This window comes from Lutra lutra, chromosome 11 (genome assembly GCF_902655055.1).
Source record: "Lutra lutra chromosome 11, mLutLut1.2, whole genome shotgun sequence".
NCBI lineage: Eukaryota > Metazoa > Chordata > Mammalia > Carnivora > Mustelidae > Lutra > Lutra lutra.
In genome coordinates this window covers 101,746,632-101,863,022 of record NC_062288.1, presented here as the reverse complement: position 1 = coordinate 101,863,022, position 116,391 = coordinate 101,746,632, and the positions used below count along the sequence as shown (strand labels likewise).

Below are 116,391 nucleotides of genomic sequence, written 5' to 3'. Positions count from 1 at the left end.
AGGGCCCCGGCGCACGAAGCCTGTGAGCCTCACGGCGTACAGAATCCCAGCCGGACCGGCCGGCAGCAGCAGCCCCACGACAGGTCCGCACGTGGACACTCGAGCCCAGCGGCGGCAGTGAGCTTCCTTTCCTACCAGCGGAAGGGGATGGGTATGTGCAAACTCGTCTTCTTTCTTGCAGAAAAGATTCAGGAAAAAAAAAAAACCCCAAACCCTCAAGCGTCAAGGCCACGGGGCGCTCGCTCCCTGGCGTCTGAGAGCGGTCACCATTCTGTGGGGGTGGAGTTGCCTTTTCTGGAGTCACTTTTGTTGATTTACATAATGTAATATTTAATGTGACACGTAATTAAAACCTACCTCTCCAATGGCACCGACACGGACAAGACTCAGGTCTCCATCGCATCGATGCGTCAGCGGTAGCAACCCCAGGCCTACAATAAATGAATTTGCTATTTTGCTTTGGCAACAAGAAGACTTGGCCAGGGATCCCATCCCGGACACGCTGCTCTCCTGTGCTCGGCCGGGTTTGGTCCCGTAGGAGACGGCGACAGGCTGCTGTGTTCCCGACCCGCCCCCTCCCTGCCCCGATGGCGCAGGTGCTCATTCAGCCGCCACGGACTCCCGGGGGACAGCTGGGGGGGCTCACCCGCGCTCGGACGTCCCACCCTTGGCGCTCGGCGTGAACGGAGCCCGTCTACTCCCACAGCGACAACCCGCCGCACAGGATCCGAGGTACTGTTCGCTCAGGACACGAGACCCACAGGCGTCCTCCGGACAGTGGGCATTTTCACGGACAGCGGTCACTTGGGAGCCTGCACAGCAAGCTTCTGTGCCCACATCTGAAGGGTCCAGTGTCACCATGTCCGGAGTGCTGGACAGGCACCCATCACGCGTGACGAAGGGCCTGCTTTAGGTCGTCCCTGGTTTATCAAGGGGCACAGTGGGCCACAGAGCGTGACATATGAGGTATTCAGACACCCAATATCAGCGCCAAAAACTTTTTTTTTTTAATGCAGCCTTTTAAAAATGGGGTGCCCCCTTCCCCTCACTGTCCATTGGGTGCAAGTTGGGGAGCCCGGTGCTTACTTCCCAGCAGAGCAAATCTAGGACTGGGGAGGACGAATCCAGGAACCCAGCACTGCATCAGGTTGGGGACGGGCTCGGTAGTTCAGGAACATCTGAGGTTGTTCGTTCTGGATGGATGTGGATGACCACAGCCTGACAAGAGGGTGCCCCGTGGGCCAATTTCTGTGCTCCCACGGGTCCTCGGCCACACGACCAAAGGCAGGTGACCCGTGGCTGTTGTGACCGTGTCACCATCCACAGACTAACCCACGGGCAGATCTGGGGGCACCGAGAACGAACATTCTGCTGGACAAAAGTATTTTCCAATCAGCATTTAGTTTCTTGCAAAAACGCAAACTGTAATCACCCATCTAGGAGCTGGTTACTTTGCAGTTTTTTCTTGGTTTAGCAACCTCCAGCCTTCCCGGTGTCCACTCAGGGACGCCAAGTCCGGGCTTCCACGTCCGCCCCGACGCGCGGCCGCTGCCCCGTCCCAACCGCGCCTGCGTTCACACATCGTGTAATTTCAACGCGCGCGCAGGTCAAGAAAGCTTCCCGATGTGAGCGTTTCCCGAGTTTCAGGATCCCACGGGCCATGTTAGGAGCTTTGGGCTTTCACCGGAAACAGCTGAAGATGCCCTGGTGGGAGAAGGGGGTCCAGCAGCCCTGGGGGGCTCTGATGGGCCTCAGGAAGGCGGGCTAAGCAAGTCCACGCTCTCCGGCGAGGCCAAGTCCGTCCGGTCCGCCGGCCGACAGGCGCCCGAGCCGGCAGGCGAGACCCGGGAGCGGAAGCAAGTCCCCCGGCAGCCAAGTTCTAAAACAGAAACTCTTCATCCCAAGGGGGATTCGGTGCAGACGTCGGTCAGCTGGCGCGGCTTTTCATCTGGGGACGCAGAAATCTTCATTGCTTCCAAAGGAAAATCAGACTCCGGTGTCCGGCAAGGACACAGGCCACCTTCGAGCGCTCGGTCGACGGGAGAACTCGAAACTGCGGTGCCGCTTGCTCCTCTCCCCTTCCCCGCGCCTTCGGGGCCCAACGGTAGCGCCCCCCGCTGCTTTCCCGCAGAGCCGCGGCAGGTGGCCGGCCTGTGCTGTGTCTACACGGGCACGTCTGACAGCGGCCATGCCCCGGAGAATCGGTCACCCCCACAGGCTACTGACCGAGGTCCTACTCGTGGGTCTCCCCAGGTGCGAGGAAGCCGTCCCCTCGGGCCATGGGCTCCGCAGCCCGGACCCTGGTGGTGCGCGCTCCGGCTGAGCGTCGGCGCGACTCTGGGGACGTCCGGGCCCCTCCCTGCAGGCAGCCTCGGAAGACGACGGTCCGGCAGCTGCTCCTTGCAAGAGAACTGCGGTTAATCGGGGTGTGTGGGACCCCGGTGCCCCTGGTTGGCAGCGAGCGGCGCCTCACTTCGCCAGGCTCGGGCGGTTAGGGCAGGAAGGCACAAGGCACAGAGTCGGTTTTTCCCCCCCGCACCCGTGCGGTGGTCCGTTGACGAACGGGAGGGGCCGGGCCGGGCATGTGGGGGGCTGCTGGACTCACCTGCCTGCGGCCGTGCACCCCGGGGTCCGCTCCCGATCCGGGCTGGCTTCCAGTCGCCGGCCGGTCTCCTGAAGTCTCTCCCACTTGGACAGATGACACACGTGCTGCAAGGGCTCCGCGGGGGGTGCAGCGTGTTTGTCCCAGAGGCCGGTCAGGGACGGTGGGGAGGCAAGGCCAGCATGCACGGGGAGCCCTGGGCACCCCGGGATCTGTTGGGGGGCTGCTTTCTGTTTACAGTGGGGATCTCTGTAAAACTGGAGAAGATACACCATAGACACCAGAAGCTGTGACACAAACGCTGTTACTGTTGTCTGATTTCAACAAACCTGCAGGGGTCGAATGTTCCAAGAGACCATGGGAGTTGCGTTTCTGCGTCTCCCCGGCGCGTCACCAAGCCTGGGCGTGGCTGGCGGTGCAGGTGCTCCCGTCCCTGGAGGAGGCTGGGCCGCGGGGCCTGGGATTTAAGTCTCTGCAGCCATTTCCCTGGCCAAGAAGTGACCGCCAAAGGGACCACAGTGTGGCCTCGAGCTTAGGGTCCCCTCACCCCAGCTGCTGGCCCATCAGGAGGCGGGGGGTCTCGCCCCTGTCCTTGGGCTGGGGTGGGGGACTGTCGTCTTACCAGGAGGAACAGACGTGCTCGTCTGAACCGGCTGCCCGTCACACCGGCTGGAAGCAGAGGCGGGAGTGAGGGTGCACAGGGCCGTGGCCGTGGGGACGGTGGTGGGACGGCAGGGAGCCGGTGCCAAGCCCCCTCCTCTGGCCGTGGGGAAGGGGGCACACTTCCCTCTGAGGCCATCAGGACGAACCCACGGAGTCCTTCCACGTGGCCAAGAGAAGCGACACGCTGCCGCAGGAGTCCCAGAAGGCGCGTGAGCGCGTGGGGAGAAGGTTACAAGGGGGCTTACAGTTTCAAGATGCAAAAGACAATTTCGGTCGGAAGGATGCAGCCTTTCCTACTGGAAGACACGGGATTATAAATCCGTACAATCATTACGGCTTTTATTTACATGTAGAAATCAGCTAAAACTTAAAACAAAACCAAATGCGACTTGTACAGAAATCCTTTAATTTTCTTTATTTTCACACATTAAAAAATGAAACACACTATACAAATGGTTTTTCATAGCAGATTACACGTGGGTCCATTAGACTTGCTCTCCAAGTGCCGCCAACACGGACACCGCCCAGGAGGCAGCGGTGAGCCCCGGAGCCCAGGTATTGATCTAAACGCAGTAGCATGCAGCCCTCCGCGGGGAGGGTCGAGCCCCCCGTTCTTAAATTAGGTTAAATGGCGTTGGTGTCCATATTTACAGACTTGAAATGTGTCAATCCTGAGCAGTTCCGATGTGCATCTGAGACCAGCCGATGGGAGTGTGGGTCTCAGGTTTAAAAAGGGAGGTCCACGACGTGGTGGCAGGCTGGCTGCTAGGAACTCGAGCTCGTCTCTCCACCAGGAAACTATTCGCTGCGGGTCGCACAGTCAGACCCTTCTGGAAGGGTTAAGCCAAGTAACTGTAGGTGTCCTTCTCACCGTCAACTCGCTCCAAGTACTCTTTCTCGATCAGAATGTCAATGCATTTCTGGGCGTTATTTTTAAAAAGGGAGAAGCAGTGAAAGGGGAAGAAAAACACATTTATTATCAGATCGGGGACAGCCACCCTCAGCAGGGATGCTCCCCCTGCCCCCAAGAGCTCAGTCAGCGAGCAGTTTCAGCCCGCGTCCCTTCAGTGCGTGGCTTTACTTCCCGGGCAGCTAAGACCTCGCTTTCCTGAATGGGAAAGTGCCCATTTCCCCAACGTCCCCGCCGAGAGGGGCCCGCATCCCTCCAGGCCTCCCCGCTCCCCGCCATGGGCCAGGCATGGCGCCAGCCCCCGCTCCTGGCAGCATGTGATCCCAGGGGGCGGGGGGGGGGGGGCTCGGCACTGACTGCCGTTCCCCACTGGTGGTCTCGGAGAGGGAGCCGCCGGGTTTCTGTGTTTAACAGCCCACCAGGCCCCAGTGACCCGCGATTGCCCAGAGCTGCGGCCCGCCGAGCCGAGAGGACCGCACGGCAGCGAAGGTGCACACGGCCTGGACAAGCTACAGCCCAACGATGCCCCCAGATGGGCCTCGGAGCACAACCTCGGTGGACACAGCAGAGCGGGAACTCTCTAGAAGCCGGTTACACAGAGCTCCGAGGGAGGCGGAGGCCAGGACAGAGGGGAGTCTAGGAGAACAGGGATACCGGCTAGGAGGTGGCAAGAGGGAAGCTTCTGGAATGCTGGTCACCGTCTAACCTCCTGATTTGGGTCTTGGCTGCACAAGTGGATTTACTTTGGGACAATCAGCAAACCGAACCCTGAGGCCGTGTGCACGGCTCCGCGGATGTCAAGAAGGAAGTTTAAAATCGAAGCCGATTTCCTTCTGTAGAAACCTGGCACGTGTGGATAAGCCGAGTTCCCTGAACCTCGTTTTTGTCACCCCTTCTCGCTCCCAAAACAACGGAGGGCGCGCTTCCGCCGCGCAGGTCGCGTACCTTGATCACGGGGACGCGCGGCTTGAACCTGGAGGACAGCTGCGTGAGGACCTCGCCCAGCAGCTGCTGGTGCTTCAGCACCTTCCGCATCTTCATGATCCTCACGATGGCCGCCTGCGGCGCCCGGGGGAAGCCGGGATCCCACGTTACAGGCGGCCCCCGAGTCCGGGACGGCCTGCCCCGCGGGGGACCGCGAGCCCGCGAACGCTCAGACGCCCGGACGCGACACGTCCGCTCGGACGAAGCAGCAGCGCGTCCAGGTCTGCACCGACGACCGCGCCCGAGCACGGAGCGCGTCGGGACCGAGGACACACTCTGGCCTCAGAGGCCGCCTCGCCGTGACCCCCCCCACCCAGCCCCCGCCCCGACCTGCCCCCGCGTCCGGCTCATCCGCTTCCCTCCTTTCTGCCCCCAGAAGCCGTCCCCAGCCCGGCGGCCGCAGGCCACTCCTCTGCGAGGGACACCCCCGACGCGGGCCCAGAGTCACCTGAATCAGCAGCTTGCGGTCCTCCTCGATGTTCTTGTGTGTGGTTTCTTGTTCCTGCTTCTGCTCGGTCTTCATGGGCACGTTGATGTTCACCCTTAACTTCTTACTGTCAAGAAACAAAGGAAACGGAGGCTCTTGTCTCCAAGGACAGTGCTGGCCGCGTCCTTCTGTCGTGTATCCACAAGGAGCCCCAGCTCCCCAGGCCCAGGGCAGGGCGGGCGGCCTCGCACTCTGCCGGGGCCACGACACCTGCGTCCTGGGAGACTCAGCGCCGTCCCCGGCTCTCCCGAACTGTGTCAGATGAAATAAAGACACTTGGACACAGAGGTCCGAGCTTTCTCGGGGAGCCGTTGGAGGAGCGCCTGCCTAACGCAGAAACCACCAAAACCTGAGGCGGAGTCAAGTGGAGGAACCCTTGGATCCTCAGACGGAACCCCAGCTGGGTGCCAGGGCCTCCCCCCGCCACCCCTGGACACCACCTGAGCCACGGCACAGAGGTGCGGGAGGGAAGGGGCGTTAGTGGTCCAGGACCACCTACTTCTTGATTTTCCTTACTTTTTATAACCGAGGTACAACTTTATTAAGGTGTCTGGCTTCAGCTCCACCTCATCGACGTTGGCATTTTCGTCTTCCAGGACCTGTAAGAGACGACGGTTACCACACGATCACAGAAGGAGGCTCCGTCCTGGCTTCACAGAGAAAATGCAGAAAAACGTACCAGTAACTTCGACTTCAATAAAATCTGCAGCACCTGTGCCAAAATGTCCTGCAATTAAAGAGAAAAAGAGAAGTTAAAGAAAAAAAACCCGCATTTCTCCTTGCAATAAAAACTACACGCGATCCCACCGTTGTCTTCCTCAGAAACCCAGCAGTCACCCAAACGGAAGAACACACCCAGGGGAAAAAGAGAGGGAAGCTGAAGGGGTCCCCTGAATTCACAACTGAATTCACCAGCCTCCACTTCAAAGTGAAGCCAACCCCTTTCTGGCCGGGAGCAGCTGGTAGTAAAAACCGATGATCCCTTCTAGGGATCAGAAACCACGCGGACGGACGTCCTCACTCAAACCTACGGGACTCTCTTCAGCCCTCAGCTGCCTGACAGCTCGTCTCGGACACGGATCACACAGAAGCGACGATCGACGGCCGCAGCAGGCCGGCAGCCAGCACTCTGCCCCCGGACACGACGGGGCCCAGGCGCAGCTCACCCCGCCGTCCCCTTCCTTCGGCAAGCGCCAAGCACCGTGTGGTGCCCCTGGCCGTTCCCTCGCCTGGCAACATGGGTGGTGGGTCACGTCTCGGCTCTCCTTCAGTTCGGGGATGCCATGTCCCTAGACGGTACCACCTTCCCGATGTCTAGTCCCCTGGATGCATGTCCCCCCACCCCGACCCTGATGGACAGAGCAGGCCTACTCTTGCCTTTAGGGAAACCCATACTTGTCCGAGGTCACAATCCTAAAGCCACGAAAGTGAGAAGCCTCTGGTCCAGTGACGAGGCTAGACCCGCAGAGCAGGACTGGGACGCTGCCGGACACGTTGAAAGAGGGACGCTGGCAGAGGTTTCACTCATGAGCCAGATCTGATGGGGAAATGAGTGCGGAGCAGGAAGGGAGCCGCGACTTCACACGGAGCACTACTCCTGCCTGCAGACCAGCTGAGATGGGTGCGGAGCTTTGGTTAGAAAGCCAAGCAGAGAAAACCCACGGACCTGTCAGCGCGGTGGGGGCCGGGGGTGGAGGGGCGTTGGTGACAATGGCCACGCAATCCCCACAGCCTGAGCCTCTATCCCGACGCCAGTCCTCCTGATGTAAGGAGGAATGAGAAAAGAAAGACTCTTACACACAAAGGGACAGACAAATCCATTTTGTTATTAAATTTGCAAATGTATTTTGGATGAACTCGAAGCATGATCAAAAAATAAATGATTCCCTCAAATAAAATCTTTAAAAAAGAAAAATGATTTTCCTGACATTCAGTGAGGCCAAGATTACCCTGACAGCAAAACCAGGCAAAAACGCCCCAATAAAACAATAGACCAATATCCCTATGAATATGGACGTAAAAATCCCCAAGAAAACACCAGCAAACCAAGCCCAGCAGCATAAAGTATGATATACGCTGCTGATGGGGCTGACCCACACTGCATGCAAGGTGGCAACGTGAGAAAAGCAATCACTGTTATCTCCCGTGTTGAGAAAAAGCACACTTTTATCCCGATAGAGCAGAACCAATTTAACAAAATTCAACACTCTTTCAGGATGAAAACACTAAAAAACAAAAAACCAAAAAAATAAGAATAGAAGGGAACTCCTTGAATAAAGGGAATCTAAGAAAAACCGACAGTTAACGTCATACTTATTAGTAACAAGCTGACAGCTTTCCCCCAAGATCAGGAACAAGACAAGGATCCTACTCATACAACCTCGATTCAACACTGTATCGGAAATTCTAGCCAAAGCAATCAGGCAAGAAAAAAAAAAGGCATCCAAATAGGAAAAGGAGGTAAAACTGGCTGTACTTGCAAATGACAGGACAGTGTATTAAAAAACCACTAAAGAATCTTCAAAAAAAGTTAAAAAATGAGTTCAGCCATACCTAGCAAAGAACAAACAATTCCATTTCCGATGGCACCAAACACAGTACTTAGAAATAAATGCAACCAAAGCGCAAGACTTGTAAATGGAAAGCTATGAAACACAACTGAGAGAAACGAAAGACAACCCACATGAATGGAAAGTCGCTCGCGGTCATAAGTTCGAACACTTGCTACTGGTAAGACAGAGATTACCAGCACCCCCGCACCCACTGGCAATCCGCAGATTCGATGCAGCCTCGAACAATGGATAAGCAAATTCTGAAATTCATTTGGGAATGTAAGAGACCCAGAACAGCCCACACCATTTTGAAAAAGAACAAAGCTGGAGGTCTCGGTTTCACAACTTTACTACAAAACAATAACCAAGACGATGTGGTATTGTCATGAACACAGACATACAGATTACCGGAGAAGAATGGAGAATCCAGAAATAAACCCATCTACATACAGCCAATTTTCAACATGGCAGTACCAATCAACAGGGAAAGGAATCTGACCTTTAATCAGGCAATGGTCTCTTAGGACAACACAAGCACAGGCAACAAAAGAAAAAGAGGCTCTATGTACCAAACATAGGAAGAACTCTTACAGCTCGACAGAGACAACCCAAATAAACAATGTGCACGGGCAGAGGATTCGAGTAGACATTTCTGTAAAGAATGCGTAGAAATGGTCACCAAGAACCTGAGCGCGCAGCGTCATCAGCTGTGAGGGAAATGCAAATCAGAGCTACAATGAAGGACTGTTTCATATCCACCAGGATGGCTGTAATTTAAAAAAAAAAAAAAAAAAAAAAGGAGAATGAGAAATCTTGGCAAGGACGTGGAGAAACTGGACCCTCCCACAGGACGCAGCCAATGAGCCCCTGAACGAGTGCGGCTGTCGTGGGCCCTCTGGCTGTTCCTTGGTGAGGTAAAACCACCACGACCCGGACATTCCACACCCAGGTGGGTACCAAGACAACTGAAAATACACCCATACAACGTCATGTATACGAATGTTCACAGCAGCACTAGTCTTAGTAATCAAAACGTGAACAACCCGAACGTCCACGAACCGATGACCAGACCAGCAGGCCGTGGTCCATCCATGCGCTGGAATGTATTTCAGCCATAAAAGAGAGAAGAAGAGATCTGCACACTATCACGTGGAGAAACCTCAGAAACGCGGACAGAAAAGGCACACACCGTGACACCATTAACACGAAAGGCCCAGCGCAGGCAAATGCAGGGACAGAAAGTAAGTTCACGGTGGTCAGGGACTGAGGCGAGGAGCAGAGGGTAGTTACTGCTACGGGCTAGCGGGTTTCTTTTGGGGAGGATGGAGATGTTCTGGAGCTGCACAGGGGTGGTGGCCGTATGATCTTGTGAAAACCCACTGAACTGCCTACTTATAAGTGGTGACTTTTATGTATGTGAAGTAGGTCTCAAAGAACATGTCAGACAGGAAGACGAACATAATAATTAGTGACATTTGAGCTTAGTAAGAAAAGCCTAGCTGGAAAGGGGGTTAAGAATGAGTTAAATGGGAGAAAGCATGCTGTACTCGTGTGTGTGTGTGTGTGTGTGTGTGTGTGTGTGTGTATATGTGTGTGCATGTCACATGCATGTCGCACTGAGTTTAAAAATGAAGTTTGTTTTTTAAAGGCATCGTTTACAATCCTAAGGCAAGCTGCTGTTTCCAGTCAAAGCCCCCACCTCCTCGCCCACGCCCTCCCGGCAACGCTCACGAGACTAGGGAGGCGGCGAGCTGACACCAGAGGGGCCGGGAAGCGCTACGATACCATTTTGATCTGGGTGCTGTCGGTCAGCTGCTGCACAGCATACGCGTCTTCCGTGTTGTACTGCAGCAGGATCGCCATCTGGAAGGTGGATGCCTTTGAGGCCCCACATATAAAAGAAAGAGAAGCAAATTTTAAATGCATGGAAAAACCTCCAAAAAGCCAGAGCTTAAGTCTGAAGAACTTATTTATGAAACAAATTCTTCTGATAGATGCAAAAAAATCAAGCGGGCCTATGTAAGAGGGGGAACAAAGCATCACACTCCGCCATCACGCAACCTTCTCCTCAAAGATGTCATTTCCCACCTTCTCAACACGGAAACAATTTCGGACTTTCTTCTATGACGTTGTGTGTACATAAATACGCGCTTTTATGCGTCCACACTCACTGAAATTTTGGCTCTGCCACACATACGCTGGGATCCTGGGGAAGTCACTAAAATTACCCGGGGCCTCAGTTCTCTGTCAGACTGAAAAGTAGTTAACGCGGTTCTCACTAGTCCGTACTCAGTACTGCGGCAAGCTCCGAGGGTTATTATTAACACGAAACTGTTTGCCGAAGGAAAAGGGCGATGATCAGGATTAAGCAGACGAAACTCCGGCTTCCGAAGCTACGCAGTTAGCATGTGTCGGGCGGGAGCTGGGCCAAACGCTTATTAAACACCTTATTTCACTCTATTTTCACATCACTTCTGATGCGTAAGCGCCAGCACCCCCATTTTATGGAGAAGGAAACTGAGGCATCAGTCAGCCACCAGTCCGACCGCGACAGAGCACCAGGATTCAGCTCATCTGACCCTCAGGCGCAGGCCGTGTGCCCGCCACAGGACTCTGCCAGCTTAACCAAGCGCTGGATTCTGAGTTCTACGATGTGTCTTATCTGCATTCAGACTTGAAAAAAACACGCTCCAGAACAGAAGGGTGATCTTACCTGCAGAGTGTATCTATTTTTGAAGCAGTTGGTCACCAGTTCTCCTTTAGACAGTTGGTACAACCAAGTCAGCTTTCTGCCGCTGTGGCGGCTCGCGTAAAAAGCTGTGAACCGCTGGTAACTGCGCTCCAGCTGGACAAAAGGACAGACAGCGCTGTGTGGAGTGTCTACCTCACCACAGCCCCCAGTCGGCATTTCTCAATACGTACACCGTCCCGAGTTTACAGGACAAAATGCTTAGGGCATAAAAGTAAAACGCAGAGGTCGGTGTTGGACTCACACAGGCCTCCGAGGGGCCTACTGAGAACCGTTTCTAACAGATGGGCGCGTGGGCTCCTCGGGGGATGCAGCACGGCACCGAGCAAGGCCCTGTGGCCTCCAAGCCCGCGCACAGGCAGTCCCCGTCCCCGTCCCCCCCAGCCCGCGGGAAGGCCCCCAGGGTCATGGCCAAGGCTGCCCTTCTCATTTCTGCTCAGGCCTAACAGAACACCAGGCAAAGCCACACTCACCTCGGACGGCAAGGCGAAGGTGCAAGACTGCTGGAAGGGCCACGACCCGGAGCTCAGCACTTGGATACTGAAATCCACTGAGGCGGGAGCGAAACACAGGACACAGTCAGTGCCACAAACCGAACGAGGCTGCCGCTCAAATACGGCCTCGTGTTAACAGAAACACACTGAAACAACTTCCGCCTCCGTGTAAAATGAGCAACTGACCGGAGGCCAGGTCAATTATTTCACTCAATTAAAATGAGTAAAAGAGGGAAGAGCCAGAAACTCTCTTTCTCTAGAGAGGGGCAGTGCTCATTCACTCTCGCTCCGACGCTGGCGCGGCCGGCCTGCTCCGCTCCGGCGTTCTGCCGGGCCTGGGGGCCCCTCGAGCACCCCTGAGCTCGCGCAGCACGGCCGGCCCCAGAGGCCCCCGCCTGAGAAGCAAAAACCGCAAATGCCAGCGCGCGCCGGTCCCACAGCCAGCACACACCCTAGGACAGGAGAGGGAGTCCGTCACCGCGAAGAGCGGAGGAGCCCACTGGCTCCCTGCCAAGCTTAACAACGGAAGGTTCTTCAGTTCTGGGGAAAAGGGAAGTTCCCACTTCTCATTTACAAAGACAACATCAGCATGGGAGGACGTCAGTGTCATCGGCCTGCGGCCACCCCCACGACCACCCCCGCAGGTGCCGGCCGCCCGTCCCCGGAGCCGGGAGATCGCTGCTCCTTCTGACACTGTCATCGATACAGCTGAGTCAGTTTCTTGTACTTTCGAAAAATAAGTTCTAGAATGGACCCGAACGAAGGGTAAAGAAATGTATTAACTATGAAGCTGCGCGTGGAGCCCTGAGCTGGGCGGCGCCCAGGGTGGGACAGGTGTGTCAGCAAGTAGGAGAGGACGGGGCTCGGCACCCCTGGCTCCCACCCGCTGGGATCCCCTGGGGAAGGCTGGCTCGCTCTGTGCCTGTCACACAGGCTAATGTCACGAGGAGGCAGGACCACCCCAGTGCATCTGGGAGGTGCTTCCCACTTGTCCGTCCCAGAACTTCTGCTAACGAATCAAGCAGCCTCCCTGGAGATGTGTCACCTCTGTCCTTTGCCACAACGCCCTGCCCGTCTCTGCAACGACCGCCCCAAGAGCAGCTCATGCGCGGTACTCACAGTCCAGCGGCTCCGAATTCGTCAGGTGCTTTTTGAACTGCTCGTTCAAATCCTTGCTCACGCCGATGTCTTGAAACATCCGCTGGAGTTTGGAGGTATATTCAAAACCACACGCTTGCTGAAACGAAGCCACACAACCGTCTTGTTAATTCCTCCAGAAACACAGTGTAGACAAGGGAGTCTCGTGGAAACCCTGCACTGCACGGAAGCCACAACTACAGCACGTGTCACCGCAGCACTGTGCACGGACCCGGTGAGCCCCGGTCCTGGGCCGCTCGGCCGCAAGCAGCCCGCTCGGTCTTCGTTCACGCGGTAACTTGACATGGAGCATCCAAGAGCCAGGACACGCAGCAGAATACAGGATGGCGCACTCGGTCTACGGCTCTTACCGACTGCGGGGGCCGGAACTGTGTGTCCCCGGACTCCTCCGCAGAACACTCACCCCTGCGTGATGGTACGGGGGCGGGGTGCGAGGGTCCTGGGGAAATGACCATTTAGAGGAAGTCATGAGGACAGGGCCCTCCTGATGGGATGAGCGCCCTTGTCAGGTGAGACCGGAGTCTGCTCCCTTCTCGCCACGGAGGACACAGTGGGCAGGTGGCCGTCACCAGACTGGGAAGAGTCGTCCCCAGAAAGGGCATCAGCCGGAACCTCAATCCGGACTGCCCACCTCCAGCGCAGTGAGAACACGGCTCTGCTGTGTATACCCCCAGCCCGTGGGACGTGTTACGGCGGTCTGAGCGGGGTCAGCCAGCCACGTCACCACGCTTTCCGGTCCCAGTGAAGTATGTGTATGACACCGACAGCGAGCGAGGAGCCCAGCACGGGCTCGGCGCAGAGGGGGCTGCGTAATGAGCCAAGGGCCCCACAGTCCTGCAGACACAGCCGCAGACACTGAACACCAGAGCGAAACAGAACACACACCAGCCCAAAGCCCAGCAGAGCAAGCGTGGGCTGAGCCCGCTGAGCAGTTCCGGCGGCGCGTGGAGACAGAGCGGGGGCCAGAGGCGCGGAGCAGGGAGATGCTCTGAGGGCGAGCGGGCATCGCACTCCCGGACAGCACAGCGCGGCCCCCGAACGCGGTGTGAATGGGCCTGACCAGTGACAGCCCTCCTGTCGCGGGGCAGCGGGGCCACACTGGACAAACTTGTTCTCTACGGACCACCCGCCACCCAGGACAACCCACAAAAACTCAGATCCCACAAGGTGCCCGGACCCTTCAGGACGTGAGTGCGCTTACCTTTAGCTTAGAGATCATGCTCGCTTCGGCGTCGTCGCTGGCGCTGTTCTGATGCACGAGCCTTTTGGCCAGCATCTTCGCGTAGAACTTCTGAAACACGTCTTTATCCTCTATGTACTTGAAGACCACCATCTAGCGAAGCCACCAAGAGAGCACACTCAGAGCACCTGCAACCCGCTGTCGCGGGCACACGCTGGCGGCCGCCCCGGTTGCTTCATCCGGCTGGCCCAGTGCCAACGTGTGCACAGCGGCCGAAAATACCACCACAGCCTCGAGATACTTCCGTCAACCCCTTAAGTCACAGGAAGTTCATCTAGACTTACTACTAATGAGAAAAGTACAAATGCTAAAATTAAGGACTCAATTTAGGGAGTAAAACCACAGATTCAAAGAAAAAGAAATGATCCAGTTAACTGTCCCATTTCAGATGCCTTCCACAACCTGGAAACCCGCGGGTAAACGGCTGCTGGAGTGTGGGGTGGGTAGTGAGAGGCGCCTTACCACTTGGTTGAGTGTGTCTTCTAGCTCTGCTTCTTCTGGGTTCTTGGAACTGAAATTTAAAGAAAGAAAAAAAGGCAGATGTTGTCAAACAAATCAGCAAACACCGAATCAGCAAGCACCCCTGAGCCAAACCAACAGAACGGACTGCGGCTCCCAACACCCGAACCATAGTTCTCTTCAGATCAGGGCACGGAGCGGCAGGGAAACTTCCCTCGCCCATGGCGATGCGGCCGTCCCACACTGAAACTACCATGGAAGAGTACATTTATGAAAAAACCGTTTAGGATTTCCAAGATGAAATTCAAACAGGAGATACTTATTAGAGTTCCCCCGAACAATCACATTTTCCTTTCATATAATCTATTTAATACAAAATTAATGAACTTCACTTTGGCAAATGCTTTTCTACTATATGCTTTAATTCAACTCTGAAAAAAACCAAAGAGGCAGAGAGAGTTTCTGAATGGCCGAATCATTTAAGGTAACGAAAGGGTTTAAACCACTAATGTGCTGCCTTCCTCTGTGGTTCTCTTTAACAACAGATTCTTTCTCTTCTAAGACAAGCATGACCTGAGAAGTGACTGCAGGGTAAACAACATTTTTTAGGTTTTACGAGTCCCTCAGAGACAAGATCCCCATACATCTGTATAAAATGATCCAGCCGCCAAACGAGCGCTGGAAAGGTGCTTCGAGCTTAGGAACAGCTGACTCAGAAAGTCTAGTCCTGTTCTGCGTGTGGGCAGGCCAGGACGGCTTCTCTCCCAGGAAGACTTTCACTTCTTAGCTCCGTGCCCCAGCGCAAGCTCCCTGAGGCCGGCCCGCCATTCTGCCTGTCTGAGCAGCCTTCACGAAGGGACCACGGAGAGACCTGGTGAGGGGCCCTTGTGAAAAGGCAACGGATAAAAAGGATAAGCAGCATTCTGCCACACAAACTGAAAGTCTACTAAAGCACGCAATTACAATATTGAAACATTTCATATTTTTCAATAAAACTAAAAAAAAGTGTAAAATAAAGAAAAAGAAATCAGGTCAGAAGAGACATTCTACTTTGGAGTCCATTTTTACTCCTGGAAGGAACAGCTGAAAGGATGTGACGAGAACAGCTAAACTACACACTGACCAGCTTTGCAATAAATAGAAAACAACCCTCAAATACTCCATTCTCCCTGGTCTTGGGAAATGACTTTCTGGCAAAGTCGGAGACAGCCAGTGACCTTACCAAACGTTTTCCCATGTCAGGAAGACCACATCCAGTTCTGTTAACACAGTAAGTAACACTAAATTTGCTACCGCAGAGCCATCCCCACATTCCTAGGGAACTCTACCATGTTCTGGAGAATTCTTCTTTAGCTCCCTAAACAATTTACTCTGCTAACATTGGACTCATGAGTTCCCCAACTCCGTTCTAGGTGAGAATTGTCTGCAGTGTTTTTCTTGGTCTGTGTAGGTATTATTAGTTTTTTTTTTTTTGCAGTGGGGTTGTGCGAGCCTTCGAGACTGTTTATTCAACTCAAAACCCGGACAACACGGGGCGTGGGAAATGACTGTGTTTGCGGCCGGAGCTCTGGAAAAGTGCAACAAGCCTTGAGCATTTCTGAATCGAGAGAAGCTGTTAACGTGCAAGAGAAGCCGAGAAAACCCAACCCACACCCCGAGCCTGGACGCTAGCAGCACAGGCGGAGGAGAGGAGGGCGCCACGGGAGATCGCGAGGCCTCAGGCTCTCAGGACCCACACGCAGAGGAGGAAGAGCAGGTGAGAAACGCGACGCTTAACGTTGGGCATGTGAGCGCCGGGCCGGCTCAGTCGTGGGACTCGATCTCGGGGCATGAGCCCAAGCCCCACGTCGGGTGTAGAGAGGACTTACAAGCTTTAAAGAAATCTACGAAGGACACAAACCAGCAGTGAAACAAGCTCACCAAGTGAAGACAAGTGCTGGGCGCCCACGGTATCAGGAGACCCGCGGCCCACGGGGGGCCTATTTCGGGCAAGAGCCTGGGGAACTCCCGCAGCGGGTCTTCCCCAGACACACGACCGAGCCAGGCCCGCAGGACAGCACCGGGGGAGAACGAGACAGACGTTAACTTCCTGCCTCCCTTCCAGCCTCGCAAGCACCGCCTGACCAACCCCTGGAACTTTATTTACCTAAAGAGGTCACACTACCTGCCATTCTCAAAAAGCCACCAGCAGCATTAAGAAACAAAAGAACAATGAACTGGGCCTAGAATCCTAACATGAAGCACCTTTTAGGGAGCCAGAGAAGTTACTAGGTTTACAGTATTTTCTCAAAAAGGCACAAAGATTACAACTTAGTGTATGGGAACTGTTACAAGGTTCAATTCCTCATAGCGAGCTGAGACTTTAAACGGGTTTACTACAGGAAAACACAGAGTCACGAGTACCTTTTCTTCAACAGGGAGTCGCAGTACCGAGCCAGCAGCTCGGGGGATTTACTGGACGACTGGGCCATTTTGGTAACCGCGTTGTTGTTAATGAAGCGCCCACAGGCCTGCGGGGCACAGAGAACACAGTCAGAGGCGCGCGGGCCCAGCTGCCCCCACCCGGCTGCCGCGGCGCCCACTCACCTTGTCCAGCGCAGCCACGAAGCCAGCGTCGTTGTTGAAGGCCGACATTACCAAGGCGTTGTATTTTTTATGAACATCCAACACTGTCTGTACATACATTTTGGGGTCCTCGGTAGGAGAAAAACAAACAAAAGTTCGTTACTGGGGATTAAATGGTATGTTAATATGTTACTATAAAATATTCCTGAAGGTCAAGAAGTTTCTTCAAAGATGTTAAATAAGATCAAGAAATAACCTTGGTTCCACCATGAAAATATGCAGGACATATCGCTTATAGACATACTAAAATAGATTATCCATGCTTGAAATTAAATACTGATTTCCAACTTGTATAAAAAACAATGATTCTTCAAATTATGGCAACATTCAAAAGATCACAGGAAACAATTTTTCCAAGTGAGAGCTTGCTTAGCTCATTTTTGCTATTGTTAAGAATTCAAATTCTGGGGGCGCCTGGGTGGCTCAGTGGGTTAAGGCCTCTGCCTTTGGCTTGGGTCATGATTTCGGGGTCCTGGGATTGAGCCCCGCATCGGGCTCTCTGCTCAGCAGGGAGCCTGCTTCCTCCTCTCTCTCTGCCTGCCTCTCTGCCTGCTTGTGATCTGTCAAATAAACAAATCAATAAATCTAAAAGAAAAAAAAAGGAATTTAAATTCTGGACTTTTCTGGGAAAACTAATCAGTGAGTGAGATCCGTAATCAGCTGGGTATCTAGAACTTAGGTGGGCAGGTGGTGTAGGAATAGTTAAGGTTGGGCGGCTGGATGGCTCAGTCAAGTGTCTGCCTTCGGCTCAGGTCACAGTCTCAGGGTCCTGGGATCAAGCCCCATGTCGGGCTCTCTGCTCGGGGAATCGCCTCTTCCTCTTCCTCCGTCCCTCCCCTCTGGATTGTGTGCTCTCTCTCTCTCTCTCTCTCTCAAATAAATAAAATCTTAAAACAAAAACAAAAACAAAAAAAAACGAACAGTGTAAGACTAAGGTCTGAGGAAGTGCGGGCAGGGCCCTGAGTGGGTCAGGTAAGGCGTAGGGTCTGACTCGCATACCTGACTGTGCTGCAAGACTGGATGAGACCAGCCAGGGCCGGGGAGACAGGCAGAGCACTAAGGTAAGGGGAAGGCAATGCGGAGATCAGCCACAGGAGAGGCCCTGATTAAGGACACACAAGACAACAGAAGGACCGGGAGGGGAGGAACTCCGAGACAGGTTTGAGTTGGCTGGAGCTGGGGACTCACTGCACGTCCGGTGCCAAGCTCCACACAATAACTGTCACGAGCATACTATGAGTTCGCTGCTGTCTGGATCCTCCCTTGACAGGTGGAGAAACTAAGTCAGTTAGGCATCTGGCCGAGGGTATCAGGAGACGGCAGTCAGGCTTGACCCCAGGCCGCCTCACTCCCGAGCCACCATCTCCTCCGCAGCTCTCAGAAGAAGAAAGGCCTAGAGGACAGGACGTCCACGGCAGCGGCAATGTGGACAGACATCACCCGCCACGGGGATGCCAGCTGCTGGGCCCTTTATGAGCAGGACGCCTGAGTGCTGGGGGCTTACGTGGCTGCCAGTGTCTCCAAATTCTTGACAGATATGAGTCCTTGGGGTTCGGGAATAAGAAACCAGAATTCCCCAAATTCTAATTATTCTGCATCTTGTAATAGTTTTTTTTTTTTTTTAATATTTTATTTATTTATTTGAGAGAGAGAGAGACAGTGAGAGAGAGCATGAGCGAGGAGAAGGTCAGAGGGAGAAGCAGACTCCCCATGGAGCTGGGAGCCTAATGCGGGACTCGATCCAGGGACTCCAGGATCATGACCTGGGCTGAAGGCAGTCGCTTAACCAACTGGGCCACCCAGGCGCCCTGTAATACTGTTTTTAAATAATGAGTAAGCACTGAGAATGAATCGTTTTCCTGTGATAGGTTTATACCAAGAGTTTCAGAGGTTTTCTGTTAAAAAATGAAATAAAAATGCCAAGTTTATTATTATGAGCACACTGCAGAAGATTTTAATTTCAACAGTATGTAAAGTGGTCTCTACCAGATACAGACATTTAATAAGGGAAAATGTTAAGAGGGAATGCAAAATGATTGCCAAATAGAAATTAGCTAAGATAGTGGAAGCTAATACCATATATCCTGAATATCTAAAAATTATCTATCTTAAAATGTTAAAACACACACAGCATTCACCGCCCCATCAGAGAATCTTGTTTCATGCCAACTATTCCAGATGTAGAAAAATTTCTCCATTTTGAAATGGCTTTTAAAAATGTTTTAGCACTTTTAAAAAAATTAAAAAAAAAATTTTTTTTTAAATTTTACTTATTTATTTGAGAGTGAGAGTGAGAGCAAGTGGTGGGGTGGGGAGAGGGAGAAGCAGATTCCCCGCTGAGCAGGGAGCCCGATGCAGGGCTTGATCCCAGGACCCGGAGATGATGACCTGAGCCACCCAGGTGCCCCCCTGCACTGACAGTCTTAATTCACAATAGCATCCAAAAGCATCTTCTAACTGGCACACATCTTATTTCATATAAATTCATTTCTTTTTTTAACAATGAAAATATTATCTGCCTGACTTAATTTTGGGTCTGCCACTGAAATTGATAGTACTATTGTTGCTAATTCAGGTTTTAGATTGCTTTCTGATTTCATGTCAAATTATTTCTTGATATTCACATTTTCTTGTCTTTGCATTTCTTCTGCTACAAGTATTTACAAAGAACTGTAGGCTGTAGCGAGCATCCAAGCACAGGAAAATGCCTGCAAACATCATTGGGTATACCGTGTCTGAATAAGGTAACATTCAAGGTTAAGGTCAACAGCATTACAAAGAATCACGTGTCAGGACTGTCAGTTTAAGGACTTACTTTGCTTCCCACACATGGTATTTTTGGGAACACCATTCAAAGGATTTACATTAAGTGTATTATGTGCATAAACACACTAACATGTATTTTATTTGTAAGAAGGAGGCCCTCAGCAGCAGAGAGGACGCACCCACGTTTGCAACCTGGCGTCACCAATGAGGAAGACGAACCCGACAGTACCGCGTTTCTGGAACGTGTGCTCCTCTTGGTTCCAGAGACAACTGTGTGTGTGAGTGTCCCTGCCCCTGCCGTGGGTGGGTTCCGTTGAACCAGGAATGCGGACTATCATGCTTGTAGAATTATGCTTTTCTCTGTTTTCATGATTTCTTGAACGACTTTTCTCAGATTCGGGATGTGGAAAAACATAAATGTCCCAAGAAATGCCAGGAAGGAATTCCCCGCAGAAAGACCAAGCAGAGGGCTCTTCCCCAAGGACACTGAAATCTTTGGACTCTGATTCCAAGTCTTTCTACTACAGGAGACCTAGCCAGCAGTCTGGCTGGTGAGAAAGGAGGGTCTGAAAGGACCCCATGAAGGGAAACGTATGAAGCATCAAGCCTCAGAAACCTGAAGTGAGAATCTGAGGTCCTGGAGAGAAACCGCTTAGGAACCTGGCAAGGGCAGACAAAGGTGGGAGCACATGGGAATAAAAGAGAGAAGCAGGTGTTTCAGAGGGCACCAGACTGCAGGGTTAAAAAAGCAACAGAGATAATGAGAGGTGAGATCAGCTAGAACAAACGCATGCTTTTCTGGAAACGTGTCAATTTTTGGTGCTTAAGGAAATGAACAGAGTAGTAACTGCTTTGATTCCTGACCATCTGCTTATTCATTAGTACACAAGGGCCTGCTGCAAAGAAACACGACACCTGTCAGGGCTTGTCCCTGAGGGATGTCACCCACCCCAACATGATTTCACTTGTCTGTATAATGCCAGTGACGGTCACATTTATTTCTAGCCCAGACCAGACTTTCCCACCAGCTCACACGGCTTGTCCTTGGCCTTTGCCTGGGATTCCCAAACTGTATGTCAGAGCTGTCCAGGTCTCCTCCCTGAATCCGCCTGTCTGCCAGAGCCCTCTCTTTCCATCTCCCTACGTTCAGGGTTTTATTGTAGAAAATTTCAAAGCTCTGCAAACTTTACCAAGAACGGTAAAATCTACTCCATGAACCCGCCATCCAGGGTCAACAAGGACTGAGCACAAACACTTGTCCCTCACAAAGTCGAAGAACCCAATTCCTTCTTCTCCCCACCCCCACCCTAAACAACCCATGCAGTCTTCCATCTGGCCACCAAAACAGACCACGCTCTTTTCACTTTAAATCTATTTTCTACACGGTACATATTGTTTAAAAATAAAAATCTGGAGGCGCCTGGGTGGCTCAGTGGGTTGAAGCTCTGCCTTCCGCTCAGATCATGAATTTAGGGTCCTGGGATTGAGCCCCACATCGGGATCTCTGCTTGGCAGGGGGCCTGCTTCCCTCCCCTCTCTGCCTGCCTCTCTGCTTACTTGTGATCTCTGTCAAATAAACAAAATCTTTAAAAAAAAATCTGATTGTGTCCATTTCATGTCTGCTACCATCACCCAGTTTTCTCTCACCCTCAGGACTCAGGCAACATCATTAAGGCGGCTTTCAGACAGGCGCCGACCCTGTCACTTTCAGTCTGTGCCTTCCCTTCCTCTCAAGTCACACCAGACCGCCGGGTTCTTAGAATGGGTCGTATTTACACCCACTGAGGGGCTCTGCTCTGCCTGGGACCCCCTGTCTCGTTAGCTTCTGCTCTTCTACTGGCCTCAAAGATTTTCTCAGGGAAGCTCCCTTAACTGGGAGGACAGGGAGGGCCTGTTCCATGCTGGGATGCTGACTGCACTGGCTGTCCCCCCGGCCCGGCCGGGCACTGGCTCCGAGAAGCCTGCCGGGGCCGCGTCCGCCTTGCTTGTAAGCCCAGCGTGGGACATTCACCAACCACTTCTCAGACGGCTACATCAGCAACACTGATAGTCATGAGTCAAATTATTACCTTTAATGCCACACGTTTCCACTAAAAAACCCCCCTAATTTTAAGGACCAATTTTGAAAAAAGAAAAAGTGTATGTAGGAGCCTCACAGGACGTCCATCTCATCTTACCCTCTCTGCCCTGAATCAGTTCAGCACACGCGGCCGGCGAAGAGGCCTGAGCACGAGCTCACGGGAGCTGGCGTGCAGCAGACAGGGTCTCTCAGGATGGCCTATGACCCTAATATTGGAATGCTGCCCAAAGAGGGGCGGGGGCGGCAGTGACAGGCTTGAAGGGCCACCCTCCCACTTCAAGAATGTACGCGGGGGCAGATGGGACCGTCCTCGGAAACGTGCCCTCACCCAGAGCGACCTCAGCACACTCGGGACCCACGCCTCTCATCCAGCTGAGTCTGTCACCGCCACGCAGCCCCACAGGACACGCCGGGCCTTGCCAGACACCGTGGACAACCCGGGAGCATTATTCTTGGAGAAGGAGAAGCGAAGTCTCGAGTCATAAAAACACACCGTGCAGTTACCTGGGGGCACAGTGATTCTTCCCGTGAGCATCAGCACACGGTCCTCGGAGCGACATTCTCTCCACATGCAACATAGAGAAGCAAAAGTTCCAGGAAAGGAACAATCACAAACCACCAATGACAGAGAGAAGCAGGGGAGGAGGGTCTGGGGGCACCAGAGGACTCGCGCTGACAACCGCCTGAGGCGAGGCCCAGGCCCAGCCTGGGTCCCCCAGCCGCTCACTCGCGAAGTACAATTACTTTCCGTATTAAATGACACGCAAAACCCAACCCAAACCAGACCCCCAAACGCTGGCGACAACAGCACAGAGCAGCCTCACGTGCCATCCAGGGACATGACAGTCTCGCATTTTCTTCCCGGGTGTTTTCTAGTCCATCGTCTCCCCTCTTCTGACAAGCAGGAATCACCAGCTTTTCCCAGTGTGGTTTAAAGTTGAAAATGCCGAAACGAAAGAACCTACCGATGAGACCAGCGCCCCGCACTCCGTCACCACGACCTCTGCCCGCCTGCTCCTTCGGCTTCCACCGCACGTGTTTATCCTGTAATTGTGGCTCTGAGTCTCTCAGACCATGAATAACGACTCTTGAATCATTACCTTTGGGTCTGATAAACTTCTAGAAAGCCCTGGTCGCGCTTCCATCACCAGCCCCGGCTCTGGCTCCCGCCCGCACGCCTTCGCTCGGACAGGAGGCTACAGGCCCCGTCTGCGGCCCCTCCGTGAGGCCCGGTCGGGACCGAGGCTCCAAGCCGACTGGGGTCAGGCACAGAGTGAAGACAGCCGGAAATATTCAATTCTGAGAGCGGAACTAAGCTGGACTTGCCCGGAAAACCTGGGACTCCTCTATGAGAAAGAAGGATGCCGCAGAAAGTAGTTACTGCATTAGTTCAGCGATAGAAGCAGTGCGTCCAGGAGGCAAGCGGCGGGGGAAGGTGGTGAGAGTTCACGGGTGGCCTTGAACTCGTCTGAAGCCACGCACGGGCCACGTCAGGACTTAAAAATACACAGCAAAGATGAAACCAAAATGCAGTTGGGATGTGGGACACCAAGTCAGATCTGGGTGGCGAGAGGCTCCCGTAACTGGGCTGCCTGTGGAAAGAGCACGGCCGTGCCCACAGCAGGGAAAGAGAAGGGTACATCCTGGGTATAAAAATGAGTGAGTCTTCCCACAGTCTGCTTATCCTAAACCAAAATGAACACCTGTGTCATTTCTCTTCTGAAGAAAACGGGAATTCTTTTCAGCCCATGGCAAAGCAGAAAACAGATTTGAAAACTCAGCTACAGGCTTTCTGAACCATTTTCCATTATCAGCATATATCAGTTCTCTGTGTAATTAAATTTGTCAGTTTGATTTACTTTATGAGAGTGCCTCCTTGTGTCCTAAAGCACCTCCTTGATCCCGCTCCATCAACATCCACATCAAAATTCCCTCTTGCTTTTTTATAAAACGTTTTATTACACAAGAACTTCAAACGTCATCAAAATAAGAAAGAATGGTAAAATCAGCCCCCATAATCCATCGCTCGGCGCTAAGTGACAGCCGCGGCTGGGAAAGCCCAGGACTCTCACCTTGCCCTCCTCCTACCTTAGGAGAGATGCATAGTCCCTCCCTTCTGACCAAACAAAGCAGGCTGGATGCCTGATGTAAGGTTCCTTGTCCAGTTTCATCACTGTGTGTATCATTTTCTTCTATTACTAGCACCCACCCAATGGCCGAGTTGGGACCACGTGACCAGAACATTTTACTCCAGAAGAGAAGGGGAATGCTGGCTGACTGAATGAAACCCAAACCTTGCACTGTGTTCCTCTGTTCACTCTGGTGCAAGTTCATCCAAACAACTGGGTTCCTAGAATTATTTCTAACTCAACTTCTCAATCCCAAAACAGGGCTTTTTCCTAATTCTGATAAGGTCCTAGATTCATCACCCCTTAAGTCTTACACTGAAAAACATGTGCCAGAGCTTCCTGATTTCATCTCTGCCTAGATCATTCTTCATTTCAAGCGCTCCCTTTTACAGGCACCGTCATTCCTAGAGCCAGAGCCCTGGGCTGCTCCTGAAAATGCCTCCTACTGTCTCAAGTAGAAGACGTCTCTCTAAGCTGCAAATAAACCTTCACGACTTTGCTCCCCAATCCATCTTTGCAGCCCTACACCCCCACTGTTAGACCAATGGCCCCGCAGGACAAGCCAGAATCTACGAGGCCACTCTTGTGGGGGGACGCTTCAGCCCCAATCGGACGGACATTACTAAATCAAGATATGGTTTCAAAGAGGACCCTGCGCTTATCTGTTGCCATTTCTGCCCGAAAGACAGACAGTAATGAAATATTCTCTTCTAATCTGATTTAGGTGAAGCCCTCTTTGTAGGGAAGTACTACAGCACCCAGATTGCTGTGAAATCACGCGCTAAGGAAAAATTCAACATGGAACCCACCGTATCCTCAAACACTCGTCAGTTAAGTACACACACGTCTGTATTGACTCTTTTCCTGAACTATTTATTTTGGTATTTTGCTAGAAGCTACCATCAAGGGAAATTATAAAGCCATCCAAGGACTTGGTATCATGTTTACTTTTTTTTTTTTTTTTAAGATTTTATTTATTCGACAGACAGAGATCACAAGCAGGCAGAGAGACAGTCAGAGAGAGGAGGAAGCAGGCTCCCCGCTGAGCAGAGAGCCCGATGCGGGGCTCGATCCCAGGACCCTGGGATCATGACCCGAGCTGAAGGCAGAGGCTTTAACCCACTGAGCCACCCAGGCGCCCCCTCATGTTTACTTTTAAGTGTAAGGTTGATGACCGTCCACGTTACTGGTGTTTTCTCCAGGATGGGCTGCTGCGGAGAGCATTCTCAGCTCTGCATGCTAATAAAGTGATTCTCCGGAGTTAGAGCTTATCCTTTATGGTCACGGGGGGTCCAGGAGCGGACTGTACTTCACAGTCCTGACTGCCTTTACCGGTAAGCTCTCCACACTGACAGCAAAGAACTGGAGGCTGGCTCTAACCAGGCTAGCAGACTCCACGGCATGGAACGTGAGCACTGTCTATCTCAGCTCTGAGCTCTGTTTCCTATCCCGATTCTGCTTCTCTCTCATATCCCGTTGTCTTTTATGCATTGTGTTAGCAGCCTTGAGTCCTGCTGGCAACAATGAGGAGTACAATTAAAACGTTAAGTAGGGTGACACTCTATTCTGCACAAAGGACTGTGCTAAATTCTGAAGATATGAAGAGGGATAAAGCCATTCCTGTAAAAGACATTTTCACAGATATCTAAAATATAAAGTAGTGTGAATGTCACACAGTCCAACATGCTACTATTTCAAAGGGGTGACAGGGAAAGGCTCATGGAAGAAATGGCATTTGAGCTGGGTTTTGAAAGATAAATAGGTGTTTAACACACAGGAACAAAAAAGGGACGCAGCAGAGACAAGTAGGAAGGTACAACAAGGCAGAGTCGTGGAAAGGTGAGCAGGTGATGGGTACGATGCAGAGACAGAGAAATGGGATGAAACCATAAAGGGGAGTCTAGCCACGCGGCCGAGGACTCCTCCTCTCTGCTGTCATTATGATGGCATCATTATCAAGGGATACTCAGAGCATAAGACACCAGCACTAAAACCATGAGGAGCACGGACTACAGCGAGCTCAGCCGTACTCCCCAGGGATTAGAGTCGACGGCAGTGACGGGGACACAGAGGTGACCCACGAATAGAGAGGGGCCCAGGAAAGACTTTTATAAATGCCACAGAGGTACAGGATGGGGGAGGGGGTGCGGCAGTCACTTAGGACTCGAAGAGAAAGTGGAGAGCTCTTTTTAGAAGGGAGGATCCGAGCTGGCCTTCAAAGCAGGACAGAGCGAGCAGAAAGCAGACAGGCCCGTGCTGCAGGCCAAGAGAAGAGCCTGAGTGCGAGAAGGGAAGTGATTTGGGGGGAAGACAAAGCTCATGAGAGCGGGGGTAAATCAGAAGAGGATTCTGACTTAACAGAATGTTGTAGATTTGATATTCTATCATAGAGAAGAGGCTTTATTTCGCTTTGCTTAAAACAAGGATGAAGAACGTGGAGGAAGGCCGTCAGAGCGTTCAGTGCTATTTCTGAGAGATGGCAGTGCCAGGCCCCATGAGGGACTAACAGGAAGGGAAAGGAGAGCGGGAAGAGCATCTGGAGAGCAAAGTCACGGGGCCTGGATGAACTCGGGGGGGGGCAGGGAAGGGGGGCTCGCCCTCCCCCACCCTCCCCCGACTCACTTGGGCCATGTCCATGTGCCCTACCCCTTCCAGGCCAGAAGCCATGCCTCGGAAGCTTCCTGTACAACAAACTGGCCTATTTAAAATGATTTATCTGGTTCTTTGTTCGGCTCTAAACCAGTTATGAATCCCATCCTTGAGTATCTTCCGTGTACAAGGTTCCCAAAGTCCTACTGGTACCCAGGGCAACGGCAGCTGCTCCCACGCTGTGACCCAGGACTCGGCACATCAGTGGAGCACGCATGTCCTCAGTCGCGAGGACCTATAAAGGCTGGAGAGAATCTTCCAGATGCCCCGGGACCCTGCCCGGCACGGGGGTAAGATGGCCCCACCCGGGTCTGCTTGGCCCTGCGGCCTGATGGTCTCTGTCCTCCGAGGAGCCCCGAGCGCTCCCGGGGCCGGCTGTCCAGGCGGGTCCTAGCGGCGACGTCTGGGAACAGCCTGTGTGCTAAGGGCTCCCTTCCAGCGCCGCTGCACGAGGACTGCGGTTCTCGCTTAGGTCAGGGGACATCTGCCTCAGGCCGGTTATTCAGGAACAGTCTTTCATTTTAAAAGTTTATTTTTAACTATGAAAAAAAAGCCTTAGGAAAATGCTCAGGTAGGTTTTGAGGGTGCCAACACATAAAATATTATTTTGAATCACATTACAAGTTTGAAATCTATAATAATTTCAGTGTAGGCCAAACCAATCGGTAGCAGATCTAGCTTTCCAAACAATACCTTTTCAAGACCAGTTAAAGAGAAGTCTGGCTTCCAAGTAAAATCATTCCTCTATCTGTGGACACTTCACCTGTTTTGCTTGATATAAAAAGGATCATAGGACTAGATGAGAAAACTTTTTGGTCCTTAAAGAATCACTTGAACAGTGCTTTCTATGACATTTAATACGCTCACCGCAAATGATTTTCATATATCATGATCCAACTCAACTAGGCAAAATGTTCAAACTTTAAAAAAATTGTTTTCTCAGAGTAATTAAGCCCCACTTAAAATTATATATAATAATTTTTTTTTCTTTTGATTATTAAGGAAAACAGTCTCTTTCCTCCACTGCTTTTCCTCCAGCATGAGTGGGCTTTGGAAAACCATCATGGCTTGGGTTACAATATATCTTTTCCATTTGCCATGTTTGTGATAAAAATGCCTACTAAAATTAAGCATATTTTAAGCAGCTGTATTTATTCTTTCCTACAGTAAGTATTTAAGCACCTACTGTGCTTCGGGCTAATAAGCACTGGGTACACACGCTCTTTCCTGAGCTCCCTCAAGTTTCGTGGGCTCCTGTCACTGGTGAGTAAAGGCAGCAGGTATAACCCAGGCCGGACAGTGGTGTAAGAAACTCACGCATCACTTAGCACACTGCAAACTATGAATCAAGTGAGACTTTAAGTAAGATGGAAATTCAGGAAAAACTCTTGCAGAAAATAGAAATAAGTATCTACTTCCCCCTAAAAACATTTTTCTCTACAACAACTTGGCAAATCACTTTCATGAGTTCAATATAAAAATGGCTTTTATAGAGGGAATAATTATAATTAATAATATATTATTTATGTTCAATAATGTATTAACAAAAGAAATGTCTAACTTTTGAAAGTCAAGGCGGATGCCATATAAGTTCATTAAGCTATACAGATTACTCTTCCTGGGGGGGAAATCCTGTTTCAGTGTTTAAACGCATGGGAATCACTAGCTTACATTTAAGTAATAAAAGGATTCCTGAAAAGTTCAATTTCCAGTAAAATATAACAGCTGATGGTCTATTTGTGCTGCACACTGCTGACAGATGAAGGTCCCACCTACAATTTTACTTAAAAACTAAACTTGTGCTTTAACTGGCCATGAAAAAGTAAAGGTCAGATTTAAGATTCACCAAGTCAGGTGACTGCATCCAAAACAAAGATTAAACAGTGGTACTTGAGAATTACAGTGCGATTTATTTCGCCATCTAGGACCTTACTTTGTTTTGGAAAAGATGGCCATCAGGAAGTAACACCCCATCATTCCCATGAGAACAATCTACGTGCACTCTTCTAGACCGCGGACCCCGAGGCCACCTCCCAGCACGGAGATCATACGCAGCCAGCAGCACAGAAAATTGAGCTCTGCTTCCTGCGGTTGCTACTCCAAGCCATGTCTGATGAAATAACAGACTCACCACTTAGATCATTTCAAGGAAAAGAAGTCATTTACTTGGCTCTGCTGCTCATGTGGCTAAGCTGAGTTTCGAATGAACTCCTGTGAAAACACCTTACATTACTGAAAAGTCGGCCCTCCCTGAATGATGTGTGCATGCACGTGTGTCAGGCTCCTCGAAAAGCAACATTCAGTGTGGAAAGAAGAAAAGCCATCAAAATGTAAGGATGATTTTTTTTTTTAAGATTTTTTATTTTATTTTGTCAGAGAGAGAAAGAGAGAGAGCGAGAGCACACAGTCAGAATGGCAGGCAGAGGCAGAGAGAGAGGCAGGCTTCCCGCCAACCAAGGAGCCCGATGTGGGACTTGATCCCAGGACACTGAGATCATGACCTGAGCCGAAGGCAGCTGCTCAACCAACTGAGCCACCCAGGCGTCCCGTAAGGATGATTTTTAAATGGATTTTTAAAAGGAAAACTGTCATCACGTACACACCAGATTTAATAAGCATGCTACATGTATCACTTGTTCACAAAAATCCTATGAGGTGGTCACCATCATTTTCTATTAAAAAAAAAAAACAAAACCCGGGGCACCTGGGTGGCTCAGTGGGTTAAGCCGCTGCCTTCGGCTCAGGTCATGATCTCAGGGTCCTGGGATCGAGCCCCACATTGGGCTCTCTGCTCAGCGGGGAGCCTGCTTCCTCCTCTCTCTCTGCCTGCCTCTCTGCCTGCTTGTGATCTCTGTCAAATAAATAAATAAAAATCTTAAAAAAAAAAAAAAAAAAAAACCAACTGACAGAGCCAGAAAAGCAAGTTAGCGGCAAGGTCACACAGCAGAAGCGGGGCTTTGAACCCAGACAGACTGTCAGAGGCCACACTCAACCCGGCCAGGGTAACAACAGAGTCACGGTCCCAACCCAGCGAGTCCCGGCGCCGGGACTTCACACTCCAGCTCATACTGAAACCTGGAATCTTTCTCAACGCCCACGAAGCCAGGTCCCTTCCATCTTGGAAGTGCAAAATTAATTATTTTATTGACCTGAAGGAAGCAGTTTACATTCACCCCATTAGTAATTCATAGTTGTGTCAAAAGGGAAGCAGCAACCCAAAGAAATCTTCCCAAGTTTTAATAAGGAAATGAAGATTTTACAAGATGTATTAAAGACAGTGTTGTCAAAAAAAGGAAAAAGAAAGAAAGAAAAAGATGGTATGGAAAAAAAAAAATACAGTACTGTCAAAAATAAATTAACATTAAAACAATAAAAATCAGAACTACAAAGTTTTCTGATTCAGACATAAGAGCCAACCATCTTCTAGAAGCCTTTTTAGTTCTCCCAAATACTATCAAAATTAAAGTGTGCAACAGGGACAGAACTGAAGATAATTCACCCATCTTTTAGGAACACGAGGTACTCCCTAGGTATTCCTACACTAGCAGGAATACTCCCTGTACCCCCTGGGGACGTGGGGGTCAGGAGGGGCACTACACACTTCAGCGCCTTCCCAGGGCGAACAGCCCAGGGACCTTCAACGGAAGGGCAGTCCTCGGATCAGAGTCCCCAACAGGTACAGCCTATGGCCCATGGGTGCCAGAGCCCTGCGTCTGGGAGGCCGCAGCCTGTTTGTTCTATGGAAGAGTCTTCTCTCTCCTGGTGTAAGACACATAATTGTGAGAAGAAATGAAGGGAAAAAAATTTCAAGAAATGACATCCTTAAAGCCTAAAAGGTACCAGAGAGAAGTTTATGGAGGAATTTACTAAAATGGTCTCTGAACCTTCTACTTTAAAAAGCCAAGACAAGGTTCCCTACTAGAGTTCTAGTGAATTCTTACCACTTGGATTCATAAATGGAGGCACATGACATTGGCAGTTCCTGTGTGGAAATGTTAGGCCGGACTGATTTCCAATTAAATAGTACTTACATTTAAAGCGGCTTCTCCACACTTTTCAATTGCTGCAAGACCCTGATTATGAATGTGTGTCTCTAGAAGCTTTTTCAATTCTCCTAGGCCATCCTGGATTCTAGATACAAGATTATACATGCGACCCAAATCTGAAAGAAGAAGACGCCACCTTTATGCACGGAAACGAACTTTGCACAGCCCTCCCCTACATATGTATTTATACTGTGATGACAGATACCTCGAAATAAAACAACAGTGTTTTTAGATCCAAATAAAAAATGTCTGAATTATAACCAAGTACTTTAGATTTAGTGTATATATATTAAGCTGAAAGTAACAACGAAGTTGTTATTGTAGAAGTCTACTTTTCCCTTTACTATGAGAAACCAGCAACAAAACAGAGAAAAAAATGTATCAGGAAGTCTATCTGATGTTTCCTAAAATTCTCAAGGTTGAGATACTGTTTATGCTCGATATATAATAGGCACTCAAATATTTATTTTAAAAAATGAGTAAATTTAAGGAGTATTTATGAATATCCATTTCAACTCTACAAACAAATGAGTCACAAAAGGGACCCCAAATTCTTCATTTAATATATGTATGGCATATGGTTAATTTATGAAGACCAAAGAAAAACTTTTGAATTCCAACATCAATCTTTTGTTGAGCTCCTAACGTATTCCAGTAAAACCTAAAGGGAAAAAGACAGACTTCTACAAAAGTCCTTTACAAGACTTCACATCTTGAAGGATTTTCCAAATAAAAATCCACAAGAACAAAATTAGAGGCAGTATCATTTAACACTCAAGTGTATGGAACACGTTATATTCCAAATTGAACTGAAAAGATGTTCTTCCCTCAAAGTTATATCCAAAACCCTCCACAGAGGTCTGAAACCCATAGGCAACAAGGCACACACATTCATCTTCTTAAGAAATGATGCTGGTCATGTTGTAAGCTCTGAGTCTAGAATTTCAAACAGCTTCAACACTGCAGATCACAAGAGACATGCATGTACATCTTGAGTTTGAGAGGCTCACCTTCATTTTTGTCAGCATCCAGTAAATTCTGGAATTCTGTGTGGAAAATTTCCAAGTGTTTTTCGATGAGCACCTGCTCACACTTCCTCGCGAGTTCGTCCTGCGTGCTCTCATGCAGGTAGACCTGGACTCTCCGCTGTTCCTCGAGCAGACGGGCCTCTGCCTGCGGGGAATCATTCCAATTGAATGGTCTGGATTCCTTTTTAAAGAACTGTTACATGAGGCAAGTTCAACTCACAACCCTGCTCTAATAAATGAAGAGAAAAGGGGAGGGGTCCTTTGATTCTGGGTGAACACCAGCCATATTTAAGCCATCACAATTTTCTCTGCAATATATTTCTATTTCCAGTTTTTTTTTTTTTTTAAGATTTTATTTATTTGACACAGAGAGAGAGAGAGAGTGAGAGAGGGAACACAGGCAGGGGGAGTGGGAGAGGGAGAAGCAGGCTTCCCACAGAGCAGGGAGCCTGATGCGGAACTCGATCCAAGGACCCTGGGATCATGACCTGAGTGGAAGACAGACGCTTAAAGACTGAGCCGCCCAGGCGCCCTCCTCCAGCAACTTCTAAATGACTTGTCAAGTCTATCATTATTAGCAGTTCAAATGTGTTTATGCCGGCTTTATGTGGCATTTCACCTTTTGGGGGTACTATCCCTATTCGACTCCCTGAGAAACCTATGGATCCTCCCTTATGCGAAGACACCGTGTTCAGGGGCACCTGGGTGGCTCAGTGGGTTAAGCCTCTGCCTTCAGCTCAGGTCATGATCCCAGGGTCCGGGGATCGAGCCCCAGAGATCAAGGGGAAATCTCTGCTCAGTGGGGAGCCTGCTTCCTCCCCCCCACCTCTGCCTACTTGTGATCTATCAAATAAATAAAATCCTAAAAAAAAAAAAGACACCATGTTCAGAACCCCTGCTTCTGACCAAAAGCTACTTGAAGTCAAGAGTCACATGAATATATTCCCTGAAATGACCACATGGAAATCATTATTAGTAACCAGACTTTTAAAAAATTTTGAAAAATATTATGGCCTACTCTTGCCAATCACTGAGAACATGCCCCTATAACTTTTGGATTATTCATGCATCTCGAGTTCTTGTACCTCCCTTCAAGAAAGAGAGGAAAACAAAGATATCATTTACTAGAGCAACAAAATAAGAAGTCTGTATATTTTACAAAGTAGCACAAGATACATGTGTTTTGTAAAGTGTCACTAAGGCACCACTAAATTATCAAAGCAACGACAATATTTCAATGATAATCTCAAATTATTCAGGGGATCTGAATAAAAGAGGAAAACTATTTGGTATTATAAAAGTGCTAGGCTTTCTAAAATGATTTTCAATTTGGTATAATTTTGGAGAAACCTAGAAAAATTCAACTAGAAGAATAAACACTCAAGAGCCAAGAAAACAAGAAAAATGCAGGCAGGCTTTATGCTGTCAAGAATTACTAACGATGGGACAATTACTTAAACAACAGAAGTTAGAACCTTATTATGCATTCCAAATAGTGAAATGTGAACAACAAAATAAACTCGGGAATTGTGTCTAGTATACATCAAAATGCCAATGTCCTTAATATAGAATGATCTCTGAAAAATCAGTAAGCACTGCCCAATAAAAAATGTGAAAGGAATTTATAAAAGAAGAAATATAAAGACAACCTAAAGTTTCTCGTAGGAGTTAACAGAAGCACGGCATGTTTGGCTAATGGAATACTATTAACCAGTAAAATAAATAAATATAAAATGTGTTAATGTAATAAATAACTGTGTGTGGGGGGGGACAGGTTGTTTAAAAAAACCTACCAATTTATTCCGATTTGGTTTTATTTAATTTTAAAAAGATTTATTTATTTGAGAGAGAGAAGGGGAGAGAGAGAACATGAGAGGGGAGAGGGTCAAAGGAGAAGCAGGCTCCCGGCCGAAAAGGAAGCCCCATGCGGGACTCGATCCCAGGACTCCAGGATCATGACCTGAGTGGAAGGCAGTTGCTTAACCAACTGAGCCACCCAAGTGTCCCACCAATTTGGTTTTACATACATACTTAGTAACACTGTCCTAAGCTTAAAGGTTTATGTTATGTTTGCATATTTTCTGAAAAGTCTACAACTAATGTATATATTTTTTCTGATTAAGTTATTGTGAATAGATTTTTTTAAAAAGATTATTTGTCGGGGGAAGAGAGACAGAAAGAACACAAACAGGACCAGCAGGCAGAGGGAGAAGCAGACTCCCCGCTGAGCAAAGAGTCCAATGTAGGGCTCAATCCCAAGACCCTGAGATCATGACCTGAGCTGAAGGCAGATGCTTTACCCACTGAGCCACCCAGGTGTCCCAACAATAGGAGATCTTTATGTGCTTTAAGTCAGAAGTTCTAAGTTAAGCATGAACTGCTTCAGATCTAAAACTTCCCTAAGCCTGTTACCTCACGAATTCAAGCTGATACAGCACAGGACTGCAGACCCAAAAGCACCACTTTTCCTGTTTGAAGTTATACATGATCCCCGTGGACAGCAAAAACATACTGTCATAAACTTTGCTTCCTCCTAAAACAGACTCTCACCCTTTCCCAGATGAAAGATAAGGCTCTAGTGTCACTGCTGACTCCTTCTCTGGGGGCACAGTGGCTTTCCAGCCCCCGGAGGACAGAGGGTCGCAGCATTCTACTGTGGGACCCTTCCTGCGGGGCCAGGAGGGGAGGGAGGAATACACTGGTACCTCGGTGATCACACAAACCCTGAAGAACGGCGGGGCCTCAGTAACAGCTTCTTTTATATACAATGAAGCCAAGGCATGAGGGGCTGTAGCAGTAGGTTTTAGGAAGGACAGCCATTTGGACTCTTTGTGGATTCTCGGTCAAGCAGGCTCTCGATCATCATTGTCAGATAATTATCTGAGAACAGATCCGGTGGTCCGCTCCCCGATGGGAAAATGCAGCCAGAACACCACACACAACCGGGGTGGGACTCCCGCACTCGGGGCGGCTGGCAGGTGCTCCCACTGAGCCGCCCGAGAACTTTCCATCTCAGCACGCAGACCACGTGGCTATGCACGCCCGCCCTTCGCTCCCGTGTGGAGAGAATCAAGGGCAGAGCAGAGATCAGGCACTGTGAGCTCGGCCTCCTGGAGATCCCGCACATCTCGGACAGGGGTCAGAAAACGAGAGCCTACGGGCCAAACCCTGCCTGGCGGTAAAATTTCACCGGACCACGGCGACACTCGCCTGTGCAGAAGCTGTCACGGGCTGCTCTTTTCATGGCAGAGCCCAGCGGCTACAGCGGAGACCAGGGAGCGAGCACGAAGGCCAAGCTATTTGCTACCTGACCCTTGACGGAATGGGTTTGCTAGTTCCTCACCTAGGTCCCTCCTCACAGTGAGAAGTGCAGGATACCTGTCTTCCTGAGAAAGAGAACCCAAAAGCCACTTACACTAGAACTTCACTGCAAATCTGAGCACAGAAATTCTGATCTCAGATTCCGTTGTCTCAGAGGGACCTCCTCCACTAGGAACTCGAAAGCTGTACTGGAGATCGTTAGAGAGTATTCCAGATGTGAAAAAGCAAACATCTAAAATTTGGAAATCTTGGGACACCTGGGTGGCTCAGTCAGTTAAGCTGCTGCTTTTGGCTCAGGTCATGATCTCAGGGTCCTGGGATGGAGTCCCACATCGGGCTCCTTGCTCGGCGGGGAGCCTGCTTCTCTCTCTGCCTCTGCCTGCCTCTCTGCCTACTTGTGATTTCTCTCTCTCTGACAAACTAATAAATAAAATCTTTAAAAAAATTGGCAAATCTAGTAACAGTTGTTTCTTGAACACGTCTCTTCTCACTGACACAGGACTGCGGTTCTCACTAGACACACGCAGACGTGCTGGGGGACTGCTCAGGGCCCAGAAGTGACGTGGCTATTTCCATCCTCAGAGCAGCAGAGAGAACACGAAGCCATGATGCTCAGATGAATTTATAAAAGCTGCTCGGGGCCCCGGGAGAAACACCGGCACCTGCCCGGATGGTACAGGACAACAGGGCCCGAAAGGTGACCTGTGCGGAAGCTGCCTACGTGAGAAAGGAGAGCTCACCGGAGCGGCGGGGACTGTTCTCACTTCGGTCACCACACGCGCCACCGTTAACTTACCTTCTTCATATACTCAGTAACTGGGTTCTGCTGTAAGAATTCAGTGCTCTCCCTGGTATAGAATCTCTCTGTGTCAGCCAAAAACTGAGATTCAAAGGACTCTTTATACACTGTCAGCGTAGGGCCCTTGGCAAATGCATCATCTTCATTCAGTCCCAATTCCACTAGAAACAAAGAGGAACTATATTTCAATTACCCCAGTTTTTATTATATTTTACCCAATATACCCACGTGTGTAGCATTCAGTGTAAGTTTATAAGGTGAACGGACAATGACAAGGCTGAAGGTCAATCTCTTGCTCACTGGTACTCAAGTACACTGTTCCCGTGAAAGAGAAAAAGACACAAAATCCAAGACATGAAAGCAGGTAATTCTGACCCATGGCCAAGCATGCTTCAGTTATCACGCAGTGCATTTAAAAAAACTCTTGTATTTCTAAAAGCCTAAAAATAATAAACATGGCATTTATTTTTAACTGAAGCATAACTGCCGAACAGCCTCCTGGTTTCCGGGCTCCGTCACAGCAAGCTGGTATTTGGGTACAAGACGGTCCCCACAGTTAAGTCTAGTCCCCATCTGTCCCTCGAAGAGTCATTACAATATTACTGCTTCTCCCCATGCTGCACCGTATCCCCCCGCCGACTTAGTTTATAACGAGACGTTTAGAGCTCCTAATCCCCTTCACCAATTTCACCTGCTCCCTAAAAAGGTCTTAACTTCCAGAGAAATATGATGCCACCTAAGTTTTTAAAACACTGCCTTAGCTTACTGGTTTCTCAACCTCAATTTTTCAACCTGATAGACAGTCTGGTTATCATCCGTTAATGACACTCAACTATATCATATATATAGTAGCTCAATGCGAGCCCAGAAAATAACTCAAATGTCTAATTCCTCAAAGTTCCCTTAAGGTACAAAGATCAAACAATTCTTATGATGGGTAAAAGTGAACAGAATCACACTAACTTAGAGAGAATTCCGACTGCCCTCTAACTGCAAACAATATTCTTAAATCTACGGAAGTGTCTGCAAGTGAACCCGGCAGAACACCGTTACGGCTGCCATTGGGTACAAAAACTCTAGCCACATTGAAGGGAGACTGTTTACCGTAAGACTGTACAACTCCACTTATCAGTCTTGTATTGATGGTTTCACCGTTTCTCTCCTTTTCGATCAGTTTTAAAACAGCATTCGTTACCTTCGGGAAGAACAAAGAAAGAGAGACATGTAGGTCTTAGGCTACAGGATGCGGATTCCTACACATCTCTCAGCCTGAGCTCACGAGACAGTGCAAGATGGAAGATACTTGCAGGACACACTAAAGGAAGGGGAGACAATGGCCAAGGAGCAAATCTGCAAGGGATTTTTTTTTTTTAAGATTTTATTTATTTATGACAGAGAGAGAGAGATCCCAAGGAGGCAGAGGCAGGCAGAGAGAGGGGTGGAAGCAGGCTCCCCGCTGAGCAGAGAGCCCAATGCGGGACTTGATCCCAGGACCCTGAGACCATGACCTGAGCCGAAGGCAGAGGCTTTAACCCACTGAGCCACCCAGGCGCCCCCCTGGGAGGGATTTTGAAAGGAGAACAGCACACGCTCACCCCAAGTACGTACCTGCTTGTTCAGCGGCCTGAACAGACAGTCTCTCCAAGTCACCAATGCAAGCTGCGTGACAAGAAAACAGAGAAGCGTAAAATGTCCATATTTTTACCACTTTTTTTAGGACGGAAGACACAAGAATCCGCCTGAATCTCACTGATCCATATTTCTCGATTACAACTGGGCACAAATCGATCATCATGATGAAACGAGAGCCACTCTCTCGAGTTCACGACTTCAGGAAGTATCAGAGTACAGATGTTTTTTAGCTCACACTTTAATAATTAAGATAAAAAGAAAATCTGGGTTTTAGGAGAAGATACATATCAGCTTACAGGACAACAGTGGAGTCAACCTCTAACACTGTTCCCTGATCTAACACACTGAATGAAGATAATCCCTTTTATCATAGTTTCCTAATAGTAAAATAAGTAACAGACCAAGTTTTGTATCTTAATTGTGGTGATTTATGTTGCCTGGATGCATACAACCGAAAATGCACCAAAATTACATAGAGGCAATTCATTATACACAAATTACTCAGATTTCCCATTTTACTTGTATTTGGGGGGGGGGGGCGGTTCTTTAATGAAGTTTTTAAACTTTCCACAGAGGTAATACCAGAAAATCACTGGTAAAAGTCACTATAAAATGTCCCCCCAAGAGAGAAATGTTGTAATTTGTTCCCGATTTTTAAGCTGTTTGTTAAGAGGGGTACTTCTCAGAGTAAAATTCGTATTTACAAGGTTCAGGACTCAAAACAAACTGAGGAACTCACACATAAATGCTTTCAGTCTCGTTCTCCCCAAATTTAACCACAGATAAAGCTGGGTTTACAGAAGATCTGTATTTCAGAAACGATTATATGTAATTTAATCAATTAACGAACTGAGTGATATTTCTACCACACGAGAAAAGACAGTATGAAAGCAATATTTAAGAGAAAGTTGTTTTTTAATTATATTAAAAAATTTTAATTCCAGGACAGTTAACCAAGTTATACTGGTTTCCAGGGTCCAGCAATCCTACACATCATCCCCTGCCCATCGCAGTGAGCACATGGAGTGCTTCCCTGTTGTCCCCTTGCTTCCACCCACCCTCCCTCCTGGTAACCATCAGCTTGTCCTCTATAGGGAAAACTCTGGTTTTTGGTTTGTCTCTTTTTCTTGGTCTGTTTCTTAAGTTCCACATATGAGTGAGATCATATGGTGTTTGTCTTTCTCTGACTGGCTGATTTTGCTTAGCGTAATTCTCTTCAGAGCCATCCATGTTGCTGCCAATGGCGAGATTTCATTCTAAGAGAAAACTATTTAGTATGAATACATACTTGTGTAATATTAGCATAAAAATAAGACTTCAGAATTATTTAAAACTATGATAACCAAAAAGATGCTGGAAAGGAAGAGGCTCGTTTTTCAGGAGAAATGCAACCCGGGGCAATTATCCGGAAAATACATTTCTCCCTGGTCAAGTTCTCTGTCGCTCTCCTTTCTCGACTCTTCAGACTTGCTCGATGCAGGAGTGTGGCAGGAGGGAAAAGGCGATGTCATGGCTGTGAACTCCTACTGAAGGCATTCTACACCTTCAAAAGTAACTTTTTCCCAAACATTTTTCTAAATGAAGACAGCCTTAGACAGGTCTAATTCAACTCTGGATGATTTGTCATTTGGACGGAAGAAGGAAGAAGGGTTGGCAAGGTAAGAAAGAAAGGCCAGTGGTACACCAGAGAGAGATCAGAGGAAGAGTGTCAGGGAAAAAATCTTGCTCAATCACTTTAATGTACCAATAATGAAATTAATTCATGTCTTCTGGTGGACATGAAAGGAAGACAACTTTCTATAATTAAAAAGGAAGAATTAGGAGAAAAAAAGTCAAACTATATTTTTTGACAAATCATCCCCACCTTTTGGAACTTCTTGAAGATACAATGAGAGATCACTGTGCCCCCCGGTTCCACGGCTGATGCTTAAACTTTAAATGAACTCATCAGGTTCACTGGAAGAGCACACAGAGGAAATTCTGCTTCTAGACAGGGATATTAATCGGCCTCTGCTACAATGTATGGCTGCCCATTATATTACCAAATGGTAACTACAGGATTTAAGGATGTAGGAAGTATGAATTTTCAAAGTAAATAAAAAAATAAAAGCAGTCCAATCTTGAGGTATACTTATACTTCCACTTCCTTTAATCGTTCTTGAATATGGTACACAAAAATCTAAGTTATAATGATTTTTAGGAGTCTGTGATGTTATTGCAGGGTACACACGGTGTTTCGGGTCAATGTGGGATCCAAGAGGAAATCAACCCAAATCATGCTGATTCCTACACCGACAACTTTTTGGTCTCAAGAAAGCATTTGCAAATGGAAAAGAAAAGGGCAAGGACAAACGGCTTGAATCAAAACACTAAACCTAGAAAGTTTTGTGCAAACTATACAACCAAGTACCTTTACGAAGTAACTGTTTGGCAGAGAATATGAACTCTATAAGTCGTAAGAGTGTCACACATCTATGATACATCATGTTTTCCTCTTATTAAATTGTCGATAGTGAAGCAATAAGGTACGGTATTATACCAACATTCTCGGATATGGAGAGAACCTCATTGTGCAGAACTTGACATCTTCATACCACTGGTCTGAAGAGAGTATAGCGTGTGCATCGGACAGCCTGTTCTGAACAGACGGCCCGTGCTGCGGTCGAGTCCTCCCCTTCACCGCGTTCTGACACTGGTGCTCCCACCTGACTGCACGTCAGACGGAGTGAGAGGGCCTGCGACCACACACTGCTGGGCCCCAGTCATCTGAGTTTCTAACAAGTTCTCAGGGGTCCGAGATGTGGCAGGTTCGGCGATCACATTTTGGAAACCTATGGGCCTAGAACAAGCTTCCCTGACTGAAGAAACGTGATAATGAAGATGATTTAATCGTGCGAACTCTGCCTTTTCAAAATCTATTTTCATGGGGTCTAAAAGAAACCTTCAGTTTCCGGTCATATTGTTCATATTGTCATACTGTATTATTTTGTAAAGTGAGAGGATAGGAGGACCTCTCCCAGGACAGTCCTCTCCTTGAACAGTTTCTTAAATCCCAAGACCCCAAGGGCCGATCCGTGAGGCCTGGGTTTCGGGCCGGGGCTGCATCTGCCGGACGTGGGCAGTGCATGGGAGGCCAGTGCTAAAACTGGGACAGTGCCAGGCTGCACCGGATGGCTGGTCAAACAACTACAGAAGAAACTTGTTATCAGCCCGTGCATCCTTCCCCTTTCCTGCCCCCAAGATATTTAAGGGTCATTTATTGATAAATTAAAGTAGAAGGAATTAGCCTACTATTCTGAAAAGGGCTTCACATTTGCCTAGATTCCCCTACTGATAGGATCTGGTATCACTAAGAAAATACACATGTGAAAAGTGTTTAAAAAATAATACGTATTTCTTACAGAATAGATCTCATAGATTCCTTTTCGTCCCTCATCACATTCACGGCGAACCCAATGTCTGTTGAGGTAGGCACAAATTCCATTCAGCACTTTGCTTGAAAATCGATAATCCTCCCACTGCTGCGTGTAGAACTTGAGGACACTCTCATCCATCAAATCTTCTCCATCCTAAAAACAAGTTCACTCAAGCTCTTAATTTGTCACACGATAAAGACAAAAATTAACTAAAACAAATCTACTGCAGTAAAATACATTGATGTGTTTGGTTTTAGATGAGCTTTTTGTTTTGTATACAAAAACATGCTCATTAATACCAACTCTCACCAGACCACAGCTTGTGAGAATCAGACTAGAGAATTTTTTTTTTGATGAAACAGTTTAAAGAGTGAATTTTAATAAAATTTTTTTCAAAGTGCAACTTTTTCATTGTGGTATTAAATATGCATATATACTCAAAGAAGCTGGAATATTTATTTATTTAGAACCTTGAACTGTTAGAATGAGAGTAATTTGTTTTTTTTTAACAAGCAAGGAATTCACCTCAAAATCATCCCTATTTTTGATATTTTCTATTAAAAATTAAAATGTCCTATGACCACAGGGCTAATACTATTGGATTTTTTTTTAATGCCTCTTTTTCCTTCATTAAATTTTATCTAAAAACGATACATGTATAGTTTTTGTAGTAATCTGTCACGTTTCTGTAAAAATAAAGTAAGCATAATGGTGCAATATTTCTTCCTCTTTACCAAGACCTCAAGGGGAAAATGTTCATTTATTAAAATTATTTTTACCAAGATTTCCACAACTTAAACCACAAATTTTTATGTAAAGGACCAACTTGACATTTTTTTTCAGGTATTAACGACATCCACAAGGTAAAGCCTATCCTTGGAAAACTGCACGTTCCATGCAGTGTCCCTGACAGATCCTGCGGCAGAAAAGCAGCAGCCGAGGAGGGAGGAAGCCCCGCCGGGGACTAAGGCCCTGGGCAAGCCGCCCCCTTTGCTCACCTCGTCTTCAGCTGGACTGTAAGAAGCCCAAGTGCCACAAACATGTGGTACACGCATGATCCCACAAGCCGCGCGAAAACCTGACGGCATCTTGATACACCCACGTTTCTGTTCATTTATATTTAAATAAAGGAACTATAAAATGGAAAGCTGAGCCCCTCTGGATTATGGTACATGACCTTTCCTTAAAAATGCAAAGATATCACTGATACGGCCCGGCCACCAATACTCTCATACAACACGCCACACTACTACTCCTCGCTTCAATGCTGAAGAATAACTCATTCCAGTGTGCGCTTCACCAAGCGTTGTGAATAAAAATAAGGACACAGTGGGTTTGGCAGGACATCAGAAACACTGTTTCAGGAACATGAAAATTTTAGTCACAATTTGTGGTCAACCAACTATGGCCTGTTAGAATGATACTAAGTTTCCAATTACCTTGTAAAATGCATTAGGAAAACAATTTTGAAGCATGCTGAAATGTTTGCCTAATACCTGTGTAAATAAAGAAGTCTTTAAAGGATATACACGGAGCACAAAGTTGCCAGGGCAGAAGGTGGAGAGGTCTTCATTCTCTCTACGTGATACGGGCAGCACCAGCTGAAGGGGCCACTTGCCCATCCTGGGGCTGGATGGAAGGCACCACACTGCCTTTGTCAGAGAGGATGGAGAAGGCAGAAGAGGAAGGGGAAAAAACTCCCACCACTGCCTGAGCAATGGCCTAGAGCGGGAGGAACCTATACTCAAAGGCCACGGATATTTGTAGAAAAACCCAACCTAGCCAAGAGCACGATTTCACTGTGGTTCTGAAATATACTACATGACCTTGTGCAAAAGGCAAGGTCACATGGGAAAAATGTGATTTCCGAAGGCTGGATAATCTTATGATCATTTATACATTTGTATACAAAATTTATACATTTGTATACAAAACACACTGGGTTCAAAATACAACATTAGTCATCTGAATTCATAATTATATGCCTGAAATTAGAAGATTCATCAATTTCTAGCAACCAAATATAAAATGGTTAGTAATTTAAGGAACGTACTACTATGGTATAGCTATCAAAAACTTCTCATTAACAAATTAAAAAAACAGAAAAGGGCTTATGAAAGTTTCACCTTCACGACAGGTAAAAGACTAAGCAATAGCAAAACACCTTCATGCACACATCAATGCTGGAAACAATGAACACAACGTTAACAGTGCAAGATTCAGCATTCACTCGTTAGAATCATCACTTCACTACTACTTTTTCATGTTCTATTATAAAATGGTCAGCATGTATGTTAAACATCTTACCTTAAGAAGATTTGTCAAGTAATTCTTCAAAAATTCTTTAAGTCGTTTGTATAATTCCAAGCCAACAAACTGAGCTCCCCCAGGCGTCTGTCCCTTTTTCGATTTGGAAGGAGGGACGCCAGCCCCTCGGGCTTGGTTTGACTGGTGAACACTCGTGCAGTAGTTATAAACATGACTTGGAGAAAAGTTAAGGAAGTCAACACACATCATCAATGTCAACAATGATTAATACTGCAATACTTTTAAAGAAAATATATTTATACCAATATTTCCCATCTATCAACACAAATCTGTTAAAACTAGAGTGGAAAAAAGATTCCATTCAACACCATAAAGCTGAAGTCAATTAGCATTTCTGCAGGCCCAGGGAGCAGCCTGCTGAGAACGATGGAACGTTCTGAGGAAGGCTGCCGAAGAAACGTAGGACTTTCTAATCACGTAACATGATTGACCTTATGGGATATTGTCCTGAGAGTGTATCAGAAGGCATGAGAAGAACTGGCAATTGGTACAAAGCTTCCAAATGAGAGGAAAAAAAGCAATTATCACCTTCAAGAAAAACAAAAAGCTATAACCACAGTATTATGATGCTTAGCTGTATTTCTAGAAGCATACATTTTAATTCTCAAAATAACTACAACTTTACTTTAAAATTATTTATAAATGAATTTAAAGCTATACTTTGCAGACGAAGGGCAAAACGCAAAAGAAATGGCAGTGCAAGAGACGACTTATTACTACCAAAAGTCGCGGGTGTGTAAAACCGGCCAATCACAGAGAGCAGGGCTCCTGCCCTGCTAAGAGGGTTGGAGATGCGGGAATCAGAGAAGACACTGCTAGAGACAGCAAGCAGCTGTGGGGGGCCGCTGAGCATGGGAGACAGGACGGCTAAGGCAGAGAACCACTGTACTTGTAACCTTTCATACTATCTCAGTTTGCCAGCATGTAGTACTTCTGGGCTGAAGCTAACTGAATGATTTAGGAAGAAAAATCCGTAAGGCAAAATATTCTGACCCATTTGTTTCAAGTCAGTGGATAAAGATAGAAGAGATTTCAAAGAATATCCCATACTCCAAAATACATCACAAATACATTAAGAATGAAAATATACAAACTGAAACCATAAAACAAAATATACACAGACATTTGATCTCAGATTGGGGAAGGCTTTTCTAAGCAAAATCATCAAAGCTCTGAAATTCTGAAAATATTTCAGAAAAAGTGATCTTCAATGAGTGACTATCTTTAACCAATTAAAATAATTAAAAAGTGTGAAAAAGTTAACCTCCATAGGAACATAGGCAGGGTAAACCAACAGAAAATCCCAAAGCTGAAAAATATATATTAATGGGCAAGGGTCTAAACAAAACAAAAAACAAAACAAAAAAACCTTCAACCTCAGCAGTAATCAAAGAACTATGCCTTAAAACAATGAATCGTTTTATTAAATGTTTCAAATGTACAAGAATGGCAGATTTTAACACAGGGTGATCTCTCATAAAACTCATGATCCAGTCTGGACAAATCTCATATTCCCACGCCTGTCTCATTCTACCTACATCCCTCCTCAACTTTTTAGGAAATTAAATAGAGCAGATTTGCAGCAGACCTGCCTCACAGTCCTCCCGAATGCCATTTCTCCTCCTCTCCCTTGGGGCAAACAGCCCCATCATGTGGTGCCTGGCATTCCTGTGAAGGTCTTCAGAGCTTGCTGTGAAACGACGCAAGAAACCGCTTTTCCACCTGTACTCAAACATCAGATACAGTAAGATCCACTAAGAAATTACAGTAAGATCCATAATAAGAAATTATCCATCTTCCTGTCCACGGACCCTACCAGTGATCACTTGGGTTCCAACTTGGGGTATTTACAAACAAAGCTGCAGAGAACAGTACTAGCAAGTTCCCTCACATACATGTTCGAGTTTCTCACAGTACAGAATCGACAGGTGACAGGAGAGGGCCACCACGCACTCGAGGACACTTTGTCGGATGTGCTCTACAAGCCACCGGGCAGCCACCGGCAGTGCACGCATTTCATTGCCTACCTCCAAATCGTGGCCTGTCCCGGTTTTCATCAGCATTTGTCTGATTACAGGGAGACTAAGCAGCTTTGGAATTTATCATTTTCATTTTCCCCCCTGTATATTCTCTGTCCTATCCTTCATAATCTTTTCAAAAACAGAGTCTGCTCAGACACTGATGATGACTGTATAACACGATACAATCCCTTTGGAAAAAAGGGGCAGTTTCTTCTACAAACAGTGGTAGATGCGTGGAGCAGCATAACGCTCAGCGGTGTAAAAAAATGCATCACGCATCAAATCTTAAAAACATGTCAAAGGGGAAAAAGCCAGATATGCATGGTTCCATTGACAGGAGGTTCTCAAACAGGCAAAAGTCATCTATTGATAGAAATGAGGAGTGATTTCTTCTTCCCTGGAGGGCAAAGACTGACCACCTCTGTACCTTGAGTAGATACCGTTTACCTGGGTGTATATTCATGTCAAAAAAATTAAAAAAAAAAAAATTCAAACTATCTCCCCCTTAAGATCAGTGCAACACCGTATGTGAATTTTGCCTGAAAAACTTTAAAAATGTAAGCACGTAATAAGTGTTACAAACTACTGTACACCGAAGTGTATAGTGAAAATCCTTGCTTTATCAATTACATAGTCGTTACTATCTTCTCGTAGTTTGTAGCCTAACGTTTTTTTAAAGGAAAGCACCATATAAAGAGAAATTCTTATTTGCCATCATCAAATTTTCACAAATTTTCTCTTACGGCTTACACTTTCTTAGGTAGGAAATCCTCTTCTCTGCTAAGGCGCTAGGACGAGTATATTTTCTTCTATAGCTGATTTTGCACTGAGATTTCTAGTCTACCTAAAGTAAAACTGTGCATGAGGAAGAAATATAATTGTATGTTTCTCTGCAGCGATATGCAACGGTTCACAAACCATGTATGACATCATCTATCCTTTCCCCACTCTGGGTACTGCTGCTTCTAGAAAACTGTCCACTTCAGTGAAATTTTCAACTATCCTGCCCACTTGTCCAGTCTCTTTTATAAAACCTGTTCTGTGATGTACTTATTTTAAATGTTTTTATGATTAATCATGCAGAAAACCAGTTTGGGGGTTATTTTTATTACTCTTTTTAATGTACTTCTTTATATTATTCTCTAAAAATCCTTGTTCTGGTGGTGTTAGCTTTGTAGTCTTTGTTCTTTTTAATAGAAGCATTTAAAACTTCAGATTTTTTTTCTTTTTCACATCATCTGGTCCTATATGTATGGGTTTTCCTTACTGTTCAGTTGTATTTTCTCTCTTTCATTATTAGTTCTCTTAAGAGTTATTTAGGATTTTTTAGATTTCCAAAGTGACCTCTTTTTTTTTAACTTCTAAACAAACCCCTTAATTTCATCTTAGAATTAATCAGATAATGTTATTTCTTTGATAGTTTTTAAAAATGTGATGAGACCTATAGCTGTGATTTTCTTAAAATGCGCTTGAAAGGAATTCCCATTCTCTAGCTTTTGGGTACAGGGAACCATTAGAACAAGTTGGTCAACTCTGTTTTTCAAATCTTAGTGATTTGTCTGTTTATTAATTACTGAGAATTTTTTAACAGGTATATAATTACAGATTTCCTAGTTTCTCTTATATGTCTCTAAAATACATCACATATTTTGAGGCTGTTAACAAATATATAAACTTTGAATAATATCACTGATAACTCATTCTTTTTATCACAGGAGGTAACTGTGTTTACTCTTCACAATAGTGCCTTAGAAAATCCACTGGAGCAGATGTTAGTACGCTTACTCCTATCTCTGGTTAGAATTTAGCTCAAATATATTTGTTCCACTTCATTTGCAACTTTTACATCTCTGTGCCTTGGCATGTCTATTGCAAACCACAGCAAAATGCAGCATTGGAAAAAAAAAATGGTGGAAGTCTAACCGTCTCTGATGGGTAAGTCTGGTTTTATCATAACACCAAAATATAAATATACTTTCACATATTGTTTTATGCATTGCTATCTGGATTTTTACTGTCCTGTTTTTTTTGTTTGTTTGTATTTTTTGTTTTGTTTTCTTTCTGTTGGATTGATGGGTCCCTTAATCTGCTCTAGTTTTTTACATCATTCTGGAGTTAATGCACTTTATTTGGTTATCTTGAAATCTAACATGCATTCTTTGCCTTTCACCAGTTCTGGAAAATTCTTGGGTTGCCATCTCTTGAAATACTTCTGTTCCCATACTTTCTAATATATTTATGTCAAACATTTTCATGTCAACTTCTGTATCTCAATTCATGTCTTCAGTTCTGTTCCACCACGTTATCTTTGCTCAAACTTTCTACTTTTTCTTGATTTTCCATCTAGTTAAGTGATTCTGAAAGAATCTGTGTCAAATTTGCTGTCTACTTATAAACATTTTATTTTACAACTCTAGAAGTTTCTGGGTCCCATCCTCCCACCCCTTGGTTTCTAGTTTCTTTTTAAAGTCTGTTTCCTTTCTCCTGTTTTATTCCTTTGTATTTTTGATTCTTTTATGTAACCACTTTTCACGTTCTTAGGGGCACCCTCTGAAGATGCTTTTGTTTGACGTTCTTGGGCTCTCATTCTGCTGTTCCTTCTGTGTGACTTGTTCTCAGATTCTCTCCTCTGCTTTGTAACCTTCATTTCCAAGCAGGGAAATCCCTCCCAAAGCTAGTAATACGAACTCAAACCCAAGGTAACAAATTCTCCAGACATTCCCCACTCCCCCCACACCCACAGCTTGGCTGGAACTACTTTCTAGCTGCCTCCAGGGCAGAGTGAGTCCATTACTTTTCCAGTTCACCTTGTCACTGAAGATCTCCATGGAAACAGCAGCTTCACCCTTCCTTGCCCGGGTACAAGGCTTTGCCTCCTTTGCTGTGTGGCCTCTGTCTTCCACCACCCCACCCGTGACTGGTGCCCAAATCCTCATACAGGCACACAGACACTCCTAATTTTGACCTAGCACCCATTTCTAGGTGTTTGGGTCCATGGAATGTTTTTTTCCTTTTTTTTTTTTTAAGATTCTGTCCATTCACCTGCGAGAGAGACAGACAGTGAGAGTGCCCGCACAAGCAGGGGGAGCGGCAAGCGGGAGGAGAGGGAGAAGCAGACTCCCTGGTGAGCAAAGAGCCTGCCCTGTAGGGCTGGATCCCAAGACCCTGGGATCATGACCGGAGCCAGAAGCAGATGCTTAACCGACTGAGCCACCCAGGTATTCCTCCAAGAAATTGTTTTCCCCCCTAAGAAATTCCTTAGGTTACCTTGTTTACACGGACTTGTATTTCATGGCAATATATGCATCTCCAGCTATTAAATTAACAAAGGCCTTTTAAAAAAACAAGCCCAATGACAGCTGAAGTGCAGGAAAATGGGAGCTTCAGAACGTACACAATTACGATTTTTCTGGAATAAAATTTGGAAATATTCAAAAGCCTTAAAGTGCATTACTTTGATACAGCAATTATATTCATAAGCATCTATCATGGAGAAATTATCACAGAAGCATAAAAATACTTAGTGAACTACACAGCATCGCTCACAACGGCAAAAACCTTATGTATCATTATTTTAAGTACCACTAAGAAAATGCTGTCAATTATTTTATATTTAAAGATTAGCTGTTTAGACTTAAACAGATTTATCCTAACACTCTTTGTAAGTAAAGTTAAATGAACTGAGACATTCCCGAAAGCTTTCCCAGTCTCATTCCGCTGAGTCCCTCTTAAGCAGGTCTGTATTTCCCACGTACCACCATCCTCTGGCTCACCGAGGATGTGCGCACGGCCTACGAGCTGTCCACAGAGCAACCGAGGACTTCCGCACTTCCTTCTCACCTGCTCCCACCCACTTTGTAAGTTTTGGCCCTAAGCTTGCCTCATATTGAAAGTTTCATTCAGGGGTGCCTGGGTGGCTCAGTTGGTTGAGTGTCTGTCTGCCTTTGGCTCAGGTCACCATCCCAGGGTCCTGGAATCCAGCCCCATGTTGGGCTCCGTGCTCAGTGAGAAATCTGCTTTTCCCTCTCCCTGATTGTGCGTTCTCCCCTCTCCCTCAAATAAATGTATAAAATTTTTCAAAATTCTTAAAAGGTTTTTTCAGGATTGATTCTTCACAAAGTCCGTAATGGTCTGCTGACAGAACGAGGTGCAGCCGAGTCCGCAGGTGCCCGTAACGACCTCTGTATCATGACGGCCACCCGACCAACTACGGTACCGGGCCACCCACACGAGGACGCACTTAAAAAAAAATAAATAGGGACGCCTGGGTGGCTCAGTTGGTTGGATGACTGCCTTCGGCTCAAGTCATGATCCCGGAGTCCCGGGATCAAGTCCCGCATCGGGCTCCCAGCTCCATGGGGAGTCTGCTTCTCCCTCTGACCTTCTCCTCGTTCATGCTCTCTCTCACTGCCTCTCTCTCAAATAAATAAATAAAATATAAATAAATAAATAAATAAATACCCAAATCTAGAATCAATGAACTGTGGTACATTCACAGACCGATATTAAAATATGTTAAAAAGATGCCAATAAATGAAAGAGCAGCTTAGAATGACAGCATCTCAGTCTGGCCCCGTCAGACACGGAAATAAAAGGTGATGCATCCATTTGGACCTTATTTTTTTTAAGTTTTTATTTAAATAATCTCTGCACCGAATGTGGGCCTGAACTCATGACCCTGAAAGTTAAATAAAAACTTTTAGGCACAGATTTCTTTCTCCTTCACCAAGTACCCTTGCCAGAGGAAAGGCCAGCGCGCTGAAAACACTCCCCCCCCCCCCGCCCCCACCATTCCGCCCTCCCAGCCTCACCTCCTCAAAGAGGACCTGGACCCAAGGCAAGGAACCTGGGCCTCATGGAACAAGCCAAAGGCACCACTGCAGTGGAAAGGAAACCTCTTTTAAAGTTTCTACCCAGTTTAACTCCACATTCATCCCCAAGTTAGGATGACCCTCCCCACTGCCCAGTCAGCGTGGACAGCAGTCAGGAGAGGCTGGATGGTAGTGGTTAGGGTTCCTGCCCATTCAGACTCGAGTTTTCTTCTAACAACGTATATCTAAGTTAGACAAGAAACGCAGAAAAACAGAACAGAAAGCAAGAGTGTTCTGTCTCACCCTCCACCACCCACAGTGGCAACTACTCCTGAGTGTTTTTTCAATTCAGAGGGTGACTTGTCCAGGCAGAATCGGACGCCTGTCATCCTCTCTGACCGATCAGCCTTTGCGCAGTCACGGAAATCCCGCCGGCAGAAAACACAGCGCAGTGCAGCCCCCCACCCTGATCTGCCTTCATCCCAGTACTCACGTCACCGTGGACCCTGTATTAGTCTATGCGGAAACTTTAAGTTATACTTTAACCTTCGTCCTGAGGCTAGTACCAGTGTAATACCGAACAGCATTTTGGGCGAAGAGACACTACAAACTGGAAGAAATATAAAACCAACCTTCTGAAGACCCCAGAGAACAAACAAAAGAAGTTTATAAGGACGGGCATCCTAGTCATGGAAGAAGGGAATGGCACAATCCAGTTTTGTTGGTGTGAAAAAACAAAACAAGGAAATGAGACCCACTCTCAAGAGATCACTGAAAGACCAACCTAGAGATAACCCAAATGTTGGGGTCAGGAGATAACACAGAGCCCCAACAGCTACTATCCAGAAGATAAGGGGAAACACCTATAGAATTGAGTGAACACTAACTGCAGTAAAATATAGGAACTACGAAAAAATTCTAGAATTGAATGCTTTTACATATATATATATATATATTTTTTTTTTTTTTTTAAAGATTTTATTTATTTGACAGAGTGAGACCCAGTGAGAGAGGGAACGCAAGCAGGGGGAGTGGGAGAAGGAGAAGCAGGCTTCCTGCCGAGCAGGGAACCTGATGCGGGGCTCGATCCCAGGACGCTGGGATCATGACCGGAGCCAAAGGCAGCCGATTAATGACTCAGCCACCCAGGTGCCCCTGAATGTTATATTATCTAGAATAAATTATTTACTAGATGGGCTTGAGAGCAGAATGGCGTTAAGACATTATCTTGAGAGCAGAATGGCGATGAGACATTATCTTTTGTTGGTACAAAGACACCAACAAAAATGATAAATTCTGAAGTAGAGAGAAGGAAAACGAAAATAAACTGCTGAAAACCAAAGGGGAGAAAAAAACGCTTGAAGGCCGACAGGAAAAAGTTACTTGTAACATACCAAAAAAGAATTCAAATTACCACTGAGTTTTCATCAAAAATGAGAAAGGCCAGAAGACAGAGTAGTCACATCTCCTTTAAATGTTGAAAGAAAGAAAAAAGAAACACCTATCAATCCAAAATTTTTTTCCCAGTAAAAACATTCTCCAAAAATGAAGGTGAAATAAAGGTATTTTCGTATAAAATAAAACTAAGAGACTTCACATAGTACACACTTGCATTTCAAGGGAAAGAGAATACTACATGAAACTTTAGAAACAGTAAGTATCTGGTAAGTATAAAAGACTATTTTTCTTAATTCTTTAAAATACAAAGGACAGGGGCACCTGGGTGGCTCAGTTGCTAAGTGTCTGCCTTTGGCTCAGGTCATGATCCCAGAGTCCTGGGATCAAGCCCCGTTTTGGGCTCCCTGCTCAGCGGGAAGCCTGCTTCTCCCTCTCCCACTCCCCCCTTCCTTGTGTTCCCTCTCCTGCTGTGTCTCTGTCAAATAAATAAATCTTTGAAAAAATAAAATACAAAGGATAGTTTAAAACAAAAACTTAACAATACTGTCTTGTGGGTTTTAAAGCATATGTAGATGTGACAAAAAAGATGTAACTCTACAGTTACAAGGTTTCTATATTCTCTGACCTCCTACAATATTAACTCTAAATATAGTGCCCCACAGAACAATAATGAGAGGGTTAAGGGTGCTGACCCTCCAGGCAGTCAAAAATCCATATACAACTTCTGATTCCCCCAAATGTAACTACAGTCTAGTGTCGACCAGAGTATTACTGAAAACATAAACAGTCAATTAGCACACATTTTGCATGTTACCTGTTTTATATGCTGTATTCTTAAACAAGCTAGAGAAAAGGAAATCCAAAAAAAGAGAAACTACACTGAAATACTGTATTTATTGGGAAAAAAAATCTGAGTGTAAGTTGACCCACATAGTGCAAACCCATGTTATTCAAGAGCCAATGTGGTTTAAAAAAAAAAAAAAAGTATGTTGTAATCCCTAAAGTAGTAACACATACACACAACCTCAGAGGAATAATGAAAAAGCCAACAGACACATTAACAACTTAGACACTTAGCAACTGAGCCACCCAGGTGCCCCTGTCCTTTGTATTTTAAAGAATTAAGAAAAATAGTCTTTTATACTCACCAGATGCTTACTGTTTCTAAGGTTTCATGCAGTATTAATTCTCTTCCCCTTGAAATGCAAGTGTGTACTATGTGAACTATGTGAAGTCTCTTATGCAATTTGAAGCAATTTCAAATAACCCAAAAGAAGGGAGGAAAGTAGGGACAAAGAAATTTTTTAAAGAGCAGGAAAAATAAAAAAACAAAAAACGGCAGACCTAAAAATCTGTTAATACTTACAATAAATAGAGTAAAACCTACAATCCAAAGACAGGGATGACTGGAAGGAACAAACAGTAGGACCACTCTATATGAGATTACAAGAGATATACTCTAAGACACAGGGAGGCTGACGTAAACAGGTGGGAAAATGGGCATGAGAAGGCTGAAGAGATGTAACAGTACCAGACAAAACAGACTTCAAGGAAATACCAGCAGAGATAAGACAGACATTTCATAATAATAAAAGGGTCAATTTATTAGAAAGACAATCATAGATGTGTATTCTCCTCACAGAGCTTCAAAATACATAAAGCAGAATCTGGCGTAATACTTGCCACAGCAGATTTCAAGCTGCTAACATGACCGGACTGAGAAGGGCACACAGTTCTCTCCCGCAGGCTGACACGATCCTGCTCTGGCACACCACAGTCTACACCCAATGAATCCATATCCTTTTCAACAACAGTCCAAGATAATGTTCATCAAATAAGGCTATTTTCTGGGCGCTTAAAATGGCCCTTGATACACTGTAAAGGACTGATACCAGACAGAGTTTGTTCTCTGACCAAAATGGAATTAAATTTGACATCAGTTAACAATGAGCTGCCCTGGAAAAACACAACTATTTCCCACTAAACAACATTTCTATATAAGATTCAAAAAAGAAATAACAAGGAAAATTATAAAATGTTTAGAACTAAATAATGAAAGAAAACAACAGAATTTGTGGTAAAAAGATAAAAACTCTATTGAGAAATTTATACCTTCAAATGCTTACACTAGGAAAGGGAGGAGGACATTATGGCAACACTCCCTGAATTGACAGACACAGCCCAGGCAATCCCCATCAGCATCCCAGTTGGTTTGTAGGAAGTGACAAGCTGATTCTAAAATTCATATGGAACTGCAAGGAAACCCAGAACAGTCTTGAAAAAACATAGCTGGGAGTATTCATACTTCAAGATTTCAAAACTTTCTGTGAACCACAGTCATCAAGACAGAGAGGTACTGGCAAAGGATAAGCATTTTGATCAGAACACAGAATCCAGAAATAATCCATGCGTGTGTGGACAATGACTTGTAACAAAGGTGCCAAGACCTGTCATTGGGGGAAAACGGGCTTTCAACGACTGGTGCTGGGACAGCTAAGATAGACACATGCAAATGAATGAATTTTTGACCCTGTACCTCACACCATAGAAACGCAAAATGGATCAAAGTCCTAAACGTGAACACTAAAACTACAAACCATGTAGAAGAAAACGTAAGACTAAATTATGACCTTGGATTTAACAAAGGATTCTTAGACATAACAACAAAAGGATAAGCAACCAAAGGGGGGCGGGAAACAATGAATTGGACTTCATTAATATTTAAAACTTTTGCATCAAAGAACAATCAAGAAAATGAAAAGTCAATCCACAGAATGGGAGAAGATATTTGTAAGTCATATATCTGATAAAATATTTGTGTTTAGTATAAAAAACCCTTACAAGTCAATAAAAAGACAAACCAATTTAAAAAAGGGCAAAGGATCTTAACTGACACTGTTTTAAGCAAGGTATAAAAACCACCAATAGACATACCATTAGTCATCAGGGAAACAAATCAAAACCACAGTGAGTAACACTTCATACCCATCAGGATGGCTAGAATCAAACCCATAATACCAAGTGCTGGTCAGGATGTGGGCAAACCGGAACCCTCACACACAGCTGGTGGGAAAGCAAAACGGTACCGCCACTTTGGAAAACAGTTATGCAAGATGGTTAAATCTGGAGCTACCGTGTGACCCAGAAATTCCATTTCTGGGCATCTACCCAACAGTATGAAGACATACGTGCATACAAACACTTGTTCCCAGGTATTTCGAGCAGCACTGTTCACAACAGCAAAGAGGCAGAAACAACCGAAATGTCCATCAACTGACGGATGAGCAAGATGGGTTTGCACTTGGTGTAGTACCGTATGGCCACAAACATGAATGAAATATTGATAAATGCCACGACACAGGTGAAGCTGGAAAACGTTATGGTAAACGAGCAGTCACAGAAGAGCACGGGCATTAGTCTGCTGAGGAGGTCATAACCGAATACCACAGACCGGGGGAGCTTAAACAACAGAAATTTAATTTCTTACAGTTCTGGAGGCTGGAAGTCCAAGATCAAGGCTCCATCAGGATTGGTTCCTGGTGAGATCGCTCTTCCTGGCTCGTAGATGGCCACCCTTGCCCTGTCTCCTGTCTCCATGGCCTTTCCTGTTTCTGCTTGGAGACAGCACTCTCTGGGGTCTCTTCCTCCTGAGGACACCAACCTTTAGGGCTCTGGGCCCACCTTAGGATCTCATTTAACCTTATTACTCCCCCAAAGGCCCAAACTTCAAATATCATAAAACTGAGGTTAGAGCTTCAACACATGAATTTGGAGGATATACAATTCTGCGCATAAAACCACGTATTATATGATTGCATTTATCCAAAATGTTCAGAATAGACAAATCTATTACGACAGATTTAGAGACAGAAAACTAGGAGTGGAAAGAGTAAGGGGATGGTAGCTAAAGGGTATAGGGTCTATGAGGTAATGAAAATGGTTCTAAAACTTTCTGTAGTGACAGTTAAGCACACTCGAATATATTTAAAACCCCTGAAAAACCACTTAAATGGATGAATTGTAAGGCATGTGAATTATTATCTCAATAAAATCATTATTAAAAAATTCAATCCAATCCTAATCTTAACCTGGGCAGTTTCCAGAAGAAGCCGACAAACTAAATGTAAGATTTATAGAGAAATGCAAAGGACCTACAATAACTGATACAGGGGGAGACAAAGTTGAAAGACTTCTACTACCCGACTTCTAAGAATTTTCGTGATGCGACAGTAATCAAGAAGCAAAAAACGAAGATAGCAATATGCCACATGAACATAGATGCAAAAATATTTCACAAAACACAAACCAAGTAGTAAGATAGCATTCCTTTAAGATGGATATACAGATCAATGAAACACAATTCTAGAAACAGAACCACACTTACACTAACACTTTAACAAAGGCCCCAAAGCAATCTACTGGGGACAAGTCTTTTCAACAAATGAGGCTGAAATAGAAATGGATGTCCATGGGGTGGAAAAATTAACCTCAAGCCTATCTCACACGATATACAAAAGTTAACTCAGGATGGATTACAGACCTAAATGTAAAAGCCCAAACCATGAGGCTTTATGAGGAAAACCCATTATCTTTGTGACCTAGAGGAAGGCTTCTTATAGGTCGCAGAAAGAAGTGTCCACAAAAAAAAAAAAAAAAATTAAATTAGATTTCCTCAAAATAAAGAAACATTTGCTCATCCAAAGACACACCATTAAGAAAAGGAATAGCAAGCCTTGGACTGGGAGAACCATTAGCAAAACGTATGTGACAAGACACTGGTCCCTCAAATACAGAAAGAACCCCTACAACTCAATGATGGCCTACAAAGGAAAATGACGCTGGAATATGGGGATCTTCTGTCACTGCGCCCCTGCAAAGGGTGGCCTGGGGATTTGAGTATGTCCCATATGCACCTCCTGGTAATTTAAAGCTGGATTTCTTCATTCCCGGTACCCATGGTCTTAATTCTGGCAACATTCACGATGGGTCCCTGGTCTTCCAGCTCCAACACAGACGGGCTGCACTCTAGACCAACTGAACAATACTACTTCTGGAACTTCATGCTGCTCCCTTAAGTTCAGTCCACAGGCATGGTTATCTCTTAATTCTCTGTATATAGAGATTTCCTAATTTTGTTCCCGGTACTGCTCTTCTCATTATCTTAGGCATTAGAGATTTGGCATAGTCAGTTCTGAGAAATGATTTTATATTCTCTTTATAGAAAGATATTACAAAATTTTTAAAAAATATCACCTGTTTTTCTCCAGAATTTCTAACAATCCAACATTAGGCCTCCTGGGTAGTTCTCAGTCTCCAAAGCTTCGTGTCCTTTTATTTTAATTTTTGCTATTCTTCTAGTTCTATTACTTTTCTTTTTAAAATCTGAGTTATCATCTGAACCATGAGTTCTTTCTTCATGGCATCTTGTTCCTAATTTACTACTGTAAGAAGAAGCTTCTTCTATCTGACACTGCCGACTTCTAAACATTTTCTTCTGTTCCCTGTATTATCAGCTTTTTCCTGTTCCCTTTTGTTCCATGTTTGTTGATCCTGTTCTTTCACAGAACGACTCCTCCTTTGTACTCATCCCGGTAGGTGCTGAAACCCCAAGTGGAAACGGCACTGGCCTGCGTTGAGACTGGAGGGCCATAGCGGGAGAGCGGCCACCTCACGGCTGCCTCCTCGCAGGCCAATAAATGGGTCTGCTTTTCAGGGCTGTTCATTCTTCCAGAGAGCTGCCTGGTCTCCAGCTTTGCCACTAGGATTTTGATATGGAACTGGGGCCTCATCACTCTAGATGCTTCCTGTCGTAGCCAGTGTTGCTAGTTCCTACTTAGGCCAACCTCTAAGGTTCCTGTCTTCTGAGATGGTCCCATTCCATGTATTCTAAATGCATGGTCTGTACTTGGGAGTAGAAGGAGATGATGGGCTTTTAATTTTACAGATTTGGGATCTCTCCGTCATCTCCCAAGCACTGGCCTGTCTCACACTACCTCCTGCCACACCAGAGGCTTCAGATCCTGAGCCTTTCCAGTCCTGTGGCAACAGTGGCTTTCCTGCCATGTCTGCCTCTGCATACCCTCTAAACCAAGGCTTCCTATATCCTTAGAATCCGTAGGCTGCCTCCATCTGCCTTTCAACTTCCAAATATTTTTTTCCTTTTTCATGTTTTTATTTAAATTCCAGTTAGTTAACATACAGTGTAATAGTTTCAAGTGTAGAATTTAGTGCTTAACTTACATACAACACCCAGGACTCATCACCTTAAGTCCTCTTTTCTTTTTTTCCCCCTAAAAAAAAAAAAAAATCTGTTCAATTCTCACCTATGGTGTTTATTCTCTTCCATCCTTCATCTTCATTGATCTTAAAATTCTTTAACTATCGTTTTAGTGATGTCATGAATGGGAAAGTCAAAACGTAATTTTCGTCTGTAACCAGAAGCCCAGAAATTGGCTCCTTTTGTTTCCTATTTCTATTGCTACTACCACAGTTCAGAACTCATGCAATATCCCACATGGATTACTGCTATTAAGACCCAGCTGGTCTCTTGCTGCCTGTGATTTCTTGTTTTAATCCCATATTGTTTCCAGATCAAGCCTCCTAAAATCCGTTGATATCATGTCGCTGATTCTCAAATCATATACCCAATCTGTATGAACCTCCACTTTCAAAAACAAAATAAAGTACAAACTCACATGGTTTTCAAGGTTTACTAAAATGTGGCATCATCCTTTTATCCAAGCCAGTTAACTAACCGATTCATCTAGTTTTTTTTTTTTTAAAGATTTTATTCGCTTGACAGAGAGAGACACAGTGAGAGACGGAACACAAGTAGGGCGAGTGGGAGAGGGAGAAGCAGACTCCCTGCCAAGCAGGGAGCCTGATGCGGGGTTCAATCCCCAGACTCCAGGATCATGACCTGAGCCAAAGACAGATGCTCAACTCACTGAGCCACCCAGGCGCCCCATCTAGTTATTTTTATATTATAATTCAAGCTAGCCAATGCCATGTCCTCTACAAGTGCTACTTCCCACTTTCTCATTCATCTTTCTCCCTCCAACCAAAATTGGCAAGAACTTTGTCCCTCCTTTTCTCTGTATCTATGGTCATCCTCTGAAGTCCACTGAAATTGTACTGGTTCATGGAACTCTCCAACCTTGCCAGAGTCGAAATATCTCTCCCTCCTATCTCCTATGCAGTATTACCTGTCTGTACTACTCATTATAGACTTTGTAATTAACAAAATGAGACCATCAAAATATCCCATCATAAATATTCCATCACACATACCCCATGTGCACCAACACATCATCTTCCACTTCATTAGGCACCTGAAATTGATTATAATACCTGAAACATAACAGAAAAATTAAAAAAAAAAAAAAAGCCAGAATATCTACAGAACAGGAAAATAAAATAGGATACAAAATCGTAATATCTAAGCCAGAATCCTAAAATTTACCTAAACAATGCAACCTGCATATGAATTACAGAAAAAAAAATGTATTACCTATCTGGAGGGCTATCTGCCAAAAGCAATTTTGCTTTTATATTACCTTCAGCATTTCTAACAGCATTCAGGTAACACAACCAACGGCTCGGCTGAGTCCTCATTCTGACTGATGTACAAATATTATCAGAGAAGCTGAGGAAAAGAACAATAAATTTTCCCATTGTCTCTAACAAAGATGCTGGTCTCTAGACGACACAACAGCTACGAGTGGTTAGCTATAAGCTCGAAATGGGGTGCAGTCAGGAGACCATCTCTGTTCCCTCACAGGGATGGTTCAGAGCAAGTTCTCTGTAAGGATCAATTACCAGGGAACCATTTGCATAAAAAAAAAACCAAAACCAAAAACCTACAGATGCATGTTTACTTACACTTGAGGATGTGTTTGTGTTAAAGATGACTTTTAAGTTAATATAAACATCCATTTTCTGTGTGTTTGTATGTGTGTGTACACGCGTGACTGTGTGCAGGTAACACACAGAGAGATGTGCCCAAGAAAGCAGCTACAGGGACCACTGGTGTGCCCAGACTCTAATCGAAGGTGGAAGGAAAGGAGATGTACTTTTCACCACGTGCTTTTTTGGACTTCTAAATTTTACAAAAGGACTACTGATCTGAAAAACAAAAATTCCATTTTAAAAAGCCCCCCAACAGATCTTCTCTTGGGTTCATGTAATTTTTCCTACAGGTAGATGTGATTCCCCACAGCAAGTGGCGGTGTCCAATTGCGGAAGAGTTCAGTCTAAAGCCAGGCTATTCCTCATTAAAACTGCGGGCCCGGGGAGACCCTGCTTGCTGTTTTCGTGAAGAGGAAACCGAAAACAAAGCTGATATGGAAGACAGTAGTAATAGGTGTACATTTTTTTTTTTTAAAGTGAGGGAAGGGAGGGGAGGGGTAAGGGAGAGGGAGAGACAATCCTCCAGCAGACTCCCTGCTGAGCAGAGCCTGACGCGGGGGCTCCATCTCATGACCCTATGATCATGACCTGAGCCGAAGCCAAGAGTTGGATGCTTAACTGACTGAGCCACCTGGGTGCCCCTAGGTGTATACTTCCGAGGGAACAGCAAACCACCTCTTACCAAAACAATGGCACGGACGGAGCTTTGCATCAAGGCTGAGTCAGCAGAAAGACAAGAACCATGGCCCACCCATGGGGACAGACTGTATGTAGCTCTGACAACGCAATCTTCAGTCTGCGACTTTTTTTTTTTAATCTTTTTTTTTTTTTTAAGATTTATTTATTTATTTGTCAGACAGAAATCACAAGTAGGCAGAGAGGCAGACAGAGAGAGAGGAGGAAGCAGGCTCTCTGCCAAGCAGAGAGCCCGATGCGGGACTCGATCCCACGACCCTGGGATCATGACCTGAGCCAAAGGCAGAGGCTCAACCCCCTGAGCCACCCAGGCGCCCCCAGTCTGCGACTTTTTATCTTATCTTTGAGTCAACCGTAGTATGTGAGGAAATGTTACCAGAAAAGGAAAAAGCAGATTCTTCGTGTGTCTCAGAAGCTACTGGAGAGAAGTCCTCTAACCAGGGAAACTAGTCCTTCCTTGAGTCGCCCTTGAGTCAGACGTGAGGACAGACACTATCAGAGTATTTTGAGTGCAGCATCTGGAAGGGAGACTAATCCGTGTCGAAAGAAGGACTCCGAAATGGATGCACTCCTCAATGACCAGCTGTGGGTTTTTTCTGCCATGGGGAAACCACAGCCCTCAGGCTTCCAGGTGCTTCCTCACGGCATGAAATGGGGCTCCTCATGTCACTCCACTCCCAGAGACCACACCTGCCACCCGCCGTTCCAACACATGCACAACTCCGTGTTAATATAGCACTGACTTTAGATGAAGAGCAGAAAAACAAAATAAATATGACTAACATTTGGAAGAAAATGGGTCACATCTAAAATTATTTTTAAACCAAAACCAACTAAAATAGACTATGAGGATAAATTAAATATAGGAATTAAGAGGAAACCATCAAGAGGTAAAAATAAACTAAAAATCTAAAGGACAGCAAAACAGAAGCTCCGTTCAGGAGTCAACGGGTGAGTTGTTTTATACTAAGGAAGCCAGAGTCTAACCCACGTATTTGACTTTTAAGGCTTTTGAGAGTCTTTTCAAAAAGTTCTCTGGAGGGGCACCTGGCTCAGTGGGTTAAAGCCTCTGCCTTCAGTTCAGGTCATGATCTCAGGGTCCTGGGATCAAGCCCCGCATCGGGCTCTCTGCTCCCTGGGGAGCCTGCATCCTCCTCTCTCTCTCTTCCTGCCTCTCTGCCTACTTGTGATCTATGTTTGTCAAATAAGTAAATAAAAATCTTAAAAAAAAAAAAAAGTTCTCTGGAGTTTCTCTGGCAACACAGCCAAAGGTGGAAAGTAGATGAGGAGCCGAGCAGACACGGGGCCCCTCAGCAGCGGCAGGTGGTGTGGCACTTTGTGTTAAAGAGCCAAGCCTGGTTCTGCCCTCAAAACAGGCCGTACAACTCTTCTGTGTCCCCCCAGACCTCCCCAATCACCCGCCAAATCATACTTCTGCACGACTGGCAGGGACAAGTCGCTGAAAGGGGCCTTATCAGACGCGGTGGGATCTGACTTTGCAAAGTCCCGCATGTGCACGCTTTCCTGCAGACGTTTCCAGAGCCCCTTCCCTGCCGCAGGGGCCTGCACACATCCAGCGGTCAGACTGTCGGCATTTGGGGGAACGGTGAGGGACTCCAGGGCCTTTCACCCCCAGTACCCTGCCTTTCACTTACACACATATGGGGAATCTCTCCACGACATTCAGTTACCACCAAACTCAAACCATTTTCATCTTTTAAAGAAAAATCAATTCAATTTGAGAAGCAAACTAAACAGAACTATTTTCCACCAACGCTTCTTACAAACTGGAACTTACAGTGGAATTTTAAGTAGTTAACTTGTATTAAAATCATTTGCAAAGACTACACTGAAAGTTGCCTTAAAAAGACTTTCTGTCTTCACATGTCAACACATGTACCACCTGCACAATATGCCAGGGCCCCAGACCACCTGCCACTTGGTCCAGCTGGGCTGTAAGTCCTGAGAGAACCGGGTTCTCAGTAGGCTGCTGTTGGGTAGGGCTCTGAAAAGGGGTGGCCCATGTAAAACAAATCCACACCCACAGCATATTTCATTTTGTGAAATAAAGCAATGTCTGCCTGCAAGTGATTGCGATTAACATAAATAGGTTGGAAAACGCTCGAAGTGTTCTAAGTAGGTGTGCTATGAGTCAAACATAGAAGGACGGGCGCCCGAGTGGCTCCGTCGGTTGAGTGTCAGACCCCTGGTTCTAGCTCATTCTGAGTCCGGTCCACGCTCAGCAGGGAGTCTGCTTGAAGAGTCTCTCCTCCCCTCCCCCTGCTTGTGTGCGTGCTCACTTGCTCTCTCAAAATAATCAATAAATCGTCAAATTTAGAAGAGAAAAACTTGAACATATCAGGTTTATACTAATAAAAAACAAAAAAATTGCTTCCAGAGGCAACTAAATGCAGTATAATTCTGTGGGCTCTCTCTCAAAGATAAACACAATTTGTCAATCCTGAAAACTATTTTAATAGTATAAGGTCAGCAGTGAAAGGTAGAATTTTACAAGTAAGTATAACTAGGACTTAAATTTCATAATGAAAACAAATTAAACTATATTTTAGTATGTATGTTCTACACTGGAAATCTAAAATACAAAGAAGAGCATTTAAAAACTTATCTATAAAAAAAATGTATCAGGACACCTGGGTGGCTCAGTCAGTTAAGCACGCAACTCCTGGTTTTGGCTCAGGTCATGGGATCTGGTGTCGGCTTCTCACTCAACACGGAGTCTGCTTGAAATTCTCTCCTGCTTCCTCCCTGCCCCTTGTGTGCACTCTCAATACATAAATAAATCCTTAGAAAAAGGCCAGTACCTATGGAAGGCTACTTCCAATATGGTGCCCTGATTTTTCAGAAGCAGAGAGCGTGTGCTGAGGGCTCCCAGGACACGTACCACTTTGTATCCTGCTTCTCCTTGGTACAGATATTATGACATGTCAATGAATACTCCTCAATGTATTTTTATTGGCTGCTTGTAACCTTCAAATACCACTTTTCATCCTTAGTGATGAATACTGAGGCTGTTTTCCACTGTTTCCTATTATTAGAATGTTTCTAACAGCCTTGCACATACAATTTGAATATCACTATTTCCTTAGAATGGAGTTAAAGATTAAAACAAAACATTGGGCTAAAGTACATTTGGGTCTTTGTATTTCTGAATTTTTCTCCAGAAAGATCCCAGCAAACTAACATTTCCATCTCACTACAGGAACTCCACCTCCCTCCACTCTTTGCCAACACTGGCTATAATCATTTCTTTTTAAAACTTTCCAGTTTTGGTATTAAAAAACAATTTTTTTAAAGATTTTATTTGAGAGAGAGAAAGCATAAGCAGGGGGAGGGGAAGGGGAAGAAGCGGGCTCCCTGCTCAGCAGGGAGCACAACAAGGGGCTCGATCCCAGGACCCCAGGATCATGACCTGAACCTAAGGCAGATGCTTAACTGACTGAGCCACCCAGGCACCTCTAATTCTTCAATTATGAGGTGGGATATCTTCTCATTTGCATTTCTTCTATGAATCAGTTATGTTCTTTACGGCTTTACTTTCAAAGCATGGATAAATATATATGAGAACAATAGCTTACATTTGGAAAAATTATACAATACCTTTATGTTTACGTTTATTTGATGTAAACCATGTTTATTAACTTGAGCAAAACAGATCAAGGTTAAGACTACTAACAACAACAACAACAACAAAAAAGTACAAGATGAAAATGTCCAGGGCGCCTGGGTGGCTCAGTCACGATCTCAGGGTCTTGGGATCAAGCCCTATGTGGGGCTCCCTGCTCAGCGGGGAGTCTGCTTCTCCCTCTTCCTCTGCCGCGCCCCCACCACTTGTGTTCCCCCCCCCAAATAAATCAATCAATAAAATCTTAAAAACAGAACAAAACAAAACAAAAAAACCCATGAAAATGTCCAAATACATTCGTTGGGCTGGCTAGATGGTTATTTCCATCGGATCATCATGGATGTATTGTGAAAAGAATTTGCTATTTTTGGGGCTTGATCTGCTTTTCTGTGAGATTTTGAGTTTCTATAATAGACGTTTGCCGCAGGCAGGCCAAGGGAGTGGAAAGGCCACCACCTGGCACACCCGCCAAGTGCCCACAGCTCCCGGGGGACAGCCGGCCAGGGGCTAAGTGTGTGGCGCTGAGAAGAGCGACGGCAGCAGCCGGGACCCGCCGGCACAGCTGGCAGGGACGGAGCAGTGGGACCAGCGTGTCCGGGCATGTCCTCCCCGCAGAGCATGTGCTGCAGGCGGCCCGGGGCTCCGATTCCCTCCGGGTGACAAAGTGCCCCGAACTCCGGGGATCGTGAACTGTGTCACGGAACACCGGACGGAGATTAAGTATGAATCCTGAGCATGTGGACGCGACCTCCGCAGAGGTACGCAGACGAGACTCAGAAAACAGGACTGATTCCCGGCGTACCGGCCGGGGAAAGAGAAATCTTTCAAAGAACAATAAACTATTTCAACTCACAGCACTACAGGGTTTGAGAAACCAGAAACTTCAACACCGATGAGAACTTACAGGCGTAAGGGAAAAAAAGACATCAACGCACGGGTTTCTTTCATCGAAGGCAAAAATCACTATTTGAGTGTATACTGACCAAAATAAAAAAGGATTTTGACCTAGAAATGAGAGGCAGGTAGACGTGGGGCCTGGGAAACACAGACGCTTCAACCACACGGCCCGGCGGGCAGACCCGATCGCGTCGTTACAAGGACCCGCACATCACCCTGCATTCCCCAAGCATAAGGGTGTCACTACACTAAGAAATTACATTACCTACTTCAAGTTCAAAAGGAAGAATACCTACTATTATTTACCCACCTGACAGGCCCACCGGCACAGAATGCACTCTTCTATTTACCGCTCCCCCCCAAAGTCACTGAATTATAAAGACAGTTGACCTCTGCTTGAACAGAGGTGTCAACTCTGGGGGGTGGATTCAGCTCAGACGTGGACGTGTTTGATAAATACTGCGCAGTACTATGAGTGCATGCTCTTAGGATTCTCCTGGTGTCATTTCCTTTCTCCTACTGTATTGAGAGCACAGTAAACAACACACAGAACATGCAAAATATGGGTCAATCGACTATTTATGTCATCAGTAAGGCCTCCAGTCAACAGAAGGCTATTAGGTTTTTGGGGGAGTCACGTTCCAGGCAGTTCTGACTGCAAGGAAGGTCCATGCTCGGAACTCCCATGTTGTGCAACGGTCAAGCACAGTAGGTAAGACCTCGCAGACAGAACTGAAGAGAAGGAGGCACCAAACAGGCAGACCTGCAGGGAGGGGCAAAGGCTTGAGGCTAAAACACTAGAAGGAAAATGAGGCCTCGGAGCAGTGGCTGGAAACGAAGTGGACTGAACGAGATCTTTCTGTGTGCGGATGCTCTGGGACTTTTTTTCTTTCCCAAAATACCCTTCTCTTTCCTTTGTCATTCTGAGTTAAAAAGTCAAGAAAAATGTTTACACTGTATAATGAGGCTCTAAGAATATTTGCTTTACACTCAGAAGCAGGGTACTCGTTCTAGAAAGCACGTCACATATGTTTCTGCAGGGTAAACAAAGGGTAAAAATCCAGCTGTTAGTTACCAGCCAGAGTCAGGAAGGGAAAGGACCCCCTCTTGTCTCACCCAGCTCTTCCCGCTCCCCTGGTTCTAACCCTTCTCCTCCAGGGACCACTGACAAGGCCTGTCTGACCCTGAAGAGTGAGCAGTGAGGCGCACAGTCTGCTCCTTCTTCTCGGGACCCAAAGCACTGGCTCACCTGAACCAGAACCAGACAGTCCCAAGTGTTAGATGTCGCTGTGCACGAGCCTGTGGGACATTATTCTAAGAGGCAATTCAGTAAGTGGTTACACGGGAGATGGAATAAACACCCGGAGAGAAAACTTGAAGATCTGCCGCATCAGGCAAACTGAGGCAGAGCTCGAGCCTGCACTGGGGTTTCAGACAAGCGCCGTCTTAAGAGAAGCCGAGACAGAAGCGGAGACAGAAGCGGAGATGTGCTCCGGAGGGAACGTACGACAGCGACACGGACACGGAAAATGCAGGCGGCGGGGCAGGGGACTCTGTGATTTGCAACATGAAACACAAGCAGACGTTCCACTGCTGCTCGGTCTCCCACAGGTCAACACGGTAAGTCCAAAACCCTATTCTGCGGAACCTCATGAGAAAAGTACAGGAAACACTTTGGGAAACGGGACTCCTTCAGCTACAACATGTGAGGGCAGTCGGCAGGCCCAGGCAGGCTCGGGGGTAGGACTACTGAGCCACCAAGCAGTCTAAGTCGGGCCTCCTGCTGCGCCTGCTCTAAGGGGCAAGTCACAGAAGCCTCTGGAGAACCGGTTTCTGACACCAGCAGAGGGTTACCCCCACCAGCCCTCAGGGGCAACGGGACCCTTGAAGAAGGTGAAGATGGCTGTTAGCACAGTGCCTGACCCACGAGACTCAAACTGTAGCGGGTACTCATAAACAGCTACAGAATCGAAGTAAATATTTTAGACTCAGGCCGGACCCTCCACTCTACTATTAGTAAACGCATGAAGCGGTTGTTTCAGAGAACACCAGAAGGAAAAGAAAATTCAATGCAAGAGCAGCGTTCCTAAAAAAAATTTAAAACTGTAGAACCTGCATACTATAATGATCTGTAGAATATAAGAGTTCAGCAACTGCTGAAGGCAAAGTCTCTGTGTTCTCAGTGTTCTAAGAGCCTAACACTGTACTGGACAAAGGCCCACTCTGATTTAGCCAAAAACAACATATTAAGAAATTCCCCAGAGACGGATCAGCAATTAAATGTCCGTGGTCTCCACACCACGGCTCCCCTGGTTGTTCTGCACACCAGAAACCCAGCCAAGGGCCTTGTCTCAGCACTGGAATTACCATTTTCGGTGGCATTACTTACAAAATTAAAAAAAAAAATGAAGGTTGTACACCTAAGCAAGTCACAACCCTCTTGAGCGGAGTATAGTCCTCTCATTTGTCAAAGATTCTATCCTTGAAGGTTTTCTGTGTCCGATGACCTAGCAATCCCACTCCTAGCCACCTACCCAAGATAACTGAAAGTACCCGTCTATACAGAACCTATGATATTCATAACGGCTGTTCATCAACAGCCAAAGGGTGGGAGCAACCCAGATGTCCTGTCACTGATGAACAAATAAACAAAATACAGCATCTAGGGCCCCTGAGTGGCTCAGTCAGTCAGGCGTCTGCCTTTAGCTCAGGTCATGGTCTCAGGGTCCTGGGATCGGGCCCCACATCGGGCTCCCTGCTCAGTGCAGAGTCTGCTTCTCCTTTGCCCTCTGGTGCTCCCCCTGCTTGTATACACACACACTCTCTCTCTCGCTCTCTGTCAAATAAATAAATAAATAAATAAAATCTTTTAAAAAAGCATCTATCCAGATGATTTAGCCATGCAAATGAATGACGTGCTGACACATGATACAACAAGGATAAAGACAAAACACCATGGTAAGTGAAGAAAGCCACTCTCAAAGGTTATGTATTATGTGATTCCATGTATCTAAAATGTCCAGAACAGGCAAATGCATCGAGACAGAAAGTAGATTAGTGGTTGCCAGGACCGAGGGGAGGGAGAATGGAAAGGAACTGCTAACGGGTCATGTCTTCTTTTGGGGGTGATGGAAATGTTCCACAATTAGGTAATGTCAATGCACAGTTTTGGGAATACACTAAAAATCACTTTAAAGGAGGGTGAATATTTTCACGCCCACCCAGGGGTGCCCTCCCCCCAAAAAGGGTAAGTATGTGAGGTCTATCTCAATTAAGTTGTTGTTTTTAAACAATGAAAATGTATGTACACACATGAACGTGTACTCTAATAACCTTTAAGTTAATTTTGAACTAGACGTGTAGCTTCATGTCTATTTAAAATAATGCTAATTTGGGGGCAAAGATTCTAAACTATCGGTAAAGCGGAGAGTACCCTGGAATATCACAAAACCAAGTCTGACAATTACCGATACGTACTAAAAGTTTACACCTAAATCTCCATCGAACTAGCAACTTTATACACTACTAGAACCAGCAGTCACTAGCAGTCTGCTCTTTAGTGAAGGCAGCTGAAGTTTTAATTTCTTGCCCACTGAGCACATAACAGAGAGCAGGAGCTACGACGTTTACACCCTCACGACCTTTGTGGCATTCAGACAGCCCCCTGCGCACACCACGAACCACATAACAAGTGAGTGAAATACTTGCATGCCATATTTGTAAAACAAGGTCCTAACTGTAAAACGTTTTGCTCTATGTGGTAATCCTTCAGAGGAAGGTCAGCCAACTGGTCACATAAAGGGCTGGATAGCAGGTATTTCTGGCTTTTTCTGACGCAATGACTCCGCTCAGCCCCCCAAGCATGAAGGCAGCCACAGACGATACAGGAACCAATCCTCCCCTGCTTTAACCAGCACGGTCCAACAGAACTTTCAGAAATGACAAAGGCTGTTTGCCACAGAGCACTTGAAATACAGGGACCATGACTTGGGAACTGTTCATTTTAGTGACTTCAAATGTAAACAGCCACATGTAGCGAGTGACAGCCACACTGAACAGCACCACTGTAGACTAACGCACAGCTGGTTTCACCACTGGTCACAAAACTTAAAATGAGTGAATTAATTTTTAAAGCTAAAAAAAAAAAAAAAGAACCCTGATTACATCACAGGGTGAACTGAAAAGAGAAAACACGACCTAAAACCTCTAACGATTCACAGATCATACTAATGAATAACCAAAATTCTAAGCAAATTAATTTCAGCTCAGGCAGTAGGATACGTGTAGAGTTCCATGTATCTGGACTTCGCCATACTCTGTCTGGTATATACTTGCTGGATTCCAGCTCTGAGGTCGTCCCATATCTGGTCAAGGCCAATCTGCTTCAGTCCATGGGGATTCTGACTCCTGTTTGAGGACATCGTGAGTAATATTCTGAAGTTGTCCAGTGTAGCAATCCTTGTGCAAGGTACAGCTAATTCTCCATCAGATGAAAATATACAGTATCATTCCAGATTGATTCACAGCAGCTCAGAAAGGATGTCCTTTGACTGTAGAGAATGAAATCTCATTGCAGGCAAACCTGAAGAAGAAATAGAGCAAATTAATGAGTATTTTCTTGACACCCTGGGGTGGGTAGTAAGGTGCCTGCCACAGATAGAGACATTCAGTCCACAGGCATTAGTGGGGCCCACACTCGTTTAGACAATAGTGGTCTTCCTCTGTGGAAACAAACTCATATGCTTTTATGTACAGAGATATACTTACTTAGGGATTTAGATCGGAATCATAGGAACTCACAAGAAAAGTGGTCCCAAGAGAAGCTGGGGAGATGGGACCAGGGAGACAAACCACAAGAGACTCTTAATCTCGGGAAACAAACTGAGGGTTGCTGGGGGTTGGGGAGGGAGGCATAGGGCGGCGGGGTGATGGACATTGGGGAGGACAGGTGCTATAATGAGTGTTGGGAATTGTGTAAGGCTGATGATGCACAGACTTACACCCCTGAAGCAAATAATATATTATATGTTAATTAAAAAAAAAAGAGAGAGAGAAGCTAGGTGGAAGTCTGCATATGCACTACTAACACTGGTGCATTTCTTTGCCTTCGGAAGGTATCAAAACTTAAACTATAGGACTTGTCCCACATTATCATTAGAAAGGCAAAGGAAATTCCCAGAATCAGAGTTTTGCACTTTGCAAAAATGTGATGTTGGTGAGGCTGATGTGCAGGGAAATGATCACTCTCCTTTCAGAAGGGAATCTGGCAAGAATTATAAAAATTTAAGATGTTCCTTAAATTCAGAGACTGGGGTTGGCAGCTCAGCTCCACACCTGCTGGGTAGGAGGTCCTGGGTAAGGCACTTCACTTCTCACTTTTTTTTTTTTTTTAAGATTTTATTTATTTATTTGACAGAGAGAAATCACAAGCAAGCAGAGAGGCAGGCAGAGAGAGAAGAGGAAGCAGGCTCCCTGCTGAGCAGAAAGCCCGATGTGGGGCTCGAACCCAGGACCTGGGATCATGACCTGAGCCGAAGGCAGCAGCTTAACCCACTGAGTCACCCAGGCGCCCCACACTTCTCACTTCTTTAAGCTTCAATTTCTCAATCTACAAAAGGGGGCGCCCATCATTTTCCTCAGACAGTTACTGTGGAGTTTAAGTAAGACAACGCACACGCCATATTTAACACAGAGTAAACGCTGAACAACTAACACTGGCTATTACAAGGGTATAAGGCTACTACAAAATATAACTTTTTTTTTCATTTTATTTATTTGACACACAGAGAAAGAAATCACAAGTAGGCAGAGAGGCAGGCAGACAGAGCAGGGGAAGCGGGCTCCCCGCTGAGCAGAGAGCCCGATGCGGGGCCCGATTCCAGGACCCTGAGACCATGACCCGAGCCGAAGGCAGCGGCTTAACCCACTGAGCCACCCAGGCGCCCCCAAAATATAACTTCTTAAAGATTTTATTTATCGGACAGAGATCACAAGTAGGCAGAGAGGCAGGCAGAGAGAGGAGGAAACAGGCTCCCTGCTAAGCAGAGAGCCCAATGCGGGGCTCGATCCCAGGACTCTGGGATCATGACCTGAGCCGAAGGCAGAGGCTTCAACCCACTGAGCCACCCAGGCACCCCTAAAATGTAACTTCTAATGCCTCAGGATCTCGGTCCACAGGTCAAGGCCCTCAGGTATCCAGCACCATGTTAACTCAGTACTCCTCGATATGCAATACTAAGTCACATCTCACGGTCCGTGTCTATCACGGCGAGACGTGGAGGGTGTTAAACAAGTTCTCCTATCGTAAAATTAAGGAACTATGAGTTATTTTAATGGCTCCATAAAACAGACGTTGGGAGGTGAACGGAGTCCGGGACAATAAGGATGGGCTGTCAGAGCCTGCCGATTCAGGTTCGAGCTCAGCGAGTAACTCAGGGCGTCCCGCATCTTAGGGGGCACTGCCAACCTCTTGGCAGGCTAAGGCACATTTCAGGCGAGTGCAGCTCATGCCTGCGGATCAAGTCGGAACTAGTGAAAACTAAATCACCTCTAATATTTATAATCTAAGCTTTGGGACCTAATATTTTATGAAGCCACAATCCCACTCTAGATCCTGCAAGTATTTTACATGACCCATTCGAAGAAGTATGTTTAAGCGCAGAATACGAAGATCGCTAACACAGGAATTCCCTCAAGTTTTAAGGAAACCAACAACTTAGCAACTGCTTTGCAAATGTTGCCTAAATACAAGTTCGATCTGCCTTTCCTTCTATCTACCCTGGGGGGATAAGGCCAACACCCCACTTGATAGTGAGCTTGGGGCTCGTTACCTACTGAAACCTGCACTCCTTCCTCGCACTTAATTTTCCCCTAAGGGGAAATTATCACTTAAATTCCCCAGACTCACAAAGTAAATTCTATCTCATACCCATAAGCCTTCTCATACCCATCCTGATGCTCTTTTACTCCTTTTTCTTCTAATTCTAGCAGCAACTGAGAAAAATGTTCCATTCCTTCCATTTTTACCCTTTCCTCACCCTATTACGTCCACTGGGCATAAGAGTGACTTCACGTGAACGGGTTACCATGGAGCCAACATCAACGTTCCTTCTTCAAATCTCCCCGTGCCGGCGACTCCCTGAGTGCGTCTCCGGCCCAGCTCTAGCCCGCGTGCCCAGTTCACATCCCCCCCTGGATGCCGCCCACCCGGCAGGTCCATGGCTGAAATCAGGGACCGTCCCCAGCTCCACTGTTCACCGCTGTCGCCCATCCCCAGGCATGGCATCTCCATGTAATGGGTCAGAAACGCAGGAATAATTCTGATGCCTCCTCCCTGTTCTTTCACATTCTCTGCTACTGATTTTAACCTCTGGGGTCATGTCACATCCACTCACTCACCACCTCCATGTCCTCTCCCCGTGGACCCTGACAAGGCCATCATCATCGTCGTCGTCGTCGTCACACACCGGGCTGCCATCTGAGCAGTCTACATGGGCTCCCAAAGCGCCCCCCCTTTGACTCACCCTTTCGAGGCTTCACACAGCAGCTGAGTCTAAAACTATAAATCTGATTAGGCATCACCCCGAGAGTAACAGGGAGTCAAGCTGGAGTCTGAGGCAGGGAAATCCTGAACAACGCACTCCCAGATCTTCTCTTCTCTTTGGGAAAACTTGAAACGATTAACTGGGTTGTTTTATAGGAGACATCACTTCCACACCAGCGCCCCACACCAACACGGGCGGGCACAAAACCCACAGCCCCTCGCGCACCTGAGTAAGGACCACAGCCCCGGCCCGGGAGCCAGCCCTGCCCGGAGCCCGGCCAGGAGCCCTGCCGCCCACGGCTGCGCAAGCCGTTCGCTCTTCGCGCGCCTCTTATAAACTCCCCTTCGTCCCCTTGGGCACAGGCATGCAGGCTCTTCCCTCGTCCCTGGCTGTGCTCCCCACTCCGCTCCCCAGTCCCGGGGATCCCTGCACCTGCTGCCGCTTGTGCTCGCTCTCCACCCGCGCCCAGGCAGGCCAGGCTTGGGAAGTCCCAGACGAGGTTCCCCTGCTTCACGGGACTTTCCCTTCTTCACCCTTATTCCAGATTAATTCCCTGCCATGGTCTCTCCCTTCTCTAGAGAGAAGGGTCCGTGGCACAGAGACCATCTCTCCTTGGCTCACCATAGGATCCTGAGAACCCAGCTCAGAACCCGGCGCATAGGGCAGTGTTTTGTATGAATACATGAAATAATAAAACCAAGGAATTAAAAAGCTGGATGTTTTTAAAGAATTTAAAAATAAGGAAATATCACTATTATAAAGCATCTGAACTTGCCCCCAAGTCCCCTTCAGAATCTCCATTGAATTCTATCTTGTTTCTTCTAAACTTTTTCCTTCAAACACTAGATTTTAGGCTAAAATTTATTTCTTGCTCTCTCATTTAGTAATGTTGTGTGGTATTCCGGTCATTACAAATGTACACATATTGTAAGTCTGTTTAAACACAATGTTAAAAGAGTTCTAGAAATTCAGTCATCATTAATATTTTATTTAACAAATATTTGGTAGGAAACTACCATGTGCCAGGTACCATCATGGGCGCCCTCTGGTGTACTATTAGTAACAAATCAAATCGGGCGCAGCACTCACTAGTAAAGCACCTTCCTGAAAGGCTGACCCATTAACTTCTGGTATGTGACAGACTTGTGAACTGGAAAACTTATGTACCACACATTTATGTGCCAAAAATATTTGCTCCTAAGAGCCAATTACAACAGGATTTAGAGGTTAACCTTAAACATACTTCTGGCCCTTCCTTTTACAGATTTAAAAAACCTAATTCAGAGAAGCAATCAAACCTGACCGAGTTTACAAAGCTCAAAGGGGGTAGGACCCCAAGCAGACCTCTGGAGTCTCAAAAGCCAGTGTTCTCCAGTACTCTAGTCTGAATTTTAGATTCTTTCATTTGTAAGGTGCCAATAAATAGGGCAACTAATTTCAGTATTCACAAATCAATGTGATACATCACATCAAGGAGAAAAGATAAAAACTGTGTTATCATTTCAGTAGATATGGAGAAAGCATTTCACAAAGTACAACATCCACTCATGATAAAAATCCTTAACAAAGTAGATGTGGAGAAAACTTCAACATAATAGAGACCAACTATGGAAAACCCACAGCTGACATCATCATCCTTCAATGGGGAAATACTGAGAGTCTTTCCCCTATGGTCAGTAACAAGACAAGGATGTCCACTCTCACCACTTTTATTCAACATAGTTTGGAAGTCCAAGTCACCATCAGACAAGAAAAAGAAATAAAACGCATCCAAACTGGCAAGATAGAAGTAAAACTCTCAGTATTTGCAGATGGAAAGATAACTGTATGTAGAAAACCCTAAAAGCTCTATGAGAAAACTACTAGAACTGAAAAATGGATGCAGTAAATTTAGCAAATCAATATAAAGAAATCTGTTGCATGTCTATACACTAATAATGAAGCAGCAGAACGAGAAATAAGCCCGTTTACAACTACACCAAAAATAATAAAGATGCTTAGGAATAAACTTAGCCAAAGAGGTGAAAGACCAGAACTCTCACACCATAAAACCCTGATGAAAGAAACTGAAGACAACGCAAATGGAAAGACATCCCATGCTCATGGATTGGAAGAACAAATATTGTTAAAATACCTATAACTACCTAAGCAAACTACAGTTTAATGCAATCCCTATCAAAATACCAATGCATTTTTCACAGAACTAGAACAAACAATCCTTAAATTTGTATGGGGCCACAAAAGACCCCAAGTAGCCAAAATCGACATGAAAAAGAAAAAACTGGAGGTATCACAATTCCAGACTTCAAATTATATTACAAAATTATACAAAGTAATCAAAACAGTATGGTACTGGCACAAAAACAGAGAGATCAGTGGCCTAGAATGGGAAACCCAGAATTAAACACTATTGTTCTTCAACAAATAGCGTTGGAAAAACATGACAGCTACCTGAAAAAGAAGGAAACTGGACCACTTTCTTACACCATACAAAAAAATAAACTCAAAGTGGACTAAAGACCTAAATGTGAGACCTGAAAGCATAAAAGCCCTTGAAGGGAGCACATGCAGTCATTTCTCTGATATCAGCTGTAGCAATATTTTTCTCGATAGGTCTCCTGAGGCAAGGGAAGTAAAAGCAAAAAAAAAAAAAAAAAACAAAAAAACCCAACCTAACTCAACCCCACCCAACCCCAAAACTACCAGAACATAAAAAGCTGCTTCAACATGCAAAGAAAATAATCAACAAAACTTAAGGACAATCTACAGAATGGAAGATTATTGGCAAATGGCAAATGGCATATCCAATAAAGGGTTAGTATCCAAAACAGATGAAAAACTGATACAACTCAACACCAACCCCCCCCCAAATAATCCAACTAAAAAATGGGCAGAAGACATGAAGAAACATTTCGCCAAAGAAGACATCCATGGTGAAGAGACATATTAAAAGATGCTCAACATCGTTCATCATCAGAGAAATACAAATCAAAACTACAATGAGATTTCAACTCAGACCTATTAGAATGGCAAATCAAAAACACAGAGGGGGGCGCCTGGGTGGCTCAGTGGGTTGAGCCGCTGCCTTCGGCTCAGGTCATGATCTCAGGGTCCTGGGATCGAGTCCCGCATCGGGTTCTCTGCTCGGCAGAGATCCTGCTTCCCTCTCTCTCTCTCTCTGCCTGCTTCTCCATCTACTTGTGATCTCTCTCTGTCAAATAAATAAATAAAATCTTAAAAAAAAAAAAAAAAAAAAACAACACAGAGGGGCGCCTGGGTGGCTTAGTGGGTAAAGCCACTGCCTTTGGCTTGGGTTGTGATCCCGGGGTCCTAGGATTGAATCCCGCGTCGGGGTCTCTGCTTCGGCAAGGAACCTGCTTCCCCCCTCTCACTTTCTGCCTGCCTCTCTGCCTATTAGTGCTCTCTGTCAAATAAATAAAAAACAAAAAACCCCCACAGAAACAACAGGTGTTGGTGGGGATGGCGTGAAAAAGGAATCCCTGTGCACTGTTCTTGGAAATGCAAACTGGTAACAGTATGGCTGTTCCTCAGAAAGTTAAAAATAGAACTACCCTGTAATCCCATAACTGAGCTACTGAGTATTTATCCAAAATATACAAAAATACTAATTCAAAGGGATGCAAGCACTCTTATGTTTACCGCAACATTACTTATAATAGCCAAATTACGGAAGCAGCCTAAGTTATTCATCAACTGATGAATAACGTAGATGTGGCATAGGTACACAGACTATTACGCAGCCACAAAAAAGAAAACTCTTGCCATTTGCAACAACATGGATGGAGCTAGAGAATATGATACTCAGCAAAATCAGCCAGTCAGAGAAAGACAAATACCATACGGTGTCATTTGTAAGTGGAATTTAAGAAACAAAACAAGCAAAGAAAAAAGAGAGAAACCAAGAAACAGACGTAACTACGGAGAAGAAACTGATGGTAACCAGAGGGGAGGTGGGTGGGGGATGGGGATTACAGAGCACACTTCCCACGAGGAGCACGGAGTCAAGTACAGAATTGTGGAATCACAGAGTTGTATACCTGAAGCGAATGTAACAGTGTGTCTGGAATTAAAATTTAAAAAATCTTTAAAACGTTTAAAAAAGCAAGCCAAAAAGCCCCCGAAAACCAAAAAAACCCCCAGGGAAACTACCAAAAGAGGCAAGAGAAAAACCCAGAATCACCAATTTTCTCTTTATTAATCTTAGGAATCCAAACAGCTCGAATTAAAAAAGCCAACAGTTTGAAAGAGCTAACAAGTCAGTCCTAGCTGTATCATTATGAAATTTCGAATATTTTAAAATTTAAGAAAGCCAACTTTTTAAAAAAAATGCCTGACCTTTTTTAAACTAAGAAAACCACGGAACAGCCGAAAGTCAAGACACACCACTTATTCTCTGGCAAAGTTAAAACACACCAAATAAAATGGTCAGTGTGACTTTTCTCTAGAACACCTCCACTCCCCTAGCTCAGCACCAGTGTCTAAGAATGCGCTTTACAAGTGCTTTCGTCCTCTACTACACTTCTTACTCTACACCAAGACCTGTTGATACCCTACAAGATGTTAAAATGTCAAGTTTACTGCATTATAATACACACTTCATGTCTAGTCCTACACATGCTTTGTGCCACAGCACACCTCAGTTTATACGCAGAATGGTCCCCACTGAGTATCCAAAATTCATACACAGCTGATCTGAGGTTCTCAAAAATCCACATCCTCAACTATTTAACTCAGAAGTTTATTTATTTATTTATTTGAGAGGGAGAAAGAGAGGGAGCAAACTCGCACAGACGCATAGGGGAGGGTGGGGCAGGGGGTAAGCAGAGGGAGAGAGAGATAGAATTTTTTTTTTTTTTAAAGATTTTATTTATTGGACACAGAGAGAGAGAGAGAGCACAAGTAGGCAGAGAGGCAGGCAGAGAGAGAGGGGAAAACAGGCTCCCCACTGAGCAGAGAGCCTGACGTGGGGCTCGATCACAGGACTCCAAGATCAGGACCTGAGCCAAAGGCAGAAGCTCAACACACTGAGCCACCCAGGCTCCCCGAGCGAGAGAGAATCTTAAGTGGGCCCCACATCCAGCCTGGAGCGCAGACATGGGGCTCCATCCCACAACCCTGAGATCAGGACCTGGGTGTAAATCAAGGGTCCAATGCTTAACCACATAAGCCACCCAGGTGCCTGTATTCAATCCAGAAGTTTAAAGAGGGTATCCTTATCTGGTATTTTCAATATCCCCTAGGGAGCCTCACACCTGTATACTTAAACATCTATTACTAATATTACAGCAAAGAAGTCCAAAACTAAGTCTAAAAGGAAGCGTTATAAGCAAGCACATCAGGAAAGCATCTTAAAGGTCAGACCACGTGCTGACAACAGGAGCCAACCTGCTGGAATCTGGGGGGCGGGGGGGGGGTCCTCTCCGGAGCAGATGGTCGGCAGGGGGGACAGAGTTTGGGGGAAGATGCTTCTTAGGAACGAAGCATCCGTGTGACAAGGGAAGCAGGATTAGGCAGAGGAGTGAGCTGTAACCAAGCCCCTGCACCTACCCCACAGGAGCTCTGCAGGAAGCACCGTCAGAGTGTCACACACAGGGGTGCAAGGCCTAGCCTTCCTGCTGCCACTGGGCTCAGTGGCTGAAAGGCCAGGCTGGGTCGCTCTCGGCAGCTGAGGCAGGCCCCGGGAGAGCTGAAAGTTGGGGCCGTGTGCTGACCAGACTGCCAACTCCCTTCCTGAAGGGGCACCGAGGTGGGGCACCTCGTATCCACCAGGCTGTCCAAAGGGACACACGCAAGGCTCTAGTAATAGTTTCCCATTCGGGGTGTGGTGGGGGCGGGCAAGGGGTTAATCTGCTCACGCATCAGTCAAGTGTTTGGTGAAGTAAATGGACTGTGAGACGGCTGGGAATAATAACGTACGACACAGGTGCCCATACAAGATGGGCTTCTCTGTCAATGTTGAAATTTTAAGAAATACACCACTATACATGAACTCTCTAGCCTCCACCTCATGACCAGGCCATCAAAACTGTCAACAGTCAGTTTCAAATGGTTTTTGGCTAAGGGGTAAAAATATTTTCCCAATAAATCCTATCACATAGCCAAAAAACCTTTGGAGGCCCCAAAAGGCAATCGCTATCAAAAACAAAGGACAAAACTAAAAATCGATACTTAGGAAATTAGGTAGTTTTCTAAAGTACTCTGGTACAGTGGACCCTTGACATTACAGAGCTTGCCACCTGTGGTCGTGAACATCCAGGAGTAACACTGATGTTTCCAGACACACAATCTGCAGATTTGTACTGGAGACCAAGGCACAAAACACAACCCATCAAGGGCAGGAACCAATGGCCGCTCCAGCAGGCCCCGACGAGGCCTCAACAGATCACACCACCTGCACACGCACGACTCCGCTTTCATCAATGCCTGGGAAAATATGAGAGTGGAACGGAACTCAGAGTCAAAACAAACAGGTCATAAGGGAACAGGGAGGTTGTGTATTTAAGGACTTCTCTCAAAGACTGTGTTGTTCCAAAGGGGTGTGAAAGGCGACGGAATCCATGTTAAACAAGCTTTCTAACAATTCAAACTGAACGAACCAAACAGCCTATTTCTCAAGATCAATGGTGCACAAGATCCCTTTGCAGAGTAGATGTTCAAACTAAGTAAGTCACCTCCGAGAAGCCTGAACAATACCTCCTCCTTGATATCAGCAATTTAGAGGCTCATTAGTGCTAAAAGGACTTTTTAAAAATGAGCACTTGGAACAGTCTTTCACCGAACATTTACTGGAACATCAACTGAACAGAACAAAAGAAATACTAACTTAAGCGAAGTCAAATAATTTTGTTTGTTACAAGACCTCAGAGGCCTTACTCAGTGGACAGATCTATGAATCTCCATCAGAAGAACAGTACAAAGCCCTTTCCCCTCAAGCTGACTTGGCCATAGAGTATTTTTCCTTGGACATATCTCAGGACGGGTTTTTGTTTTGTTTTAGAAAAACTAATGTTTCAAGGAGCAACAACTTAACTTTTTTTTTTAAAGATAACTCTGCACTGATCCTTCTTTATTCCTAACTTTCTTGGGATCAACCACACAGTTACGTAACTTTTTCTTTATAATGAAATACACTGCACTTCACTTAATGACATACACCCCTCCTTGTTTTTGGAGCTGAAATTCTACTGTTCATCAAACTAGTCCCCTCTTAAAGAGCTTCTAGGTGTGTGTTTTTCAGTAGTTACAAGTGATACTATAACAAACAGTCTTCTACGGATTCTCTCCTGCTGACTTTGTGCACGATAAATGCATACATGTATCTGTACCGTAAACGGACTACGGAGCCACCTACCACGTCACAACACGGTAGACGAGGAACGGATTGGTCAGAGGCAGTTTGCTTGTGGACACAGCAGATCTGAAGTGCTTGTGAATCATCCTAGGAGGCTGGGCTGTGGAGAGATCATCTCTGACAGGCACTACTGGAGTTGGGGAACCAGAGTCAGAGAAATTACAGAAACAGATGGTCCCAAACGGAGTCCTAAAAACATTTGGAAACTGACTAGATGACAGGGAAACCAGAATCTGTATCTGCAAAGTTACAGCCCAAACAACGAGAGGACGCCTATCCTCGAGGCCACAGGAAGAAAAGGGCCGTGGTTGGCAGGGCCTCATCATGGTTGTAGAAAGGCTCTGCCCTTTACTTCTTGTATGATCTTGGGTAAATCACTCAATATATCTGCTGAGGGTCAGGAATAATGAGGCAACATAGTAAATAAATGCCAGCCGTTGTCTTCATCAACACGAGGGTATCTAAAATGCAGCTTCTGGCTTGAGTTTTAAGTCACTGGTGACATCTCAGTAAGGCAAGTCTCACTGTGGTTTTAAGGATAGAAGAGGAACTGGAATGGGGTGGGAGGGGCAGAAATGCAGACTACTTTGACCATGAAGGAGCGAGGAAAGCTGGAAGGTTGGGGGTGAGGTCTGAGAAAGAGAGCAAGGGTCAGGAGGACACAGCGCTGTGGCGGCAGGGGGAGGTCGGATCGATGACCCGGGAAATAGTGCTGCGTGGGTGCTAAGGCCCAGGCGGAGAGGCCAGGCCTGAGAAGGGACTAGAACAGAATGGAGCTCAAGAAAGTGATGGTCAGGGCACGGGGAGCAATGTCCACGAGGCGGTATACCACCTGAGACGGTGGGTACCGAAGAAGGAGGGGAGAAGGAGCTGGGGGCCAGCCTGTCCAATGAACTTGTGAAGTTGGTGGTGAGCAGGGAAGCGCCACAAGGAGGGAAGTGGCAGCGGCTCCGGAGTCCATCTCTGAGTGCGGCTGTGAACTTCACGGGGCACTGACCCAGCCCCACCTTGGGGGTTGTGGGATGTGGGAGAACAGAAAGAGCCGTAGCTCCACTTCAAGGAGGCTTAACGTCTGAGGATGAGCAACGAAGTTTACGAGTGTGGACAGAGGCTACAGGAGTTTCCTAGTCACGGGGTAGGACTCCAGGGAGCTCCATGAAGAAGTGTGTGCAATGCAGCTCTGGGAGGGCTAGTTCAGAAGACAGAGAGATGGCCTGAGGGCTCGCATCGTGACCCCTGGGAGACACAGAGGGACTGAAGGCCCTTGTCGCAGGAAGGAGGAAGGCTTCCCTGACAGGGCCAAGCATTTCTTCGCTTCGCCATCCATCTAACCAATTAAACTTCTGGTATTCTCCCAATGTATCATCCCCCTCACAATTGCTCAGCATAGAACAGAAAGGAATACAAATTCTTAAGATCTTTAAGGAACATAACTACATCTCCACTCCAGGGGAGAAACCCACATATTTTAAAGTGACAGGAGAATCCTATCAACTCAGTTTCAGCTCAACTACGCCAGAAGTCCAGACACCACACTCTTGCCGATTAATCAACTCGATAGTGGCCTCCGTTTCTGTAAGACCAGACACATCGCGAGATGCTGCTGCAGAAGCGAAAGCTGAGGAGTGTCAGAGCAGGACCATTCAAATCAGAGTTGCACCAAGGAACACAAGAAACAAGGTTTTTCAAAAAAAAAAAAAAGACTCTCTACAGTGCTTGTTAGGCTGATAGCTTTTGAAAATGTAAAAAGATAAAAGCACTGACTTAAAATGTTAGTTTCTTCTAAAAATAAAGGCTCTATTAGAGTTAGTGGAAACACAATGAACACTCACTTTTGAAAAAAACAAAACAAGCTCTTCCTGTATGTGATGTGAGGTGACCTATGAAAATGATCCACTATCCTCATGACCCAGAAATCCCCACAAAATCATGCAAATCAAGTGATTAAAATCTTCATGTTCCCTTTAAGAAACGGCCCAGACCATCTGAAAAGCCACCAGGTATCTAAGGGTGTTACTTTTCAGAAGCAATGTGAGTGCCATTCTGCTTCGAAAATGGCAGAGCTGGGCAGGTGCACCACGCCAGCTGGGGGGTGGACACAGAGCTGGTGGCCCAGAAAGAGTGAGTTCTTTCTGCACGTGCTTAAAAACAGAGCGTTGCGGGCGCCTGGGTGGCTCAGTTGGTTGAGTGACTGCCTTCGGCTCAGGTTATGATCCCAGGGTCCTGGAATGGAGTCCCACATCAGGTTCCCAGCTCCATGGGGAGTCTGCTTCTCCCTCTGACCTCCCCTCTCAGGCTCTCTCACTCTGTCTCTCTCTCTCTCAAATAAATAAATAAAAATCTTAAAAAAAAAAAAAAAAAGAGCGTTGCTATACTTAAGGGTTTAGACAGAGACTCTGTGGTCACTGAGCATGTCCAGGTGACCCTCCTGGGAGCGATCCCAGCCACTCGGAGATGATCCTAACTGAAAAAAGAGCAGTAAGAGGAGACTGCACAGAACAAAAGAAAGGTTTCCCAAAAGAAACTGAAGAAATAAAAACAAGGTGAAATTTAGTTCTTCTAGTTTGGTAACATTTTAAATCTGATTAAAATTTCAATGATCCTGGGTTTTACTCAATAAAGTAATTACTTAGGGCGCCTGAGTGGCTCAGTGGGTTAAAGCCTCTGCCTTCGGCTCAGGCCATGATCTCAGGGTCCTGGGATTGAGCCCCGCATCGGGCTCTCTGCTCAGCAGGGAGCCTGCTTCCTCCTCTCCGTCTGCCCCTCTGCCTACCTGTGATCTCTCTTTCTGTCAAATAAATAAATAAAATCTTTTAAAAAAAAAATTACTTATTTTCTAACACTTGGATAAAGAATTCCTAACGCCCTGGCTTTGGTTTGCAGCATGGCAGCCTAAGACACCAACTGTCCCGCACAACAAACGACTTACACCTAGGGAAACTTCTGCGTATGGACACCCCAGCAAACACACAAGCACATGCACTCACTGCACTGTTTATATGGACATCAACGAAAACCCAAACCTGCTAACAACCCTCATGTCCTCTAACAGGAGAATTCACAGATAAACTGTGGGACAGCCACACAACAGACCACACACAGATTCTGTCCACTTTCACTACACACTTCGACATGGATGACTTTCAGAAAGACTGAGTGAAAAAGGTGGCAGAGACTACATCTGGTATGATAATGTTCTATACAGAATATTGATTGTTTTTCTTAAAGAGCTCTTCTGTGAGAGCAGGGAAGCTGGCAATCCCCCACCGAGAACGAGAAGACACATACCTGGATGAGGCCTCCACAGTTTTACTGGGCTTACAGGTTGTTTAAAAACAACAAGGGGCGCCTGGGTGGCTCAGTGGGTTAAGCTGCTGCCTTCAGCTCAGGTCATGATCTCAGGGTCCTGGGATCGAGTCCCGCATCGGGCTCTCTGCTCAGCAGGGAGCCTGCTTCCCTCTCTCTCTCTCTCTCTGCCTGCCTCTCTGTCTACTTGTGATCTCTGTCAAATAAATAAATAAAATCTTTAAAAACAACAACAACAACAACAAAATACCATACTTGGTAGAGATCCATTCTCTCCTGCATGAAAAGGTGTGATGGCTCGGATTTACTCTAAAATACCGCAGGCAACAGCCGAGTGACAGGTAGGAACACTAGTTCCTATTTTCCAGAATAAAAAGCTAACAAAAATCTGAGCAAACCTACACAACCTAGGAGGTGAAACTAGAAAGAAAAGGAAGTGGATGGGAGGGGAGAGGACAATTCAGGGCGGCTGCAGGGAAGGGCTGGACCCAGAAGGCAGCACACAGGGGGCTCCCAGGAGGTGGTGGGGTGCGGCACTGGGACGGTCTACTCGGGGAGGTAGGATGTGGTTCACCAGTGTTCGCTGCAGCAGTATGTCGAACCTCACAGGCCTGGCACATACGGTGATGTTCTAGCAAGATCTAGTTGATACATAGCCCGTAAGAAAATGATTCGGCAGGTGAAAGGGTATACAGCGCCATTCAGAACGGAGATCGCACAGTTGCCAGGCTGAGAAATTCTTACAGTTTTTATTAGAAATTCTTAAGTTCACTGAAGTTTCAAGTGTACGCAGAGCCTGGGCAAGAGGCTGACTGAGCCAGCCTGGGCTGAGTGTGCGGCCGAGGTGAAAGCACCCGGCAGGACGGCTACTGCCTTTAGCCGCGAACTCTGCAGGCAGTTCTGTTGGGGACACTGATGACACACATCCACAGTGTCATTCTAGAGATTTCAGGAAGAGGACTGGCCTCGCACAGGGCGATGTGGCGCTCCTACCCTGTCTGCACAACCCTCTGCACACCCGCAGCTCAACCCAGCTCCCTGTCCTCCTTTCCTTCCCCGGATCGCAGGGTCTGAAACTGAACGCCTCCCTCTCCCCCTCTCAGCCCTTCTTCCCACCTCAGTTAACAAGAGCCTCAGGTGCGAATGAAAGCACCACCTGCCCCCTAATCGTCTGGGCTCCACGTTTTCCCTGTCATTGACACTCCGTCCTCCTCCCCAGGCCCTTTGCTGACCCTTGACATTGGGGCGGCACTGAACCCCCGACCGCCCTTCAACACTCAAACCAACCACCCTCCTTTCCCAGCTTGGAAAGACAAGTCGGCTCTGACTCCTCCTGCCCTCACCCTGGTGTGAAGCCAGTTCCAGCAGCGCTCCTCTCCCAAGCTCCCGAATCCACACGGTTCTCCACACGCACCTCAGCTCCAGTCCAAGCGTTGTCATCTCACCTGGGTCACAAACACAACCCTGCTCACTGGCCTCGCTGTCACCAGTCCTGCCCTCTCCAACGCCCCCTCCACACCGCTGCCCGAGTTACTTTCTAAAACACAAAGAACCATTCATTCTGTTAAGTGAATTAACCCCAGTGACCTTCATCTATACCACATCCATGACCACTCCTGGTGTGCACCAAGTGCAACTGCTCCACGTGAGTCATTCCCTGGGTAAGGAAAGGACCTGATACGGCAAGCTAGGATGTAGACTCTGTGCCAACAGGAGCTTTGATACTCTCCTTTAATCCTTACAGAGACTATATTCTCTGCATGTAGCATCTCTTACAAATGAGGAAAGTCAAGCTCAGAGACATTCAGTGATCTGCCCAAAGTCACTGCAGGTAAGTAGCAAGGACTGAGACCCAAGTGTTTAGAGTTCAAAGCCATTCCTTCCAGCACATTCCACACTGCTTCTTTAGAGAGGTGGAGAGCTCTCACTCCACTTCCTTACAAAGCAAGCTGCCAAGAGACTGGAACCTGGCTTCCGCAGAAACCTCGCAAAACAAGTGACGTGAGTCACTTCTTCAACATGAAGTCACAACTTCATGATGTGAGTGTGTCACTGACAAGTCCAAATGACTGCTGACAACAGGACAAGAAGAGCTGGTAAACTCAAGGACACTTACTTACACTTACACTCCCGAATCTATTTAAAACTATTTCATTTGAATATTCATTAATCAGTAATTGAATGTTAACTATTTATTTTTTTAAAGATTTAATTTATTTTTTTGACAGAGATCACAAGTAGGCAGAGAGACAGGCAGAGAGAGAGGAAGGGAAGCAGGCTCCCTGCTGAGCAGAGAACCCGATTCGGGGCTCGATCCCAGACTCTGGGATCATGACCTGAGCCGAAGGCAGAGGCTTAACCCACTGAGCCACCCAGGTGCCCCGTTAACTAACTATTTAAATGTTTCATCTTTTTAATCCAGAAGGAATCCTGGGGCACCTGGCTCAGTCAGTTATGCATCCAACTCCTGATTTGGGCTCAGGTCCTAATCTCAGGATCATGAGATCAAGCCCTGTGTCTAGGCTCCGCACTGGGCAGGGAGCCTGCTTAAGATTCTCTCTCTCCCTCAGCACCCCCTCTTAAAAAAAAAAAAAAAAAAAAAAAAGATGTAATCTTAAAGATTGCTAGAACAGGGGCTAATATAAATGTAGGCCAACAATTTGCACATTCCAGAATCAGGGCTCTAACTCGTACATCTATCAGGAAGGACACTTACCATCTTAGATAAGTCTACATGACTTCATTACTGAATTTCAAGGCTTGCAAACTTTACACTTACTTATAAAATATATTATTCCATTTCTATATAGAACTAAGGGAATAAGTGAAATTAAGTTCAAACAATTACAGCTGATGAGAAGCATAAAAAATTTCAATTAGTATCTTAATAGATGGCTTTTAGAGACATTAACTGAATTACCTACTTATTTAAAGTCATTTAAAAACCTTTAAATCCATGGTTATAAACTCAGAGAAGCAAGCAACAGAGAAACAGGGCCACATGGGAAGTGGGTTTTGGAGTTCTCAAACCAAAATTCCCAAGACCTGAATGCATCCTTTAAAAAAAAAAAAAAAAAAGATTTTGTTTATGACAGAGAGAGATAGGGAGAGAGGGAACACAAGCACAGGGGAGTGGGAGAGGGAGAAGCAGGCTCCCCGCTGAGCAGGGAGCCCGATGCAGGGCTCAATCCCAGGACCCTGGGATCATGACCTGAGCCAAAGGCAGACAAGTTTAATGACTGAGCCACCCAAGCGCCCCAAGACCTGACTGGATCATACGTGCTTGAATTGCCTTGTTTATGTCTTTACTCAAAGCTAGTAATTCAACATTCCGGGCATTACAAGACCAGGTTTAGTTAACATGAACTCACCTCATGACCCATCAGTTCCAGGGCTAGGTATCTACCCAAAACACAAGAAAACGTACGTCCCCCCCAAAGACCCACGTACAAATATTCATAGCATGTTTTTATAATAGCCCCAAAGTGGAACAAGCCAAATGTCCGGTAACAGGTGAATGGATAAGCAAAACGTCAGACAGTCCATCCAAACACACACAATTCGGCAATAACGACCGAAGTACTGGTCTGTGCCAGAGCAGAGCACAAACATCGTGCTAAGTGAAAACCAGTGCGACAGACACACATTATGTGAGTCCCTTTAGTACATGAAATGTCCAGACCGCACACGCCCCAGGGACAGGCCGCAGAGTGCTGCCTGGCTGGGGGTGGAGAGCGACCGCAAACAGGTACACGGGATGGGATCTTTCCTGGTGCCGGGAAGGTTCTAAAACTGATCACGTGGTGGCTGCAAAACCCAGTAGGTTTTATTAAAAGTCACTGAATTATGCATTAAAAACAACGGAACTTTATGGCATGTGAACTGTACCTCAGTAAAGACGTTAAGAAAAAAAGACAGCTTTAAAGCATGCCAGCTGTGAGCTTGTGTGGGTCAGATTCGGTTCACTCACAAAGGAGGCCCTTCTCTCCCCACGGGCCGAGCGGGGCCGCACAGCGGGGGCCCCCAGCGCGACCCGCGCACCCCCGCGCATCCCGGGGAGCTCTGCGGCGCTGAGAACCTGCAGAACTGCCATTTACGGAGCTGCGCGCGGAGGCGCCTCCGTTCCCTGCACCACAGATGAAGCAACGCGACGGTCATTTCCGAGGCTTAGTGGCGGAAGGTACTGGAGAGGTCCCCCGGCGTCCGCGATCTCCGGCCGCATTACAGACACGCAGAAACCGCAGCGTGAGCGCGGCGGAGCCGAAAGCCCGCATTCCCGGCTGCGAGGATCAAGAAGCTTCACAAGATGTGGGCTTCGGACCGTTTCTTGGGGATGAACAGGACTCGAACAGCAGGAGAGGAACAGGTAGGGCGTCCACAAGGGATGAAGGGCACAAGGCAGAAAAATGAATCGAATGAGGCTGGGTGAGGGGGTGTGTGGAGGGCGAGGGTGGGTGTGCGGGCGCAGGAAGCCAGGCCTTTGTTCTGAGGGGGCAGCGGGCTCTGGAAGATTTCTGAGCAAGGAAGCGGCGGGATGGGACTGTGGAGGCAGCAGCCGGACAGCCCTGTGGGCCTGCGATCAAAGAGGACTTATAGGCAGAGAACCGAACCGGGAGGCCATCAGAGCCGAGAGCGCGGCTGGACCTCGACTTCCCGCAGGGGGAGGAGGCAGGCCAGCCCCCCGAAGTCCCCCTAAGTGGGCACTGCGGTAGCGGGGGCCACCGCAAATGGGTGCACGGGGAGGAACCCACGGAACCTGGCAAGACCTGCCTCTCAAACCTGTACTTCAAACCTCCTTAAATTTATGCCAATAATTTGCCAGAATTTGGCAGACCTTGCATTAAAAATTCAAAACTTAACTACTGCTGATGGGAACGCTCCGTGACCCAAACGGTCACCCGGCTGTGTCTGACCACCTCACAGTCGCTTCTACCCTTTGACCGAGCAACGGCACTTCTAGCACTTTATCCCCAGAATGAACTGGCCCAAACCCACAAGAGGTTGTAAACTTGAGTTTAGTCGCTGTAAAAGCCTGGAAATCCACCCCAAACCCATCACCGGGGACTGGACTGAAGGGCGGCATATCCACACAATGGAGCATTGTGCGGGGACAAAGGAAGGCAGCCGACCTCCACTGGCTGATAACACAGCGAGTTCTCAGTGTACATTAACTGAAAAAAAGCACAGCTCCTTCTGTGGATGAGGGGAGTAAATACCAACATGCACTTAGAGATACATTTTTCTTTTTCAAATAGAAAAAAAAAAATGGGAGGATAAACCAAAAACTAATAAAAATGTTCTCTCTGGGGGAGGGTGGAGGAGACTTTGGTGCAGGTCCATGGACAGAACTCAGGGCACTGTGATTACACATGGGGAAAAGTTGCATTTATTTTTCACTAAACTCTAGCTGAAAGTTGGCAATTCCTCCAATCATGAATGTAGGCGACAGACCACAGTAATTTTAGCAACACCTCTGAATATACCAAGAAATGCACAGATATTTTCATTATTCTTTGCCAGTTAGTGACAGTATGTTCATCAAAACTTTGGAATTACAGGGGCTCCTGGGTGGTTCAATGGGTTGAGCCTCTGCCTTCGGCTCAGGTCATGATCTCAGAGTCCTGGGATCGAGTCCGCATCCGGCTCTCTGCTCAGCAGGGAGCCTGCTTCCTCGCTTTCTGCCTGACTCTCTGTCTGACTCTCTGCCTGCTTGTGATTTCTCTCTCTCTGTGTCAAATAAATAAATAAATAAAATCTTAAAAAAAAAAAGACAACTTTGAAATTACAGTAGTTATAAAACTCGCTGAGATCTTCAGTAGGAAATAATGTTAAATATGCTAACATGTAATTCTCAGTGGTAGACAGGTCTGCTGTACTTTACTTGACATCTTTCATCATTAAAAGAAGTTATAAAAACATCTGTGAACCACAGTTGGCCTAGGGATCTCAACCAATTACACCCTCTGCTTTAGGTAATCACCCGGCAACAGTAACACTGTAAAGCACATTTTTCTTTTCTTTAAGATTTTATTTATTTGACAGCAAGAGACACAGCAAGAGAGGGAACACAAGCAGGGGGAGTGGAGGAGGGAGAAGCAGGCTTCCCGCTAAGCAGGGAGCCAGATATGCTCTGTGGGGATCCCAATGATGACCTGAGCCAAAGGCAGACGCTTAATGACTGAGCCTGGCGCCTCAAGCCCTTTTAAGTAGCTCCACGCCCAATGTGGGGCTCAAACTCATGACCCTAACATCAAGAACTCTATGCTCAACCGACTGAGCCAGCCAGAGGCTCAACACTGTAATTGTAAATAACTCTGAGCTTATAAGCACAAAGTCTCATGACAGTTCTAGGGGAAATGATGATCATCCAGACACTCGTAACTCTGCCTATATGAAATTTTTAATATCACTAAATTCAACAGTCACTGAAAAAGTTCTCATGCTGGCAAAACCCCAGCGGTTAAAAGGAGTTAAAGAGAAACAACCTCATGAGAGAAAGGTGATGTTATTAAGAGAGATGTTAGGTTAAGAAGCCTAAATCTAGAGGGAAAATGAAGAGCTTAATTTTAATATATTGAATGTGAAGTGATTTTTAAAAATTACACCAAAATGAAAATACCCAAGGCAGTTTGAAAATACAGAACTGTAGCTGAAAGGAAATAACACCTGAAGAAATAAATTTAGTAATTCACAAAAAAGTAAGTTGTTGGCATCAACCCAGATAAAATCTTTAAAGCATAAAGAACAAACTTACGAAAGACGAGGACTGAAGCTTCTATTTAAAGAGCACAAGGAAAATGAGTCCCTGCCTCTCGTCCCCCAAAGAGTCCTGCAAGAGGAAGGGAACACCCAGGTAGGGGGACCAGAAATCCAGCAAACAGAAGACAGAGGAGGGCAGTTTTAGGAAATGTCTTGTCCCTGGCTGTGTCAAAGGTTTGGGATAAACCGAGGAACAGGTGTACGATGAGGAAGTCACTGATGGCGGCGGTACCAGGAAATCGGGGTCTTCAAGAATGAAGAGTAGAAGCCGAGCTCCGGCCAGGTGAAGCAGCCCACTCAAAGCCATGTAAGGCCGCCGGACTCCACGCGGCTACGAGATCCAACCCCTGCCTGCCTCTACCAGTACATCTGATGTCACAGGAGGGCTCCTGCCCTAGCTGGGATGACCTGCTGACTTCTGACCCCCACTAACCAGGACAGAATCAAAGTGTGAGCAAGGCATGAAACTTGCCTTTTAAATTCTAAAGCCAGCATCCAGGCATAAATATTATGAACTTATCACTGAATATGAATATGACAACTATCAGGCTTTAGTTTCCAAAACAAACCACATACCTTATTCAAAAAGAATGCACGAGCAATGATGATTATTTACGACAGCGGTCTCCTAGTAAAAGTTCTCTGCAGGTCTCACAGTTGAACTTAATGTAACCCTGAATTCAAAGTTCGGATATAAAGTTTACTATATTCTGCCTGCATTCATGCTTTCAACTGCCCTCTACCAGGGGTTCCTCTGGTGATCTCCTCAAAGTGGACTCCCCAACTCCGATCACCACCAGGTGGGACTGAGAAAATACTATGCCAACCACTACGAAGAGACGATGACAGAGAATCCAAATCCAGTGAGCACTGCTAATCAGATTCATGTAGAACGCAACATCTGGTTCCTTCAATAATGTCAGCTCTAATTTCTGTTAATTCATTTTAAATTAAAGACCCAAATAGCAACTGGAGATTTAGAGGAGGTATCAGATGTTAAAATCCTAGTTCTATGCCTGCTACACAGTAGAACTTCCCCAAATGATAGCCTGTGTTCTTCCCTCTAAAATATAGCAAAGTAGTAGGAGATCATCCTAAAAGACCTAATTCACCTGATTTTAGCCAGAAAATGATTAAAACCCATTAAATACATAAATACAAGGACATCTTTAATATGTTGAACATTATTCATGTAATATTTGTAAAACCTTCCTTAAAAATGAAAGTGGAGGGGCGCCTGGGTGGCTCAGTAGGTTAAGTGGCTACCTTGGGCTCGGGTCATGATCCCGGGGCTCTGGGATTGACCCCCACATCAGGCTCCTTCTTAGTGGGGAACCTGCTTCTCCCTCCCCTCTGCCTGCCGCTCCACCTACTTGTGCTCACTTTTCCTGTTAAATACATAAAATAAAATAAGAGTTGAGCAGGATGCCTGGGGGGCTCAGTCACTTAAGCGTCTGCCTTTGGCTCGGGTCATGATCCCAGTGTCCTGGGATCAAGTCACGCACCGGGCTCCATGCTCAGCAGGAGCCTGCTTCTCCCTCTGCCTGCCACTCCCCCTGCTTGTGCTCGCTCACGCTCTCTGAAAAATAAGTAAATAAAATCTTAAAAAAAAAAGGAAAGAAAGGGCGACTGGGTGGTTCAGTTGGTTAAGCGACTGCCTTCAACTCAGGTCATGATCCCAGAGTCCTGGGATCGAGTTCCCACATCAGGCTCCTTGCTCCATGGGGAAATCTGCTTCTCCCTCCGACCTTACCTCTCGTGCTCTCTCTCACTGTCTCTCTCTCAAATAAATAAATAAAATCTTAAAAAAAAAGAAAAGAAAGAAAGAAAAGAGAAAAACGTGGAGCAAAACTATGAAACTCCCAGGAGGTAACAGAAGAAAACCTAGATGACCTTGGGTTTGCTGGTGCCTTTTTGGACACAACACCAGCTTCATGAAACAAGAAAGAATCACTGGTAAACCGGACTTTAGGAAAATTTAAAACTTCTGATTTATGAAAGACAATGTCAAGAGGATGAGAAGACAAGCCACAAAGGGAGGGGAAGTATCTGTAAAAGACACATTTTATAAAGGAGTACTAACCAAAATATATAAGAACTCTTAAAACTCAGTAAGAGAACCACTTGGTTAAAAAATTGGCCAAAGAGGGCACCTGGGGGGCTCAGTTGGTTGAGCGATTGCCTTCGGCTCAGGTCATAATTCTGGAGTCCTGAGATCGAGTCCTGCATCGGGCTCCCGGCTCCACAGGGGGTCTGCTTCTCCTTCTGACCCTCCTCCTCTCATGTTCTCTCTATCTCTCAAATAAATAAAAATGTTAACCAAAAAAAAAAGGTTGGCCAAAGACCTTACAAAGAAGATATGCAGATGGCAAACAGATGAAAAGATGTTCCACATCATGTGTCATCAGAGAAATGCAAACGGACACAAGATACCACCACACACCTGTTAGAAGAGCCAAAGCCTGGAACACGGACACCGCTGAATGCCAGCAAGAACATGGAGCGACAAGAACCCTCAAACACTGCCGGAGGGAACACACACACGCGCGCGCGCACGCACACACACACGCACACACGCACAGTGCAACCACCTTAGAAGACACAGTCTGGTGGTTTCTTAGAAAACTAAACATACTTTTACCATAAGATCCAGCATGTAGGGGCGCCTGGGTGGCTCAGTGGGTTAAGCCTCTGCCTTCAGCTCAGGTCATGATCTCAGGGTCCTGGGATCAAGCCCCCCCACCCCCGCATAGGGCTCTCTGCTTGGCAGGGAGCCTGCTTCCCCCCCAATCCCCCGACCCTGCCTGCCTCTCTGCCTACTTGTGATCTCTATCAAATAAATAAATAAAATCTTAAAAAAAAAAGAAAAAAGATCCAGCATGTACACTGCTGGGTATTTACCTAAAGGAGTTAAAAACTTACATCCACACACACAAAAAACGAACCTGTGCAAGGATATTTACAGCAACTTTATTCATAATTGCCCAAAGTTGCAGGCAACTAAGATGTCCCTCAGCAGAGGAATGCGTGAATGAACTGTGGCCCGCCGGACGACGCAATGTTATTCTTCGCTAAAAAGAAATGAACTGTCAAGTCACGGAGGGACTTCAAAGGCACATTATGAAGTCAAAGACGCCAACCTCAAGAGGCTACACTGTATATGCATTCCTGAAACGGCAAAACTACAGAAGAGAGAGTCAAAAGGTCAGAGTGGCTGCCCGGAATCTGGGGTTGGGGGGGCAGATAAACAGGCAGAACACAGAGGAGTTTTAGGGCAGTGAAAATAGCCTGCGTCATACTATAATGGAGGATGTAGGTCATTACAAATTTGTCCAAACCCACAGAATGTACTTCACCAAGTGTGAACCCTAATGTCTTAAACTACAGACTTGGGGTGATTATGATGTGTCAATGTAGGTTCACTGATTTTAACACTGATTTAACCACTCCGGTGCAAGAAGGCGGTAAGAGGGTAGTAAGGCTGTATGTGGGGGGCAGGGGTATATGGGGAACCTCTGTGCCTTCCTCTTTAATTTTGCTGTGAACCTGTAAGCTCTAAAAAAAAAAAAACAGAACAGAACAAGCAAACAAAAAAAAACCCTAAAAAACAGTCTTTGGGGGAAAAATGAAAGTAGAGGCTGATTTTTTATCTTTATATTTTACTCATGAAATACACTTGTATTTTATAATCTGGAAAACAGGAGTAAACAAAAAGCGTGTATCAAATACTGTATTTGCTTATTTTCCTGAATTCAAAATTAGGTTCTTTTGCTCATTATTGTTATTTGAGTAATGGAGGTTTCAATAAATGAATTTTATACTTCTGTTACTCTAAAAATGGAAAAGGTGACGAAACAAAAAGGTTAACGAAAGGTTTTGTCAACAGAACCTCTCCCAGGACTGTTCTGTGGCCGGGGGGCAGGTGCCCCATTCACAGTCGAATCCCCAGCACCAAACACAAGGCCGTGGCACTCCAAGAAATACCGGCCAGCTTACCACTCCAAAGATTTCAAGCACCTGAACCCCAGATGATACTCAGACAAAAACCCACACAGAAGCCCACTCAGCTCATCAGCACACAGAACTACTACAATGTAGAGAGAGGCGCTGCCGCATAGTTGTTGCCATGGCCTTTCATCTTCTGGCAGAGAGAGAGAGAGTCAGAGAGTGAGAGTATGTGAGTGTGTGTAGTGGTGTGTGGGGGGGGGATACAACATTTACATAATGGATAGAATTTACTCAGGATTATGAAAATAAATATTGAAACAAGCCATAAAAAATGTAAAACTGGTGGCTTTAAAAGCTGAGAAACAAGGCCAGGACCCACCACTGTAGGGCAAAGGGATTTCAAGTTTCATGGTGATTCTTTCTGCCTTCTCCCAATCTCTCAACACCAGCAGAGGTTTGAAATTAGCAGGCCCTCAACCTTATACTAAATGAATTAATACAGTTGCCTTCTCGTGTTCAATCTTTGTCTAATTATGTAATATAAATATATGCACATGCTAATTTAATTCATTCCCCAACACACCCACACACATGATTTTATAATTATGAGACATTTCAGATGTCATTAAGTACAGAATTTTCTCCCGTGAACATCTTGGAATTAAACAATTTTTGCTCTTAGGCTTGGGTACTTGAACAATTAACACAAAAAAGGGAGTCCTTTTAGATCCTAAAAATCCACATAACAGAACCTCAATTCAGTCAGCATACAGACCCTTCCTATTTTAATGACCATGTGACCTCCAAATAGGGCGCCCCGAGCTTCACTAGGGTAAAGTGTTTCAGAAAACTCAGAAACCCGCAGAAGACCAGACACTGATTCGTCAACAGGTGTGGTACCGACTCACGGGTCTGTCCACAGAAACTCGCTTCCACTGCTAAAGACCAAATTTCAGATCTAGCCTATGGCACAAAGCACACTTATTCAAGGATCTCACTTGGTGCTGGCATGTATTTTATTTCCAAGCATTTTCAATCACTTTTTAAAACAAAGAAAAACTGTATTGCATTTGGTCAGGATTACCTACATGTATGTTTTTCAAATTGAGGGCTGCAATTTCATAATGTGTAGATTGTGACATCAACTCGGTAAATGGCAAGGGAACTTTTTTAAAAAGTGAAATAGAAAAAAATCTCCCAGAACACAATGAGAAGTATTACGCAGTGTATCTTTTATGTCAGTTATGCCCGCGGGCGACTGGGCTTCTCCCACAAAATGTGTTTCTTACTGCAGAAACAAGTCAGGAAGCATGGATCAGCCTCACACAGGGACAGCGCTTTATCAAATACTGTTGTTAATATATAAATAAATACATATTTATGTAAATTTATAAAGGTATGTGGCTGACTGTGGGACTTCAACATTCCAGCTTCACAACTCACTACCTCTGTGGGCTCGGGCAGATTCCTTACCTTCTGTGCCTGTAATTCTGTGTCATGGGGATACCAACAGTACCTATCTGACAAGGTTGTTGAAAGGAACAGATGAGTTATGTAAATAAAATATTTACAAGAGCACGTGGCACGTAGTAAGCACTCTCTACTATTCTAGTCATAGCAGCGCTACTACACAGGTTATCGGATGTCCGGATAATCCTAACAGTGGTACTTAAATTTAAAACACAACAAAAACTTCTCAGGGGAGAAATGTCAAAGCTAGCGTGCTTATTTTTTAAGTCAAAAAGAGGTAAATTAACGTTGCCTGAAAATTTCTGAATATCCTTGATAACGGATGACACCAAGGGCAGTACTTGCCAAAGGTTCCCACAGAAGTGTATCTGTCTTCGGAAGATGGGAGCTTGTATTCTGATGGACCTGGAGATCCAGCCAGAAGTAGTTGCCAGAGGCTCAAATTGTCTTTGGAATCGCATTCTTCCTTAAAAATCATCTGAATCAGGGCGCCTGGGTGGCTCAGTGGGTTAAAGTCTCTGCCTTCGACTCAGGTCGTGATCTCAGGGTCCTAGGATCAAGCCCCGCATCTGCTTCCTCCTCCGTCTCTGCCTGCCTCTCTGCCTACTTGTGATCTCTGTCTCTGGCAAATAAATAAATAAAATCTTTTAAAAAAAATCATCTGAATCTTTCATTCTACTACCAAAAAGTTTTGTTTCAACAGAATGCTTTAAAATACTGGCTTTAAAAATGTTTCTTACCTATCTTATTAGTTAATGGGTGAGCTTCTGTCCTACTGAATCCAGTAAGTTTGGAGAACCCAATACTAACGAGCTTCCACTGCTCATCAGCACCCAAGAAATTCCCGCGTTGGTGCCACAGCACTGTCAGATGCTAACACACACACCAAACACAGACAGCAAGGCGTCACTCCCTCCGGAAATGACCGGGATACGGCTGGTACAGGAAACATGTTTGGGCCACTGAGGGTGCGCAAAGACGGACCGAAAGCTGGGGAGGCCCCTGGGGAGGCCCGATCACAGGCAGCATGCAGGTGGCCGGTCCCGCCCTCTCCTGGAAAGGCTCATGCAGGAGAGCTGCTTCAGGGAAGGGCACATTATTTTACAACAGTTGTAACTTTCACTTAAATGAAGTTTCAACTTCTAGATCCCACACTGATGTTCAAGTAATCTCCAAATTTTCCCCATGTGTGGTGAATGCTTTGCCCTCTAGTGGGTGGGTGCTAAACCTTGAGATGACATGTGCCAAACCAGCAGACTGGGAAAGCCACCCCATCTCTACGGGAACAGTCACCTAATCTGGGTTTTTTTCAATCATCACTTCTCTTGCCACTAATACTAAAAAATCAGCCCCGAGGGCACCTGACTGGCTCCGCCTGTAGAGCATGCAATTCTTGATCTCGGGTCATGGGTTCAAGTCCCACGTTCAAGGGCAGAGATTACTTAAAAAAAAAAAAAAAAAAAAAAAAAAAAACAACTTTTTTTTTTTTTTTAAAGATTTTATTTACTTGAGAGAGAGAGAGATCACAAGTAGGCAGAGAGGCAGGCAGAGAGAGAGAGAGAGAGGAGGAAGCAGGCTTCCTGCTGAGCAGAGAGCCGGAAGCAGGGCTCGATCCCAGGACCCTGGGATCATGACCTGAGCTGAAAGCAGAGGCTTTATTTAACCCACTGAGCTACCCAGGCGCCCCTAAATAAAAAATCTTAATAACAAAAAAATTCAACCCTGAGTTAAAAGTTCTGGTCAGCAACTATCCCTGGCCCAGTGAACTTTCAAAGACACTTCCCATTTCGCTACAAACTGGTTGAAAAAGGATAAACAGTGGTGCCTGAGTGGCTCAGCCAGTGAAACGTCCGACTCTTGATTTCAGCTCAGGCTATGACCTCAGAGTCTTGAGACTGAGCCCCGCACCCGCTCAGGCTGCCGAGGGGGCGGCTGGCGCCTGCTTAAGATTCTCTCCCTCCCCCACCCCCTCAATGAAAGTCAGGAAAAGGATAAACAGTCCTACCTCAACACTCTGATTTACAGCTTTTATGCTCTGGTTTGTCTTGAATACATTCTAACGATTTATTCACCTTCCGGAAGATACCAAGAGAAATCAGAATCATCTTCCTGTAGGCGAAATGTTCCTTGCGCGGACAATGGCCTGGATTACTGGGGTTACTGACAGCTCAATGCCTCCTCCCACAGGTCTGCACACCGCCCCCCTTCAATGCGCATGCTCCGTTGCTGTGCCAGAGAAAAAGCAGCTTGTTGAAAAAGTCCTCAGTAGCTACTACAACATCTAGTACTTCTATTTCCTATTATAAATATTGGGGGAAAGCTATGGAGGGCGTCTGGGTGGCTCAGTTGGTTGAGCGGCTGCCTTTAGCCTCAGGTCATGATCCTAGATCCAGTCCCACCATCCGGCTCCCTGCTCAGCGGGGGGTCTGCTTCTCCCTCCGACCTTCTCCCTCTCATGCTCACTCGCTCTCATTCTCTCGATTAAAATCTTTAAAAAAAAAAGAAAGAAAGAAAGAAAGAAAAGGTATGGTGAGGATACATAATACACAACTGTGTGTATTTAAACCAGGGGTTTGAGTCAATCAAATGTAAAAGTAAATTCAGTCTGTCAATTATTGGAGTACATCTTCTAAGCTCATGAAAACAAGCCATTTGATAATAACCTTAATAATAATAACAGGTCTGTTTGGTTTGGGTTTTTTTTTTTTTTTTTTTAATTTGGAGGCAGGTGAGAGAGGGCTTTTTTTTTCTTTTAAATCATGCTCCCTACCCTGACTGAAAACAATCTGCCACATCCATAACAAAGGGGAAAATGTGGTAAACTCAAAACACCAGCTTCCCCTAAGAGGATTCTTTTTTTTTTTTTTAAAGATTTTATTTATTTGACAGAGAGATCACAAGTAAGCAGAGAGGCAGGCAGAGAGAGAGGAGGAAGCAGGCTCCCTGCTGAGCAGAAAGCCCGATGCGGGGCTCGAACCCAGGACCTGGGATCATGACCTGAGCCGAAGGTAGCGGCTTAACCCACTGAGCCACCCAGGTGCCCCAAGAGGATTCTGAAACAGATTTAAACTCCTAGCACCTTCACTTAAAAAAAAAAATTAACTGCTTGGGGTCCAGATATTTCTAGTTGCAAAAATTTGTAGTGAATTTCTCTCAGAAGGTGCACAACTAACCGGTTTTTGTAGTCACCATAAAACTAGTGATTTTTTACGTTATTATTTAGGGGCATTAGAAACATAAAAGAGCCTCTCCTGAACCTCTACAATAATTAAAACCCACACAGAAACACGAAAAAAGGGGGCACGTGGATGGCTCCGTGGGTTAAGCATCCATCCGGTTCTTGGTTTCGGCTCAAGTCATGATCTAAGGTGACATGGAGCCCAACGTCAGGCTCCATGCTGAGCTGAAGCCTCTTTAAGATTCTCTCTCTCCCTCTCCCCGCTCCCCGCTCCCCTCTGCAAGTTCTCTCTCAAATATATAAATCTTTAAAAAAAAAAAAATGTACACTTCACAAACAACTCAATTTTCTAAAATAAAACTTACACATCAACACTTTGCAAAGAAACCAACTTGTGCAAGGTGTAAGTGCAATGAGCTATAGAAAGAAGCACATTTTAGGATTAATCTTTCGTCAGACCTCACACGCTGTGTATGTGTTCACTTAGTCTATACTCACACCTTCAATAAAACAAAACCCTCTCCTCCACATTTTGGGGGAAAAAATCCTCTTTTTAATGTGAAACTGTAGTTCCATTCACTGCTGCCAAGGGAGTCATCTGAATGTGTTTTAAAATTACTTTTCACTACAACTATTAAGGGAATCTTCTGTCCTAGTTATAAGCGCGCGCACGCGCACACGCACACACACACACACACACACACACACACCAATGTATCTACCCGAAAAAAGCACTGTAGATGTTTACCTTACACTACATCGAGGCGTTCAAAAGTAAATTTTTGTGTTAACATGGCTTGTTGGTGAGTCTGAATTCTTTAACCATAGACATTTCCCAAAAATCGGCCTTATCCAAAGAAAATTTCTACAGCACAGGTAAAATCTCAAAGTTAACAGAACTCCAAATTGGTTTGGTTTGTTGAAATTCCATTAAGTTTTATTACAGACCCGCCGTCGAGTGCGCCGGGTGCGCTGTGCCCAGAGCTGGACTTGCAGTTGAGCTTCTGGGGAGGGGATGGGCTCGGGGGGGGGGGGGGGGGGGGGGACGTGCTCAAGAACCTAAAGTGGCGCCCACTCGACCAAATCACCGTGACTCCAATACCCCCCGGCAGGCTCTGGTCACCAGACCCCCAGCAAATCCTGAATACAGGGGAAGCAGCACGAGGAAGTAAAGGCAACACGAAGCTCGGGCTAGAACCAAAACTGAAGGTGCGAGTACAAAGCATTTGGAAGAAAGAACTGGCAAGGCTGCGTAGTGCCAGCAAGAGAGAAGTTGGACTCCGCTTACGGAGCCAGAGAGGAGAGTCTGGGGCAAGTGGAGATGGAAGGCAGGGCAGGGGGACGGAAAGCCTGGAGGACCCTCAGGAGGAAGAGGGCGTGGTGCTCAGCGGGAGGCCAGTGAGCCAACAGTTAGAAGCATCACAGCTGCTTAGGAGAAACAAAACTGCAAAGCCCCAGGGCAGAATCAACTACACCACAGAACCAAGTCAATGAGGGATCTCCTGAATGTCCATCAGGAGAAGAAAAGATCAAACAGAGCAGAGAGCAGTCTCTGCAGAAGCTAATGTCAAGAGATCTTTCAAGAAGAAAAAGGGTGACCCGGCCGAGAACTTTGGGAATCACGGCGCGCTGCAGCCCCCTCCTTAAAGAGGCTGAACTGCTCCAGAAAAGACAATCCCAAACTCATCTGCTGTCTCCTGGATGCACCGTTCACACTCTGGAAACCACGGAGCCGGAAATGCAGGAGAACCAATGTCACACACCCGGAAAGAATCTCGGAGAACAGAGACATGAAGTCTGATTTTCAGTGGACTGAAATGCTTTTCCAAAAAAAATTTTTTTTGAAATGTCTTTGTAGTTCATGTCATAAACCAGTGTTTTCCAGGTTTTAAAGTAGGTTTAATACAGCACCACCAAGAAAATGTAAGTGATATACTTTGACTTTGCTGGAGGTCTTCAGCAGCGATTATAGATCCTAAAGCATGCACTTTAAAAATCTGTTTCGGCTACTTTCTGGAATAGCATTTAGGATTCAGACGTGGAATGGAGCGAAGCAGAAATCGTTTCTAGACAACTACACGTCTGACAGTATTCATTAAGATCCTGGTCTCTACATCACTGATTGATCCAAAGAGCACAAGCACGTCCAAGACTCAATCAGTGCTTCACCAAAGACGGAACAAAAATGAACGTGTCAATTTACTACTGCTTGCTACTGCAAGGCGTGTTATTTTTCATGCTATGATTCTAAACTCAGTATGTGTTTTACAAAACAAAATGCGTTCTTTACTCTGGTAGTAAGGTTCGCTTCCCTCAAAGGCTACGTTAAATGAAGGGTGTACCTCGTTACAGACCCACACGCCCTATCTGACATATGTCCCCTGGAAGATCCAGATCTCCCTGTAATGGCAACATACACCAACATATTAAAGGTCCCTCAATATGCAACCCAGCATTTCCTAAATGTATTTATTCACAGATCTCCCACCCTCATACCTGACATGTCACCGAACATACTGGACAGATTCGGGTCTAAACAAATGAAAATACTGGAAATGCAGTAACACGTGCAGCAGTCAACGTACAGTAAAGCTGAGCATGTTTGTTACAAAAACAGTGACCGAAAAAGGAACAAACAAAAAAACAAAAGCGAAGGAATCTTCACCATCTGAGCGGGACTCTCTGCAGGATACACCTCACCAGACTCGCCCCAGCTGGACTGCTGACATTACACAACAACCCACACGCCGCCACGTACCCGACACACGGAACACTTGCGAGGTTACAATGGAAGGGAGCACTCGGGGCAAACTGCCCAACAGGCTGACGATCTTCACCATCGCTGGGCCCTCCCTGGCTTTGTGTTTTTGGGTCCCCCCATTGGTAGTCTTTCTTCACCATGGCGAACAGGAGACACCACCTGGGGGGGTCCCCGGGCACTAGCAAACGTGCCGGCACTGGGTGTCCGCGGCTCCCGCTGGCCAGGAACAGAGACAAGGCTTCTGTCCAAGGTGAGGCATTGACAATAAGCAGAAAGCCAAGGGGGAGCAGCTCCAAGGTCACGGCGTGGGTTCGGCCCCATCTCTGGCTCATACTAAGTGCTGAGCAAATAGTGCTATTTATTACACGTTCAGACGGACCTGCAAGGAAATTTTTCATGGATTTTAAGTCTTTAACACAGTGGAAGTCAGAAGAATCCATTCTTGGACTTTCCCTTCTCTATCCTCCTGTGAGCCAAATGTCCCCCAGTCTGGCCAGAGCAGGCCTCCTTCAATCCGGCAGGGAGGCAGGTCTGAGCCCTGGCCTTTCCCTCGCGTCCTGACTTTGGGCGGCTCCTCGGTCACACATAACTATCTCAGTTAGTATATGGTTAACTGATTTCTACATAGTAGAGGCATTTTATTCCTGGCATCTGGTGCCATACTTCCGTGCACCTCTGCTCTCATCAGTCCAACGGCATTCCTCATTTGTCATTTAGAACACATTTCTTAAGTCGATGGTAACATTTCAATTTTCCAAGCTACAGCACAAGGTGTGCCAAAAAAATTTTCTTCCAATTTTTAGCAAATGTATAGGAAGCACAACAACAGGTTTACACAGTCAATCTAGAAACGCACCTACTCACACTAGGAGTTACGAAGTAAGCAAACAAGGGTAAGACGTTCACAGTATCACAAAGAAAAGGAAGCTTCCACACTCCAGACGATCGGGCGGTATGGAATTCGGTGTTATAATAAAATATCAAAACATCAAGGAGTTTCATGAGATGGTTTAACATTAAGATGGTTTCATGGAAGGCATGAGGGGACCTGCCGGATGGAAACGCGGGGGAGAGAAGGGGAAGATCAGGCAGCCCTGTCCTCACATAAGGGGTACCAGCATGCGCAACAGGGACCCAGCACGCAGGACAGGGTCGGCTTGCAAAGCCATGCCCAGGCCACATGGGCAGGACACCAAGCAGAAACACCTCACTGGCAATGAGTCCCAGTAGCTATGCTGGCCTTTTTTGGGGTTGTTTTTACCAATTACTCCACTGTATTACAGATATATGTGCACTGGAGAAAACTGGAGGAAAAAACGAAAATAAGACTAAACTAAAAATAACTTCTAAATCCACTGCCTGGAGATAATCACTATTCATTTTTTGGTTTAGGCCCTCCACCCCTTTTTATTTAATGTATATACTCACATACCAACAACCTAAAATTTTAGACATTACATATATTGTTTTATAGCCGGTTTCGGTCATTTAATATTCACTGAATAGTCATTAAATACAGAATTGCAGAAATGCAAAGTTATCTAAAAATGATGACATAATCATCCTTAATAGCAAAACATTGAAAACACCTGCTCAAAGAGGGTGTTAAATATGTATTCTCATGACAAAGTATTAATCTACTAAACAGTTTCTCTCCTAAACTTTAGAAGTAGATTAGCTATTTCAAAGGGCACACAGATTTTGTGTGTCACATATTTCTCTTGCAAAAGTCATACTAAATTACTTTTTCTAGCAACGTATGAGTGGGCTCATTTCTCCATGCCCTCACCAGAAGTGGTTTATTTTTTAATCTAGGCCAAAATTTTTAAGACCAGTATCTCACTAACTGGCATTTCTAGGAGTACTGCGGGTGAAGCCGAAACTTTCTTCACGTTTCCTGCTCCTTCTTTTAACCTTTTGGTTTACAGGCCCTCTTTTTATAGTAAGGAAAGTTAAATTGCTTCTAAGTCACGGTATTTCTCTCAGTTTGCCACTTATCTTTATTCTCTTTATGGCATTTTAGCATACAGAAGCTTAATAATTCTGATTTTTTCCCTTTAAACAGTTCCCACTTGGTGTCGTGCTGGGAGAGGCTTTCACCATCCTAAGATCATTTGTACTATCTTTTGTTTCTTAAAAATAAATTAAAAAAAAAGGTATTAAAAACCACAGAAGTTTACCACCCTAAAATTATAACATTTTGTACTATTTTTTTTTAAGATTTTACTTATTTATTTGACACACAGAGAGAGAGAGAGAGATCATAAGTAGGCAGAGAAGCAGGCAGAGAGAGGAGGAAGCAGGCTCCCTCCTGAGCAGAGTGCCCGATGCGGGGCTCGATCCCAGGACCCTGAGACCAGGGCCTGAGCTGAAGGCAGAGGCTTAACCCACTGAGCCACCCAGGCGCCCCCTTTTTGTACTATTTTAAATGTTTTCACCAGTGCATACACACTTTCTGCACACATATTTTAAATGGCTGCACACGGGGTGCCTGGGTGGCTCAGTGGGTTAAAGCCTCTGCCTTCAGCTCAGGTCATGATCCTGGGGTCATGGGATCAACCCCCACACCGGGCTCTCTGCTCAGCTGCGAGGCTGCTTCCCCCCATCCGGCCCCCTCTCTCTCTCTGGCTGCCTCTCTGCCTACTTGTGATCTCTGTCAAATAAATAAATAAAATCTTAAAAAATAAATAAATGGCTGCACACATTTCATACAACCTGTTTTCCAAAATATTTTCTCACACAGGCCTTTTTAAAAATTGCAACTTGTTCGATCTGAATAGTCTCAAAATGGTTTTACAAATTCTGGCAAGGCCAATGAATCACATCACACCCAATTCAACGACAGTTCAAAGTTCCAGAACCATTTATTTCTATGCCACCGGTGTCCAAGTACTCTCCTTCAGTGACCACCAGTTACTAAAGACCAAGAACAGTAAGTTCATGCTTTGTGGTCAAAAGAGTTCTGCATAATCGATTGTCAGAATGACCAATTATCAGTTATCAATTGTTAAAGCATTTTCATTCTGATCTCTTCTCCTCTTCGCACTTTCATATAAAACACTTCGGAAGCCTCTGGTTGTAGCTGGAGCTCTGGAGCCCCTCCGTCCTGTTTTAGCATCACTACCTACCAGGCCTGACCTTAACCACTCAAAGCGTCACCTTTTCCACCGACACGCTGCAAGGGAGTGCAGACAACGGTACTTACACTTCCAGAAGTTCCGTAAAGATTCCAGGTGGGTGTCTGTTCCTGAACACAGTAGGAGTTAAATGAATGTTGACTCAGCCAGGTAGGTGCTAGGCACAGAGGGCAGATGTCTCTCTCACATTCCCAGCCCTAACGGAGGTCCGTCGAGTGGGAGAAGCCACCAAGTCCGGTCACAGGGTAAGGTGCTAGGACACCGACCCAAGCAGGGCCTCATGGGGTCCCAGGCAGGCTCCTCGACCGGGATGGGATGGGACAGGAGTTCGAGCCTACACGGAGCCTTTCTGAAGGAGCAAGAGTGTGTCCGGAGATAGAAGAGGATGCGGTACTCTAGACAGAGCGGAAGCAGAAGAAAGATCTGCACGGGGAACCATGTCAGGGATGCTGAAGCCGGGAGCAGAAGCCAGTGAGGGGACTCTGCTTACTTGATCCAGGTTTCCCAAAGGAAAAAAATTTAAATGACTATCAAACCTAGGCTTCACAAGTTGGCTTTTCAAACATGAGTAAGATCGTGCTTTAGAAGAGAACAGTTTTTCAAAGGCTATTAAAAGCAATGATATTCCCACGGAATCCACACACTCTGAAGGCCTAAAGAATTCTTAAAATAGTATCAATTAAAAACCTTGTTATTTTACAAATGAGGAAATACAGGCCCAACAAAGTTAAGCTTGAATTAGACCCCAGGTCTTCTCTACCAGGCAAAATGTTCTATGCAAAATGTCCCAAGCAAAAATAAATGAGTAACATATATATGGCTGGAAAATATCTGTATGAATAAAAATTAGCATCATTAAGTATCATAATTCTGATTATAGCACACATTACTAAATGCATGTGTTATAAAAAGGAAGCTGAAAGGCCTTAGTAACAGAATATAGTTAAGGGTTTTACTCAAATTTGATTTTTCATTTAATGTTTACTCCTCCGTTCTGAAAAGCAAACAACACACTTTTTACTGAAAAACTATCAGGTATCCAAAAAAAGGGCAAAGTGAACCTAGAATTGGCCCTTTAAAGTGGTACGCTCTTTTCTCTAGGTATATCTAAAAGACAAATTTCAAAACAAGCCCATGGTTCCCCAAAGCCATCCTGTTCCAGACTGACTCAGCTGCTGAAGACAGAAGGCCCGTGGCCTTGGGAGCTCTCTAGGGCGGAAGCAGCCAAGAAGAAAAACACAAACACATACCTAAGTTTTGGGGGCCCTCATTTTTAATCTGAAGAATGGCAAGTAACAACTCCTCCATTTAAAGTACATTCATGGGGCGCCTGGGTGGCTCATGGGTTAAAGCCTCTGCCTTTGGCTCAGGTCATGATCCTAGGGTCCTGGGATGGAGCCCGGCATCAGGCTCTCTGCTCAGCAGGGAGCCTGCTTCCCCCTTTCTCTCTGCCTGCTGCTCTGCCTACCTGTGATCTCTGTCAAATAAATAAGATCTTTTTAAAAAATAAGTAAATAAAGTACATTCATTTTGGGGCACCCAGCTGGCTCAGTTGGAGGACACATGCCTCTTGATCTCAGGGTTGTGGATTCTAGCCCCACGATGGGTACCGAGATTAGAGAAATAAAAATCTTGAAAAAAAAAAATAAAGTACATTCATTTTAATTTTCCATCCTGAAAGAAAGGCACACTAAGCCTGCTGGGTATACTGGGAGTGAATTTCTGAACAAAGGCCCTCAAGGACCCAAGAATGGTCTCTCCTGCAAGAGGCCACATCCCACTCCGGCCTCACCAGCGGGTGTGCGCCGGCTCCAGACAGGGAAGAACCTCAGCTACCAAGAGATTTTATTTCAAAAGCAAGGCTGCAATGCTTAACCTGGGGTAAAATACTTCAACTTTTTGCGAAAACAAAACAAAACAAAAGCTGCACCTTAAAATGAGTTCTGAAGGAAAACAAGCTAATTCACGTTTTGCCACTTGTTTTCTTACCACTTTCCTGGATTTCCATAGCTAAAGAAAATCTGAGCATTTTTTTGTTTTGTTGTATTCGATCCTGGGGTTTTTAAGAGCAATTATAACAAAACCTGCATTTCTTACCAGCATTAAGTGTTTTCTGCAGCCCACATCACAGGCGGTCAAACACTGGGGGAATTATTCCAGATTTAGTCATTTAAAAAAACAACCCGAGGTACCAAGTTCTATGCTACTTCCGGGATGCAAAAATAAGGCATATCCCCTACCTTCAAGGAATTCAGAGTCTGAAATGCATAAAGGCTGTAATGACAACACTAAGTTAATTACCCCTAGAAGACACTATTCAGCAAGAGGCAAAGGAATTCTAGGGTCTGCCATATCAAAGCAAAGCCCAGCCATTCATGTGTCCCTTAGGCCTCTTGATGTGGCCTCCCAGACATTAGGACTGGGAGACATGGCTATAAGGACTTGAGATGGAGCGGACAGAAGGAGGGTATTGTAAGTTAAAACCCTAGTGTATCTACAGTGTTTCGAAACTTTCCTTTTTGGCAAAAACGTTTTTTAAAAAATGGTGCCAAAGAGGAAAAAAAAAAAGTTTAATATTTTCAGAGAGTAATCCAGTCAGCCCTCTCAAACTTAATGAGCAGTCTCCTGAAACCTCCAAAAATGGGCATAGTAGGGTTAAAGCTTGCATGTTTTGTTATTGGAAATGCCTCGCGACTATTGGACTTACCATAGAAAGCAACAAACAGCACTTCAAAGTAAAAAGAAAAAAAAAAAAAATCTAGTATCCAAGAACCCTTCCTGAACAAAGAAAGTCCAAATTTCTTTTAAAACAAAACACCTAGTTTTGCTTTTCAAACAATTTTTTCTTATCTTGCTACACAAGCCATGAACTCCCCAGGATTTCAGAAAATCAGGTAAACAAGGTGGCCACAAAATGAAGTGTTAAAACTGCTGCAGAGTGTTAGAATAGGGTTAGGTCCTAGGAACTCAGGGCTCAAAGTAAAAGTGAATTTAGTTCCCCTCTGTCACTCCGATAAGCGCGTTTCAAAAACTGCGTGACCACTGACTCCGCTCCTAACTTTGACGGTCTTAAATGCCACTTCAAGGAAGGGCAATTACACACAACAAATAAATAACTTGAGTAAGTTGACTGCAATTCCGTATTTGCACACTTACCACTAACCCCAGCTACGAACTAAAAGCAACACCAGTGATCCAATCGGAAGAGAGAATCCTGTTTTTGGCAAAGAGCTCGCTAAAGAGAGAAAACCCTCAACTTTGGGGATCAGTCTCAAGGAATGTTCATAAAGCACTTCCCTCTCGCTTAACCATTTCGTCCACAGAACCTAGCGCGACACAGGTGGCCGACGGAGGCTCGCGGCGACCCCGCCCCACGCCGGCCGCCCGCGCCCGGGTTACCTGCGGGGTCAGCGCGCGCTCCCGCCGGGCGCAGGGCCGGGGGCGCGCCGAGGCTCGGCCCCACTCGCGGGCACCGGGGGGCTCCGTCCCGTTCGGCCGCCGTACTCGCATCCCTGCGCGCCCCCCGGTCCGCTCCCCCGAGAGAACGGGGCAAAGGGGCGACTGTTACCCAATAATAGCGACCTGCACAGTCGCAACAATGCAGGCGGGACCCCGAGAGCCGCGGGCGGGGAACCGGAAAGCAGAGCCCGGCTCCGCGGCTTCTCCTGCGCGCGAACCCAGTACTTTCTTGAGAGCACGAGTCGGGGGGGGGGGGGGGGGGACAGGCAACGCACGGGGGACGAGCGGTCCCCAGGGGGTGGGGGAGAAAGGGCACCAGCCAGGGCGCCCCGAGGGGTCGCCGCACAAGAGGGGCCGAGACGCGGACGCCCGGGATGCCCCCGGGCCGCTCGCCCGCCCGCCCGCTCGGCCCCGAAGCCCCGGCCCGGTGGCGGCCGGGCGAGAGGCCGGCGCCACCAGGCCGCCGCCGCCTCGGGCGCGATGAATCGGGCTTTTTTTCTTTCCCCCCAGTGCGTAGTCCAGGCCTGGCCGCTCTGAGCCCGCGTCCGGGGCCGCGGCCCTGCCAGGCCCGAGCCGGCAGGGGTGACTCAGGGCCGGGCCCCGCTCGCTCCCCTCCCAACCCAGCGCCCTCCGCCCACGAGTCCCCCGGCCCGGCCGCCATTCCGCCCCGCTGCGGCTCGACTCGGCGGCTCAGGCCTCGCCGGGCGCCTGGGCTCGGCCGCCGCGGCCCCAGTCACTGCGACACCGCGGCTCCGACCCGGGCCTGCGCCGCCGCCGCCGCCTGCCCTCGGCCCCCGCGCCGCCGCCACTCACCCGCATTTCCCTGGTGCCTAAAGGGCTCTGGCGACGTCTCCACCGGGTCGCTGAGCCCGGGCGCCGGTTAAATCCCCGTCCCGCCAAGGTCTGGCTGCGTCCCTCAGCCGCCGGGGCCGCCCCGCCCGGAGCTGCGTGCGACACGGCTCCCGCCTCCTCCTCCTCCCCTGCCCGCCCGCCGGCCCTCCTCCCGCGGCCGCCGCCTGCACCACGCAACCTCCGCCCTCTCGCCTTTCCTCCTCGGCTCCCCGCCCTCCCGGCCTCACCGGCTCCGGCTACCGTGGGGGAGACGCTGGTGGGGGAGGGCCGGAACGCACCGCCATCGGCGTCCGGGGCGGGGGAGCCGGGAAACCGTCGCCGCCATCTCCCCACAAGCCCGAAGCGCGGGAGGGGCCCGGAAACCTCCCGCCCGGCGCGGCCACGGCCCCGGGGTCGCCCCCCGCACCGGCCGAGGCTCCGCGAGCGGGGCGTGTTTCTACCTGAAAGCCCGCGGCCCCTTCCCCTGAGCGCCCGCGCCAGCCGCGGCCGGGCGCGCGGGGTCCTCCTCCAGGTTTTAGAGCCTCCCTCGCCTTCGGGAGCCTGCGAAGACCCGGCTTCCCGCCACTTCGGACCTAACGAGGAGGGGGTCACCTTTTTAGGTTGGGGGCACCAGCCTCTGGAGAAACTGCCCCAAAACACCCTGAAAGAGAGGGTCTTGCCCCTCCTCCCGTCCCTCTCCGGTGCGCACCCACCACACACACCGGGAGCCAACGTGGAACACGACCCCGAGTGCGCCGCGTGGAAAAGCCGCCCGCAGCATCCCCGACGGGGCCGAGGAACGCGGCAGAGACCGGCCAGCGGCCCGGAAAACCAGGCACAGACTTCCAAGAAAAACGTGTAGTGGGTTCTCGAGCCCCTTTGCACCTGCAGGCCGTAGCAGCCCGTACCTGGAAGCCTGAGCTTACCGCTGTGTGTCTCCCTTTAAAATCGTTTCGCAAGGAAACCCAGCCAGGCTTACCTGTGTACACTCTTCAACTCTTTTTTGGCAGATAACGAAGAATCACTTTAGCATTAATCTTCGTAGAGACAAATCAAGAAGACAAGGATTGACATGTGTGGATGGTAGGAGAGGGCTAAAATGTTTTCCCCTGTAACCTCAGGTGGTTAATGACATTCACTTGAAATTAACTGTCACTTGGGTACTTGAAATACTCTAAATACTCATTTCGCCAGCACAAACAGCCGCTGGGCTTCCTAGAGTGACAGACGGTGGGGAAAGCAGGGACTTGCCCCGCACTCAGTGAGGGGTTCCCGCTTTTAATATCATCGCTCCCAGCACACCAGGGGGCTAGCTAATTCCGGGAACAAGCAAGGCAGGATTGCCAATGATCCTATCTGGGCAACAGATGTGGTGAATGTAACTTCCTGTTTTGCTTTAAACCAAAACAGGACCGAGATTCTAGTAGGCTCTTGGGGTAGAAATCCTAGGCCCAGAGCAGAAAGCTGTCCCCAGAGTCCACAGTTTATCCTGAGTAACCTGGGTTTCCCTTAGAAGAAACACCCCACTGGTAGTATGCGGTTCCTTTGATTGAAATGTGGTCTTTTATAACACCTAAGTGCCTTTAGAAGTATTGCATTTCGCCCAAGTGTGTAATCTCAGCCTGTGCAAGGGGTTAACAATTCTTGGTTTATATCCCATACTTATAAATAACCTAGTTGAAAGAACACTTACATATACTTAACAACTTTTTGTGGGCACAGGGTAAGACTGAAGGTAAAAATGGAAGGCTTCTCCCCGTGGATGATGTTTTCCACTATATATGGCTTCATTTATATCTTCATTTCTTCGCCATTGCTGGAACCTGAGCTTTCCTCCGACAACGGTCTGTCTCCTCTTCCCTAACCCGTGTTCTTCAGTGTTACCATTCGATACGGTCACCTTGTCTGCGACCTCCCACAACTAATGTACCAGCTGAGTGGGCCAGCTCTCCCTTTACTGTTTGTTTATCCATTCTTTGTTTTTCTTTGATGGAAAGAAGTATTTCATGCCTCTATACTACCCACTCCCTGCCTCGGTCCTGGTTGTTAACTTCCTTCTGTCCTTTACTCTCCACCCATCTGCCCCATCATTCTCAGCAGCTGGACTATTCCATTGGCTTTCCCACCACTTCACAACCAGGCTGCATCTTTCCCACTTCTACCCTGGGCAGGTAATCTGGCCTTAGACCTAACGGAGCAAGGGCATCTCGTCTCTTTCAGCTCCAAAAAAATCCTTCCTCCATCTTTCTCCGCCACTCAGCAAAACTGATGTCCCTCTCTCAGAGGACACAAAGTTTGGAGGGATGATTACCTGGATAGAGGTTAGAACCAAAATCCAAAATAGTCTCAGACTAGAATATTAGGGCAAAGCCAGTGAAATAAAATAGAACTTAAAGAGTCTAAAGCAATATGATGAAGTTCAAAAAGCCCCAGTTTTAGATTTAGGCAGACTCTCATTTATATTCCAACTCAAACTATCTTCTCCTCCAGTTAAGTCAACTGTTAAATGGGGATAAAAATACCTACCTCTTAAGGTTGTTGGGAAGGATAATTCCTTTATTAACCCAGCATAATTCCTAAAACCCTAAGTATTAGTTAGCCTTTCTTTTCTTGTCTTCCATAAAGTGTGTCCCATTTTCCAAGTCACAGGGGCCTGAAAACTGAAAATCCTGACATGTTTACCTTATACCCCAGAGCTGGTCAGCATCCTAGAGAAATCCTCTGTGTTATTGGGCTCGGTCTATGAGGGCAGACATTTTCATAATCGTACCCATCTTCCAGCGAAGAGTCCTAGGACTCAGACAGTAGACACTTTGCTCCAAATCACTGAGCGTGGTCAGCGGCATAACCTGACCTAGTGACTCCCAGGTCCACACTAAGGATAGATTCCCACACCTATATTGTTCCTTTCACCTTCTAAATGGTTTTTCTGGTTCTGATCTCTTGACTATCCTTCCAGCCTACATGGTGACTGACTACAGAGGGTTCTTTCCCAGCTGATGCCCACCCCCACCATTGTTCATAGGGTTTGGTCCAAATTCTGACTGGGCACTTATTTAAGGGTTACCATAATCTTGTCCTAACTTACTTTTCCAAGTTTATTTCTAGCCTCCTCCCAAAAGGAAGTCCCAGCTTCACCCAGTCTTGTTGAGCCTCCCATTGGCTCACAAATACCAGTCTTAAATCACTGTTTATGAGAGCTCATTTCCTCCCTTAGCAGAAATAGTTCCCTCTTCCTTTCATACATTTGCAAACCCTGCTTTCTTTTTGAGATCCAGCTCACATCCCCTTCCAGGAAGCCTACGCTGCACCTTCTACCTCGGCTTTTCTGATCTCTTCCTAATTGCCAACTTATCACATATGCCTTTAAACTGGATAGTCTGTGCCTTGGGTCATGCCATAATTCCTAAAGTTCACCAGGCCCCTCAGCATTGTGCCTGAAGAACACTGAAAAGCGTTCAAACATCTTTATTTACTGATCAAATGAAGGAGTACTGTGTCACTTGACTGGCCCTAGAAGCTATTATTTCTAAGACACGAGTAAGAAACAGAGCCATCCAGTGAAAAACAAATTCATTTAATGGGATAGTTCCCAAACCTGTCTTTGCTTCAGAATCACCAGAGGATATATATATATATATATCACCAGAATACTGATTTCAGGGCTCATTCCAGATCTACTGGGTCAAAATTGGGTGGGCAGGGGCAGAGAGGGAACTTGAAACTGCCAGAGTTTATATCTTAGCTTTACTAATTACTGGGTAACATTAAGCAAGTGACTTAACCTCTCTGTGCTTCAGTTTCTTCATCCAGGAAAAGGGGGTGATAATTATACTTTATATGAGGTTGTTGGGAATTAAATGCTTAATAAACATAACCTATGATGATGATGATGATGATGATGATGGTGAAGGAATTACCCAGGGTCAGTCTGGTGACCTGAGTTTTGGGAAACACTGATTTAATAATGAATCACTCCTTCCTCTGCTAAAGTTTCAAATGTTATGACCTTAAAACTTTTGATATCAGTGGTATGACATATCACCATAAGTCTTATTTGTCTTGACAAGGTGGTCTTTTTTTTAATTGATTTATTCATTAACAGAGAGGGAGAGTATAAGCAGGGAGAGCAGCAGGCAGAGTGGGGGGAGATGCAGGCTCCCCGCTGAGCCAGGAGCCAGATGTGGGACTCGATCCCAGTACCCTGGGATCACCCCCTGAGCCAAAGGCAGCCGCTTAACGAACTGAGCCACCCAGGCATCCCAACAAGGTGTTTTTTTTAAGGAAGAGGAGCCAAATGAACAGTTTTCAGTTAAATTTGTTTATTGAATCCATGTCATGCATTGTACATTATGTGTGATTTTTGGAAAAACTAATTCCTCTTAGAAAACAGCGACACTGCTGTAACTACACAGCTAATTTAACCAGCTTAGTATTCAAAGGAAGCAGGAAAGAGATGAAATAATATAATTCCTTCCACTTAGGACAATGAGTCAAATCCTTTTTGAAGAAGCGGACTTTTAAATTCTTTGCTTTCATTCATTAGAAAAAATTTCAAAACTCGTTTTGGTCCATCAGATGCCAAATCAACAATATTTTAATGATACTAAAGGTAAGTGTAGATAAATTGGGAAGCAGAGATTTACTTCCTGAAGTGGCAAACCTAGTAAGTCTGAATGAGAACCCCAGATGCGTAGCCCCATCTTTTCAACATGGCCTATATCAACAAATACACAAAAGCCTTGTTTTGATTACCTATAATTCACCAAGGATTTGTAGTATCCTCTCTTTAAAGACTTAAATAGTTCTGGGAGGGTAACAGGGTTTGAGAGTCATTCAGAGGTCAGGATTAAGTAGTTCAATCAGATTGCTTTCTTTCTAACACAGGTCCATAGCACCTCAAGAATGAAAAGTTTGGGGCAAATCAGTTTCGGGAGAAACACAAGCTCCTCATGGCAGGCTGGAGGCCTTGGGTCCAGAACTTTTGGGAAGAGTTTCTGTAAGCAAAGAATAGAATGAGGAAAGAAAATGGAAGTGTTTAAACATCCTCTCTGTCCAATTTCAGATTTTACATATTATGAAGTCCTAGGCCTCTTGGTTTGGAGACCCGTAATATAGGAAATACAATTGTAAGATAGTCACCAGTTAGGAAAGACTTCAAGGTCTGACTTGGGAGACCTGACCACCGTTGTAACATTCTGTTAGGTTGGATCATATTAAATGACAACTCCTTTTCAAACCTAATCTCTATGAGACAATTATTCGGAGTTCCAAAAAAACTGTCCCAGATCACTTCTTCCAGGAAGCTTTCTGTGATCAGCCCCATGCCCACATGTGTATGTGGGCACCCACAGGTGCCCCTCTTTTGTGACCCCTTTTGTACCACACACTGACTGTTATGAAAGGGTTTGTTAATATTGCACTATAATATTTCCTTTCTCCATCTCCTACTCCCTCACAGGCTGTGAGCTCCTTGAATTCAGACACTGGGTCTTTTATTACCTTATCTCTAATACTTATCCTAGTGTCTGGCATACAACATACCGAGAGAATGGTTGGAACCCAACTCACGGTTAGGATGGCTTAATGTCTGAAACCCAATCGTGCGACCTTCCTGCTCAAAGAAACAATTCTCTGTGTCCTACCCAAAGAATGACAAACACCTCATTCCTAATATTTAAACACGCTCTACACTTTGGCTTCCACGGATTGATGGATATTTATACGTATCTTATACATATCACGCCAAATCCAAACAGGGCTGCCATAAATGCTCAAAAGACTCCATGCATTTCTCCATGTAACTACACCTTCCCATTCAATTGCATTTCCCAAATACAATCCGCCCCCCTGGGCCTACCTTAAACATAATCCCTGCAGATAACTTTTCCGGCTCCTCTGCCTGACAGTGAATTCCACCCCTCCCTCACACTGGGTAAGCTTCTTGAGGCCATTCTTAACCAAATTTGTGTCCCTGTAGGACTATATCAGTCAAGAATCTTCCAAGAAACAGAACCAACAGCATGTATGTATAGAGAGATCTATATACCAATGGGAGAAATGGGAGAGAGAGATCGTAAGGAATTGGCTCATGTGATTATGGAGGCTGACAAGTCCCAAATCTGCAGGGTGGGCCAGCACGCTGGAGACTTGAGAAGAACAGACACTGCAGTCCAGGTCTGAAGGCCTCTGCTGGCTGAACTGCCTCTTGTGCAGGGAAGGTCAGTCTTGGTGCTAGACAGGTCTTCAACTGATTGGGTGAGGCCCACCCACACTCCAGAGAGCACTCTGCTTTACTCAAAGTCCATTGATTGAAGTGTTAATTTCATCCAAAAAACACGCTCACAGAAGCATCTAGAGTAATGCTTGACTAAATATCAGGGCACCATGGCCCAGCCAAGTTGACAAATGAAAGTGATGTTTCTAAGCCCTGAGCATGATATCCTGGACACAGCAAATGGCACTTCATTTCTTTAGAAAGTAGCTTATCCTCATTGCCTCTAGTTTCTTACCTCCTGGGCCCTTCTCAGGCCACTTCGACCCACCTATCTAGTTCAACAGTTTCTCCTCTGCATATGGTACCCCTCCAGCCTGCTGTCCCATCTTGAAACTAGTCATTCTTTGGCTCCCAACCCCCAACCCTATCCAATAACTCTTTCTTTGTCCAGCTCCCTTCCACCCACCACTTAAATGTGAGTTCCTGAAGGTTTTATTCTTGGGGATCTTTTCTTGCTACATTCTCTCTTTTGAGAGATTTTGTCATTCCCATGGCTTTGGTTTCAACTACAACAAATTATCACCTCCAGCTCAATCCGGGGATACATCTAGGTTTATGATACCTGATGTTTATACAGTTTGGGGGAAGGGCATTCTCTCCATCCCCAGAGAGGAAGTTGGGGTGGAAGAAGGTTAACAGTCTCAGTGTTAATCAATGTCAGCTACAACCACCTGCTTCTGAAATGTTCACCAACACATATTGCTACAGGAGTGTAGAGTCGGCTGCCCCCTCCACCCCCACCAGGAGCTGAGAAGGGCTCAAGCATGGGAGGAGCCCTGAAGCTAAAACTTCACGACCTTCCAGAGTGTCCACCTCCATCTCCGTGTCCAGCCCCAACCTCGCCAGGTCCGTTATTCCAGCTGTTTGCAGATGCCTCTGCTTGAATGTCCCTCCTCTGTGAAATCCTCTGGCTCCAAGCAAAGTCCACTCTTCTTTCTCCTCCCCCTGACCATCCTGTAGTTCTTTTGTGTGTGTCTGGTTTTTTTTTTTTTTTTTGCCTCTGGGATTGGCAGCACCACCCACCCAGCCTTTCAAGGGAGATGACTCAGTCTTTTTTTTTTTTTTTTTTTTTAACCTCTACCCTCCTTTTCACCACCACCTCTACTTGCTCATAAATTGTATCAACTTGAGCCCTGGGCCAGCTTTCATCTAGATGGCAGCAGTGGCCTCCTTGCTGCCTCCCGTCTCTCTTCTAATTCATCCTCCACATGGCCATGGAATTATCTCTCTTTTTTTTTTTTTTTTTTTTAAGATTTAGCTTTGGAAAGGGAGAGTGGGGGAGGGGGAGAGGGAGAGAGAGTTCCAAGCAGACTCCACACCAAGTGCTGAACCTGACACATGGCTCAATCTCTTGACCCCAACATCACGACCTGAACTGAAAACCAAGAGTCGGTGCTTAACCGACTGCGCCAGCCAGTGCCCCTGGAATTATCTTTCTGAGATAGGTTAATGACTCCCTCAAGAAGCAAGACAGCATGGAATCTGGAGCTAGACGCCCTAGGTTTAAATCTTGGCTCCACCACTTATTTGCTGTTTGATCTTGTAGAAATAATTTCATGAGTCTGCACCTTCCCACCTGTAAAATGGGCACAGTTCACACCTCATGGGGATGGTTTCAAGAAATAAGTTATGGCGTGCCATGGTGTTGGATATCTGACATCTAGTAAATATCTGCTGTATTCTGGTCATTACTGTGTAGCGCTCCTGTGAAAAGCATTCAATGATTTCACATTCCATAAGAAGACACTCAATAATAACCTTCACAGCCTAACCTCCGTCTCCCTCCCCTGCTTCCACTCCCCTCACGGGTCTCCTCCTGGATCTTGCCCTACAACCACACTCGAGGACTCGGCGGATC

The 116,391-nt window shown here is 46.2% G+C and overlaps 1 protein-coding gene and 1 long non-coding RNA gene across 4 annotated transcripts; both read right to left on the bottom strand.

Annotated features, from left to right (window-relative positions):
• Positions 1 to 3,648: 3,648 nt before the first annotated feature.
• On the bottom strand, positions 3,649 to 108,684 carry CUL1 (cullin 1). Of its 3 annotated transcripts, none has more exons than XM_047695262.1 (22): positions 108,556 to 108,684; positions 68,773 to 69,073; positions 43,097 to 43,271; positions 40,775 to 40,942; positions 37,350 to 37,400; positions 36,846 to 36,936; positions 35,739 to 35,902; positions 31,604 to 31,766; positions 30,579 to 30,709; positions 16,885 to 16,992; positions 16,702 to 16,808; positions 14,302 to 14,350; positions 13,801 to 13,932; positions 12,561 to 12,678; positions 11,421 to 11,497; positions 10,912 to 11,043; positions 9,984 to 10,076; positions 6,326 to 6,373; positions 6,163 to 6,245; positions 5,608 to 5,713; positions 5,121 to 5,234; positions 3,649 to 4,185 (listed from the first exon to the last, which is right to left on the bottom strand). In XM_047695262.1, the coding sequence occupies exons 2-22, from the start codon at positions 68,910 to 68,912 to the stop codon at positions 4,105 to 4,107; spliced, it is 2,331 nt and encodes a 776-aa protein (XP_047551218.1). In that variant the 5' UTR covers positions 68,913 to 69,073; positions 108,556 to 108,684; the 3' UTR covers positions 3,649 to 4,104. The 3 variants fall into 3 exon arrangements, with proteins under 3 accessions (XP_047551218.1, XP_047551217.1, XP_047551216.1); XM_047695261.1 differs by having other exon boundaries at positions 108,505 to 108,681; XM_047695260.1 differs by lacking the exon at positions 108,556 to 108,684 and adding an exon at positions 108,239 to 108,370.
• On the bottom strand, positions 18,669 to 24,846 carry LOC125080980 (uncharacterized). Its single transcript, XR_007121555.1, has 3 exons — positions 20,350 to 24,846; positions 19,312 to 20,318; positions 18,669 to 18,713 (listed from the first exon to the last, which is right to left on the bottom strand). It is a non-coding gene; the product is annotated as an uncharacterized LOC125080980 (long non-coding RNA).
• Positions 108,685 to 116,391: the final 7,707 nt, after the last annotated feature.

Coding starts and splice junctions, on each gene's coding strand:
- CUL1 (XM_047695262.1), bottom strand. CDS start 68,912: ATGTCCTCAAACAGGAGTCAGAATCCCCATGGACTGAAGCAGATTGGC. Junction 35,903..36,845: donor TGGAGTTGTACAGTCTTACG/GTAAACAGTCTC, acceptor CTTTGTTTCTAG/TGGAATTGGGACTGAATGAA. Junction 11,498..12,560: donor GAATTCGGAGCCGCTGGACT/GTGAGTACCGCG, acceptor CTCCCGCCTCAG/TGGATTTCAGTATCCAAGTG.